Source organism: Heterocephalus glaber, unplaced genomic scaffold (genome assembly GCF_053883595.1).
Source record: "Heterocephalus glaber isolate CG9 unplaced genomic scaffold, H.glaber_assembly_v1.0 deba00001673, whole genome shotgun sequence".
Lineage (NCBI taxonomy): Eukaryota > Metazoa > Chordata > Mammalia > Rodentia > Bathyergidae > Heterocephalus > Heterocephalus glaber.
Genome location: NW_028258410.1, coordinates 14638107 through 14782285, shown reverse-complemented (window position 1 = coordinate 14782285; position 144179 = coordinate 14638107). Strand labels below are relative to the sequence as shown.

Here is a 144179-nt window from a genome sequence, read left to right as displayed (position 1 = left end):
GTGGCAGCCACTGATGAGTTTAATCCATTGATGAGTTTATAGCCCAAGGGGATGCTGGGAGGTGAAGCCTGGTCATAGAATGTGGGTTCCTGGGGTGTGGCCTGGAAGGGTCTATATTCCTTCCTTCATCTGTCTCTGTGTCTGTCTCTCTCTCTGTTTCCTGCCACCACACCATGAGCCGCTTCTCCTGTGCGATGCCCCTTTGCCATACTGCCCTGCCTTGGAGCCAGGAGATTATGGACGGAAACCTCTAAAAACCATGAGCCAAAATTTACTCTTCCTTCTTCAAGTTGTGGGTATCCCAGCAAGGAGGAAATGACAACCCCTAAACCATGCTCACTCTTCATTTGAATATCTCATGAATCCAGCACAAAGAGATTTGAGCTCTATCTGTAAAGAGTATTATTATTTTAAATGGAGGCAAATATTGTAAGCAGCTGTTAAGACATGTCAGTCAGAGTAGAGGATAAGTGGTAGCTTGGTATGTTGCTTCCCATTATGATCTACAGTTTGAAATCATTCATAATAAAAATATTGAGAAGCAAAATTACTTTTGCTATGCTTAGTGATGCAGATGTGGACTTGCCAATCATCAATCTGGGGTCTGGATATAGCCAATTTCCAGGCACTGTTACTTCAATGTGACATACTTGCTTCCTGCTATTATCTCCCAAGTGCTGACACTATTACTCATTACAGTTTGTAATTACAGTGTTTATGGAGGAAGTCAAATGAAATATGTGGTATAAAACAAGGACTTGAGATGGTCTACAGACATATTCTTTGAGAATGACAAAGATCTACTTTATTTTTCAGCTGCTCAAATGATAGAGAATGAAGTAGAAATTTCCATAAGCTTCACTCAGGTTAATGGCAGAGCTGGTGCTTCAGACTGGGTCCACTCTCCATATCTGGAGACAGATGAGATAGACTTCTTATATTTATTATCATAAGAAGAGACAGAGATTTTCTTAGCAAAATAATGACTTCAGAGATCAGATCTTTGTGCAGCACTATTTACACTTGTTTTAGAGAACTCTGTCACTGTGGCAAAATACATGAGACAATTTAAAGGAGAAGAGATTATGTGGCTCAAGGTTTCAGAGGTTTCAGTCCATGGTTGGTTGGTCCCATCAGTTTGGGCCGGAGGGGAGACTGAGTATCACAGTGGCAAGCACAGAGCTGTTAACTTGGAGGTGACCAGGAAGGAAGGGGGGGGGGGAGAGTCAGAGAGACAGAGAAAAACAGTCTTTCAATTGTGAGCCCATCACTGGATTAACCAATAAGGAGGTCACAGTATCCACATTTCTGTGGATAAAATGGAAAATGGTGGAAAATGCACCCACATTTTCTTATAGCCCCTCCTCTGAACACTCCTGCCAGTGCCTGGACCAAGCCTATAACCCCTTTAAGATTCACATTGTAACAACAATAGCCAAAATGTGGAAACAAGCTAAATGTCCGTGGAAAAATGAATGATTAATGAAAATGAGGTTGACATCTACATATTAGAGCATAATATTTGCCTTAAGAAAGAAGAAAATTCTGCAACAACGACATATATGAACCTTAAGGACAGTAAACTAAATGAAATAAGCCAGTCTTTCTGTGACAAGTAGTGGCTGATTTCACTGATAAGGGCTGTAAAATAGTCACATTCCTAGAATCAGAATGGAATGTTGGTTGTCATCATCTGGCAGGAGGCAGAAATGAGGAGTTACTGTTCAATAGGCCTGAAGTTTCAGTTAAGCAAGATGAATAAGTTCTAGAGATCATCTGTAACATGTTGACCATAGCGGAGAGTAATGTAGATTAAATCTCAAAAATCTGTTAAGATTGTAGACTTGATGTAAGTTTTCTTATCACAGTAAAATAAAATTTATAAAAATGGAAAAAAAATCAGATCATTGTGTGTTACAACCTCCTTCTGAAGAGCTAAAATAAAAGCAGTTTAGAAATACAGGCAGAAACTTAGCATATGAAAACACTAAAATTTGACTTTTGGCATGAGGAAGACAGTTGAATCTGACATTTTTTTTTCTTTTTAATGTGAAATAATGCAGTGTGAACAGAAATTATCAGCTATACAAATGTGGATATTATGCTATTAAGCTGGATTTGTTATGACCTTAACTGACAAAATAAACAGTTTTGTTGTGAATGAGTCTTAACTAAATGGAGACTGAAAATGCATTAAAGTGAAAACGTTTTAGAAGAATTATAAATCCAAAAGCTGCTTAAAAGTACTTACAAATTTGAGGTTGAAAATAGCAGTTTTCAAATGTGTTCATCCAACTAATACTCCTCCGGATCACCCTGTCCTAAGCACCACTGCCTCCTGTTTTCCTTTTTCTCCTGCTCTTTACAAATTAGGTTAACACGAGGCTTTTCACTCAGTTCCCCGAGTTTGCCATTTGCTTCTTTGATTGGCATTGAGTTCATTTTTAAAGCACATGTTCTTTAGTTCTGAATTTCTAAGATGATGATATGTCGCTCTCCAATCCAAAGGGTCATCTAGTGCTAAACTTCTATGATTATGGATGTTTGGGGCCCATGAATGGTATTTTCTTTTTTCTTTCTTTCTTTCTTTCTTTCTTTCTTTCTTTCTTTCTTTCTTTCTTTCTTTCTTTCTTTCTTTCTTTCTTTCTTTCTTTCTTTCTTTCTTTCTTCTTTCTTTTCTTCCTTCCTTCCTTCTTTCTTTTTTTTTTTAACCGGGGATTGAACTCGGGACCTTGTACTTGTGAGGCAGGGCCTAAATCTAGGCCCTGAATGATATTTTCTTGCCCCCAGTTTTGCTGTAGTTATCACAACATTAGTCATCCTCGCTTGTTCTGGCTCTAAAGAAAAATCCTTCTTCCTGTGGAGTCAATTATCTGTTGTGCTTTTAAAATTATAATTTTTAATATATAATTTATATATGATTATGGTATATAAATTTTGTCTGCCCAGCATCCATCCTGCCACTTTTAACAATCACATCCCAAATAATTTCCTATTGAGGAGAAATCCCCCTTCTCACCCTGGATCTGATTTGACAGGCGGAGTTAGGCACCAAAATTGGGTTTAAACTGAAGCCTTGGTTTAAGATGATTCCATCTTCCCAGCCGTGATCCATCCTGGAGAGTGATTCTTGCTTCCAGAATGTTTGTTGCATCCAGCACGAAGCAGAAACACTCCTCCACTGATGGTACTGGGAGTTATGCGTGCTTTGGTGTTGGAGGAGCAGAGTTGAGGGCTGGTGACTTCACTGGAGCCTCTGCCTCAATCTATGTTGAAGCCAGCACACTCTTGGGAAGGTATAATTGTAAGAAAGAGTCAATGTATTTGCTTTTCTTGTCTAAGCTCATTGAGATATTTTTATAACTCAACTGCAAGAGTCCAGACCAATTCACCCCTACACAGGACTGGTGGGAAATATTTCAGTCACAGAACTTCCTTGACGGCTGTTTAAGACTCTCAGAGCTCTAGTTTCTTAGCCAATGCCTCCTTCTGCAGGGAAATGAGGAGCCCTGCTTGCTGATTCTTCCTAGAGGTAGGACGTCACTACTTGTATCTTCTCACACAAGTTTGGAGCCCAGCAAGTTAGCAAACGCCAGGGTTGGCTGGCACGGTAGAGAGCAAAGGAAGCACCAACATTCTATTGAGAAAATCTTTTCGCTGAGTTCCCTTTGTCTCTAGAATGTTCTTTTTTTTCCCCCCTTAAGGCTTTCAGTTGATTAGATGAAGCCCACTCAGATGAAGGAGAGTTATTTACTTGACTCAAAATCTGTTGATTTAAATGCTAAGTTTATCTAAAAATATCTTCACAGAAATATCTGGTGTAACATTTGTCCAAATATCTCAGTAGTGTGGCCTAGCCAAACTGGCACACAACATTAAGCCATCACAGTGAACATTATTTAAAAATTAATATTTGATACATGAGAAAGAATAAATACATGTATGGGTGTGTGCATATATGTATGTGTGGAGATACATATAAGATAGATGATGGACAGACAGACAGATATGCTCCTTACGGGTTAAAAAAAAATAATGCAACAAAACCTGTGGACTCACTGTCTAATTTGAGCACTATCACACAGTAAATGTTGGTCAATACATCAGGCTCCTTCCCAGTCCTATGCTCCTGTTTCTGCTCCATATTTATTACTCTCATGTTTTTAAAAAGGCATTTCTAGCACATATATAGCTAAAGTAACTTGTTTGGTGTTGAGCTAGGAAAGTGGTCTTTCTCCTATGCTATCATCTGTAACTTGCTTCTTTTCACTCCTTTACTCTCTAAGATCCATCTATATTGAAGTCTGTAGCTGTCGCTCATTTGTTTACATAGGTGTGTGAAAGCCCATTGGGGAATTATTGAATGTCATTTCTGTCCAGTGTCTTTCCAGTGGATATTAGAATTATTTATACCTTTCTGCTTTATGGGAAATGCTGTTGCAAATATGTTTATGCTGGTAAGTATGGAGGATTTTCTGGAGCAGTGGCCTCAGTGTTGGAGTCCCTGGAGTGACAACAGCAGCATTAATATCACCACATAATATTTTCAGTGCTATGTTCTGAATGTTTGTTTCTCTAATTCATATATTCAAATTGTAACTCCCATGGTGACGGTGTTAGGAGATGTAGCCCCTAGAAGATGATTACCAGGGGGTACAGCCTTTATGAATGAGATTAGTGTTCCCACAGAAGAAACCCAAAGAGCCACATTCCCCCTTCTACATTGCTAGAAGGAGCATTCCAAATGGACTAAGAAATAGAAATTCTCAAGCTCTAAATCAGACCTACTACAGGAGAAACTCTAGGGCTGAGGTCTGTAGGTGATCCTTGTGTTCTCTCAAGTACAAGAATCACTCATCTAGGTATATAAGAGGAATTGGCTTGTTTATTCTTGCCTCAGTTTACCTTACTCATTAAGTCTTTTTTCTAAGACTATCCTTCAGTTCTACATCGCTTTACCTCCACAGTTTCATCTTTCATCTCACTACTTTAAGCCTGAAAAAATAGTGTTCTAAATAATTAATTTATTATATTTTAATCTCTAAATCCTAATTATAGACTTGAAAATTTTTATCTCCGGGATTAATTTTACTTTGTGCTATTGCTTTTACCTTTTTACATTTCTTAATGTCAATATTTCAGGTTTTATCTCATATTTATTTTAATTTCTAATCTTCAATCTGCTGTCACCTTTTTGAGCACCTATTATTTATATATTTTTCATCTCAGCCCATATTTTCCCCATGTCCTCACTTTTTAATAGATTTAATTATTATTCTTGGCAAGAAATGAGCCTGGAAATTTGTGAACAGAAAAATCTCACATTACAACTGCAAAATAATTTAGATGCTTTTACCCGAAACTGGTTTAGCACATACTTCTCGCCTCCTGAAAAGCTCATGGCCAAAACATAGACAAGGGGCTGTGATAAGATGCCATCCCCTGGCCTTTGTACCACATGGCCTACTGTGTGATTGGTTTCTACTGGAACAATGTTTGTTGTTAATAGCTCAGATTTATTTCCTCTGGATAGGAATTTCTTTTCAGTTCAGCTGATTTGACACAGAAAAGTGGTAGAATCCTTAGCACTCACAGTAAGCAAAGTAAGCCAGGACTTTGGCCCTGGGATCTTCACTCTGGCCATATACCAAATGAACTGTGATATCAGAGGGAATATCTCTCGTGCATGAAGAGCTTCCTAGCAGAAGCAATAGATGCACATTTTTGAAAACTGTAGATAGCCATAGCCCTAAAATTTACCATTCTGTTCGGAAAATGAAATATAGACCTGCAGGACCAGTCTTTGCATGTAAGAATCCCATTGGTCTTTGTTGATACAAACAACCATAAAGGACTAAACACAAGATGAGAGTGAGCTGGGTGTGGAGTTACATGCCCATAATCCCAGCATTCTGGAAAGTCCCGGCAAGAGAACCTCAAATTCAAGCCCAGCCTGGGCTGTTTCATAACTTAGTAAGATCCTCTCTCTCAATTATTTTTTTTAAATGTTAGAGGATGTAGCTCAGTGTGCAGTACTGTGAGAAAGCAATGTGCTAGACATTGGAGGCAGAGTAGTGAAGGAAGGGGCTGAAGGCTCCAGAGCCCTGGAACAGAACCTACCAGCTTTGGGATCTTGGGCAGGGGTCAGAATGAGCCCTGAATCCTATTAGCTGGATGGCTTTGAGTAAGTTACTTACTATCTCTGTGCCTGTTTAGTCATGGATAAAATGAAAACAATAATATAATTGTTCCAAAGACAAAATGAGTCCTAATATGTAAAATGCTTAACATGATCAACATGTAAGTACTATATAACATGTGCTACTGTTATTTTTGTTATATAATTTACATTTTATACACATATTATATTATTTCCTTAAAATTTAGGTGTTTCTATCTAGCTTTTGAAGAATCTGTATTTTTAGCAAAAGCTTTAATTTATTTTAATATTACATTTTATATTTAATGAGAAAATATTTTGATTTCTCTAGAAAAAAAGCTTTGTAATAATCCATTAAATATTAATGTAGCTTTTTATTTATTTGCATACATTATGAAGAACTGCAAACCTCCAGAAGTTATAGCTTAGTTTACTGCTAAGCAAAGAGCAAACACACACACACACACACACACACACACACACACACACACCCCAGAGTAACTTATGATTGGATGGGGTTCTTTTCCAATTTAGGTATTAACACAAAAGAAAAACATGAAGTTGGAGTTTAACTTTCAGTTTTCAAAGGATTTTTCTATGAATGACTTGAAGTCCTTTAAAGAATGCATACTGTAATGAGTTACACACATTTGTGTTAGGAAATAGATTCATAAATAAATAATTCAAACCAATGAAAGAGTATGACTCGATGTGCATCATAAACAGACTAGTAAGTGGTTGTTCTCCTAGAATTAAAATTAAGGGATGAGCTGTACCTTTAAGACTTGGACTTCTTTGGTCTACTGAAAACATAAAAAATATTTTAAAGTCATGTCTTTGGAAAAAAATTTACCCATCTTTCTTGAAATTCTCAAGATATACTCAAGATAGTCAGCAAGTGTGGGCTGTGGAGATGACCCACTTAAGGAGTGTTTGAAGATGCTTGAGAATCGGGGAAATATGAGATTTAAGTGTCTTGGCTGCAGCACATTGCTATGAAGAGTTCATTCTAAAAGCATGTGCCAGCCTGCACCTCAGAGGCAGAAAGGGGCCAGCTTTTGACTTTGAACTACTGTCAGTTCACACCATGGCTCTTTCCCATGAGTTTTAGGGCTGGAAATGGGAATGGGAAAGCAGTTTCATCTCTCATGCCAACTATGATCAGTTGATGATGGGTGGCTGCCTGGACGGTGTTAAAAAGGATCAGAAGTTAATTCCCAGCTCAGAGAGTCCTGTAATCAATTAGTTATGTCTGGCATTGAGAGTGGAAAGGACAGTCTTCCGCTCATCAGGTACTGGCCACCTCAGGCTGGAAATACTCGTGGGAAAGCAAAGTTCTCTTTGTTCAACTCTGATGTCACTCTGTAAGCCTGGATTAATTTTGTGTATTGGCTCCTATAATTAAAGTGCCACACATTTTAGCAGATTTTTTGAGATAGTCCAAAACAAATAGCAATATTATTCTTATTTCCTATATAATATAATCTAAGTAAGAAATATACAGGTCTGACTCAGTTTTGTTTCTCCATTAGTGTAATACCTGGCATATATGAACAGGTCATAAATTCCAGTTGATCATATATTTATTAACTTTTTATGGAGCACCTTCTATGTGATAAGAGGTGTCCTCGGACTTCTTAATGAATGAAGGACAAATGTTATCTACCTTAATAAAGCTTTGCGTCAGTAAGAAGCATAGTACCGAATATATTAATGCACCAACTGTGGTAAGCACTACTAGGTCAAGATAATGAGTTCAGCAAGAAAGAATAATAGGTGATCTGCAGGAAGACTAGAATTTGTGGAATCATCTCTCAACAAGAAACTTTTAATTTAAAATTAAAGGATCAGTAAGAATTCTCCTGTGAAATATCGTAGTATTGCTTGGAAGTACATTAAAAAAAAAGAAATAACATGTCCAAAATGTGGGCATGGATGGGAAAGAGTCTGGCTTAGGCTAAGAGCATGGCTTGATTGAAGTCTAGAGAGGAAAAGGAGTATAGTTTAGGATAAAATTGGAGAGATAGAAAGGACCAAGCTCTGTTGGGCATGGTGCACTTCAGAAGCAATAGGAAATGAATAAAGATCTGAAAGTGGGTTATAATGTGGAATCTATTTGACCTTCTTAAAAGTCACTTCGGATGCTGGTAGAAGATGCAACAGGAAGAGTCTGTGGGGATTCTGGACCTAGGATTCATGGATATGGCTATTCTCCAGTGCATGGCAATTAACACATAGTGACTGCCCTTTTAGAAAAGGAAAAGCTTGGGCTGGGGATTTAGCTCAGTGGTTCCATCACCTGCCTCGCAAGCACAAGGTTCTGAGTTTCATCCCCAGTACTGCAAAAAAAAAAAAAAAAAAAAAAAAAAAAAAGGAAAAGGAAAAGCTTGTAAGAGTTCCTGTCTATACTTTTGGACTAGGGTAGTGACCACAGATAGAGAGAGAAGTAACTGCATTACTTTACACTTGACCTAGCTCACTCCCCAAAATGCCCTGCCTTGCTCCAAGAGGAATGTGTCTGGAATCACTGTATCAGTATTTTCCTTTGAATAAACCCCTTTCTAAACTGAACATGGTTAAAAGGGAAGTGTGCTTCCCATACCTCCAAGAAATATGCCCAAGCTAAGGTGGGGGAAATTGCCTTGACCATTTACTTTCACTTGTAAACTTGATTTAGGAATGACCATGGCCCTGTGCATTCTCGAAGGGATTGGGAAGACAAGCTTAGTGTATATGGTGGAAGTCTCCAGAGGCGAGGGAATATTTGAGTTGGTTCCATATGTAATGTCCATTGCCTATCTTAACACGATTCTTCTACTACAGGCTTAGCTGAACCCTTTGCCTTTTTCTCAGGCATTTCCCAGTTAGTGAAACAGTGAGCAGCTTAGAGCATGCATTTGAGCTGTCCTTGTGTGAAACGAGAAAATAACCTCCAAGCCCAAGTCCCGTGGCAGACTTTCTGTGAAGGTTGGCCCACATTTCATCAATCCAGCTTAATAATGTTGTTACATTTTGTTAAGGGAACATTATGTTAATTAAATCAGCAAGAAGATATTGGGTGGCTAAATTGCAATCATTTGGTCTTTGATCAAGACATAGACTTTCTCAAGTAAGCTGGTTAGAGGATAGGACTTTTGTTGTTCTCATTGCCAGCAGCAAGAAAAATCCATTTGTCTCCAACCCAGAGATGTTTAAATACATCTTAATAGTCTTAATTACTCGGAGAGTTTTATTCTCAAGACTTAGCTCCACTTAAAGGGTTGAGCACTTCTGGAGAGAAGGAAGTCTGGCTGAATACAGACAGCTAGGATCAATGGTATTTATGTTTTATTAACGAGTTGTTTTCTTTCAGTCTTGAAGTAAGGAATAGTGCAGATGTGTTATAAAGCAGCTTGACAATGTGAAAGATTAACTCTTGGAAAAGAACACAATTCCCACCATAGGACTTTCAGTCCCCCATATGCCATTGTCATAGCAATGTTGGGAGTGATTTCTTGTGTTTTCTTCCAGACTTTCTACACCTGGCTAACTCTGGTGAGGGCTCATTCTTTGCTTTGTGAATAGTACCTTCTATGTGTACCTACATGGCAGAAGAGGTGAGCAAGCTCCCCTAGGTCTCTTTAAGAAGAGCACTAACCCCATGCCTGAGGGCTTAGTCTGTCATAACTTCACCACCTCCTAAAGGCTTTACCTCTTAATATCATTGCAATGAAAATTAAGCTTCCACATACAGATTTTGAAGGCACACTGGCATTCAGACCCTAGGGACAGCTGTCATTTTTTTCTGAAATGGCGACTTCTTACAGTTATTGTTGTGCATGATTCTTAATACTGCCAATATTCATGTCCTGTCTTACTTTTCTTGTTGCTAAAATAAAATATCAGATACCAAAACTTAAAAGAGGAAAGGGTTATTTCAGCTCACAGTTTGTAGAAGTTTCAGTCCATACTTGGCTGGTTGCAAAGCAGGACAGCATGGCAAAAAAGCATCACAGAGGAGAAACAGTTCATGGTGTGGCAGGCAGGAAGACAACAAGCAGCCAAAGCAGTGAGCAGCAGCAGCAAGCCTGCTTTCTTTCTATCCCTTTACATTCCATCCAGCTAAAAGCCTATTGATTGGTGCCATCCATACCCAGGATGGGGTTTCCATTATCCACACCCTTAATCCCAGCATCACAACTTTAATCCACATTCACACACTCTAATCCAGCCACCTTCAAAACTCCCTTCCTATGACATCATGAAGCTTTGGGGAGGCGATCCAGATACAAGCCATAAGAATGTCAGTAAGGTATACACCACCTTGAACTCTCAGTGTCACGGAATCTCTTTCAGTGATTTTTATCCTTTGTTTTCCTGATCATAGTCTAATATAGACTTATCATTTCTAATAAAGAAAATGGAACTTTAGTCTCAACACTATGAATTCTATTCTCATCACCACCTCTGCATTCTTCTTTCCTCTTTCTTTCTTTCTTTCTTTCTTTCTTTCTTTCTTTCTTTCTTTCTTTCTTTTTTCTTCTATTCTTTCTTTCTTTGTGTGTGTGTGGAACCAGAGCCTCACATGTCTACAGGCAAGTACTCTACCACTGGGTAACATCTCTAGCATTTTCCCTTTATTTGAATCCCAATCTCACTATGACCTACAAACCATTGAGTACAACACCATTAATAGACCTCTAATCTCTCACTCACATCTTCACATATTTTCTTATCCCACTAGATCTCAAATGCTTTTGTGATATCACTCCCTATTATATGTCCTGAAATTTCTTATTCTAATCATACTCATCAGAGAAAATGCCATTGTTGATTAAATGCAATATTTACATCTTTAATGGCCCAAGGCAATTCACTACATGATCTGGCCTTCAATGTGTAATTTTTAGCATCATGTGTGCCCTAGGTGTGTCCATGTTCCTGTTACTTTTCCTTAGTCCCTTCACTGTCCCATTCTCAAATCTCCAAAATCTCCTCCCCAAGCTTGGCTGATGATGTTCTTTTTCATATTAGTGATAGAATATCGATCATAAGATATCTCCTGCATGGCAATACCAGTTACCCACAAACTGACAGGTGCCTCAATCGCATATTCTGATTCTGCAGATAAGCTGTCCAGCAAGCCTGCTGTTAACATGGGGCTTGGAGTATGAACACAATTGGAGGCCAGAGCCCTTCCTTTTCAAGTTACATCCCTTTCTCCCCACAAAAAGCAGCCCTCATAAGCATGATCTGTCCTCCAGAAAGCTGACCTGGGGAGAGGATCTTGTGGGCCCAGAAGTGGATGTGGTCCCTTTGAGTAGTAAAGTTGGGTACTCCTAATGCATTCTAAATTTGGAAGCATCTGGTGGGCACCTATGGAGGGGAAAGACCTGAGAAGGTGAAAGGGAAGCTGTTTCAAATCATGAGTGTTGAGCTAAGCCCTCAGTGTGCCCAGAGCTGAAAGCAGCATGACCATTAAATCTGTTAAATAAGAGAGTACCCACCACTCGCTCAACATCATCTCTTCTCTTACCTTAACAACTCCTGGGCAGCAAGTGTTCCCAATGTCTTCCTTTGTTAGTGTTTTTTTCTTTCTTCTCTGAATGATTTTCAGCATGCACCCATGCTGGAATTTTTTCCATCTTATAAATAAAACATTAAACCACTAACTTTTGGGGGAGTTCATTGTGCAGCAGTAGATAACTGCAAAATGGTGTAACATACCAGCAATTTTCAAAATTACACATCATATGAATGGTGAATATGTTTCTCACTGATGTATTATTTTGAACTTTGTAATAGTCTTTTGTATTGTCTTCCTTCCTCTCCCTCATATCTACCTTCAGCTAATAACTCACTTATCTGCTCTCCTAGAAAAAACAATAATTCTTTGAATGCATGCTCTATAATTGCTGGTGTCAAAATTTCTAGCCCATTTTTCTCAAACATCATTCCAGTTAGACTTTTATCACTTCTGGTCACAAAACTGTTCTGGTCAATGTCATCACGTTATTGATGTTGCTAAAATTGGTAGTTAATTCCCAGTCTCTGTCTTAGCCAGTTGTTTCATCCATTCTTCAGTCACTTCTTCCCTTGTCTTCTGGTCATCATTGTTTTGGGGCTTGGTGTATTTCTTTGACTACCCTGTCTCCCTTCTCAGTCTGTCCCATGTCAGTGCCCCCAAAAGCAGTGTCCACTTCCTCCCTTGCCAACAATCAAATTCTCTGAATGGTCTCTTATTGTTCTGATGCATTACATATTGTTTAGGATCAGTGATATTGGAAAAATAAAAAGACCAATTTTTGTCATTTTATTGTCATTTAAAAGTGAATGTAATCATTATGTACTGTAAATACATGTCAATAAAAAATTTTAAAAAGTTCTTCCTGGACAGAGTGGGCCCATGTTTTCTGCATATGAGACACATTCCTCACACCACCCAGCCCTAGCCTCTCTTCTTATGGAGACCATAGCAGCAAGTGTCCCAGGACTGTAGTGGGCACCAAAGCTGGTCTGTAATGTCCACATATCATCATCCACGTGATGCTACTCCAGTGTGTGACTCTGACTTTGACTCTTCCCTCGAAGCTCATACTCACTTTTGGTTGTGGGCACTTACACATATAAGAGGCTTCTCAAGCCCAATGGGTCTAAAACTAACTTCTGACTCCTCTCTTAGCTTTCTTCAACTGCAGCAATCCCCTTCATGTCGTGAAAGGGGAGTCATACTTTGTTTGCTCATGTTTCAAGCCTTGGTGTATCTATGACTTTTCTGTATCCTACCTCAAATGCAGCTGGCTATACTATGCATAAGCTGTTACAGACTCACAGATTTCATACTCCATTTTCCGTCTCTCTTTTCTTCTATATGACAAAACTCTTTTCTGTAAGTAGTGTTAAATGAAATGAATGAAATCCCAGCATAAAGAAGTGGAGATGGGGAAATTTTTCTGTGTTCTATATATGAATGTGCCAGCAAAATAGTAAATAAATAAATAAAACAAAAATAACTACGAGAAAGGAAATCAGTAACACAGGAACCTTTTAAAGTTATATTAATACATTTTTTATATTAATACATTTTTAACAGGTAAACTCATGCCTAAATACTTGTCTTTCTCAGTAACAAATAACATTAGGACTCTGTTCACCAAGTGACTTATAAAAATTTTAAATACTGATGCTCCAGTGGTCACATAAAAAGACGGACTTGATGTATCCTGTGTTTTCCTTTTCTTTATTATAATTTCTGGACAGCTAGTGTTTCTGCCACCTCTACTATTTAAATACAAAACTTCATCTTCCCACAGAGGTTGAGAATATAAACTATGCCTGAGGCGAGGTTGAAGGATTCTAAATAGTCAAGAGTTTACTCTTAGAATAAAGGCACAAGACTGAATCTGCAGGTGTCTGGGGCCAAATCCTAACTGGGGATTCTCTGAATAAACTTCCATGTTCAAAACTGTATTTATTATAGAAAAAGTAATAGTAACTGACTCACTTGAAATTTATTATACAGTATTAAATAAAACCCAGTAGTAACCACAACAATTATTCATCCATAACTAAGATGAACAAAAAATCTTTTTGGAAGAGGATTATTTTTTGTCTCTAATGCTGTTTAGAATTGTTATCTTTGTAACAATAAAAAGGAAACCAACTTGTAGTCATTTTATTATCATTTAAAAATCCTCAGTGGACAATTCTCATTTCTCAATACCTTATTACCTGTCTGTTGGGCAGACCCCTGCCCTTGGTTCTCCACTCATGTGACGCAATAAAAGCAAATATCCCATGGCTTCAGAGATTGCTTAGAGTTTGTCTACAATGTCTACACTATCGACAAAGCTTGAAAATCAGTGGCTTAAAAATATAGATCAGCTCTCATATACCTCTTATGTAGGGTACACTGAGGTTTTTAAATTAATGGCCATCTTTTAACGATAGAGAATTCACATAAAAATCTGTGGCTACTCTTATAATTCTGATCCTCGCTACACCATATATAAACTTGAAAAACATTATGCTAGGTGAAAGAAAGCAGTCACAGAAAAACACATATCACATGACTACCTTTATATGAAATGTTCAGAATAAGCAAATCTATAAAGACAGTATTTTTATTCCAGACACTGAGAGAGGGGAGTGAAATAAAATACAAGTGACTACATAGCAGTAGAATGGTTTTTCATGTGTTGAAAGTGTTCTAAATTTAGGTTATGTTCATAATTGCACAATTCAATAAAGGTACTAAAAACCAATGATTTGCTCTTATTAAATGGGTGGATTTTATGCTACATGAATAATATCTCAATAATGCTTTTAAAGAGATAAAAGAGAAAAAGAAAATGGTTGGGAGATCAGATGATAAAAATGATATATTTCCCAGTGGCAGAAATTGTTAGTGTTTTGTTAAAACTTTTTGCATTTCAGTGGAATATATGCTCTCCTTCTTGTCATAGTTCCCACCTGCTTCCTCAGTTAACTCTCAAACATAAGGGAAAGTTTTACTTGCTATTTAACATTGTTCTTGCATCACTATTTTCTTTGAAATAGGAAACAGTGCAAATCTTAATTTTTTGGTAACTTTGTCTCTAACAAATGTAGGAAGTTGATACCTGCAGCTAAAGGTAAATCGTTTGTTCCATGGCTAATGAGAGAACAGCCAAAGTTTTCTGTAGCCTCCAGTCTGGCCTCGGAGATTTTGCAACCTGTCTTAAGAGTTCTTCCTGGGAAGGATGGGCCAGAAGGAGCCTGGTGCCATCCATTAGAGCACACTTGTATGCATGGGCAGCACACACCCTGAGCCTTTGGAGGTCAGAGCTGTCAGTGGACCATTGACCAGTGGGTGTCCATGCTGTGCCTATGTTCAACATTATGAAATTCACCTCTAATATGTGCCTCACTTGAGATAGCATTGTACAGGTAGACCAGAAGGACCCCAGGACTTGATGTTCATGTAGGTAGATCCAGTTCTTCATTGCTCTTTCTTTCTTTGCTGGCCATCCTTCCCAGGCCAAGCTTCATCAGATGTCTCTGATTCTGATGCTCTCCCCACCCCATTATCATAATGGAAAATCCAAAATCCTACAGTGGGCTGATGAAGTAATTCTCTCTGTGTGTCTCTCTGTCTCCGTCTCTCTTTCTCATACACATACACACAACTAGCCATGCACATCCATTTAAAAACAGTAGGTGGTGACATGGTGTACATTATAGCTTGTGTCTCGATGTCCCCCTAAAGTCTCATGTGGCCACAGGTGGGGCTTTTTCAGAGGTGGCTGGATCTAGGGCTAATCCCAGGTGGCTGGGATTGATTCATGGTGCAATGCTAGGCTCCAGGGCCCTAGGATTAAAGGTGTGAGTGCTACCTGGCCTAAGTAGTCTGAATAAGATAAAAGGGGCAGGAAGATGCTGCTAAGGTCCCTTGTGGCTTTTGCTATCTTCTGCCACCATGAACTGTTGCCTCTGTCCCACACTGCCTTAGAGCCAGCTGGTTATGGACTGAAACCTCTATGAACTGTAAGCCAAATAAACCTTTCCCTGTTTAACTTTGGGTGCTGGGTGTTTTGTCTCAGCAATGACAAAAGTAGCTAAGACATGTACATATAGAAAAATAGGAAACACAGGTCCTGGATTAGATGCACAAGTTAAATTCTTGATCTTTAACTTACAAACAATGTGACAAGAGATGTGTCACTCTAAGCTGGGGCTATTTCAGCTGTGCAATGTGTGCAGTTAGATTACGTATAGTTACTACTATTATGTTATCAATATGAACTTTGAGAAATGTAAAGGAAAGGAGAAACCCTTGGCGGGACTGAGGGTTTTCTTTGTACTGGCCCAGGCAGGTGTAAGACCGGCAGGTCCTAGGCTCAAGCACCAAACCTCTTGCTCAGCTCCAGTTCGCTCTGCTGTTTGGCCCTGCTTGCTGTCAGGTCGACAGTGCACACCAGGAATGAATGCCTATGTCTCCCGAATATTTGAACTTCTCGGTTCTAGTGTAAGCATTGAATCTGTGGGACCTAAATCCAAATTCTCATGGAAAGGGCCTATAGAACTAGCATATCCCAAGTGCACACTCAAGGTCTCATGACTTACGACTTAAGCAACAGAACTCACAGTGATGTGATGTTTGAGAACCACCCCTATACTCCTGTGGGTCGGATGGGAGAAGGATGACGTGGGACAAAGGCATTGCGAGTTGAACCCACAGCCCAAAAGGTAAACCCTAAAATACACTCATACATTTAAAAAATTGTATTTATTAGTTTTAAGGTAGGAAAACTGAAGGCAGTTTTTAAGAACTGCCTAAAGACAAACCAAGTTGACATGAGAATTACTGTGATTCAAAATTCTGTGAAATGAGAATCAAATCTTTGTAAGAAGTCTGGAATGGAGAGCTCTTAACTCAAATATGTTTGGTGTTTGACATTTATTTCACCTTAGAAATGGGCCTGGTCATTAAAATCAGATCAATTTCCACCTAAATCTATCAACTTATGCTTAGTTAATCTTAAAAAGATCTTTTTGTATATATTTTTAAAAATTTATGTCATACAGATCATCATTATTTAATTGGTGTCTCCCGTCTTTTCTCATCTCATTCTCTAAAACCCGTATAATCCTTCTGCATCCTATTAACCATGGAGAAGTTAGAATTAGTCTATCTTTTCTCTCTCTTGTTCTACTGTGTTATGGTTTATATCTAGATGCTCTCAAGAGCCACATGCTCTCAGAGGCAGGGCTTTTGGCAGGTGATTGAATCATGGAGCCAGGGCTCTAGCTGACTTTGTGTTAGGGGTGGGGTCTGGTTGGTAGAGGTAGGTTCCTGGGGTGTGACCAGGAAGGACTCATCTCTTCCCCCTCTTTCTCCCTTGTTTCTTTGCTTTCTGGTCACCATTTAGGCAGATTTCCTCACCCCAGGCCCTTTAGTATGCTATTTCTGTGTTTAAGCCACCTGTCTATGGGTTAACATTTCTGAAACTCTGAGCCCAAACAAACCTCTCCTCTAAACTGTAGGTATTGGGTATTTTGTCTAAATGATGAGGAAAGCAACTAAAACACTACATGTTTGCATAAGCCTCCATAGTAATTGTGGGAATTTGAATCTTCCATGAATCTGTGTTAGGTCAGTAAGGAATAGGTAAGAAGTAGATACTGATAAAAATTATAATTCCAAAACACTCAGCATTCTCCTTACTCATTTCTTACCTTCTACTATAGAAGTGGGGAATAAAATGAAAGAAATGATTTACACATAAAAGGAAATATACTTCATGGTTCAGCAATTCCATTTCAAAAGGTTTACCATAATAGAGTAAAATATTCAAAATTAACATACATTTTTATATTTATTGTAGCATTGTTTATAACAAGCTTTAAAATAGTTTTATGCCCCTCAAAAAAGGGTTTTGTTGAAATAACTGTGGAACTCTATTTAATGAACTATTTTATATTTGTTTCAAAAAGCAAGTTGATAAAAAGTGCATAAAAGAGTGGGATTACAATTTCATGAAGTTTTATATTAAACATGTATATATGTACATACATTTAAGTGTCACATGCATTTATATATGATTGGAAGTTTACATGAAAATATCAAGTGACAATATAGGTAAATATTTTCTTGCACAAAAATGGTTTTCTATATTTTCCAATTTCTAAATTAAAATGTATATATTATTTGTTTAATCAGAAAACAATTAAAATCAGATTAATTACCACATAGCAAAAGGTTCGGTAGTACGCCCTTTCTGGATATGATAGTCTTGAAATTTCTTTTTTATATGCAAGGGGTAAAGGCTTGGTGTCATTTTATTGTAGCTTAAAAACAAAAGTGAAATTCTGGAACTTAAAGAATAAATCGGTATCATGATACATGCAGCCAGTATCCTAAGGTGCATTGTCTCATACATGGGGTTCAGAAGAAGTTGCAAGGCTTTGCAGCTTCATTTGTGACTTGTCACTTTTAAGAATCTATGGTGACATTTCTGAAAGGAATTTCTACTCTGTATTGTTACCTTTACCATGATGCCTTATTTCCATCCCAAATAGTAAGAGGGTGTTGGGTTCATTCCCTTTGCTTTGTGTTCTGTTGTCACTGGGAAGAAAAACTAATTATACATGTGTTCCTTGATTTTTAGTTTTTTGTCCTAGGCATCCGCAAAGTGGTCACAGAGTCAGAGTCAATTTTCTGAGATAGCAGCTTCCTTAAACAAGAAATTTCTCCAAACCCACCTAAAATGAAGAGAGGTTTATTCATATTTTTAAAATATCAAGTGTGTGCCAGATATTTTTTCCTTTATCTTTTAAATTCAGTTCTTGGAATGCTACTAACAGGACATGAAGGAAATGACATTAAGAGGAAAAAAAATAATAGAGAGGAGAGAAAAGCATGTGTCTTTTTCTCATTTTGCTTTTCTGGTACTGGGTGCGGGCCCAGGCCCTCCACACTGAGCTACATCCCAAGTACCTTTTTTAAAATTATTTTTTAATCTTGTTACAGGATCTCACTGTCACTAAGATGTCCAGGCAAGAGTCCAAACTTGCAATCTTCCTACCCCAGCCTCCTGTAGTGCTGGAATTACAAATGTGTACCATTACTCCTAGCTTTCTCATTAAGTTTTTTACTTAGTATTTTGTGGGACTTTTAAAAATAGATTACCATTGTGCTTGGGAACACACACACACTTACATGGGTGCACACACATAGACATGTCTCTCAGATACTCTGATAGAAATGGATTCAATTGCCAACTATCCAGCAATTAGTTTGGCTCCATGAAAGTAGGAATTAAATTAATTTCATTCACTATATTATATCTTTCTTTGGAACAGTGAATGCATACAGGGCATTCTCTATAAATGTTTGCTAAATGCAATATATTTTAAGGAAAAGGAGAAAAGGTTATTCAATGAAGAAGTTTCTTACGCTCCTACATCAAAACAATCCTGTATTATTTTAGTTTGCCTCCATGTTTAGGAACCAATAGAGGGGCTGCATTGTTCAGAGTCACCAGCGTAATGCCAAAGTATTTTCCTTTTGTTTTAGAAATACTTTCAAACTTAGATAAAAGTCTACTATAAAAAATTTTCATAATCATTTGAGACTAAGTTGGTACCATCGTCACCTATTATATTAGCTTGGGTCCCCACAAATGAGCACATTTTTCTATCTAACTACCACACAGCCATCCTGCTCAGGTCATTAATACTGACAGATGGCTACCACGTAATCCACATACCCATTCAAATTTCTCTCGTTGTTCCAATAATGTCATTTAAAGTGAAAGAATCTAACCCAGGGTCACAGGTTACGTCGAGTTGTCATGTCCCTTTAGTTTCTTTCAATCTGGAATAATTCCACAGTCGTTCCTTGATCACCCTGACATTTAATTAACAATTTAGAATTTTACAGAGGATTTATGGTTTAGAATATTTCCCACTTTGAATTTATCTGATATTTCCTCATTATCTTATTCAGGCCAAACGTGTTGAAGAGTAAGAGTCACAGATACGAGGGTGGGCTGAGTATACACTGCCTTCTACCAAGTGGCACATAACTATGATTTGTTCCATTATTTTAGGTATTCATTTTGATCACTTACAGGTTATTCCAACAGAAAATGAATGAACCTTTTCCCTCTGTAACTAATACATGTACATGCAATGAGAAGGTAACTTGCAATTCGTGAACACCCCGTTTCCCATCTTTCTCACTAATTAGTTCAGTATCCATTGATATTCTTTGGCTGAACTATCACTGTGATGATTGTCACATGATCATTGATTCCATCATTCTCTTTATGTTTAGTAGTTGACATTCTACTTATAAGAAAACTGCAATTTTTCCATTTATTTATGTTAGTGAAAATTAATAGACTCATTTTCCTCAGTGGATAGAAGTTCTTATTATCATTTTCATTTTGATGATCACATTGAATTGACTAATGGGAGACTTGAATTGACATCAGTTTCTTTTGTCATATTCACTCTTCCTTCAGCACCTTCTTCCTTTCTGGAATGAGATAGGCTAGACGCATCTACTTCTGGTCTCACTCCAGCCCTGGGATCAGCCTTTACTACAAGAAAGTTTGTTCCCTTTCAGTAACAGATGGTAGCCAGAAATGAAGATCTGAGTCCTACATGTGCTAGTTTGCTTTGGGTTATCTGTACTCCTGGATCTTTCAGAGCAGGGAAGGAAGGGGTTGGGTGGGGGGGGACGGTGCGGAGACTGCTGAAGCTGGAGAACCATAGGGTTTTCTTCTTTCTCATTTATATAAATCCATTTTCCAAAGTGGAAAAACCCCTATCCTTAATATGTTTACTCATTGAATTAATATGCTTTTGATCTAATTAATCTACCCGTGTCCTCCCAGTTTGGATGCCCATCCTTACCTTCTTGATCTCTAAAACTGCCATGACTCCCCTGTTTGCCTCACCTCAAACTCTCGTTCATCAAACATTTATAAGCCACATTGCTTGTGGCACTTAGTGCTTCAAAAACAGGAGATTGTGGATGAAAAAAAAAACAAGCCTGGTCCTTTCTCCCACAGACCCTGTCTTCTACCCAGAGGCCACCCCATATGATTTTTGAAGTTTGAATTATCTTCTCATGGGCACAAAACTTCACCAGACAGCCATGTAAACAGTAGTAGGGTTAAAGGACAAATATGCAGACACACTGCAAGCAGACTGCAAACTAGCTTAACACTACTGGGGATTTTCTGAAGAGTGATACCTTTTTTTTTTTTTTGAAAAGCTATGGAGATGATACAGGTCAAATTGAATAATAGTAGTCTTTAAATGTTATTCATTCCTGTCTAGAATATGTATCAGAATTATCACAGTATTGCCTTCTTTTCATAATTTTCCTTTATGTAAGTTAAATATGCATTGTCAAGCTTTTTATTGTTTTGAAAATCCTTTAAGAGAAATCTTACCAAGAGGTTTAAATTGTGAAAGACATGGGAGAGGCAAAGCTCTGTGTGAAGTGGGAGTGAGGTCTGGGCAGCTTTGCCCCATCTCTTCCCCTTTCGATGCAACCCATGGAGCAATGCTGCAGAACACAGCATGAAAACCTGTGTCCACATAAACACCACACATATCCCTCAGCAAGGCTTCTGGAAATCTGCACTGCTTTGCAGCTGAAAAATAATTACTGAGCATCCTTTCTGTGCCTAGAACTATACTAGATGCTAAAGAAAAACAGGAGACTGGAAAGGTTTAATGTCATCTCACTGAGTTTGCTGACTGCTTGGGAATAGAGAGCACACAAGTAAACAAGCACCAAGATATTTCCAGGCTATTGTTAAAAAATATGAAAGAAAAACTCACCAAGCTACTAGGAAACATCTCTGGAAACCTAAGTGTTTTTAAATAGCCTGGTCTGGATGGATCTCCATAGACTGGTGATATTGAAGCTGAGCCCTAAATAATGTAGATCCAGGCCTGAGGATGGTGAGAGTAGGCGTTATGATAAATTCAGACAGAGAGGAAGGCATGCATAAAGGCTCTGTGACAGGAAAGAGCTGGTGCATCCTTAAGACCCTACAGAAACCAACATGGTGGGAAAGTGTTGATCGGGTGAGGCTGCAGTTGGGAAAATGTTCCTTCTTTCAGGATGTTGGCAAAGAGCTTGGATTTTATTTTTAAAGATATGAAGAGTAATCACAGAATATTGTGTATATGATTTAATGTTTCGACTGCACACTAATCTTCCCATTTTGGGGAGGGTCTTATTGGTGATCAGTCTCTTAGGAAGAACATCCCCATTGTCCACCTAGCTTCTGAAAAACTTGAGGAACAAATGATGAAATAATTGAGTGATGGATGTGGTCAAAATATCACCTTGGTTCCTTCTGAGGCCAGATGGGAAGTCTTGGCTTGAAGATTGCACAGTCTAGTGGTTTATGGATTCTGAATCTCAAGGTTAGGTAAACGGAAGGAGGACTGTCACTTGCCACATGTTACCAGGGCAGGATTTCTCTTCTCCCAGGAAAGCTGCCTGTGAGGAAGCAGCAACAAAAGGCTGCTACCTCAGAACTAGGAGCTCCCTTCTAAGAATAAGATGCCAATGAGTTAATCATGAACAATTATTCTAAGTCTACCACTCAGATGTCACTAGACTTACTCAGGGGCCAAGAGAATTGATGATGGAGAGATTTCAGTATTACACCAATGAAGTAGTGGTCAGAGAAAGGAGTATCAGAAAGAGAAGGAGGATTCCTTGCTAATGCAAACAAAGCACATCTGCTGTTCCCTTTGCCCAAAACACTTTCTGTGACTCCATATAGCTGGGAGTTTCTCAACATGTTAGTCAAAGCCCCGTTGTCATTCTTTGGGAGACCTTTCCAGACCACTTTTCTGGATAATGTTCGCCTCTTTCCAAACACTATCACATCACTCTGTTTATTTTTCTTCATGAAACACACACCTAAAATTATTTTATGAAGAGTATGTAAGTACTTTAATGGCAGTAATCTTGTGTGGCCTCTTGAGTACTTCACAGTGACCCTGGCACAGAGGAAGCGGGTGTCTTAGCTTGGGTTTTCAAGAAAAGCTCGAGATGAGATTTTTGTATATGTGCTTTACTGAGTGGTGCTCTGCGGAGAAATAAGAGTATCAAGACATCAGCAGGGGAAGAAGCTAGCAGCAAACCTATTAAGTTCATTCTATAGTGAACTACCATTCCAATTTGCCCATGACTGAGGAGATTCTCAGCACCTCTGGTGATAAAACCAGAAAGGTTGCAGGAAAATCAAAAGTGTTGGTCACCTACCCTCAGCCTAATCCCTTGGGGAGCTGTGGAGCATAGATTGCATGAAATGGTTGTTTCATTTTGAAGTCCATGAACCTACATCCACTATGGGCCAGTCACTGAGGAAAGAGGTGGCTCCCAAGAGCTGAAGGCAATTCTCAAGTAGGTGAAGCTTGAGTTATTGGCAGGCAACACTCCCCACACTGGTGGGGGTGGGGCAACTTCTGGCAAAGGGGACCTAGATGAGGCACCAACAAAGGAGTGCACACACATCATTATCCTTCCAGTAAGTAACAAATACGTGTTCAATGAATGAATGACGTAAATAAAATCTATATTCTCATTCCATGCCAATCAAAGTGGCCCAATCTTTCCTTGCCTCTTTCTCACTTTGGACTTTTGTGTAACTCAGATTTTAGAAGTTCTTTAAGCTCTTTTATCTTATGTCTTGGCAATATCTTCCTTTTTATAGCTAGAACACTCTGCCTCCAATCCTTCCCTCTCATTTGGGTACACACAAAGTTTATGACTTGCTGACTCAGATTCTCTCGGTCTGTTAATGCTCGCTGGGGGTAAGTTAGGGACTTTGAGAGAATGCACTAACTTCTTAATGATTCTAGGATGCCTTGTATGAAATGTTGGTTTTATTCCAATGTGACAAATGGTATCCTGGCGGGGCAATAAAAGCAGTCTTTTCACAACTCCACAACAACCAGTGTAAAAGTTGTAAAGAGGCAGGTGATCAACTGGTCTTTTCTACTTAGTTACAGATGATTTATTTTGAGCTCCTTCTACCTGCTCCTTACAATCAACTTTCATTGAAATGACTTTTGAATAGGTAGGAGACCTATTCATGTGTGTATGTGCTATTTATATGCATATTTGTGAGTATGTGTGAAGCTTTTCTTTTTTCTCTATACAATGTTAATGGCAGATGAGAAGGATACATATAGAGTATCAGCATTATTCAAGAAATAGGAATGAAAGGTGAAATATCAACACCTATCATGAACACATAAGAAATCAAGGAAGCAAGTAATATGTTTGTTGCAAAATCATATTTTCAAATCCCACATACTTGATAGAATGAGCCTTAACTTCCTCACCAGAACTGTAATAGGGAGCTGGACTCACATGAAGACAAACTAATTCTTTATGAAAGGTACTAACATTCCTGAGTTGAAGGCAAATGTCTCATAAGAGTCTTCACATGATCTATATGCAATACATATTGTTTCTATATATATATATTTCTCTCTATATAAATATTTATATATATTTCTAAAAAACTTGCAGAATTATTTTGTAAAATAGAGGCTTATGGGGAATATAAAGTTAGGCAAACTACTCAAACTACGCAACTATATAATCAGGGTGACAAAACAACAATAATCCTAAAACAAATGCTAGCACAATAAAAATGCTATTTTTTAATTTAAAAAACTACAGTAAACACAGATGTTTATGTCTTTATACTGGGTAGAGGGGACTTTTTACAGAGGGTTGCACTATTAACATACACGGAAGTGCATAGACCTACGAAGACTATGTTAGAATCATTTCCAAGACAGACCCCAAGTTAATTAAGTATAGAGAACTTGAAATCAAAGGGCAACTTGTGTTCCTGTGCTGTGTCTTGCTCTGTGCAGTTGTGTTTGTGTAAGTCACACCCAGGTGTGGCCACTAGGGTGATATCATGCCTGTATTTACTACTATTCTCTGTGAGCCGTGCACCTCCCAGAAGCAAATATTGCAGGAGAGCAGACTACACTTCCAATAATAGGAGATCTGGGGATGAGTCAGGGCACTAGGCCTACCACTTTTCCACAAAACTTTAGAATCTTCAAACCCAAAAACATTTCTTTGTTTTTACATCCATAACTCAATTTCATTAACGTTGTTTTCACACCCATTGTGTGGTCCTCTGTTTGGAGTGTATGAATCTGCATACTTGATTTCTTACCCAGTGATAGATTCACTGATGTTTTTGGCAGTTAGCAAAGAGAGGGTGCTTTTCTTAATGAAAAGTCTTTTGTTTCCTGGTTTTAGAGATTTCACAGATGTGATTTGGTTGTTCAGATCTGAATGTCAATTGGAGAACTAGGTCGTGAGTCGATTATTATTTTTCTGAAAAACTCACTATTTATGGTGGGGTTTTTTGAGTATATCACCCTGCCATTATTTAAGATAAATAACAAGAAATAAAGAAATTTGAACTTGTGTATGTTTACCCCAAGGACATGGATACTTACAGCGTAAAATGCAGTAGGTTTTGTCAAGTTTCTACCCTAACAAGTAAAGATTGATCTTCAGGAAAAGTCAAAGTTACTGCACGATATGAACTGTTTCCTAACAGCTTTTGCAGGAGAATGAAAATGGGCAGCTAGTCTAAATGTAAATGGCATATTCAATTGAGAAATAAATGGCTAAAAGACTGAAGAACTATTCAAAAATATGCCTGCCTTTGTGTTTGGCCATTCAACCCAGTATTATAAAGCAATGTTCAGATTTACCAGTGGTTCTTGCTACTTTATGAATATATGGGATCTGTATCATGTTATTTTTGTTTCTTTTCCCTCAGAGAGAAATGATGTCTAGAATCCATAGATATATGAATAAATGATGTTAGAAAAATTAGAAAAGCACATGGTCATCAAACAGTGACAGATAGCTTGGAATGCTAATATTTGCCTCTTGGAATCAAGTTAGTTCTGTGATGCCATGCTATGTATGTGAAGCTGATAAATCAATATAGGTCTAAGTTTCAGCAAGCTTTTGTTTTTCTTTTTTTCTCCCTTGAAATTATTTCTTCTGAGAATTTATTTATAAGGTTGCAAAGAAACAAGCATCTGACAGTCCCTGTCTGATTTCATTAGGGTAGACAGCTGAGTAAGCCAGGAGTTTGGTAATTCTGCCCTGGTAGGCAACTGAGACTTGAGGATTAGAGCAGAGTCTGTCTATCTATCTATCTATCTATCTATTTATCTATCTATCTATCTATCTATCTATCTACCTACCTATCTATCATCTATCATTTTACTCTTGCTTATATATTGAGAAGTGATGGAGAAACTTGTAATTGAAATAATAAGCCCTGAAACCTGATGTATTGATTTAATCCTGATTTCATTCATTTTAGTTTTGTCATTTTAGGAAAGCTAATCTCTACCAGCCTCAGCTTCCTCTGTACAATAGGGATGATTCACATATGAACAGCTGAGACTGTTGTGAGAAGAGCACAATACTCCCAATAGAGAACCTGGTATAGGGCAAGCGCTCCATACATGTTAGCTGCCATCTTTAGCACTATTACTATTCTACCATTTATAGGGCCAGATTGTGGCATGATGGGTGTATACTTGCCAAATAGTGGGAGCAACTCTTTGTAATATGGGTGCTATGGATAACAAACTACCACTCTTTACCTAAAACTTGAGATTTCTTTACCACTTATCGCATGTATCTGACTGAGTCTACATTGACTACAATCAAAATTGTGAAAAGCCACAACTTTTATGTGAGTTTCTGTTGTTGAAACCATTTGGGTAGCAAATTACACATGGAACAATGATAATAACAAGCCAAACAGAAGAAGATCCATGGGATGGTGAAGAGGTTGCTGGCATTTGCTTGAATAACCCCATCACAGGGACTTGCACAGGTAAGAGAGTCTGTGCTGCTTTGAATGGTTCCAAACAATTTGGTGATTTAGTAAAGACAAACAAATGCTCTTCTTTTTAAATTAAACTTTTTACTTCCCTACAGGCAGTGTCAGTTTAGTGGAGATAGAGTTAAGAACTTCTCTGTGGTTTAGTATACAAAGCACAGTTAATAAAAACAGTCCGGGTGATGGAAGAAAAGTGGTAATTTGGAGAGATAAGTACATTATTTCCTTCTAATTAATTAAAAGAAATCATAGCATGATGGCTCATTGTTTAATCTTTCAAAATAAATGCATTTAAAAGTCTTCTGTAATTGGATGAATTGGTCATTATTTTATTTTAGATGAAGATATCTTCTGGAAGATTTATGGTTGTGTAAAAACAAGCAAATGCAAGAAATTATATATGCAAGTTAGTATATTTTTGTCCAAAGTAGAGGCATTAGCTAAAAATTGGCTTTAAACATTTCTTTGCAAATTGCTCCCAAACCCCAAAGTATTTTTTTCTGTTCTCTCTGTAGTGGCCAATTTTATTCCTTTAGTGCAGATAATGGCTTTCTTGCAGAGATCATTAATCCTTTCTCTGCTGTACCTCTATTAAATTAACCTAATGATCTCTAGTGTGGTGAGACTCAAATATTCACCATCTTCTTGTGTGGCGGGCACAGCTTTTTATTTAAATACACGTTCATTTGCTCATTCTTCACTAACTGAAACACAGTTTTGTTGAGGGGAGGAATACACCTTCAGATCTCCTGTTTTCTGGCTCCCTTGCAGCTAGGGTTGGCTGTGCACCACAGAACTAGCAAATAAGATCAAAGTAGAAGTCTGTTGGTGTTTTTCTTGTAAATCCTTTATTGTCTTGAAATAAAATTACCAAAGCTGGTGAAGTACTTTCTTTATTCTTGCGACAAAGACAGATATAATGAAGATAAAGACCAATATACTAAGGACGGCAGCAGAAAGGGATACAAAAAGTCTGCATCCCAGTGGTACTACTTAGCAGCTGAATCAATACCAGCAGGCTCTTATCTCTAAACTTCCAATTATGAGAAAGAAAAAGAATCCCTATTTGTTTTACCTGCTGTGTGTCAGCTATTCTGTTTCTGCAACTAGCTTAGCTAACCACACTCCTGCAAAGACCTTAACAGTGGAACATCGTTGGAGGTCAACCTTGGTGATTGGCCTCTATGTTAATTCATACTCAATTTAATCCACATGGTTGCAGCTTTCAATTTTACTGTGCTTTCTCAGTAAGGGTAAGATTTTTGTTTTGTTTTATTTTTTCATTTTCTGGATTCTTTAGTTACTACCTCTCCTCTGCCACCTGAAGAACTGGCTCAGACCTCATTCAAAAAATGAAGGCCTCAGGAACATCCTCCTGCACACTCCACCACATCTCCCTCCTCCCATGGCCACATTACAAACTGTGATTTTCACCTTAATTCTCTCAAAGCCAGCTCTGCTCTAGACCTACAGCCCCTTAGCTTTCATCATGATTTTGCTTGTTTCTTTATTCCTTTTGTCTTCCCACACCTTCAAATTATCTCTCATTCTAAGATAATTATATCATAGCATAAAATTTTCCTGGACTTTTCATCTTTATAGTAACTTGCCTTGACCATTCTCCCTCTTTCTGACTCATTTCCCTAGTCCTCTGTTTCCACATACTGTCTCCATTTTCTAAAATCCCTTTTCAGTTCATCACAATTCTGCTTCTTTTCTTCCTATCCCACTACAACTACCCTTCTCTAAATCACTAATCTCTGGGTGGATTAATTCACTGAACAGTAATAGTATTTTGTTTAGCTTACAGATTACAAATCTTTTTGAATCAATTACTTGTTCATTAATTTTTCAAATACTATTTCCTTATTTTTCTTCCCTTTCCCCCTAACTACTTCTTTCTGGCTTTTCTTTTTTTCCTGATATTCTCAGATATTCTCTTTGGCAGTGTGGGACTGTGGCAGCATGGAGGATGAAAAGATTACTCAGAGATGAGACTTGGTCCAAACACCGAGAGGGCCAGAGGGAATCTCTGGATGATAGCACCTAGTAGGAAGGCTTCTCAAGGGTGCAGCCTCAAACCAAGAACTCTCTGGCTTTTATTGCAAGGAAATACAGGAAGAAAAACAGCTTGGGTGTCAAGGAACAAAGAACAAGGAGGTCCAGTATGTGACATGTTTTAGGTTAATCTAAGTGTATTACGGGGTAGGAGAAAGGACAATGGCTGAAGCTAGCATGCCTCTCTAATCTATAACCACACATTCCAGGCCTATGCACTTTGCCCCATAGGCCCTTTCATGACCTTTAATTCCTCTGGTGAAGTCCCCCACAATTATCAAGGCTAAGTGATAGACTTTCTTGTTTATCTAGATTTCTATCAAAATGATATCATTCTCCAAATAGTAAAAGCACACAAGTGTTGATGACCTTTCCTCAGAGATCTGGGCTCATATATTAAAATACCCATTTGGCACTGGAGGACTATCTAACTTCTCATATCTCATAAATGACAAGAGCAAATAAACCCATGGTCCTGAAAATTCCAACATTCTATTTCTAGCCTTCTTCATCTCAGAAAATGGTATACTCATCATTCAGTTATTAAAGCTAGAAATGTGTAAGTAATTATTATTTCCCTTGTCTTAATTTCTTGCATTCATCTATTGACAAGTCTTGTTAGTTGCATCTTCAGAACCTGCCTTGTAAACCAATTTACCCTGTTCTATAGCACAATATCCATAATAACTATTGACAATAAAAATTAGCCACTATAAGAACTAAAATTAAAAAGAATTTCAGACAAAGGAGTGGTAAGGCTATGGAGCAGTGAATCCTCTTACACAGAGCAAATTGGTAAAGCTACTTTGAAAAGAAGAGACTTTGCCTACAAAAACTAAAGAGATGCAGTTGTATTCCCAGCATCACACCCACAAGAATTAGTGAATACATGCTCTGAGACATACACAAGGATGTTCACATCAGCAGTTTACATCAATAGCAACCCAATATACATCAGCAGAGCAACGGATACTGACACTAAATTGAGAGGTGGACACACAATGGAATACCATGAACCAAGAAAACTGAACAAATCCAAGATACATGAAACAACATAGCTAAAATGATGGATGAATTTCTAAAATGATATTGAACTTATATCAGTCATATTTAGTAAAAGAAACTAGACACAAAATGCCTTTAAGAATTATTTCGTTTATAAAACTCATAAAGTTTAACTGCCTGGAAAGCTAAGCTATAATATTTAGCAGTTTATGCTTAGGTGGGAAAAGTATAAAGAACAGCAAGAAAAATTTTCCTATAAAAGTCAAAATACCACTTACTCACTGGGGGGAGCATGAAGGAGGAGATGAATGGTTACTGGAGTGCTGGCAAGGTGCTGTGTGGCTTTATAAATAAATTGTGGTACTCCTTTGTCACCTTACCTTGCGGCCCTCTGCATCTTGCTAAAGAAACTCACTTGCCCTCTGTCCTTCTATAAGCACACCACACTCCTCTGCTGCCACACTGCTGCTCCCATGGACCCTTCTTCAAGGTGGCCCCCCACTGACTCTGTTTTTGGGGAGCTCCTGCTCATCCTGTGTCCAGTTACAAGCTCATCCCTTCGGAAAGGCAATTTCACCTCAAGCCCCACCTCTGACCCTCTGGCAGGACACCCTTTGTGCTTTCATCTTTGCACTTAGTTTGTGATTTTTTTGGTAGAGCTTACTAATGTGCTGACCATATACACTGGAGGTCCTAGGAAAGCAGAGGCCTTGTGTGTTTGTTCTCATGACTCCAGTGCTTGGCATGAGTTAATTCTTAGTTAAATATCATTGCAGGAAGAAAACCAACACATTAAGCAGAGTCAAAGGAAGACTCCTATTTGCTGACTTATGTGAATCCTATTAAGTGTGATGGAGGAAGAGAAGGAGGAGGAGGAAATGGAGAAAACGGAAAGAAATAGGAGATAACCTAGAATCAGGTTTGTGCACTTGCCATATATACTGAAGGACTGGGAGTTGATTCAACCAATGTCAAGCAGTGGGTGACTAAAAGAGGGACAGTGGAGGGGCTGCCAACTGGCTGTTCTCTGTTTCCTAGGGATAATATATAATTATGTGTGAGATGAGTTGAATCAATTCTTTCCCTCTTTTCCTTTTCAAAAGGTATTAACCAGATTCCCCTGTTTTCACCATGAAGTATCAACAGTGGTTCTCATTTGCCTTAAGAAAGGCCACCTTCACAGCTGGGTGTAGTGCATGTCTGCAATTCCAGCACTCTGGGAGGCTGAGACAGGAAGATCGCAAGTCCTAGCTACCTTGGGCAATTTAGTAACTTAGAAAGACTCAGCCTTTAAATAAACATTAAAAAGGGAAGGGAATGTAGTTCAATATGAATATCCTGGATTTAATCTCCACCAACACACACATATACCATACAACACACACACACACGAAAGAAAGAAAACAAAAGGCTGTCCTTTGTTGTCCTGGTCACTTTGCTGGGCTGACTCTGCCTTAGATGTGAGCTGAACACCTAGAAGCTAGGGTTCCCCACCGAGATCTTGGGCTTCCAATCACCACCCTGGCCTCTTTGCCTGGGTGGCCCCTACCCTCTAAGCTCAGTGCTCCGGCAGATCATGCAGCCCCAGGGCTTTGCCAATCGGCATGAAATATCTGAAAGCTGAAGAAATGACCCAGCACATTAATTAGACTGTCGGCACATTCTTCAGTCTGAGAAGATCAGTTTCTCTTGTCTTCATTTATTCTCCAACAAAAGAGCAGCAGCACATTAGGAATGAAACTGGAATACTAATTAATGCCAATTCAGTAAATTTCTGAACACATTTGTTCTTCATATCCATGAAGCAAAAGTATTTTACAAATAATTTCGTAGTATTAAACTTTACCTTTTTATTATTATTCATAAAGGAGGAAAGACCCATGGATGCTTCGAACATACACTTATGTGTGCTTCTGAAGAGATTTCTGTAGCAGTGTATTAATAACACTTACTCAGCCAGTAAAACATGGGTTTTCAGGAGAATGAAATCATTTTTCTATGTTAATCAGTCATCAAAATGGATACATTGTATCAAGTCTATAAGTTTAAATGGAGGAAATGTCTCAAGAAGCACAAAATCATTTTCCACATTAATTAGTCATAGAATTGATACCTGGTATGAGGTCCATACATTTAAATGAAGAGGGTGCCAATTTTGTTACAAAATAAGACTATAAAATTCAAACTGTCAAATCTTGTAAGACTTGTTCAGGTTGAGTAATGTCGACAAAAACTCATTAAAATGTATTTTTGTAAAAGGCAGAAAGTTTAATTTGAAATATCAGACTTAAATTATTAATTTATCCAGTATAAAAATAATTGGGAAAAATCACGAATGTTGTTTTTCTCTTTAAATCAATTTGTAATCAACTACCACTGGAAGAGGTGTGAAGGACCAAAATAACAAAAATAAAACCATGTGTAAGTCAAGACTGGAGGAAGAGTTTTGAGATCACTACTTCATTTTATGGCTTGTTTCCTGGGTTTTGGATAATTTACAAAGAAATGCCCTCAGAACAAAATTACTAAAAATCATGGGATTTCTTTTATAAATATGGATTTGTTTGTTTAGTTAGCATTTATATTGAGGACCTGAATAGTGGTACACACGTTTTTATTCATGGTATTATGGTATTGTCTTATAGTGTTGGTAGATAATTTGAAATCCATAAATAAAGCACAGAGGAAAATAAACATTATCTATACATATATTACCAAACCTCTTGCTATATTTCCTTATAGTCTATTTGTTCCTATATATGTATATACACATATCTGATATTAATTTATATATTTGGAAATACTAGATTATGTCATATTTTTTGAAATAATATCATTATTGAGGTGTAATTTACATGGAGTTAAACTCACTCATTTTTATTGCTAAACTATAGCTGGTTCTCTAAAGTAGTCCTCTCTGGTCATGGTCTATTACCTTGAAATATATACACCCAAATACAATTTTCCAGGGTTTTACTAGGATTTTTCCATCATCTGTACTTACAGCTGAAATAGGTCTGTACTGTTCTTATTTTTGTCAGGTTTTATATAGGGATTATGTTTAACTTAAGTCAGTCATGAAAAGTCTTTTGCTGTAAGTATCTGGGAGGGAATATATAACAGGGGTCAATGTTCTTGGATATGAGATACTGAGACAAGAAGTTAAACTCATATGGGTCTCGAGAATTTTGTCTGTGTGTGTGTGTGTGCATCTGAAGCCAGGAAGATTTCAAGTTTGAGGCCATCCTGGACAACTTAACAAGTCCTTGTTTCAAAAAAAAAAAGTTCAAACATAAAAATTCCATGACTAGTAACTGATGGAAAACATTTTTTAAGTATCTAGAATTGAGTTTAATATTATCTGTGTGCATTAAGGTGATTTGTATTATTCTAGGATAGTTCAAATTCATTTGTACAGAATTGTATAGTTTTTATAATTTTTATAAGCTCACAAATATGTAATTTTACTTCTAATTATGTTGCTTTAATTTCTCAATTACTCTTCTTCTTTACAAAAGAAATTTTAGGTGGTTTTATAAAAGCATCTCTTAACTTTATACATTATGTATTACTTTTTATAATTTGCTATTATTTTCATTCTTTTTTGTTTTCTTTAGACTGTTTATTCATTTCTAATTCTTTTCCATTTATAATAAACCACTTAAGGCCATAATGTGCCTCTGAGTATTCGGTTCCTCAGTTTTTTTTCTCAGTTTTATTTTAAAGACAACTAGTTCAACAAATACTGCATACTATTTATCTAGTTTCATGAATTACTAACATTTACCACTTCTCTGTCTCTCTTTCATATGAACTATTTGAGAATAATTCACAATTTTTCCAAAAGAAAAAATCATCTTATATCAATTATATCTGTGGGTAAGATAACATTTGCTAACATAAACCCCAGTCATTTATCAAATTCAGTAACTTTAATATTGTTGTAATTGTATTACCTAATTACACTTTAATATTGTTTCAATTCTATTCCCTAACTACACCTCCATATTCAAATGTTTAAGTTAATTTAGGATAATATCCCAATAATGTCCTTTATATGGAATATTTTTCCATTTCTTGCATGCAATTCAGGGTCGTGTAGTTCCTTTAGCTGTAGTGTCTCTTTAGTGTCCTGTAATTGTTCAGTTGGTTTTCAACCTTTTTTCCCCTTGGTACTGGCAATACTGAGGGACTAGACGGGTTGTGCTGGGAATTCCACTAATGTCAGTCTTCTTGTCCTTTGCTCACGCCTTCATTGAGGCCGTAGACTTTTAGCAGAGATGCGGCATTGCTGTGTCTGTCTCTACACAGCACATTAGAGGAACATCATGTCAGTTTGGGCTATTAATTGGTTTGGTTACATTCACTCACTCTGCTTAATATGCATAGCCTGCCAGATTTCTCCACTGTGAAGTTACTCCCTTACTCTTCATTTGTAATTACAAAGTAATCTATGAGAAAATACTTTGCATTATATAAATATCCTGTCTACAAGAATGAGTTTAACCCCCATTGCTGGTTTTTGCCTGACTCAATTATTATGGTAAAATAGTAAATTTCTAACTCTTTCATGATTTCCACATTTTAAGTAAAATTTTTCTACTGGAAAATAAATTAATTAACAAGTTAGTTTTACAAATATCTCTTCCTGGGCTGGGGATTTAGCTCAGTGGTTCCACTGCCTGCCTCACAAGCGTAAGGACCTGAGAGTTTGATCCCTGGTACCAAAACCAAAACAAAACAAAACAAAACAAACAAATATCTCTTCCTCCTTTATGAAAGTATGCATATATGGGTTTGTACCAGTATCAATGTATGAGTTCATTTTTATTCAACATGTTACAATCAATTTCTGTCAGTATTCTTTAAAAGGCTCAAAAAATCTCCAGATTTGACTTCAAGCTACTTCTTATGTCCTTCTGGCATGCTCTCATCAATTCTCAAAAAGTTTCCTTACTTCTTGGGATGGAAATATGCTTTTAAAAATCATCTTATCTTACATTTTCTTTGTTCTTGCCACAGATTCCCATTTTCTATGTGTACTGATGTCCAGTAAACATGATGTGGTCTCTAGCTGTCTATACATATATACATACATGTACATGGGAAGTAGTCAGTTCTTACTCGTGCTTCTCAAGGGTCTCCCAAGGTCCAGGATGCAAGCTGGGGACAGGGATCTGCCTTTTCATTTGGGAAATACAAACAGTGGAAACACTAGAAAATCTGAATAGAATGTTTTAGTGTTTGTAAGGGAACTGATAAAATTCATTCTTCATATACTTCCTTGCTTATACTAAGGACAAAGTCTAAATCTTATGTATACTTCACATCCGATAAGACACTTTGGAAAGTGTCCATCTGACTTCTGTTTTCTGGATCACCCTGACTCTTGTCCTCACTCATACCCAATTCTTCTTTTTTTGCCTGGTTCCTCCCAGTAGCTTTGTTTTGAGACTTGTGCCTGCCTTCTCCAGCCTCAATTCATCACACTCTGAAGAAGACAATGGCATTGAAAAGAAACTTATTTTTAGAAAAACATAACTTCATTCCCAGAAGATCAAATGGATGTTCTCGGTTGAACTGATATAAAACCACAAACAAAACAGGTCACTATATTTCCTGCGAATACAAGGAGATGTTTTCTGCTTTTCCACCTGAAATGACTTCTGATAGTAGCCATTTCATGTGGAAAAACTTATAATTTGGAAAATAAGATTTTTTAAAAAAAAGAATAATGAAGAAACAATAGACAGCTACTCTTCAACTATTGTGTATGTTGACTTACAAATTAATCCTTGGTGTAAGTCCATTTTTTCTCTTTGAAAACAATCACAACAATTTTCTGAGTCTTGGGAGAGAAAGAGTCAAGAGAATCTCATTGCATTGTCTGAAGCAGACAAATTTATATCCAGTTTCCAGGCCACAGTTTATTCAATTCCATGAATACACCTACATAAAATAGAAAGGAATGGTGAAAAATAATTTAAAATGGGGAAAGGAAAGAAGGGAAAGGAAAAATGATGAGAAATGGGAAAAATGGAAATAAAGTGTTTGTAAATAGGGAAGGGTGGAGGGCGTGAAGGGAGGGCTAGGAATGGGGAAAAAATAACAACCAAGATGTATTATGTAAAGGTACAATTCCCAATGAGAAATGTAATTGTGTTGTATACCTACAATGTACCAATAAAAGAATTTAATACAAAAATAAAAAAATGAAAAATGAAAAAAAAAATAAAATAAAATGGGTGGGGATTTATGACTTTGCCTTTTTCCATCAAAAATTCCTTTTGAGATGATTTTATGATAATTTTGTACATATAAATATCATCACTCCTTTGTCCAAATATTGATTACAGTATATTCAATTCCTATCAAGCCTGTGACACCATCCTAAGGACTGGTAACTCTTTTTGGCACTTTGGACTTCACTATAATTTGCCTGCCTTACAGCCATAGTCAATCTTAAAATGAATGCCACCAGATCCAAACACCAAAGCTGTAGACATTCCCCATATATCTAATTATCCAGAGGATGGCTCCATTTAAAGACCAAAATTTTAGCTCCATTCCACTATTATACCATCAAAAATTAAGGCCATAGACTAGCCTGAGATTTTCATATTGGTCTTATTCTCCAAAGGTGTTTGATTAAATAATATTTCTAAATGCTGGGATTCTAGGTAGCTTTCATATTCGTTGTCATACATAGAAGGGACAATATTCTAGAAGAGTGTTTTCCAATGAGTGTTCTGTGGAATAGTCATATTAGATGCTGGGTGAAAGTAAGAACTTTTGGATTAAATAAATCTGAGAAATACTGCAAACCATGACCTTCACTTGGATATTTATACTGAATATAAAGTTTTGCAAATTTTAGTGAAACTTTAAACTTTGAATGAATCTAGTATTCAACTGCAAAGCTCTATGATCATAAAATATTTATTCACATCTTTTGGAGGTAGTATTTTGCAGAATAACTTTTGGAAAACACGTTCTGGAATTTAGGTAAAACATTGAAGTTAATCCCAGCATAATATTTTTAAAGCCTACTATTCCTATGTTGCCTCAAATAGAGAATAAACACATTTCTGTAACTAAATAGCTACCTAAAACATTTGGACGCTTAAAAAAAATAGGATAGTCATTGAAATATCTCAATATAATTTTATAACCATAAATTCTGAGAGTATTATAAGGGTACAACTATTTTGTACTTATCTCTCGCTTTTTCACGTGGTGACAATAAAACTAGAAGTAGACAGGAGGTTGATGGAGAGAATGAACCTGGATAAAGAGGGATGAAGATGTCAATCTCAGGCTTAGGTAAACTGAAGTCCCTCTTGTGTGGATTGTTTGAATCACAAATGGTCAACAGATTAGGGAGGACTGTCAGATTTACAGATTTCTGTGCAGAGTGATGGCATTGTTGTGGTGAGTGGATTCCAGGACCAAATGAAAACACATCTCAGCAACAAATGGAGCCTTCTCCTGTATTTCAGTTGACACACCCTCTTGAATCTTTGGCCTGCCTCTTCCTTCCTACAACCTTTTAAATGTTCTTTATTCATTGTCTCTTTGCAAAAGCTTAACTTAAATGGCTTCTCGTTATTGAGAAGTCCTCAAAAATAATTTTAGTTTTCACCCTGTCTCTCTTCTGTCTTAATCCATTGCTAAAATATGTAGATTTTCTGTATAGCACAGTGCATTAATTCTGGATTCTTTGACCTCACTTTCATGTCTGGGCACTAATTAGTTCTTGCTTTACAATTAATCGACCTAATTTGTTATTATTTCCCCAAACACTTCCAGCCTGTCTATTCACCTCTTGCATATGCAGTAATACCTCAGTTCATGAACATTTCTGCTTGCAAACAGTTCAGTTCGCAAACAGAAGTGTTCAGCAAAATGTTGCTTCTGTTCCCAAGTTCTGCATTGAGTGGCAAACATGACCACAGCCATCTTCCCCACACAAACACAAACACAGCCATCTTCCCCCAAATTATAAAACAAATTAAGTGCATAAAGCAAAGCACCACTTGTATTGGTTGTATCCAAACGCCCAGTGTCAGTTATTTGTTATGCATTCTACCTCAAATGCCCTAGTGTCTACTTACCACTGAGTTGTTTCTATTGACCTCTTCAGAGCTTTCACTTTGATTTCAGCAATCATCTTGTTACAGAGTCCTACCCAGCCCTCATTCTCTTTCTTCTGATTATAGTAGTTCAGTTTTCCCTTGAAGGTTCCTCCATTTTTCACCCTTCGTCCATTGTGTTCTGAAGGAGTAACCAGTCCTCAGTTCTAGGAGTGGTCAAGGATGCTCACTTGTCCACCCAGAAGCAGAGCGAGCCACATCAGCTGGCTTTATACTCTTCTTATCTGATGGGAACAGCCTTCACATATAAGCGGGAATTATGGGAGAGACGAGTTTGCCTCCCACTGCACTCCTCACTTTTAGGTGGCATTTGCCAAGCCCAGAGGGTTCAGCTACTGATGAGAACTGAACTCCACAGTAAGGGAAGCTCTTAAGAACGAAGCCATCTTAGAGCAAATGCAGTCAGGAAATGGAAAAATATCATCTGGACTCCTGCATCCAGCTGTGCCTTCAGGTAAGCCATGGGCTTTCCAGTAGCTTGAAGCTCATGCTCTTTTAAGTTTCCGCGATTTGCAGCTGAAAGACTGAAGAACCCAAATGCCTGCTTTGTAAATGACCCTACATTAGGCACTTTCAGCCACTCACCAAATGCTGTATTATTTAGGTGGAGAGAACAATCCTATGAAGTAGACATAATCACACAAACTTAGATCGTTTTCATGGCTGAGTTGTACTCCACTGCATATGCTGTACATACTACATTTTCTTTTCTTTTCTTTTCTTTTGGTACCGGGGATCAAACTCGGGTCCTTCCTCTTGCAAGGCAGGCAGCAGAACCACTGAGCTAAATCCCCAGCCTATATTACATTTTCTTTATCCATCCATTTGTTGGTGGACATAAAGGCCATTCCCAAGGTTTAGCTGTTGTAAATCATGCTGTTAAAAACATGGATATGCATATATTACTGTAATATGATGCTTTAATTCTGTGGGGCAGATACTTAGAATGGGTATAAGTGGATCCAGTGGAATTTCTATATATAGTTTTTTGAAAGATCTCTATTGATTTCCATAGTGTCAGTTTACACCCTCACCAACAATATAGAAGGGTTTTTTTTTCCTTCTATCCTCACTGGCATTTGTTACTATTTGATTTCTTGATGATTGTCATTCTTTCTGTGGTAAAATGGAATCTCAGTACTGTTTTAATTTGCATTTTTCTAGTGGCCAAGATATTGGCCATTTCTTCATGTATTTATTGGTCATTTGTACTTCCTCTGAGAAGTGTTTCCTTCTCAGTGTTTATTTCACTTGCCTGTTTTTTGATTGGGACTTTTATTTGGGGTGGTTTAATTTTTTGAATTATGTAGTCTAGCTATTAGTCCTATGTCTGGGTTGCAGCTAGCAAAACAATTTTCCCATCTGTAGGTTGTCTCTTCACTCTATTGTTTTCTTTTTGGGGCAGAAATCTTTAAATTTGGTATAATTCCATTTGTTGATTCTTGGTGTTATTTGTTGCATAATCTCTGTCCAGAAAGTCTTCACCTATGTCTCTGTCTTCAAGAGACCTTATATTTTATCTTATTTTTTCTATTTTATCTTACAGCAGATGAAGTGTTTCTATTTTAATATCTAGATCTTTGATCCATTTTTATTTTATTTTAGTATGGAGTTAGAGATATGAGTCTAGATTCATTCTTTTGCATGCAGATAAACAGTTGTCCTGCACCATTTGATAAAGAGGCCATCATTTTTTCAGTGGAACATTTTGGCCTCTTTTGTCAACAATCAGATGGCTCAGCGAGCTTGAGTTTGTTTCTTCATACCCTTCTGTTCCATTGCTCTGCATATTTGTTTTTGTGACTATAACATGCTGAGTTTATTTATTCTTTTAATCACTGTGGCTTTGTAATATAACTTGAAATCTGGATTGTGATAGCTCCTGCTTTGTTCTTGTTGCACAGGATTGCTTTTGCTGTTGCATGTCTCTTCTGGATCCATATGAATTTTAGGATTGCTTTTTCTAGTTTTGTGAAGAATCCTGTTGGTATTTTGATTGAGATTGCTTTAAATTTTCATATCATTTCTGGTCATATGGCCATTTGGACTGTATTAGTTCTACTTACTCAGGAATAGGGGACATTTTTCCATTTTCTGGTGTCCTTTTGATCTCTTTTTTCAGAGTACTATAATTTTCATTATAGAAGTTTTTCACTTCCTTGGCTAGGTTAATTCCTGTTAGAAAAAAACTTTCATTTTTTCCCCCATTTAATTTGATGTTGGCAATAATTGGGTTGTCATATATAGTCCTTATCAATTTGAGATTTTATACCTAATTTGTCAGTTTTTTAAAATCATGAATGCGTGTTGGATTTTATGAAAGAATTTTATCTGCATCTGCATATTGAGATGCTCATGTGATTTTTGTCCTTGTTTCTGTTTACGTGATGTAGTGTACTTACTGATTTACATACTGAACCATCTTTGCATCCTAGGAATGAATCCTAATGGATCATGATGTGTGATATTTTTAATGTTTGTCAGGATCTCCTGCCATCTATGTTTGCCAATAACTTTTTGCGCCTGTGTTCATTAAGGAGATTGGTCTGTGGTTTTGTTGTTGTTGCTGTTGTGATAATATTTGATCAGTTTTGACATGAGAGTAATGTTAGCTTCTAGAATTTTTTTGAAGAGTTTGAGGAGTATTACTGTTAGATATTTCCTGAAGTTCTTTTTGAATTCTGTGGTGAATCCTTGAGGTCCTGGGCCTTTTGTTTTTGTAGAGCTTTTGTTTTTGCCTCTATTTTGTTGCCTGTTATTGGTCTATTTAGAGATTTTATATCGTCCTGGTTTGAATGTGGTGAAACATACGTGTTTAGGAATTTCTCTATTTCTTTTAGGTTCTCCAACTTCTTGGAATATGTTTTCAAAGTAGTTTTTTATAATCCTCTAGATTACATCAGTGTTAGTTCTGACTTCACTTTCTTCATTTCTAATTACATTGAAATAAGTTTTTTCATTTTTTGGTAAATTTGCATAAAGGTTTCTCAATCTTTTTTAGCCTTTAAAGAATCAACTCATTGATTTATTGATCCATTGTATTATTTCTTTAGTCTCAATTTCATTAATTTATACTCTGATCTTTATAATTTCTTTCATTCTATGAATTTTGAATTTGTCCTGTTCTTGGTTTTCTAGATCCTTGAGATGCATCATCAGGTTATTTAGTTGTGATTGCTCAGTTTTTTTAATGCATAACTATAAACTTCCCCCTTACAAATGGTTTCATTGTGTCATGTAGGTTTTGGTGTGATGTCTTCCACTGTTATTGATTCTGAGAACTTTAAAATTTTATTCTCTGATTTCTTCTGTGATCCATTCCATAATGTATTATTTAGTTTCCACATGTTTGTGTACTTCCTAACTTTTAATATGAATGTGTTTGTGATTTTTGTTGTTGTTGTTGATTATTTCACTAGTATACAATACTATGCAGGGAATTATTTTATTTATTTTGTAATTTTAAGCATGCTTTATGGCATAAGTTACAGTCTATTTGGGAAAAAGTTCCATGTGGTATGGATAAAATGTGTATTCTGTTGTTGTTGGAAGAAACACTCTGTAGATATCACTTAAGTCCATTTTTTCACTGGTGTGGTTTAACTCTGATACTACTTTGTTAACTTTTTTGTCTGGTTGACTTGTCTAATTCTGAGTGTAGAGTACTGAAGTCTGTTACTATGATTTCACTGGTGTCTGTCCTTTTATGTCCAGTAGTTTTTGTTTTATGAAGTTGGGTGTACCAACATTCAGTGCATTGATATTTACAATTGTTATCACTTCCTATTGAGTTGTTCTCTTTTTTATTTATTGTTTTATTAAATTCTTTTATTGGTACATTGTAGGTATACAACACAATTACATTTCTCATTGGGAATTGTACCTTTACATAATACATCTTGGTTGTTATTTTTTCCCCATTACTAGCCCTCCCTTCACGCCCTCCACCCTTCCCTATTTAAAACACTTTATTTCCATTTCTTCTATTTCTCATCATTTTTCCTTTCCCTTCTTTCCTTTCCCCTGCCCCTCCCACTACCCCTACCCCTTTGGACCTTTTCTTCCTATTTTGCATTATCAATTATTCATTCTAATCAGTGGTACATTTTAGGTATACAATATAATGACATTCATCATTGGAAATTTGCACCTTTACATAGTCTCTCTTGGTTCTTATGTTTCACCCTTGCCCAGCCCTCCCTTCAACACCTCCATTCCTCCCTATTTACAAAGATTTTGTTCCTATTTTTCCATTTTCTCATATTAATCCCATTCCCTTCTTTCCTTTCCCTCCCCCTCCCCCTTCTCCTTCCCCTTTGCCCCTTTTCTTCCTATTTCACATTATCTATTATATGTTTTAGTCCTTATTTACACTTTCAGTTTCTCACACCAGAAAATCTATTTGGTATTTATACATGTGTGTCCTATTTATTTCACTTAAGAGTATCAGCTCAATGTGCATCCATTTAGCTATAAATGTCTCTAATTTCTCATTTTTTATGACTGAGTAGTACTCCATTTTATACAAAAAAACCACCACATTTTCTTTATTCAGACTCCAGTTGATGGGCATTTGGGCTGTTTCCAAGTTGTAGCTATTACACATTGCACTGCTATGAATATGGGTGCACATATATCACTGTGGTATGATTCTTTTAATTCTTTGGGGAAGATCCCCAGCAGTGGAATAGCAGGGTCAAATGGGACTTCCAGTCCTACTTCTTTGAGGTATCTCCATACTGATTTCCACAGTGGTTGCACCAGTCTACACTCTCACCGGCAGTGGAGCAAGTTTCCTCTTTCCCCACAACCCCACCAGCATTTGTTATTGTTTGATTTCATGATAGCAGCCATTCTTTCTGGGGTGAGGTGTAATCTCAGCGTTGTTTTCATTTGCATCTCTGTAATGATGTTGAACATTTTTTCATATGTTTATTTGCTATTTCTACTTCTTTGTCTGAGAAATGTCTGTTCATTTCAGATGCCCATTTTTGGATTGGGTCTTTAAATTTGGGAGGTGTGATTTCTTTCAGTTCTTTATAGATTCTAGATAGTAGACCTTTGTCTAATGAACAGCGGATGAAATTTTTTTCCCACATTGTGGGATGTCTCCTCACACTGTTGGTGGTTTCTATTGCTGTGCAGAAGCTTTTCAATAAGAAGAGACTCTACTTGTTTATTGTTTGTGCTAGTTCATGGGCATCTGAATTTTTGCTCATAAAATCTCTTCCTACACCAATGTCTTCAAGAGTTCTACCTAACCTCTGTTCCAGCTGATTCAGCGATTCTGTTTTAATATTTAGATCTTTAATCCATTTTGATTTTAGTTTAGTGCATGGTGAGAGATATAGATCTAGTTTTAATCTTTGGCAAGTTGAAGCCCAATTTTTCCAGCACCATTGATTAAAGAGGCTATCTTTCCTCCAGTGAGGGTGTTTGGCTCCTTTATCGAAGATGAGATGGCTGAGTGTGTCTGGCATTGTTTCTGCATCTTCTAATCTGTTCCACTGGTCCTCAGGTCTGTTTCTTTGCCAGTACCATGCTGTTACTGTTTTTATCACAGTAGCTTTGTAGTAGAGTTGCAGGTTGGGGATTGTGATACCCCCTGCCATGTCTCTGTTACCTAGAATTGCTTTTGCTATTCTGGGTCTCTTCTTGTTCCAAATGAATTTTTGGATTGTTTTCTCAAGGTTCATGAAGTATACTGCTGGGATCTCAATTGGAATTGCATTAAATCTATACAGCAATTTTGGAAGTATAGCCATTTTCACTATATTAATCCTTCCTACCCAGGAGCAGGGGATGTCTGTCCATTTTCTGATAGCATCTTCAATCTCTCTTTTCAGAATGCCATAGTTTTCAGAGAAGAGGTCTTTGATTTCTTTAGTTAGGTTGATTCCTAGGTATTTCAGTTTTTTGGATGCTATTGTGAAAGGAATTATTTGCCCTATTTCTCTCTCAGCGAGTCTGTCATTTGTGTAGAGGAAAGCTATTGATTTTTGTGTGTTGACCTTGTAACCAGCTACTTGACTGAATTTGGTTATTAAGTCTAGAAGACTTTTGGTGGAGTTCTTGGGGTCTTCTATATAGAGTATCATGTCATCTGCAAATAATGACAATTTGACTTTTTCATTACCTATCTTTATTCCTTTTATTTCTTTCTCTTGTCTAATTGCTGTGGCTAATGTTTCCAGAACTATATTGAACCAAAGTAGTGATAGTGGACATCCTTGTCTTGTTCCTGATTTTAGTGTGAAGGATTTCAGTTTTTGACCATTTAGTATGATATTGGCTGTTGGTTTTTCATAGATGGCTTCTATCAGTTTGAGGTAGAGACCATTTGTTCCAATTTTTTGTAGGGGTTTTTTTTTTTATCATAAATGCATGTTGGATTTTGTCAAATGCTTTTTCTGCATCTATGGAGATAATCATATGGTTTTTGTCCTTGGCTCTATTGATATAGTGTATTACATTGATTGATTTATATATATTGAACCATCCCTGCATCCCTGGGATGAATCCCACTTGATCAGGGTGTATGATCTTCTTGATGATCTTCTGAATTCTGTTTGCCATTATCTTATTAAGGATTTTTGCATCTATGTTCATTAGTGAGATTGGCCTATAGTTCTCTTTTTCAGTTGGGTCTTTCTCTGCTTTGGGGATCAAGGTGATGCTTGCTTCCAGGAATGAATTTGGGAGTATTGCTTCCCTTTTAATTTCATTGAAGAGTTTAAACAGTAGTGGCAGCAGTTCCTTTCTAAATGTCTTGTAGAAATCAGCAGTGAAACCATCAGGGCCTGGGCTTTTCTTAGTTGATAAGTTTTTAATTACATTTTCAATTTCATTGGTTGATATTGGGTTGTTCAGAATTTTTAGGTTTTCTTCGTTCAACTTTGGTAATTCATATGTATCTAGGAATCTGTCCATTTTTTCTGTGTTGTCCATCTTATTGGCGTATAGGTTCTGGAAGTAGGTATTGATGATCCTCTGTATTTCTGCTGGGTCTGTTGTAATTTCACCCTTTTCATTCCTAATTGCATGGATTTGGGCCTTTTCTTTCCTTTTTCTGACAAGGTTGGCTAAGGGTTTGTCAATTTTGTTGATTCTTTTGAAGAAGCAACTCTTGGCTGCATTGATATTTTTGTATGATTCTCTTAGTCTCCATTGCATTGATTTCTCCTCTCATCTTTATAATTTCCTCCTTTGTATGAGCCCTGGGGTTGTTCTGCTCTTCTTTTTCAAGAAGCTTGAGGTTCAGCATCAGGTTGTTTAATTGGGCTCATTCTGTTTTCCTAATATGCGTATTCACTGCTATGAATTTCCCTTGTAAGACTGCTTTCATTGTGTCCCATAGATTCTGATATGTTATATTGTCATTGTCATTTAATTGAAGGAACTATCTGATTTCTTCTTTAATTTCCTCTGTGACCCATTGGTTATTCAGAAGTGTGTTGTTTAATTTCCACGTGTTTGCAAAATTTTTTGAGTTTATTTTGCTATGGATTTCCAATTTCATCACACTATGGTCTGATCATATACAGGGGATAACTTCAATTCCTTTGCACTTACTTAAACATGTTCTATGTGTGAGTATGTGTTCTATTTTTGAGAATGACCCATGTGCAGCTGAGAAGAATGTGTATTCTGATTTTGTGGGGTGGAAGAGTCTGTAAACATCTGTTAAGTTCATTTGTTCAAGAGTTCGATTGAGTTCTAGTATTTCATTACTTATTTTTAGTCTAGTTGATCTATCTATTTGTGACAGTGGGATGTTGAGGTCCCCCACTACAATTGTATCAGTGCATATATGACTTTTCATGTCCGTTAGTATTTGTTTTATATAGTTGGGCACACTAGTGTTTGGTGCATAGATATTTATGATTGTCATCTCTTCCTCTTGGATTCTTCCCTTTACAAGGATGTAGTGTCCTTCTTCATCTCTCTTAATCAGTGTTGGTTTGAAATCTACTTGATATGCAAAGAGGATAACTACTCCTGCTTTTTTTCGGGTTTCTGTCACATGGAGTATTGTTTTCCACCCTTTAACTTTCAGTCTATGAGTTTCCTTTTGAATGAAGTGTGTTTCTTGTATGCAACATATTGTTGGATTTTGCTTCTTGACCCATTCTGCCAGTCTATTTCTTTTGATTGGTGAATTGAGACCATTAACATTGATGGTTATAACTGAAACGTATTGACTTGTGATTGCCGTGACTTTTTCTTTTTGTTGGGTTCTCCCCCTTTACATTTAATTTCTTGTCATGCCGGATGGCTTCATTGTGCTTTGCTTCCTGGGGTTGTGATCCTCAATGTCTGTTCCTAGGATATTGTATAAAATTCTTTGGAGTGTTGGTTTCATATTCACGAAATTCCCAAGGTGCTCTTTGTCATGAAAGTATCTTATTTCTCCATCCATTTTGAAAGATAGTTTTGCAGGGTACATCAATCCGGGTTGGAGGCTGTTTTCTTTTAGGGCTTGGAATATGTCACTCCAAGCTTCTTGCCTTGATGGTTTGTGTTGAGAAGTCTGCTGTGATTCTGATGGGCTTTCCTTTGTATGTGATTTGTTTCTTTTCTCTAACTGCTTGTAGAACTTTGTTCTTCTGTTGTGTTTCTGGAATCTTAACAATTATATGACTATGTGTAGTTTTTTTGATCAAGGCTATTTGGAGTCCTATATGCCTCACTCATCTGTATGTCAAGCTCTTTCCCCCTGCTTGGGAAGTTTCCTGCCACTATTTCTGTGAAAAGATTTTTTATGTCATCTCCACTCTCTCCTGTTTCTTCATTGAGCTCAATCAGTCTTATGTTATTCTTCTTTGCATCATCTAGCAGCTGCTGGATTGATTTCTCATGGTCCCTTATAATTTTGAAGCAATTTTTCTTTTCCTAGTCACTAATTGCAACCTTTTCTTCTATATCTGAAACTCTGTCCTCACACTGGCTCATCCTGCTGTGTAGACTTTCAACGGAGTTTTTCATGTCCTGGAAATCTGTTTGCATCTCTTTTATGGATTCCATTTGTTTTCTATGTTGGGATCCCATCATGTTCCTGAGCTCCTCTCTAGATTTATTAATCATGTCTTGCACTAGGGGCACAATTTCTGCTGTTATCTGAGAAATTATTTCTGATTTCATTTTTTCCAGATCCCCTTTTGTTGCCAGTTCAGTGGATCCAGGTGGTTGAGTATCAGAGTGTTCCATCTCATTTCCCTTTGGGGTTGCTGTAGGTGATCTGGAAGTCTGGTTTTGAGACCTGTTTATGTGTTTTCTCATTTGGACTGGGGTGGGGGGCTGTTAGCACCTGCACAGATTACCTCCTCTGAGCTGGGTGAGGTGGGACAGGGGCCAGGAGCAGCAGTAGGGATGGTGACCCCAAAGCCCTTTCCTGTGGGCTGGGAGCAGCTGGAGGGATGGTGACCAGGAACCCCCTTCCTCTGGACCAGGAGCAGTGGGACGGCGGCTCAGAAACCCCTACCTCTGGGCTGGGAGCAGCGGACTCAGTACCGTGGTCTGGTGGTCTGGTGTCCTTGTCTTTGTAGTGTGGAACCAGGTGGCTGCCTGTCTGCAGTGGGCTGATTCTATGTGTTCCACATGACTCAGGACCTTGGTAGGGTGTGGGCAGACCTGCCTGTCTGCAGCAGGGTGATTCCAGTTGTTCTCTTTATTAGTGTGTAGTACTCATCTTTCCTCTTTTGATCCGTTTTGCATTCTTTTACATTTATTCTATGAGCTGCCTTTTGGATAGGGTTTGTCTACCATAGGCAATGTATAGTTGCATTTTGTTTTCTGATCTAATTTGCCAGTCTATATCTTTTGATTGGGGAGTTAAGATGACTGACAGTGAGACTTATTACTGTAATGTGTTTACTGTATTCTATCATTGCACTATTATTCCAGTGCTGATTCTTTTGGCTTTGTGTGTGTGTGTGTGTGTGTGTGTGTGTGTTGTGTATTTGCTTTTGCTTTTTTTTTTCCAAACTATTCTCCTAGTGAGAAACTTTCCTTTGGACTCTTTGGTGCTGGTATCGTCCCTGTCTCTGAGGGATTCCCTTGAGTGTTTTCTGCATTGCTGGTTTAGAAGTCAGGTATCTCTTTAGGATTTCTTTGTCATGGAAAGTCTTTATTTCTCCATCAATTTTAAAGGCTAATCTTGTAAGACTCAGAAGTCTGGGTTGACAGTTGTTTTCTTTTTGAGCTTGAAAAACTTTGCCCCAACTGCTTCTGGTTTTTAAGGTTTGTGCTATGCAATCCACAATAATTCTGATGAGCTTTCCTTCATAGCTAATTTGCTGTTTTGCTTTAACAGCTTTTAGTGTTCTCTTCTGAATATCTGAGACTTTGATCACTACGTATTAAGAAAATGTCCTATTCAGATTTATGGCTGTGTGGGCTTCTATAAGCCTTTTGTGCTACAGTATTGATTTGTTTTCCCTAGTTTTGGACAGTTCCCTCTCCTGAGTTCCATGAATAACTTTTTTACACATTTTCATAGTCTTCTTATTTTTATTTTATTTTAATAATTCTGATTTGGGAGGTTTTTTGAGTCATTTAATAATTGTTTGATCCAGCTTTTACAGTGTCTTCTCTTCATTGAGTTTATCACCTACTACCTACACTTTGTCTTCAGTTTCTGATAGTCTGTTCTTGTATTGGTCAAATCTCTCACCCATGCTTTCTTTTGCATTTTTGTATATTGTATTTCTGGTTGCTTTCTTTTCATAATTTCAAATGTTTTGCCAAACCAACCATTTGTAACTAGTATAATCATTTAACTCAATAGTTTATTGTTTTTTTTTCTTTAAATGTGTCAAATATTTTAGTTTAAAAATTCTTTATTTATTTAATAAAATCCTTTTTAAACTCCCTGAATATTTGATGAATTTTCCTATGTGTATTTTCTCTCATCTCTTTAAACTTTTGGCCATTTTTTTGAGTTATTTGCCTATAACTTTCTCTACTTTAGTGTCCAGGAGATCTGCTTTTAGGGAGTAAAGGATTCAGGGAGATATTTTATTACCTTGATTTCTCATATTTCTGTTGTTTTCAAGCTTCAGGCTGAAGATTGGCTAGTATAAAAACTTTATTGCTATTGTGGTGATCTCTTCAGTTTGAATCTGTTACTCTGTGATGTGTCCTTATGTTTGGGGTTTTTTTGGTGTTTATACCCCTCTTCAACCTACTAGGCATATTATTTGAGTGTCATTTAGAGTCCACCCCCTTTTAAGGGTGGACACAGAGAGATAATGAACTGCAGTAATGGTGATGGCACAAATACAATCCAGATATTGTTACACAGTAAAAAACAATGAAAAGCAACAACTATTTCATTACTGACAATAACAAAGAAATTGGCAATAAAAATAATGTCAAAGACAAACTGGATATTGAGACACCATAAGAAATAATAAAAGCTACAACTGTACCATCCGTAACAGTAGGAAATAAATCTTTAACAATAATATAGATACAAAAACAAACCAAATATTGACATACAGCAAATATCTACTATATGAAACTATAACACCATTAACAATAGAGAGCTCAGCAATAATAGAGTAAACTAAATGTCTAAAAATTAATAAAGCTTAAAAGTAATAATATTAAAAGTGATTCAGGTAAGCAAAGGAAAAAATGAAAGGAACATCTAAAAAATGGAAGAAAAGGATGATGAAAGGAGGAGAGAAAAGTTCAACAATCCAATAAAAGAATAAAAGAAAGCTAATAGAATTGGGTAAAATAACAAAATGAAACAAGAAAAGGAAAAGAAAAACAGGAAAAAATAAATTGAAGAATGAAAGAGGGAAAAAGAGAAGGAGCAAAGAAGAAAAAGAAAAAAGTACCCCCCCAACACCAAAAAAAAAAAAAAAGACAAGGAAAAATGAATCCAAAAAATTTCCCTGTGTGTTTGGGTGAGTGTTTTTTTCCCAGTGCCTATGGTGTTGCAATCCATCAGGTGTGGGGGAGGGATAGTGAGTCACAATCAGGGCCAATTTAGTGTCCACACCACCTTTTGTGTGTGAATGCTCAGTACTGCACTGCCATTTCTGCTGGGTAAAATCAATCAATGGTGTAGTTTCTGCCATAGGGCTGCAATTCACTCCAACAACTCTTAATGTTTGTGCCCCTCTTGCACCCCAAATCACTGCTATTGCCACCTAGCTTTATAGTCCAAGGACCTGTGATTTGATTCCCTTGTTCAAAAGGCCCCTACATCCATTCTCCCAGGGATGTGGCAATTTTCCAAATGAAGGCAAGTCTCTGGTCACTTTTGCTGTTGGGAAAAGCACACAGACCATTGAGTTCTGGGGTGGATATATGCAGGATAGAGGGGGGCAAGCAGTTTGCTGAAATTAATGCCAATACTTGTAGATCCAGCCCCCTCAGGAAACCACACACAACTGGCCTGGCTTCTCACTGGAGATGGAGGCACCACTGTGTCCTTCCATGCCTGAGCTCACCATTGCTTAAATTCCTCAGGGGATCTGTGAGTAGCCTGCCCCCTCTCCATGACTGTTTCTTGTGCCCAGCTCCTAACCAGCCACTGTGGTACAGAGACCCCAGATATCCTGAAGTGTAGTTGTTCTATGTCAGATTCCTGTAATAGCTTAGTCTAAAACAATTAATCACTCCCCCAAATGGCTCTTCATTAATCACTCTCAAATATAGCAGTCTCTGGAATGGATTTCTTCTCCAATTCTAGCCTGTCCTACAGAAAGAGTCACTTTCAAAGTACAATCTTACACTGTATTTGTAGTTTATCTCCACCATGGGCCTTTCTTGGAGCCAGCACTCCTGGTCGGTCTGTTGTTTGTCCCTGGGGCTGCAGACCCTCTCAGGGGTTATTTTGCACTTGAGGAGATAGGACCTTCTCTCTGGGAATTGGGGTTAGCATTCCAGACTGCTTCATTCCTTACTCTGCACTGTCTTCATTTCTCTGTGATTTCTAGCTTTCTTGTTCTCTCTTGATTCCCAGAGTTGTTTTTCATCTTCTCTTTGCTAAGTTGTTGTTTTCTAGGTATATCAACTCCAGGACCTGGATAGGCTGTGATATACTGCTAGCCTTCACTCTGCCTTCTTTCTTTTCCTTAGAACTATTTTTTAAAATCTTAGATCCTGGTGGTGCATGCCTATAATCCCAGCTATGCAGTAGGCAAGAAGATCACAAGGTTGAGGTCATCTCCAGCTACTTAGCAAGAACCTCTTACCTCCCCTGCTTAGGAGATGGAGAGGGAGGCAAGGGAACATAAGAGAAGTGCTTAATTGCAGGGCTGGAAGCTCTCTTGTGAGGCTCTCTTTGTCTCCAGCCCCAGGAGGCCAGATTAAAATATACTGTTGTATTCATACTTTTCTCCCTGTCCTGTGCCCTTGGGGCTTCCCTGAAGTCTTCATTTGTATCTTAATTTTAACATCCATTTTCCAGTTTTTCTGTGTATGCTGATATTTATAAACACAGATGACAAAAGGGTCAAAATGCATTGTGTTTTAGGCATCATTCTACATGGAAATGTTTCTGCTTCTATAATATCTAATGCATTGTGATATTTAGATACATTCAGCAGAACCTAATAATACTGCTTCCTGAGATGTCTAACCCTGAGACAAACCAGGTCAGAGTGTATTAGGAACATCACAGATACAAATCCCTTTGTGCCAAAAACTTTGGCCATTTTTAGCCCCGTGGAGGGAGCTGGTTTGACATCTGAGACATACCTGGTGCTGGCAGGATATGATGCATAAAATCACATTTTTCCTCCTCACAGTATGCAAACCAAATATACCATTTCCAATTTGGTAACACAAAGGAACAAGGTGTTAAGCTTTCAAATGAAGATGGAAATATTTTTCCTACTGACTGACTTTTTAGCACTATTTCTAAAGTGAACCATCCCTAGGGAAGCAGCCCAGGATATAATTTTACTGTCACATAAAATATTGAATATTGAATTATACTTTAGTCAAATCCACTATGCTTTGACACTCTCTCTCTCTCTCTCTCTCTCTCTCTCTCTCCCACCACCCCCACCCCATGTGTGTGTGTGTGTGTGTGTGTGTGTGTGTGTGTGTGTGTGACAAATTAGATGGAAGGGATTTCTTGGAGTAAAAATTTAAGGTATTTTGATGCCAATTGTCTGTGCTTGCAGTAACTAGTGAGCAGATGCAAGTTAACAGTTACCTAATACTAAGGGCATTTGGCAGTCTCATCTCCTTTAGGCAAAGATAGCAGCTATGAGTTGAGGTGAAGAACAATAAAAGAAAAGAAAAAGAATAGGAGAAAGTACAATAAAAAGGAAATAGCTTTGGTTTTTTTCTTTCTCCAAAAGATAAGAAAGATCACTTTGTGATGAATACTAGCTTACATAAAATAGAATGGAAGAGAAGAAAAAAAGCAGAGAAAATGACAGTCTTCTTTGAAGTCATTGCATATGTTATAATACAGGAAAATTATCAGTCTGGTTATTTTAAGTGAAACGTGGAGGGGAAAAGAACTTTGATGTAATATAATTTAAATATGATTTTCTTAATTTTTGAAGCTTTCAGGTAATTTTTTCCCTACCAGATGAGAACTTGATCTGAGTTAAAAGAACCAAATTTCTTTCCTGTCAGGCTCACCTTTAATTTATGTCAACTGTTATTGGATTTGAATGATCAGGAGTGATGAAATTTGCAGGTCCTCTCACCATCCCATACCTAAATATATTGTGATGATTATATTGTGTTGTCCTACAAATGTAGGCTCCTAGAAGTGATTACTGTCATCTCAAAAAATGTAAGGAAAATCACTTCTCTATGAAACTATAATATGGGTTGCAGTATAGAGGGGGAAATATATTAATTGCAGTATGGATAGGCTGGACTGTAGTATACCCAGGGAGTCTTCTTATTCTGAAAAACAGTGGGGAGTCCATCACAGATCAAAGTCTGGGTAATGGCCAGTCCATTAATACGAAGTCTCAGTGATCATGGGGTGATGTAGGGAACCACAAGGCTGCCACTCAAAAGTCACAGTCCTAGTTTTCCACTGTCCCCACCAGGCAAAAGTCAAAGTGAGCTCCTTTCTCCTTTACCAGAGCTAACATCTGACCTAAACTGGAAAATATGTCCAGGGTTAGAAATATGGCATGTGTAGTTTGTCCACATTTTTGTTTCTTTGAAGCAAATAAAGTCCGGGAAAAGGGTTTTAACCCTATTTTAAGCATTGGATATGGTCCCCATTGTCCATGCCTGCTGCTCTATGACTCTACCAGGGACAGATAATGTTCTTCTGGTTTCTTTCCCTGAGAAGAGGCTGGAATCCTTGCTTTCTAAAATTTTAATGCACTGTGAAATAGGACAGAGCAAAGTTACTCTGCTAGGACTTCTCTCAGTATGTTTTTAAATTTAAATTTATTGGTACATTTTAGGTATATAATATAGTGACATTCATCATTGGAAATTTGCACCCTTACATAATCTCTCTTGGTTCTTATTTTCTCCCCCTTCCCCTGCCCTCCCTTCCCTTCTATCCCTCCCTATTTACAAAGACTTTGTTTCTATCTTTTCATTTTCTCATATTAATACCATTCCATTCCGTACTTTCCCCTATCCCTCCCATTTCTCCTTCCCCTTTGCCCATTTTCTTCCTATTTCACTTTATTTATACCTTTCAGTCCTTATTTACACTTTCAGTTTCTCACATTAGAGGAAGCTATTCAGTATTTACATATGTGTGTCCTATTTATTTCACTTAATAGTATCGCCTCAATATACATCCATTTAGGAATAAATATCTCTAATTTCTTGTTTTTTATAGCTCAGTAGTACTCCATTTTATAAAAAAAAAAAACACCCCACATTTTCTTTATCCAGTCTTCAGTTGATGGGCATTTGGGTTGTTTCCAAGTTTTAGCTATTACAAACTGCGCTGCTATGAACGTGGGCACACATATATCACTGTGGTATGATTTTTTTAATTCTTTGGGGAAGATACCCAGCAGGGGAATAGCAGGGTCAAATGGGACTTCCAGTCCTAGTTCTTTGAGGTATCTCCATACTGATTTCCACAGTGGTTGCACCAATCTACACTTCCACCAGCAGTGGAGCAGGGTTCCTCTTTCCCCACAGCCCCACCAGCATTTGTTGTTGGTTGATTTCATGATAGCAGCCATTCTTTCTGGGGTGAGGTGTAATCTCAGCGTTGTTTTCATTTGCATCTCTGTAATGACCAGTGATGTTGAACATTTTTTCATATGTTTATTTGCTATTTCTGCTTCTTTGTCTGAGAAATGTCTGTTCATTTCAGATGCCCATTTTTGGATTGGATCTTTAAATTTGGGAGGTGTGATTTCTTTCAGTTCTTTATAGATTCTAGATAGTAGACCTTTGTCTAATGAACAGCAGATGAAAATTTTTTTCCCACATTGTGGGATGTCTCCTCACACTGTTGGTGGTTTCTATTGCTGTGCAGAAGCTTTTCAATAAGAAGAGACTCCACTTGTTTATTGTTTGTGCTAGTTCATGGGCATCTGAGTCTTTGCTCATAAAATCTCTTCCTACACCAATGTCTTCAAGAGTTCTACCTAACCTCTGTTCCAGCTGATTCAGCGATTCTGTTTTAATATTTAGATCTTTAATCCATTTAGATTTTAGTTTAGTGCATGGTGAGAGATATAGATCTAGTTTTAATCTTTGGCAAGTTGAAGCCCAATTTTTCCAGCACCATTGATTAAAGAGGCTATCTTTCCTCCAGTGAGGGTGTTTGGCTCCTTTTTCGAAGATGATGTGGTTGAGTGTGTCTGGAGCTGTTTCTGCATCTTCTACTCAGTTCCACTGGTCCTAAGTTCTGTTTCTTTGCCAGTACTATGCTGTTTTTATCACAGTAGCTTTGTACTATAATTTCAAGTTGGGCGTTGCGATAACCCCTGCCATGTCTCTTTTGCATAGAATTACTTTTGCAATTCTAGGTCTCTTCTTGTTGCAAGTGAATTTTTGGATTGCTTTCTCAAGGTTCGTGAAGTATGCTGTGGAATTTCAATTGGAATTGCATTGAATCTATACAGCAGTTTTGGAAGTATGGCCATTTTCACTATGCTGATTCTTCCTACCCAGGAGCAAGGAATGTATTTCCATTTTCTGATAGCCTCTTCAATCTCTCTTTTCAGAGTGCTATACTTTTCAGAGAAGAGGTCTTTGATTTCTTTTTTTAGGTTGATTCCTAGGTATGCCAGTTTTTTGGATGCTATTTTGAAAGGAATTGTATGCTCTATTTCTCTCTCAGTGAGTCTGTTGTTCTTGTAGAGGAAAGCTATTGATTTTTGTGTGTTGACCTTGTATCCAGCTACTTTACTGAACTTGGTTATTAAGTCTAGAAGACTTTTGGTGGAGTTCTTGGGGTCTTCTATATAGAGTATCATGTCATCTGCAAATAATGACAATTTGACTTCTTCCTTTCCTATCTTTATTCCTTTTATTTCTTTCTCTTGTCTAATTGCTGTGGCTAATGTTTCCAAGACTATGTTGAACAGGAGTGGTCATAGTGGACATCCTTGATTTGTTCCTGATTTTAGTGTGAAGGATTTCAGTTTTTGACCATTTAGTATGATATTGGCTGTTGGTTTTTCTTAGATGACTTTTATCAGATTGAGGTAGAGACCGTCTATTCCAATCTTTTGTAGGGTTTTTATCATAAATGTGTGTTGGATTTTGTCAAATGCTTTAACTGCATCTATTGAGATAATCATATACTTTATGTCCTTGGCTTATTGATATAGTATATTATATTTATTGATTTGCATGTGTTAAACCATCCCTACATCCCTGGAATGAATCCCACTTGGTCAGGATGTGTGATCTTCTTGATGATCTTCTGCATTCTATTTGGCAGTTTCTTATTAAGGATTTTTGCATCTATGTTCATTAGTGAGATTGACCTATAGTTTTCTTTTTCAGTTGGGTCTTTCTCTGCTTTGGGGATCAAGGTGATGCTTGCTTCCAGGAATGAATTCAGAGGTACTGTTTCCCTTTCAATTTCATTGAAGAATTTAAAGAGTAGTGGCAGTAGTTCCTCTCTAAATGTCTTATAGAATTCAGCAGTGAAGCCATCAGGACCTGGGCTTTTCTTTGTTGGTAAGTTTTTATTTTCTGGTGAAATTATTATATAAGAATGATCAAAGGTTGCTAAGTCTAGGAAGGGCAGGTCTGATGAGTAATAGATTTATCAACATCATCTCAAAATTCCTCCTCATGAAGTACACACTACTTGCAAAAGGAAAAACAGTAAGCATACAAGTGTGGACAGAGGATATCATCTTACCCAAGTGATCAAAAGTAACATCACAAATAAAGATCAAAGGGATGTTTGGACATTTGGATGTGAAACCTGGGACATGACACTTACAGTATTCCCACCCACCCTGTACAATCTAAATCTAACCAGAGGAAACATCACTAAAAACCCAAGGGAGGGATATTTTCATTACATTTTCAATTTTATTGATTGATATTGGGTTGTTTAGAATTTTTAGGTCTTCTTCGTTCAACTTTAGTAATTCATACGTATCTAGGAATCTGTCCATTTCTTTTGTGTTTTCCATCTTATTGGCATATAGGTTCTTGAAGAAGGTATTGAAGATCTTCTGGATTTCTGCTCGGTCTGTTGTAATTTCATCCTTTTCATTTATAATTGCATGGATTTGAGCCTTTTCTTTCCTTTTTCTGATAAGGTTGGCTAAGGGTTTGTCAATTTTGTTTATTCTTTCTAAGAACAAACTCTTGGCTTCATTGGTTTTTTTTTGTATCATTCTCTTAGTCTCCATTGAATTGATTTTGGCTCTGATCTTTATAATTTCCTCCCTTGTATGAGCTTTGGGTTTGTCTTGCTCTTCCTTTCCTAGAAGCTTGAGGTTCAGCATCAGGTTGTTTAATTGGGATTGCTCTGTTTTCCTAACATGAGTATTCACTGCTATGAATTTCCCTCATAGGACTGCTTTCATTGTGTCTCATAGATACTGATATGTTGCATTGGCATTGTCATTTATTTGGCGGAACTGTCTGATTTCTTCTTTAATTTCCTCTGTGATCCATGGTGATTCAGAAGTGCTTTGTTCAATTTCCATGTGTTTATGAATTTCTTGCAGTTTCTTTTGCTATTGATCTCCAATTTCATCACACTATGATCTGATAATATAAAGGGGATAACTTCAGTTCTTTTGCACTTACGTAAACATGTTCTATGAGCAAGTATGTGGTCTATTTTGGAGAACAACCTGTGGGAAACTGAAAAGAATGTGTATTTTGATTTTGTGGAGTGGAACACTCTGCAAACATCTGTTAAGTTCATTTGTTCAAGAGTTTGAGTTCTAGTATTTCATCGCTTATTTTTTGTCTAGTTGATCTATTTGTGACAATGGGGTATTGAGGTCCCCCACTACAATTGTATTAGTGCTTATTTGACTTTTCATGTCTGTTAGTATTTGTTTTATATAGTTGGGTGCACTAGTGTTTGGTGCTTATATGTTTATGATTGTCATCTTCCTCTGGGATTGTTCCAGGGATACAAGGATGCTTCTTTGTCTCTCTTAATCAATGTTGGTTTGAAATTCACATGATCTGCAAAGAGAATAGAATAGCTACAGCTACTTTTTTGGGGTTCCTGTTGCATGGAGTATTGTTTTCCACCTTTTACCTTTCAGCCAGTGAGTTTCTTTTTGAATTAAGTGTGTTTCTTTTATGCAGCATATTGTTGGATCTTGCTTTTTGACCCATTATGCCAGTCTGTTTCTTTGATTGGTGAATCGAGACCATTAACATTGATGGTTATAACTCATACATATTGACTTATCATTGTCATGACTTTTTCTGTTTGTTGGATTCTCCCCCTTTGCATTTAATTTCTTGTCATTCCCAATGGATTCATTCTGCTGTGCTTCCTGGGGTTGTGATCCTCATTGTCTTTTCCTAGTATATTGTCTAATATTTTTTGGAGTGCTGGTTTGGTATTCATGAAGTTTCTAAGGTACTCTTTGTCATGAAAGTATCTTATTTCTCCATCAATTTTGAAATATAGTTTTTCAGCGTACATCAATTTGGTTTGGAGATTGTTTTCTTTTAGGGCTTGAAATACATCACTCCAAGCTCTTCTTGCCTTGAGAGTTTGTATTGAGAAGTCTGCAGTGATTCTGATGGGCTTTCCTTTGTATGTTATTTGTTTCTTTTCTCTCATTGGTTGTAAAATTTTGTTCTTCTGTTGTGTTTCTGGAGTCTTAACTGTTGTAGGCCTATGTGTAGATTTGTTTTGATCAAGGGTAGTTGGTATCTTATATGCCTCACTTATCTGTATGTCAAGTTCTTTTCCCCTGCTTGGGAAGTTTTCTGCCATCACTTCTGTGAACAGTTTTTTTTAATGTTGTCTGCATTCTCTCTGGTTTCTTCACTGACTCTGATCCATCTCATGTTATACTTGTTTGCATTGTCTATCAGCTGCTGGATTGATTTCTCATGGTTCCTCACTATTTTAAAGAAATTTTTCTCTTCCTGGTCACTAATTGCAATCTTATCTTCTATAGCTGAAATTCTGTCCTCACATGGGCTCATTCTGCTGTGTAAACTTTCAATGAAATTTTTAATCTCCTGGAAATCTGTTTGCATCTGTTTTATGGATTCCATTTGTTTCCTATGTTGGGATTCCATCATGTTCCTCAGCTCCTCTATTTTTTTTTTATCTGTGTCCTCTCTAGATTTATTAATCCTGTCTTGCACTATGGGTACAATCTCTGCTGTTATCTGAGAAATTGTGTTTGATTTCATTTTTTCTAGTTCCTCTTTCATTGCCAGTTGAGGGAGTCCAGGTGGTTGAGTATCAGATTGTTCCATCTTGTTTACCTTTGGGGTTGCCTTAGGTGATCTGGTAGTCTGGTTTTGAGACTTGTTTATATGTCTTCTCATTTCCATGAGGGGTGGGGTGGGAGGGAGGGATGTGTGCTGCTGGTACCCTCATGGCTCACCTCCTTGGCACTGGGGGCAGTGGTATGGCAGCCCGGAAGGTTCACCTCCTCTTCTGGGGGCAGCTCTACTCCTCAGTGCTGGGTGCAGTGGTACAGTGGCCACTTCTCTCAATAGTGCTTCTTCCCCTCAGCCTTTTTTATTCCATTCCCAGATGAGTGTCCCTGTTTCTCTACCTATTTTTCCAGGAATATTTATTTTTACTAGATTGATGTCCCATAGATCTGTGGAGAACCCAGTCAAGACCTGGGTGCACCAGTTATGAATACAAATTTCTCTGGATGGTGATGTAAATCAGCATATTGAAAGGATTGGCACAACAAAAATTACTCTTTTTCCCATATCAGCCTAAGGAGTGTGTGTTAAATGCTTTGGCTAGGGACCCATGGAATGTGCAGGGCAACTAATAGTAACACACAGATTGGCTGCTTCTGCTTCAGCTTTCTACAGCTCAGCTCTATTCATGTTGCCACATTTGCCAACCTGCCAAGACTCCAGGTGTGTGTGTGTGTGTGTGTGTGTGGTGTGTGTGTGTGTAAACTCCTTAGATTTAGATGTTCCCCACTGTGTGAAATGTGAAGTGCATAGAAAAGACTCAATATCTATTGAATGAATACCTTCAGGGATATTAAATAATGAGAAGTGGTTTCACAAAAGCAGCGTTCTTGTGGTGAATGCTCAAGGGCTGCCAACTGATACCATTGGAGAGCTGCATCAAGCACATGTGTGGCCTCTTCATCTCATTTCTAATCAACCTCAGCACTATAGTTGACATCAGAATGGAATCTAAAGCCCACAACCTGTAATCAACACTTATGCATTGAACTTGTTTTCTGTTTACATATTTTCTTTGTCAGCTAAACACTATTGAGCACTCACCACAAAACAAGATTCTATTTTCTTAACTACTTGCAATTTTTGATACTTACAATTCATCCATCCAATATGTATTTGAATGCCTATTATGTGCTGAATACATCACAGATCTGAAAGTATAGCTGTTAGCACAACAGTCAAAAACAACCCCTAACCTCAAAGAGTCCCTTCCTTCCTTCTTTTTCCTTCCTTCCTACCTTCCTTCCTTCCTTCCTTCACTCTCTCATTTTTCCCTTCTTTCTTTTTTCTTTCTTTTCTTAACTAAAAATCATATATATTTATGATATAAGGGATGAGATATATATATATATATATATATATATACACACACACGTGCACACACACACACACATTGTGGAACAGCTACAGCAATCTACCTAACATGTACATTATCTTACATACTTATTTGTGGTGAGAACACACAAAATCTACTAGGAGTTTACATTCTGATGCAAAAGTAAAATAATTTACAGACTGCTGAATGTGACTCCTATGTGCAAATAAAGGGACAAAACTCACATTAAAACTTTATGTTAAGAAATTCTTAAATATGATTCCTCTGATTTGAATGTGGAGGCAAATCAAGAAATATAACATATTTCTTTCCTTCAGCATGCCTCCCAGGCCATAGTGATTGGTTTGTCTTTTCCTTAAAAGTAGTTCTCCCTGAAACTTCTCTTGGCTTGCTCCCTTTTTTTTCTGTTTACCCTGAGGCTATCTCTATTTACCAGTTAGGTAACTCCTCCTTCCTTCCCCATGCCCACACCTCCACACACTGTCTCTTTCCTTCAGGGTGCTATTGCTATGTGACATCACTATAGTTATTTGTTGTCTTCTCCCACTGAACTGCAAACTCTATATGGTAGATGCCTATCTCATTTGCTGCTGTGTATGCGCACAGTATGTACTCAATAAACAACAACTGACTGTCTGATTCCATGGATTTAAAAAGCTCAAAAAGTTCATGCATATTAGCTTTTTAAAGCTAAAATTTTTGCATACATTTATTTTATGAAAGTGTCATTTTCCAGTCTGAATTTCTTTTCTCTCTGTACGTGGACAGGGCCATCTGTTAATTCGCAGCTATAATTGTTTCTACAGATGGGTGTTAAATTATATACATGACCAAGAAGTCATGGCAGAACTTGTTTCTATCCTTTTCCAATAGCCTTTTAAGTGTTCATTTTAGAGACTGGATTAGTTATTTAGCTGCAAACCCCCCATATAAATCAAATGAATTGTGGTGACCATGAAATGACCATGGTCATTTCAAAGCAATTTTTTCATGCTGTGGAGGTTTGTTTGCAGGATTCGAGCTGTGTTTGAGCCTTGAGGCAAACTGGATTTCCCCTGTGCTATCAGAGGTCAAGGTTCTGGAAACCAAGCACTACTGGTTACGAAGGCATACTTCTGAAAAGTGAATCCATGTGTTCACTCTGTGCACCATACCTGTAGCCATATAGATGCAGTATCCGAAAATTCATTCAATTTTTTTCCCTACAGAATGTTTCCTCAAGTACATCACAGATTTTGGTCAAATTGCTTTTCACAGCCAAACAGATGAGTGATAGGAATGAGTTTAAATGATTTACCCAATTTTTTGGCATCATTCATGTTGGCAATAAAAATCATACCAGATTACACTTAGAAAAATTTGCCATCTGTGATAAAGGTCTACCAATTATTTTGCTTAATTTTGATAAAAGGGGAACACCACAAAATTTTCACACTTAATGACTTCTTAAAAATACAGCATTATATTTTAAAGAACTACGCATATGGTTAATAAAATTTATGGTTAGAGGAAAGTGTAATGAATACCTATTTTTTCCTGCTTAGATTTTATTTCCCATTCTAGAATATTCTTTTCTTTTCTGTTGATGTTGTAGTTGGAGATCCATCTGCCCCTAGCCCTAGGCAATGATATTCAGGAGTGACTGACTTTACCATCCTGTCCTCCATCAGGGTGCATCAGTAGCCAAAGACGTCCAAGCAGCATATGCTACTCCTAGGCCAGTAGAGTTGGTTCCAGAAAAGGCAAAAAATTCCAGTAAGTCTAGCTCTCACAAGATTGGCTGAAACTGCCAGGAAGAAGATTTTCTAGACTGAGGCTGTAAGGATATAATTCTAGAGTGTCAGTGGCCAGAATGGGTGGAACTTGAGTAACAAGAAATTCAATACACCTAAAAGTTGAGCTGCAAGACAGGGAGAGAAGGAGACAAAGAAGAGAATTTGCAATAAACTACTGATAAGGAGGCCTGGGTCCTGGACCTAGCTATGCCCAAGGGGAGGCACAAATATTACACATTTCTATCATCTCAACTATTTTATTTAGTTTGTTTAAACTTAATCTCATTTGAGTTATATTTCTTTATTTTGACCTTAAAACATTGCTGACTGCTTGAGTTAGACCTACAGAGCCAAAGACAACTATCTAATTGTTTAAAACTTTGGCATGATTGATTCTTGGTATTCATTTAGTCTTTCAGTTTTCACTCAAAGACCCAAAGATTTTAGGCTAATTACAAATTGAACAATTTATGAACATAATTTCTTGTAGGTAAGTACACCCATTGTTCCTAAAGATGGTTCTGAAAGCCACATCTGCTAGGAGTTTTGTGACGTTTTTTGTTCAGTGATGGGGTGAAGCCAGTTTTACAGAGCTTAAACCCAAAAGAGCTTTGTATTTTCACATGTATTTCCTATTTATTTCAGGCCTAACTCAGAAGGAGAGAAAAGACAGATCACCACATAATCTATTCAATTTCAATTTCAAAAGATGCTGCTGCTGATCAAAGAATACTGGTGAGCAACACATTTCCACAAAATGAATTTTGACAACTTTCCCCCAAATGTGTGTCTTACTTTAGGTTTTGATTTGGAAGGAAAAATGGAGGTTGGCAGGAAAGATAAATGAAAGTGATACTGTGAAATGTGTGAGGCTTCCACATGGTCTGCATCTTGGAATTTCTATAGTTTCTAATTTAAGCCTTAACCTAGTGTTTTCAATCTAGAATGTACACCAGTGCTTCCTCACTCACTTCCTCTGGACAAGCCTTTATATTTCCCCAGGGTAATACATGTCTTGAACATCCTGTTCCTCCTACCCTAAATTCAATCTCACAGGTCAAGGCAGCTTGTCTCGTTGATGGTCCATTAGGTACTGATGTATACAATGCCTCTAAATGCATTACATGGAATTCTGGGAGACTATGTGCTTCACATCAGCTGTCCTGAGAGGAACTGAATTTAGCAATTGAATGGATTCACATTTTTAAACAAGAATCATGGTTTGCCCTTGCTTTTTTAAAGGTAACATTTTTAAGGAGTAGCATGTTAATATTTGAGTATTTTAAAATAGTTCTCAATTATTCCTTTGATAGTTGAAAACATTCTTGGTTAAGTTGATTATTACACAATACTTTCGCTCAAAAGACTGCAGCAAAATTGTCTTGATGATGTGAAAAATCTAATTTGGGATCCACCTCATAGAGCAACTCTGATTCCAAAGTAGGACAGGGTCATGATCAGAAATTGAAATTAACAAGTAAATGTAGAGTAAGCCAGATATAATTTTAATCTTTGAATAATTTACTTCTGTCTTTATTTGGAAGAAATATATTATTTATGGTAAATTAACTCAATAAATACAAGATATCACATAACATACAAACTGTCTTGTAGTGGTTTAAACCGATTTGTTAACTTTACTATCCCACTCTTTAACATGCCCTTTCTGAAATTGGAATTCTGTTTTCTAAGATTAGATTCAGATAATGTAGAGAATCAATTAAAATAACTGATCCAAAATCTTAACTCTCCCTGAGGTGTAAGAGTTATAACTGATAACAAGGGAACCCAAATGAATATATAAAATCCATCTATTTATTTGATTGCTGCATATTTTATTCCAGGGTGGATTTACTGTGGAGCCCACACTAAGAGGGATGGACAGTTTTAGAATGCATTGCCTGTTCTGATGCTGTCTTTCTCCCACCAACTACTGTGTATCAGTTTTCTAGGAGTTACCCTGAAATGCAGCAGTTTACCACAGTGACAATGACCACACAGTCTCTCTGCATCAGGAACCAGGGCAGAACTCAGCTGAGTCTCTTTTTCCACATGTCTCATAAGCCAGCAATCAAGGCATTCTTGGGGCTACAGATTTCTCAAGTCTTAACTCCAGGAGGATTTGATTTCAAGCTCATTCCCTGGGAAGGGCTGCAAAATTTGTTTCTCACTGACTCTAGTGGCTCTTGGCAGGTGTCAGGTAGCCTTGCGTGTTAGCTGGAGTCACCTGTTACCAGCCATGTGACACTCCCCAGAAGTCTCCATACAGAATCAAAGCCACCTTCCTCCAGAGCAAGTGCTCAGAGACAGAAAAGGACAGAGGGAGTAAGTGGAAGTCTCAGTCATCCTGTAAGCTAATCACCATAGCGAGACCCTAGAACATTTTCCATATTCTGTAAGTTAGGATCAAGTCAGTAGCTCTGGTCCACACTTTTGATGAGGCAGTTGTACAAAGGTATGTTTGGGTATTTGCAGTTGAGGATCTTAGGGGGTTCCTTTGGAGTCTGAGTTGCCCATATACTAGTCTATTGGGGCAACATGTGAATGTGGCCTATGGAAAGCAGGCAGACCTCGCTGTTAGCTGTACTTCAGGTACTTATGAGCTATGTGATGTTGTCAAGTTTCTTGCCAGTTATCAGACTTAATTTGCTTATGTGTTGAAAGTGGACATCGTAATTGTTCTCTCCTAGGCTTTTTGTGTTCTAACGCAGAACATCGTCATGGCAGAAAGCCCCTTTCATAATGCCCATGACGAGTAATCAGTGGAAAACATTGCTTTCTGCTTCTCTCTTCTTTAAGTGACAGAGCACCACATCTGTCCCACTCTGTCAGGTCTTCTGCATCACATCAGTAAGAGCACAGATGCCTGTGTAATCCTGAGTCTAAATCTGATCTCTACCACTTATCAGCTGTGTGAACAAGGGCAAAACCCTACCTCTTAACTCCATTTATTGAGCGGAAAAGCAAGGATCATGGAAGGTATGTAGGATTAAAAAATGTGATATGGGATTAATGTTAGCTTGGCAGATAGTAAGTGATCAGTATGTAGCATTTCATATTTATACAAAAATAAGTATTCAAGGAAATTTATTGAAGAAATAAGCTACTTTAGTAAAAGCCTGGGTGCTAACAAAAAATACTGAAAAACCTGCCCTGGAGAACTCACATTTAAGATTACTTTCATTCTTTTCACTCTCTCTCTCTCTCTCTGTTTCAGAGAGCCTGTTCAGTAAATATTCTGTATTTAGCAGAGAACTCTTTTTTAAAAAGGAAAGATTTGATCAGTTTGGAGGAAAACATGGCCAGAAAAAGCAGATTTGGACCGTACACCCTAAGCCTATTCAATAAGCCAATAGGCAGAAGGAAATACAAAAAAAAGTGATTTTTCCTGGGAAAATAAAAGGAAAACAGCGGAAGGAAATGATATGAACAAATGAGACTTTGCTCCACAGGGAATAAGATGTTTCTGAGGGACTGGAGAGGAACCATGTGGAGGAGTGGTCAAGTATTCTCTGTAATTAATCCTCAAATTTATTTGAATTTTGTGTCTATTTAGAGAAAAACAAAACACAAGAAAATATCACCTCTGCTATGGGGCATTATTCGGCTCACACCTTCTAAGGCAAATACTGGGAAATGATGACTGAAAAAATTGTAAATTATGTTTCCTAGTGTCTCGTTTATTCTTTTCCTCTCCACTTTGTGAACCTTCAACCTTTTGCCCCACTTCATCTATACTGCTACCTATGAAAACATGGTTGTCCTAGAGAACATATTGAGATATTTGCCTTCTTCTTTGAAAGCAACTTTCCCACTTGTAGTTCTCTTTCAGTCTTGTCCGGGATCAAAACAGTACTTGGTGGTGATCTGAAAATGAACTTGGTCAGGCTGCATTGCTTCAACCCCACTTCTGTACCGATCACTCAGAAGACAGCCAGGCACAGTCTGGACTGGAATTTTAAAGACAATCTTTCCTTTCCAAGGACATATCTGTCTTTTTCCTGGCATGGTAACCAGGATGGAATCATCTTATGGCTAACCAAATATTTCTGTCCCATGCACACACCACTGGGGCTGAGCAGTTGACAGTCTCAGGAGCAAATAGAGAGAGGCAGAGTGGATTTCTTACAGTCATAGTAGGGGTCCAATGTAAAACACAGAGACATAACTGATTAATGTTGATGCTCAAGATAGTTTGTGAGCAACCCACACTTCTGTTGCACTCTTTATGGTGACGGGCACAGTGGTGGGCACAAGAAGCATAAATGTGCATCCTTTGTTTTATGATGATATCTCAGTGTGCTTATTCCTTTAAGGCTCTTTTTCTATGTGGAGCTTCTGAATTGAACCAAGAGGGAATTTTGGATTCAAAACTACCATTTCTGGGTCTACTCCTGGCTCCTCAATCCCTGGTGGGAGAGTCTTGGGTTTTTCCCAGTTGCTCACTGCCCGAGCTGTCTCCTCTGTACTATGGAAATGCTAGTCAAAGGGTTATGGAGATTCAAGTTGTAATTAAGCAGAAAGTGTGGTACCTGTCTAACAGCAAAGATCAATCAATGTTAGTTTCCCTTGTTTAGAATTAAACCCATAATTTGTGTTCTGCACCACCAATAAATGCTTCAGAAGACTTTCTTCTTAGCGATAAGAAAATTCTTGACAGAATTTTTTTTTTTCTTTCTGTAATGGGCATTGAGCCCAGGGCCTTCACACTGAGCTACATCACCAGCCCTTTTGTAAATGTTTTATTTTTTAAGACAAGGTCTCACTAAGTCAGTAAGTTGCCCAGTCTGGGCTTGAATTTGTAATCGTCCTGCTTCAAATACAGTATTGAATAATAGCTCTCTCCTTTCAGCATTTAGAATATTTCTTCTGTGTATTCTGATATAAATTAACATATTTATACTATTTTCTATAATATTGATCTTTTGAATGTGTGTTCCTGATTTTTTATAACCTTTCTTTTTTTCTCTTATCTTCCTCAAAATATAATGGTTCTTAATCATTATCCTTCTTTTATACTGAATGCTTTATATTCTACTATTATTCTAAAGTTAATATCACAATGTCTTTAAACAACTAGAGGAATTCACAGTATTTAAACTGATTACACCTGCACAAAAATATGCCTTTTTCAATATATTATTTTACCATCTTAATCACATAAATTAAATATTATTATTTTATATTGACTATATTTATTTACCTATCTGCTTGTATCATTTCCATTAATTTTTCTTGACTTGCAAATCTTCCCTCTGAGGAGTAATTTAAAGCACAGTACATTAAGGTACATGATTTAAAAGTTCTTTTAATGAAAGTCTGTCCATAGCAAATGTTCCCAGTTTTTGTTTATGTAAACATGGCTTTATTTCATTATTGTTGCAGAAAAATAGTTTTACTGAGAATAGCTACCTCAGTGGAGAAGCAGTGCTTCTAGTTCTTAGAAATATTCTTACTCTGCAGAGAAGAAATCTGTAAGGACAACTTTGCTTGAATGGGACCTGAATTTCTGTGATGTCTATTCTTGGGAGCCTTCCTTTGCCTGTAACCTTGACAGATCCTACACAGTGTATCTGTAAAAGAAATCTCCTTATCTTGCTCTGTCTTTTATTACTTCCGGAATATAGTTACTATCTCTCAAAATAATTTTGCATAACATTCCTTTAGTCTGTCTTGTGGGAATCTGAGTAAATAGACATTACACTTAACTCTGTTTCCTTATCTCTTTACCCATTTTCATAAACTCCCCCTCTGACCTGCATTTTAGGTAATTACATTAAGTTTTCCTGTTCTTCAGTACTTTTCATGCTTAATACACTGTACCGAACCACTCCTTTTTATGTAAATTACATAGATTATTAAAAAAAACTTTTTCAAACCCTATTTTCTTCCTTTCAGTTCTTCTTAGTTATGTTTGACGCTTTCTGAATGCTACTTTTTAAAAATTTTGTTATTCCACACCTTTAACATTTTCTATGAATGGTTATTTTATGATATATTGAATGACTTGAGAAATTGGATGTTATGAGAATGAATGTTATTGAATGTTATGAGAAATTGTTACATCCTAATTCTGCTGTTTGCTGCTGGTATGGACATTTCCTCATGTGGCTTGTTTCTGTATTTCATGATCTTTCATTCCAAATTCATACATATTTGATCTAACCACATAGGAAACTTTAGTCTTAAATCAAGGATGTATTTTTCCAGAGAGGATTTACATTTGCTCTTGATGGAAAACTGGAGGCTTTACTCAAGTGGAACATTAAAAACAGAAAACAAGGGACACAAAAGCAAAACAAACTAAACTTTTCAGTGTTCCCAGCTGGATTGTGGAGTTTTGTATGTGGTTTCATCGCTTTGCTATTGGCTACATGCTCAGGGTCCTAACTAGGGTTATTACATTCAGATTTTTCCTCTTCTACTACGTTTCCTACAATTTTTATCTGTGACCTTTTTGGGTTTCAGCTTATGATTTTTGTTCTCTAAGAATACATACTGCTGAGGGAGTCCCCAGGATCTCCCAATCAATACCTCTCTATCTCAGCTTTGTATATTTTTCTGTTCTCTCTTTCTGTGTGTAGGTCTCTCTCTCTCTTCCTCTCTCTCTCTCTCTCCTTCCCTCCCTCCCTCCCTTCAATTTGATAAGCAGGAAAAAGACAGGAATTCAGGAAAAATTGGAAGTGCTTCAACGAAAGTGGCTGATAACATAAATATTTTCTATTCATCCAAACTTCTGTGGCCCACCCTCTCAGGAAACATGAATTGAGGATGGCCTGTTTAACAGTCACTCATGCAGGGTGCACAAAAAGTGTGACCTTTTTTACAGGAAGGTGAACCACAAGACAAGTTAAAAGAATGTTCCTTTGGGGAGTGAGAAGGTTTAATTTGCAATAAGTCCCAATCTGCATGTAAGTAATGATCTCATCCATTCCCAATCTGCATGTAAGTAATAATCAACTCCACTGTACAAAACTTTTTGGTATAGAGATAAGAACCAATATATTTTTTTTTTTTTTTGGTACTGGGGATCAAACTCGGGTCCTTGTGCTTTCAAGGCAGGCAGTGGAACCACTGAGCTAAATCCCCAGCCTTCCAATCATGTTTTTAAGGGAGGTCATAGTGGTGTGTGAGAATTAGAAAACAAAGTATAAGTCTCACTTCTACCATTTTTTTTAGGGAGGTCTCAGGGCTCTTCCAATTCATTCCTTAATCTCTGGTTGTCTTTTCATATTTAAGCAATGAAGTACCTAACTTAGAGGTTGCTGCAAAGGTAAAACTTAGTAATATGGGTTTATGCTATGGCATACAAAGGAAGATGGTCTGTCTTACCTTTCCTCCCGGAGTTTTTCCCATGTATAAGAAATTCACAGGTAATAGTTGGGTCAGCCCCACCTCTGCCATTTAAGGCAACCCAAAGTAAGAATATCATGTACATTCAGTGTAATGATCATTGTGAATTAGAAATCTTTCCTTCTTATTTTCAGAAAAATTGGATCTACTTGGAATTGAAAATTGAATAGGGAAAAGAGGAAGAGCTTAACAGATGGGTGGGTAAAGTTTTAGAAAAATTATAATGACCATGTGACATTGAAATCTGATTTTCGATGTCTCCAATGTTTCCTTTCACCAAAATGCCAACAATGAACTAAAGAAGTAATTCATTAAAAAACAACATAAACTAGAGGAACAACACAACTAAGCAGAAGAAAAAGAAAAAATATAAATGTAAATAAGACCTAGGGTTTTTATTTGTTTTAATTTCCAATACTTAGCTTAGTGTCTGACTTATTATCACACAGCATATGCTTATTGAGCAGATTAGAAGCAAAGCCAAACAGAAAGAGTTCCAGCAAAGATCATTCACCTTACTTTGTTATTGTTGTTATTGAGTCAATATCAATATAATATACAGGCTTATTAAGGGCTTTAGAATTGAAATACACTTAGATAAAACCATCGGATGTATGAATTAGTGCAAGTAATTTATTTCTCTAAACTCTTATCTTTACCCTCAGTAAAACAGATGTAACATTAGTACCTACTCACTTAGTTGTGATATTCAAGGGAAACAGTGCCTACAGCATACTTAGCTTTTTGGTTATTCAGTCTTAACACCATTGTTCTAATACAGTATCGCACTGTCTGAAGTCTGAAGTCAATCCTTTTGTATATAGGTAATGTAGTATTTGACTGTGCACACATCATTATTTTTATATTTAAGGTTTTCTTTTGAACAAGGGAAAAGAGATTTATGATGAATTTTCCCTGTAAGGAAAGAATAAACAGTAAAGACATATTAATTCTGTAGCCTGAGAGAGTTGGAAACGCAGCAGTGCCTAACATTATTATTGTAGTTGGGACTCCAAGTCCTCATGCTTGAGGGAAAAACTAATATGCTTTTAAGCAACTATCAAGCTTTGTTTTGCTGAGTGGGGATCTGAAAAGCTGAGATTAAGAGATTGATCCCCCCCTCCCCTGACCACATTAGGAAGGGAAAGGAGAGAAATGAATCTGCTAACAAGAAGAAAACCTTTGGGGGAAAGCACATTTTTTAAAATGATAAACTCAATGGTATTTTTTGCCTTACTGCATTTATTTTGTTTTATCTGTCTCCCACAAAATCTTTAGTAAAGTATTAATGTCTGGCACCATATAGATTTTGTACTCTTTGATCCCATTAATTTTTTTGTCTCTCCTGTGATACTCAATGGAGAGTAAAAGAATCTGGCAACATTTTGAAATAACAGCAATTTAAAATAATATTAAAATTGAGACTATAACGAACTGGGAAAGGGAGAGAATGAAGGTGAAAATGGGATGTGTTGCTCTTAAGAATCCAGGGAATTCCTGACTTCAAAAGAAATAAAACTTTGACTCCAAAATCCTAAGAGTGTTCCAGTAAAATTTCTAATCTTTCAGGTTGAAATTATAGTGTTAAAAGTATATTATGTGCATGTAATAAAATACCACATTGAAACCTAATATTTTATAAAGTTAACAGGCAATAGTAAATATATTTTTAAAAAGCCATGTTTGCATCTTATGATATCTTTCCAAATTTAAAATGAAAACATTTGAAGACATTAAGTAAAATTTTATTAAAATAATTATGAGTTTTTAATCAAACCTTCGTCTGTCAGATCCCAGGAACTACATTACACATCTCCTCATTGTATTTCCCAAACTATTATTAGACCCGTATTATAGATGAGACAAGAAACTGAGTTTCAGGGAAGAGAAGTAATTTTCCCAAATATAGAGCTGGGATTCAAGCCAGGCTGTTCTATTCTAAAACCCTTAAATATTCTATTTTCATTTTCCTTGGTTTCTTCATTGAAAAATGAGAGGAAAGAATTAATTTTTATAGCAAAGCAAAAAGAAGGGTTTTTTTAATGTCTGTGGCAAAGGAGTGGGCACAAATGACTGATGGGTTTATAGTATGACTTTGTGGAAATAGATGTAATTTGAATTGCAATTAAAGGAATTCGTGAATGAAATGAGAAGAGAAATGGAAATGATGCCCTCTTTAGAAATACGAGTTGTGCATAACAACGTCATGGATAAATGTCCATCTGATAAAGAGGTTTTAATTAAACTAAATAATTTATTATCCATTATACTTCAATGAATTAAAAAAAGATATCATCTAAGATGCTTTTTTTCTCTGAAACAGGATTGTATACATAAATCCAGCACATCATGTGTTCTCAAGCGAGAAAATGTCCAGATTAATAAAATGTGAGGGAGATAATAATTAATTTCCATAATATTTTAACCCTCAGTACATTCATCCAAATACTTTTTCCCAGCAGAGCTAGATATTCCTTTTGGTTGAAAGGGGGTTGCATGAAAAAAAGTTCTTCCTAGGGATGTTTTTAATTAAATATAGAATTGTGGCATAATTTAATGAAAGATCTTCACTATATATTTCATATATGCAGACATGTTCATGGATATACACTTACATGTACTTTTCAAGCATCTATATGCACACATGCATATATGCATGTATACTCTTGATGTAGATAAATATATTCATAAACTCATTAAAGCCATATATACTTCCTTAGTCCTATCCATCTTTTATTTTTATTTTCAAATTCTTGCATATTTGCACCGATTAGATATTACACAGAAAGCATTCCAAAAAAGCAGTAATAAAATACAAAGTGTCAACAAAAGAATACCAATACTGAAATTGATTATTCTAATCCCTCTTTTCTCTATTCCTTTCCATTAAGAAAACTATTGTTAATAATTTCTTGAGATTCCGTTCTGAAAAAAAGTGCTCAGATCACTATGTATTATTATATGAATTTGTATCTCAATTCCATTTTTAATACTCTTAAATGAGCTCATATAATACACATTATTTTGAACTTTACTTTTTTCACGTACGGCTTTCCTATAATATAAACACCTATAAATATAGCTAGTTCTTTTTAAACAAATTCTTATTAGCTTAGGAATAAAACTGAAATTTAAATATATCCTGATGACTATTTTAGTTCAAATAATTTTCAGATGTTTGCTATTAAAACAGTGATGTGATTAATAATAATTTAAAGCAATAGAATTATTGAATGATCCAATATGCACACTTGAAATGTTAATTACTATTACCAATTTGTCAGTCAGAAAGGGTTACTAATGAACATGTCATTAATTATGCTTCCTTATACCTTAATAATTGCTGAGAATAGATAGTATCACTGATTTAATGAGACAATTATTTAATCAAGTTAAACATTTATATTGCAATATTTTATAACATTCGCAACTGGTTTTGCTAATAAAGAAAGCTACTTTTAATTATTTAAGAGAAATACAATTTATTTATTTATTTATTTATTTATTTATTTATTTATTTTTTGGTGCGGGGGATCGAACTCAGGACCTTGTGCTTGCGAGACAGGCACCAGCACCACTGAGCTAAATCCCCGCCCGAGAAATACAATTTAAAGATGCTCTTTTTCATAACCATTTTTAGAATTTTAGGAAATATGTTAATTTGCACATGAATACAAAATACGATTAATTAGTATGTATTTTAAAAATGGTTCATGGGAGAAAGATCATTTTTAAGATACTTAAATTACATTTTCCTGATAATGAAAAGGATTTCATTATTAAAATGTGGAAAATACAAAAAAGCATTAAAAAAATAAAAGTCACCCACGGTCCTATTTTTGGAGGGCATATTGGAGAGTAATCATTGGTTCATCATTTTGGGCATCTATTTCCTCTTTACCCTTTCCATGTGTCCACCCTAACTGTGCACCTGCCTGTGTAGGGACACAAGTAGCACACAGGAGCACAGATACAAGCGTGTGTCCGAGGAGCGTGTCAGCCCCTACCCACATGAGCACACGATATCCACGTCTACCACGTAAATTAGAAGTTACCTCGAACCGATCAGATTTGCGTCTTGCATCATCATTTCAAAGTGTTCTTTGTTCACCCTCTTTTCCTTTGGTAGCTAGAAATACTGACATCTTTCAGGCACGACACAGAGTTTTAAATCCCATTCACGTCAAGTGTAGAAAGCGCAGATTACTTCTGAGAGGTCTCCGTGGACTTCTGTCCCTTCTTCCTCAGCGTTTATTTTAGGAACATGCTCTTTTCTTCTTTAGTTGCTGTTGGATGTTCGTGAAAATTCCTAAGGTATCTCTTTGAAGCAAGAAGCAGATTTGCTGAAATCAGAATCCCGGAAGGTATAACTATTGATGCCAGTTAATATGGCTGTTTACTGACTTAGAAACACTAAAATCAGATTCCTTAAAAATCAGCACCTGCTTTTCGATTCCAATCCCCTCTTCTTTAGTTGCACGATGGTATAGATACATCATAAAGAGGGATCACAAACATTTTGTGTTCTTTTCCAAATAATTTGAAGCGTATTCTACTCATTTCACAACTGCAAATATTTTGTTGCAATGAAAATCCAATTGAGTCTCTGTGCAAAAATCGTTTGTTTAGTTTCCTTCAAAATACTCTGCTAGGGGAGGCAGTCTGCCTCAAAAAACTCTTCAGACTTTTTAAGGGCACCTACTGGTTTAATTTGTTGCTTTTCTTATACATTTTCTGCAGATATACCCTTCCCCATGGAAAGAGACTAAAGGAAGCATAATTCTTCCTTTTTTTAAAAAAAATGGAAAGTTGCCTTTTAAAATATGTAATTTGTGAGTTGTAACAATGCATAGGTAAGGACAGGGGACCAGAGCTAAGTGGTAAAATTTTGTCATTTGTAAATATGAGTACTTATTTTTGAAGAATAAAGTGGAACTCACACCGTCTGGGAGATGTTAGAGAAATAGCAGGGAAGTTGAATATTTAAAGATCTGGGTTGAATGACTTCCATGTTTATGTACACCACCCTCTTCCAACTCCCAGAAGTGATGAAAGACCTGAAGGCACGGAAAGACTGTGTCTGCTTTGTTTTCATCAGCCCTTGGTTGCTCAAAAAGTCAGAGGGTTTACTTCAAAGACTGATGACATAAACACCAAGAAAGTCTAAAGTCCAAGTTTAGAACAGAATATGTCATCTGTGTGCAATCTATTAGGAATCTTTGCAAAAAGTGGATTTAAGCTTACAGGATAATACATGTATAAAAATATAAAAATGTAATTTAGATTTGTTTTTGTTTTATTGTTTATTTTAGTTTAAATGTAAATAAATAATATACGAATGCACTTTTATTACTAATCAATTACTGCTATATATGAACTCTGACAAAAATGCAAATGTACACATTCCACTTCTCCAAAATTTTGTGTTCAATCTTTCAGAAGTAACTACTGTTAATATTTCCGAAGTTTCAGTCACTCTTTTGTGCCATACATAGACATTAAGACAGCAACACACACACAAATGGTAAATAGTGTTGTATTATAAACATTTCTCTGAAATTTATCTTGCCTTGAAAATCTGTTCAAGGCAGTACATATAGGCAACCTCATGAATTAACAGCATTGTAGAATTCTAGGGTAGGGATATACTATGATTTACTTAACTACTTCTCTGTAAATAGATATTTAGGTTGCTTCTAGCATTTCACTGTTTTAAATGGTAATAGAATTGAAACCTGGGGCTTATTCTCTTCTTCATCTCTCTATGCCTTGGTTTCCTTACCTAGAAAAAATTAAAAAGCCTATAAAAATTTACAAGAAGAGACACATATAATACAGTTTTATAGTTAGTGCTCACAGTGTTGCCTTTTATTTCTATGATTTATTGATGGTGACCCTTGTGTTTTATGTCTTACCAAAGATTTTTAGAAGCAATATTGATAGAGAAAGAACTTGCATAAAATTGTATTAAAGACTGCCATGTGATTTCCAACTGTTTACAGTGATTCATTTATATCAAAATGTTTTTTCTCACTTTGTCAATGCTGCCAGTCATTTACTGCCAATAAGATGGCAGAAATATTCCAGTTGTTATTTTCTTTCATATTCTTTAAATAATGCATGGAAGTTTTTTTTTTCTCTCTCTCTCTCCCTCCCTCTCTCTCTCTCTCCCTCCCTCCTTCCCCCCCTCTCCGTCATTTTCACTTCTCTTCAGTGAATCAATATCAAATCAGGATTTGGTAGTGGGTGCTTAGAAATAGATTCTCCACAGACGTAAATATGGAGATTTAACTTCTATCAAAGGACATCTGTGCATTAGACCTGTCTTCTCTTCCCCAACCAAGGAGGTGGATTTGTGCAATTTCCTTCAAGAAACAGGGAGGCTGAAGCTGGTGTACATCTGTATTTCTCCCCATTTATTCAGATGATCTGCTTCTTATTTCATCACTATTATACTACTTCCTTTTACTGATTAGTAATTAACATTTTTTTGCCATTTGGATTTCTTCTGTATTTGAATTGTCTTTTCATCTCTCCCATTTTTTACTTGTTGGTTTGTGTCTTGTTACTTGTTGGTTTATAAAATGTATTTTCATATAACCTGGAAATCAGTCTTTGGCTCATTATATGATTTGCCAGTATCATCTCTCTTCAGTGTTTTGACTTTTTGAAATGTTATATCTTTTCATGAATATATATCTTTAATTTTCCTGGTATGAATGGGAAATTTTATGTTCCTTTAACAAGAAACCTATTTCCTATCAAACCAAGGAAACCCGGAGTGGATGCTGGCAATCCCTTTTGGTGATTGGACAAAAAGTGACCTATTTTTATGTAGGAGTAAACATTTGGGAAGAGTATAGAATATAAAAAATGTACCCAATAAACTGTGGCTTTTGATAATGAGATTTCTAACAAAATGTGGAAGAAGTGCCAAGAGGCTTCTTTGAGCTGCATGCAGTAAAGAGTGGGAAGCAGGAGAGGAATAAAGATGGAACTGCTAGTAATTCAAGCAGAATCAGAGGAAGCATACGGGGCTCAGGGCAGTCTCTTTCAGGAGGCAAAACATCTTCAAAGGGAGAGACAGATGTAGGGAAAAGATCAAATCAAGAACTGAGCTCTAAAACCCTTTCATAAGATCTGAAAAAGATTTCAATGGTACATAGTTAACCCTCTCAGGTGGACAAGTGTTTTTGAAAATTTCAATACATTTATCCCATAGAAACACCCAAAACATAGAAATCTATCTCAAAAAATGACTGTGGCCTAAGGCCTTAACCCTAACAAGGGTTAAAAATAAATCCTACAAACTTTAGTTAGAAAATGCAACCATAGACTTTGGTTGTTAGACGGAGAGGAGAAAAGGAAGAGGAAGAGGTGGAGGAGAAAGAGGAGGAAGAGCAAGAGAACTAGAAGAAGAGGAAGGAGGAGAGAGATTAGCTAGGGAAACCCTCCTAGGGAGTAGAATTGGGCCCATTGGACTATTTCTAGATCCTAGAGTATGGGAAGCTAGTGGCATGTGCCTAATGGATTTCAAAAGTCTTAGGGTTTAGTTATTACTATTTATTTCCTATTATTTCCCATTTGACTACAAGTGTGTATCATTAATTCTGTCTTGTCACACCACTGTATTGAGTGGGGGGGCAACACTTCTACAGTATTGGTGAGAATGTAAACTATTATAACCATTATGCAAATCAGTATGGAGAGTCCTCAAAAAACAACAACAAAATTAGAAATTCCATGTGACTCAGCTATTTTCTTTTAAGCACGTTCCCGAAAGAGTTAAAGACATCTTATTACAGTGATACGTGCATATTCAGGATTATAGCAGAACAATTCACAATAGCTAAATCTTTGAAGCAGTCCATATGTCCATCATTAGAGGAATGGATAAAGAACACGTGGTATTTCATGGTGTAGCCATAAAGAAGGGTAAACTTTATTTATTTATAGGAAAATGGATGCACTTTTATACCATAATATTAAGTGAAATAAATCTGACCCGTCATCTTAAACATTACATGGTTTCTCTTATATGAGAAACCCAAAATATAAATACAAAGCAATTTAAATGGTAGATACTAGGAATTAGAAAGATGGATCTTTTGCATATCGGAAGAAGACCAGGAGACAGAGGGAGTACGAAGGGAGTGGAGAAGAAAGGGATAAAAAAGGAGTTAAGATATGTTATGTACATGTATCAACTCCCTCCGAGGAGGTCATGTGCCATCTTCTTGGAGAAGAAGTGTGGGATCCGCTGAGGGAAGGTAAAGAGAAGATCCTCAGCATTTGATTGCAGACACGGGAGGGATCCTGAGCTTTCTGCAGTTCGTGAAAACTCCCAAAAGACAGAATGTGGAGCCAAACAGACATTCACCTACATTTATCCAACCCCAGAATCATGAGATAATGCACTGCTATTATTACTTAAGTCACGAGTTTTGAGTTGATCCGTCACAAGGCAGAAGGAACTGACACACTTAGCATTTTTGAAATTAAGAAGGTTCACTATATTGAGTAATAATTCTCTTTAATCAATTTACAAATTGATTTAAGCTCAAAATAACCTTTTAAAAAGAATTTTTGGCATTCAGAAAAATTACTCCAATTGTCTAAATTATTATATCTGAAAGAACAGACCTGAGGATATCCAAGTATGAGAAATAACCTAAAATTATATTGTATAATATATGCTCAATTTCTTCTTAATCATATTTATGAAGCTGTATTTATACACTAATTGTGTAGGACTTGAACACATAAAACATGAAAATCTTTTCAATTTCAAAATTCACTATAAATCAAAGTCAACATTAAAAATTAATCTAGCAAATATATATGAAGAACTGTAAATGTAATATAGTTTCTCCTATTTCTGTTTTTGGGGAAGGGGCAGCTTTCTTGAAATATATTTTGCTGATATTTTTAAGATGTATCAGATGATGTTTTGATATACATATACATTGTAATGTGAGTACCACACTCAAACTAATTACCATAGTTATCACCTCATATAGTGACTTCTGGGTATGGTGAGAATACTTAAGATAAAATCTCTTAGAAAATTTCAAGTATATACTATAGCATTATTATCAGTATCCTGTTGTACATTAGATTTCCAGGTCTCACTCATCTTGTATAATCGAGCCTTTGTACACTTTGATAAAATATCTCTCCTTCCAACTGTCCTTAGTTCCTGGAACATGTCATTCTAGTCTCTGCTTCTACAAGTTCGACTCTTTTAGATTCTATATACAAGCAACAGCATGCAATATTTTTCTCTTTGGATCTGGATTATTTTACTTAGCATAAAATTTCCTAGGTTCATCTATGTTGTTCCAAATGGCAGGATGTTTTTCCTTAATGTGGAATAACAAACATGTATCCCATTCTCTCTATTTCAATAAACTAATGAAATATCACTGCCTACTTGTTTAGAATAGCTATTATGCAAACAGACAAAAAATAATGAATACTGGTGAGGCTGTGGAGAAAGGGAACTTTATACCCAGCTGGTAGGAAGGTGAGTTGGAGCAGCCACTGTGGAAAATAGTGTGGAATTTCCCCCAAAACTAAAAGCAGAATACTGAGTAGTCTAGCAATCACACTTTGGTGTACAGATGATCTCTGATTTACAATGAATCAATTCATGAATTTTCAACTTTATACTGATACCAAGTCATATGTATTTAGTAGGAGCTCTGCTTTGAAGTTTGCATTTTGAATCCTTTCCTAAGTTCTGTGACACTGTGAACAATGGCAGCAGCCTGAGGTCCCTGTCAGCTATGTAAACACAAGGGCAAACAAGTCAGCCTCTATAGCAGTGACGGCGAACCTGTTAGAGCTTTCAATGACACAAACCGCTCACTGCAGCATGTGTGCCATAGGTTTGCCACGTCTGCTCTATAGGGGCCTTGTTGCTAAACTGTGATGATGTTCACAGGTCAGAGATAATTTTATCTTTACAATTTTTAAAATATATAATGGGTTTATTGGGACATAACACCATGGTAAATTGAAGAGTGTAGGAATATATGCGGTATATTCCAAAGAAAATGCAGTCAGTATCCCAAAGAGATATAACGGTACCTTGGTTCACAAACTTTATTCATTCCACAATTCTGGAAACGATGCCCACATTCATGTTTGTGTAGCCACCATCCTGTTCATCACCCGATGCAGAGTTCACAAACCAAAACAAAACTTTGCCAAATGCTTCTGTTTGCAAACTTAATTGTTAGCAAACAAAAGCTTCCATGAACTTTGGTACCACTGTGTTTGCACCCCATGTTGACTGCATGGCTCTTCACAATGACCAGCATACAGAAGCAAACTGTCAGCTGGTAAACATATGATTTTTGAGTTTTGAGACTCTGGCTAGTAGCTGGTCCATCCTCTTCCTTGAACTGCTTAAGTCCACATTGTACAAATTTCTCTTGAGCGCTCACACTCTGCATCCATGCCGCAGCAGACCTCATTGCTCTGAAGCCACATATCAGACACCTAGGGACAGTCCTTATGCCCCAAAGCCATTCAAATTACTCAGATTATCTAGTCCTCAGGGAGCCTGCAAAATCGAGCTAACCACTCTAATTTCCGTAAGTAAGCTGCTCATGGCACTCCAGCTTGCTGCTACAGGGCTCCAACTGCGCACATGCCCCTGAGTGGTCCTGGCTTCCTTCTCTCCTTTGGAGCCCTACTAACAAAGGTTTCTGCTTTTCATCTCTCCCAGCATCAGCGGATTGTGTACCACCATCAAAGGAATCTTAAAGCCTAAACAACCATTACTTACTAGGAATATTTTATGTGCTAAAAATATGACATGGATTAGGCAAACGAAAAGCCCTTTCCTAAAATAGCATTGCTTCTTATGGATTTCGAAGTAGACAAAAAAAACTGGGGAAAATTGAAAGCGGCAATGAAGTGTTAATTGACGAAATAAAGTGAGAGTGTCACAGCAAAAAGGTTAATGAAACATTGCAAATCTTTGTGTTTAACTTTTTTCTATTAAATTGACTATTACAAAGAACAATCCAAACTGTATATGACTTTAAAAAAATTAAAATATAACACAATTTTTAATCAAATGCCCTTTTACATAAAAAGTAGCAATGATAAAAATAGATAAAAAGAAGTCGAATTTCTAGCTCATAAGTTTAAAGACATACAGTAGAGTGTTCTGTCTTCATTTTCTCTGATGTTTGAATAGATGTACCTCTGAGTTATACTATGAGATGTAATTTGAATTCATGCTCACCAAGCCATATTCTTTTTTCACTGTCCATTACCCTCGTAATTACAGTATTGACTGAAAGCTTAGTTTTATTTGTATCAATTATCAAAAAAAACCATTTCACTACAGTTGGGCTTTTTTTATTTTTATTTTTTGCTTCTTGATCACAGCTTGCCTGAGAACATTTAAGTATATGTCTGCCCTTGAATGTCATCTGTTCTGGCCATTGATGCTGTGAGCTGCATGAGGGGAACCTGCTGATGGGACGATGCTTCTTGGGTCTGTATGCAAAAGATATATTCCCAGGCCTCTAATGATTTTTTCTTTAGTTTAGAATGACTTCTCCTCCCAGAATTTAATGAATACCACAAATACAAGTCAATAGCAAAGTAGATATATTTGGAACAATAAGCTGTATTTTTCTCTTAAGAATTGCGACTCTTAAAAAAATCCCTCTAGTTTGTTTAATTCTAAAAATAAGTCAATAAAAGCCAACAATTTGATTTGTTTTTGATAACAATGGAGCTATCATTCAAACAATGCCTTTGTTTATCTGTCTTATTTATACTTCACAATAATCTTGAAGAAAGTATCTTCTGTTTTATGAATATGAAAACTAAGGTGATTAAATAATTTAACTCTGATCATTTAGCAAGAGATAGATGAAAATTGTATCTGACCCAAAAACCAATATTCATTCCAACTTTATGTATACTTCAAGATCCTTTACTGTGTAGCCTTTACATTGAGCTACATCTCAAGCCTTTTTCCAATTTTTGAGACAGATTCTCTTTAAGACACTAAGTTCCTCAAACTGGCCTTGAATTTGCAATCCTTTTGCTTCAGCCTCCTAGGGTGCTGAAAGTTCAGGTGTAAGCCACTCACGAGGGCTAAACTCTTAAAAGTTAGACAAATCCTAGTCATAATCTGGATGGATTAGCCCAAAGGCATCTGGATTGAAGCTACTGAATGGAGTGATGAAAATGATGAAATGTAGTCCTGCAGAATTAGATGGGTTATTATTGTGAAAGATAGTCAGGTTTAAGCCAATTTAGATGTGTTCCTAAAATGTAAATACTGGACATGCTTTGTAGACAAATCACTTAGAAACAGAAATAGCCTCTGTTTAGAGATCAGTCTTGGACCAGATTTAGAATGAGTCTTAGGGCAACTGTGCTATGTAGAGACTGGTAGATATGGAAGACATAGACCCTAACCCCAATGGACAGCACTTGCTCAAAAATCCAACTATTGCTGGGTTTTTTGGGGCCCTTTAGGACTTGATTAGGCCAGGAATGTACCTGCTGGTGCCTTGATCTTGACTGGACTTCTTGGCCTCCAGAACTGTGAGAAAGTAAATGTCTGTTTTTTATACATTACCAAGTCTTAGGCAATTTTTCTACTCAGCACAAAATGTACTAAAACAGATGGTATATTAGTTGTTTGTCTGAATATAACAAAGTATCACAGATTTAATGTTTTGTAGCAGGACCCATTCGTTTTCACATAGTTTCTATGGGTTGAGCACACATGGGTACATGCCAGTTATGTTTTCTCTATCAGCATCTCAAAATGCTGCAGTCAGTGTTAAGCAGGCCACATTCTCACTCAGCGTCTTGAGTGGAGAAATATCCTCTTGCAAACCCACTCAAAATCAAGAATTTTATAGGAAACAAACTGGTATTTCCATGCAATAGAATATTACACAGCAATAAAAAAGACTGACTACCTTACCATAATTACTACAATACTACAATACTTACCACAAAATGCATTTTAAATAACAACTTCAAGAAAACCAAGTGAGATAAGCAAGAATATACAATGAAAAATTAATGTGAATGTTAGAAAGTGAATACAAACACTAAAGTGATCTATAATGATAGGAAGTAAATCTTTGGTTGCCTGAAAAAAAAAAAAACCATGGTAAGAAGAGTGTGAAAGAAGGATTCTGAAGAGGTGCAGATTCATTTTTAGATATGGTAGGTATGTCCATTATCTGGACTTACAATTCTATACACGTGCCCTAATTTGATGAATTAAGTATTTTCTTCTTATTATATATCAATTATGTAATTAAAATAGAGCTGTTTTTTGAAGGGGAAAAAGTAACTGCTGCAGTATAATTTCATCATGTCCTGCACCTCTGAGAATCACTCTGCCCTAGGATTTCTTAAAGACATGATGTAAATGACATACTTTTGATATTTTATATTGATTATATCATGCTTTTGAGTTCAAGTCAGCTAATAATTGTTAGGAATATATGTTAACTAAATACAAACATCCATTATTTTTTAAAATCATCATTTTATAATGATTACAATGAATTAGAAACTTATATGCAACCCCACTAAAGAATTTTTAGCCTCCATTAATCTAGTAATTGAGAATATGCAGATGAGATAGTAAGAACTTCTTTCTGCAACTGGCTTTTCTCTCTACTTCTCTGTTAGCTCATGGAAATTTGTAAGTGGGGAGTAGTATTTGGCCTAAATTCTCAAGGAGAGCACAAACTACTTCAAAAGCTCTTTTCCCATATGTATCGATAATAGGAAACCCATACTTTCTACATGGAAGAGTACGAGTATACACAGTGTATTGGAGTGTATACAATTAATTAGTTACTGTTTGTGATTTATCCTTCAGTTGTTATAAGGTCAAGAGTGTGGTCGAAAAGCCCATCCACTACCTGGCATTCTCCACTTTATATGATAAAAACTAACCTCCAATTCGCCATTGTCTATGACTTCTGATTTTATTACTGAAACAAAAATATATTTAAGGTACAAAGTGAAAATAGACATTGCAATGTAACACAAAGATGTTTTTAAAAATCAGTGGACAAATAAATCCGGGTGAAATCCAACAATTGATCTGCTTCAAGTGATCTTGACTCTAACTCCCTTGGGTCCAAATGTCTGTAGGTAATTATGTTGGATGCTCTTCTGATATATGCCAGGAGAAACAAATATCATCTTTTTACAAGGATATAGACCAGTGGTGGTGAACCACCATGGCACATGTGCTGCAGCAGGCTGTTTGTATCACTGAAGCCACTGAAAAGTTCACCATCATGGATAGAGACTATTTAATGACAGATTCCTGTAGATTCACACTTTTTTGAATCATCATTTATGCTCTCTCTTTCCTGTGAAGAACTAGGAAAACTCCCAAATGATGCAGAAACTACCAAAATGATTTTTAAAAAGTAGTATCATAAAATAAAATCCAAAGCACAGTCCTTTTAGAGCAATAGTTTGTGTAAATATGACTAAAATGGATTTAAAGCACATATTGAGAGTGTGTGTTTGCTTTTCTTTAGAAAAATAAAGACAAAAGCACTCAAACAAATGTATATTCTTTCATACTTAAGGTTGCTATTTGAGTTCTTCTATTTTTCTTTCTATAGTTAACCTCAGCTTTTTTTTTCCTGCCCCTAAAATGAATATTTGGTTATATTAAAGGTCTTTTGAGTCTTGCTTCCAGGAAGACGGAGTAAACATGCTTTTTTTCCTATTTCTCTTTCTAGACAAAACTAAAAATGCTAGAGATTATATATCAAAAATAACAGTGGAGAGAAAGTATACCAGTTGATAGACCCTGGGCCATTGTTTGGGGATGGGCAACAGAGTAATAAGTAGGCTGGGTTTCTCTTTTCTCTCACATATCCCAAACATAGAGCTAAAGAAGCTGATGACCCACAAAGCCCAATGTGCTCACAAACAGACACACACACACACACACACACACACTGGGTAATGGTGCACACCTGTGATCACAGCACTGAGGGACGTTGAGGCAGGAGGATTGCAAGCTCCAATCCTGCTTGGGCAATTTAGTGTGACTGTCTCTCAGAATAAGAAATCAAAAGGGCTGTGATGTAGTCAGGGTAGTGTCCCCTGGGTTCTATCGCCAGTAGTACAAAAAGAAAAACAAACAGATAAACCTTGCTTTTTTTTTTTTTACAAGAAGTCCTGGATAGGGACAGTCTAGAAAGGCAGAAAATGTTCATACAGTAATCAGTCTACAGCAGCCAAACATCATAAAGAAATCTGCGGCCCCACCTCTATGCACAGGAAGGAAACCTGCCTGGGGAGCTCAGATCTCCACCAGTCCAGGCTTCGACAAGTTCCCTCCATCCCAACCAGCACGGCGTCAAGATGGCCAAGCTGGGAGTGAGAACTGTCATCCTGATGAGATAAGGACCTTTCCTCCCCTTGTTGTCCCGGGTGCCATGTGGGGATTCTACTTAGCATGGAGAAGTAGCTTCTCCTCACCACAGCCTAGCAGAAGGAGGCCAATACTTCCTCTACCCAGGGAGTCAGGGAAGGCCGGGGGGGGGGGCAGATTATGAGACACTCTTACCTCTTCCAGCTAGGGACACATCAATGTGGAGAACAGAAACTCTCATTTCCTCCCAGTAGGCAAGAGGACCTACCCCTCTCAGATGTCAGTAGGTGTGAAGGGGAACTGCCCCTCATTCCCCATTGTGGTGGTGACACAGTGACATCAGAACAGCTGCTGCTGGCACAGTGTCAGACAAAGCTGGGTAACACAGAGGCCCAAGAAGCATCCAGACCTCTGTAATACAATACCCCAAATAAACAATATAGCTGAAATAGTTTGTTATACAGGGACCAAGAACATCAGAGGTACCATGGAAAAAGCATCAACACATGGCGATGCAGAATGACAGAGATGTTAGTATGTCTGACAAAGATTTAAAGCAGCCATCATTTAAACATTCTTAGCCAATTGTGGACCTGTTTTAATAAATGAAAAATAGAAAATTTTAGCAAAAAATGGAGGCCATAAAGAAGAACTATATGAAAATTTTAGAATTGAAAAATGCAATAATACTTTCCAGTTGGTCTAACAAAAGTCATATTATCCTTATACAAAAGCCAGACAAATGCAGTACAAAAAAAGAAAGTGACAAAGTAGTATTCATAAGGAATATGGACACAAAAACTCCTAGCAAAATAAAAGTTAATAAATATATGTCCTCTTAAAAAACAGAGGTTTTACACACACACACACACACACACAACAGATTTATGCAGCTTTCTTAAAATTATACATCAAATTTTCTCAAATTCAGTCCACGAATTGCATAATCCTTTGAGAATTCTGAATTAAAAAAATCTGAGCTGATTCTCCAGGCCCGCTCTTGGGCAAGCTTATTCCACTGGGTTCCGTGTACACATTAGTAGGAGTTGGTACTGGAATCAGTCATTTCAACGTTCCGCAGGTGATTCTGAAGCGTGAAGTCTGTGTGATGAACACTGACAGATGACAATTAGCAAGGGGAGTGTTTGACATGAGCTGGAGTTCCTCCTAGACTTTCTACAGTGTGAGTCTCCACTTGGAATGTCCTTTCTCCTGAAAGAACCAGAGCCTTGCAACACCCAGAAAGCGCCATTACCCTAGGAAACAATGCTGAGTGTGAATACACTCTTCCCTTGAAGCCTGGAGTTCTGCCCGCCTGTAGCCCCAGCCCCCTAACGACTCCACTGTCCTCTCATCTTAAATAGCAATTCTTCAAGGAAGCCCTGGACAGACTAAGTATCGTCCCCCCCCCCAGGTAACAGTAACTTCCTGTAATATTTATTAAATTCATAGTTAAATAATAATGATTTTTGAACATTTCTACTTTAATAATTATTTTCCCATCTGGAAGTAGAAGAGGAGTTTAATCATTCAGGCCCTACAATCCACGTGGAGGAGTTAGACTTTTCCTACGGACAAAAAGAAGATAACAGAAGAAAATGGGCATGGAGAGCAAGCGAGAGTGAGAGGCAGAGGGTCAGGGTCACACACATGAAGTGTAATTTTGCTTGAGTTTAGGAGCTGGAAAGGACAGCGAGCAGGAAGACCATCCAGGCAAGGAGGCCAGCAGGGGGTGGCCTAGCACATGGCTGCATAGCTGAAATGATGCTGTTGTCCTGGCCCGGCAGCAAGAAGAGGGAGAGAAAGAGACAGAGTGAAATCATTAGACAGACAGGTGTGGGGAGGAAGAAAGAAGAATCCAGGATTTGGGATTGGAGACCTAGGCAGTAACATATTCCCAAGTGGAATGCAGAGGAAGGGCTGACTTCAAATGTTAGGCCTTTGGGAGTCAGATAAATAATTGGCACTGAAGCCAAGGTGAGTTGTGAGGTAGAGACACAGGCAAGGGATCTGGCAGAGGCTTTTAAGGTGTGTATGAGAAAAGAAAAAATGGAAACAACGTCTTTGTAAACAAGGAAGGGTGGAGGGGGTGAAGGGAGAGCAGGGAATGGGGAAAAATAAGAACCAAGATACATTATGTACAGGTACAAGTTCCCAATGATAAATGCAAACGTACTGTAGGCTTAAACTGTACCAATAAAAGAATTTAAGGGAAAAAATAAAGCATTCTTCCTTCTGGTTGTCACATTAAAAAAAAGATGTGTATAGTGTAGATGTGTACTGTATATCTGTGTGTGTGTGTGTGTGTGTGTGTGTGTGTGAGCTCACAGCAAAAATGTGTTCTGACAGGTAGGGAAGAAGTAAGGAAAGCCATTCCTAGAATTTCAAAAGCATACTTGCAGTCTTTTTAGTACTTTCCCCCAAGGCTACGTTTTCCTTTAATGCAGCTACAAGTGGAGAAAGGTCATTGCGTGGTGTTGGACCAGGGCAACCTTGATCAGGCTTGTCGACATGGCTAGCGTAAACTCTGCTTACACAGGTGTGTCACCCCAGCTGAGGTCACGTAGGGAGGTTATGTGGAGGAAGATGAACTGAGGAGACCCTGGGTTAAGAGTAAGCAATCTACAGTTAGGATATAAACTGGGAGCTGAACGTGTCGCTCCTGCCTACTTTATAAACTCTTCGCACATATTTAATGAGATCTTGAGAACCACTTCTCTGATGTCCAGAAACTGATTCCACCTCAGTTCTTTTGTTTTTCACTTCAAAGACCCATCCTTGTCCATCCTGTTCATCCTCTTTCCAGCATCTCTTCAGAGGTTAAGCAAAGAGCCTAGTCTTCACCCTATGCCTAAATATTTGTCCCCTTCCTACATATGCCATTCCGACCCAGAATTTTTTTGACTACCGGCTATACCTCTAATTCTTTATCTATTCGTGACCTTTAATAACCAATACTGTCTTCTATATAGAATACACACTCTAATTATTTCATTAATATTTGCCCTGTAAGTTTCATAAAGAGAGGTCCATATTTGTATGACTGATCTCTTTTCATAAAAGCATAGTATCTGAAATATAACAGATAGTCAATAAGCATTTGTTGACTGAATAAAACTATGTAAAAAGCATGTGAGTCAGTCTCAGCGATTTTTCATTCATTTTCATAAACTTTATCTCTTCCCAGAGCCATATAAATTAGTCCGGGTAGGCAGCAGGTGCTTCTGTCTGTTCGACAATGCTGTCTCCCTGTAGGCAGGCAGTGGCAGTATTTCCACCATATCTGTCGAGCATCCACTGGCGCAGCTGTCTTGACCTCTGCTGGCAGTCGCTGCCCCTGCTGGGCATTGCCTGCCTTCCCGATGGCCACTGCTGCCAAGGCACCAAAGCTCTGCTAATTTAATGGACTTTAAAACTCTCAAACTGCAGAATTGCCTCATGGCTGGGGGTTGGAGTGACCTTCCTCTCTCTGATGACGAAAGACACCAAAGAACAAGGTCTTGGGCCCCAGTGAGCTCTTGACAGATTTTCCTTGCATCAGCCTCTTCTCTACATTAGTCCACTGGGGCCTGAGCCAGAAGACAAACCCGAGAGACGCCACTCCTTTCTCACGATTGCCATTTTCCTTGTAAATTATGTGCACACTGGGTTCCGCTGACCACATCCTGTTACCTCTGTGGAGATGAGTTTCTCTAGGAGGGTATGAAGGCTCCCTACTTCACTCAACAAGTTTGATTCCTTTTTCTTTGGTTCTGGGGATCGAACTCAGGACCTTGTGCTTGCGAGGCAGGCAGCAGCAGAACCACTGAGCTAAATCCCCGGCCCCTACATGTTTGATTCTTACTCAGAAAGTATGTGTCACCCTGTTACATTCAAACTGAATTAAACTTTTTAATCACCTGTAGGATGGTGCAGGGCTTCTGAATATGTGGAACCTTGACCACCTGCATGAGCATATCCTGAAAAGTTTCTTGCCTCAACTTGCTAAACCAGAAATGGATGATATGTGGGAGATCAAAGGTGCAACAGGCATCCCGATCATTGAAGTTTTAACATTCTTTGCAGATGATTCTGAGATATGCTACAGCTTGTAACCAACCACAATAGTACTTCAGTGCTTAGGTGCAAGTATGAGCTCTTCGCCTTAGCTTCTGAGCCCTTGGCTTTCTAAATATCCTTTTCCCTCCTATGTAAAATGAAGATGGCAAGGCTTCAATGAAATTCAGTAAAGTACAGAGCATTGCATTTAGCACATAATAATAGTGTTTGATATTCTGGAGCTTAGAAAACCACCATGTGTCTATAGCACAGGCCTGGTTTTTTTGGTACCAGGGATCGAACTCAGGTCCTTGTGCTTGAGCATCAGGTGGTGAAACCACTGAGCTAAATCCCCAGCCCTATAGCACAGCCCTTTTTGTAACAAATAGAACTGACTTCCTTGCTGCTGTCTGTCAGAAGGAATACATACAGAGGAGCTATAGTTCATGCAGCAGAAAAGGGCCATGCATTTATTCTTCTAAGCTCTAATCATAGTACCAGAGACCACAGTAACTTTTTGGAGAAGTAAAGGATTGTAAGAATTTGTAATTATTTTTCATGAAAGTACAGAAAAGTTGATATTAAAGCCCTTTAAAGGGACAAATCTCAGCACGTTGTACTTTTATATATGAAAGTGATAGACAGGTACAGGGCTAGACAGAGCAACGATCCATAGGCTGGTACTTTGATTATAGGAAGGGCTACTGGAATATAGTTAGGCAATCATCCTTTTTTCTCTCAATTTCACCCTTGAAAGTTGTCCAGATCCAGCCAGCCCTGTTCACCAGGTCTCAAGTACAAAGAGTTGGGAGATGGTAACTCATGACAGCCCATCTTCAATCAGTCTGAAGGAAACTTTGGCGATGAAAGCAGAGCTATGAGCTGGAGGATTTTAATTCATAGTTAACAAAAGCCAAATGCCAGACCATTAAAAAAATTCTATCAATGTGATGCTAGCAGATGCTAAGCATGGCTGAGTGCGTGACAGTAGAACTGACTGGGAAAAAATAAATTGAACATGAAAATACTAATGTGTTGCAAAAGTGGAACAGAAATGAGCAAAGAATACAAATGACTGAAGATAATGGTTGCCATGGTAATTATTTGTCCAGAACCCAAACTGTGGAAATGCAATAGGAGTAATTGAAAATGAAAGCCCTTAGTAGACCTTCCCCACTATGATCTTGCTGCTGCTACAGGTTTAGTTAGTATGACTCGATATCTCCTCCTGGTCCTATAGAAGTCTCAACACAATTATAATTTGCTAAACAAGGAAGAGGAGATTTGCTCAAGTCCCACTAGGAAAAGCAGGCAATTTCCAAATCCTTGTTTGCTAAACACATCGCACCTTTCAGCATGGAGTGGTGTGGGCTGGCGCACTCTCTCTGATGCTCTACTCCACAATAATGAACGTTTTTCTTCTGCTAAAATGTACATTGTGGTGGGATTTTCTTTATCAGGGTTACAAAATGTTGGATCAGAATAGACAGCACACCAGCAGCTCAGTTTTCTTTCTCGTGCCTCCATCGATTGCCATTTCTTCCCCATAATTACCCATCTGCTTGAGAGGGAAGTGATGCTTACTGCCTCATTTAAAAGAAACGCACCTGTTTGTTGAAAGGCAAGAATAAGCTAGTTTGCTGGTATCCTTGGCTCTCAAACATGCCTTCACTGACTCAATGTTGTTGATGTTGTTTTCCTTGTGATCAGATTACTCTGACTCTAGACTTTCCAAATGCATCTTTTAAAGCTTTCATATATCATTATCTGGATGAGCTTTATGCCATAAAAGATATCTGGGGCAAAAAAGTAAAGAAACTGTAAAAGTCAGGTAAGAAGAGAAAGGAGATGGAGGAGGAAAGATGCAGAAAACAAAGTAGCCCACTCTTCTAAATTCTATAACCACATTTTCCTCTTGCCTGGACGGGTGGTGAATGATGTTTACATTTGCATTTCAAGGCAGACAAAGACTTTTACTGATGGCCAGTAACCAGGGGAATTTAATGAGAAGTTATGACAGTTGGATTTGTAACAACTTGTTTGCTAGGATAGCCAGGCAGCAGAAGGCTTTGTGCACACAAAAACAAAAAGTGGGCTGCTGGCTAGGTACCATATCTAATTACCTAAGACCCAAAACACTTCTTCTAATGATATTTTTATGCCAGGAAAGTTTGAGAAATTGTCCTTTCGGTTGGATGTTTTAACATGGTAGAAAAGGCCAGAAGTTTTATAGACATCAATAAAACAATTAACTTGGGTGGATAGCTGTGTGTCTGTTACATCATTTTACTCACCACAATACTATAGTGGTGTGTCAGGTTTTCACTGTTGCCTCAACAAACTGCCACAAACTTTAGTCTGAAACAACATCCACTTCTTCTCTAGTTCTGTACCAGTCTCACTAGGCTAAAGGATTTTAAGTATGTTGTTCCTGACTGGATCATCTAGGGAAAAAAGAAAAAGTAATTCCATGCATATTCAGGATGTTTGCAGCATCTAGTACTTTGTAGTTACAGCACTGATGTCCCTAATTCCCTTCTTGCTATCATCTGAGTCCTTCAAGGACTATAAGCTCCTTTCTAGCCCCTGTGTGCACTGCAGGCCCTGTCAAAGCTCTTAACTACCAGAAGAGCATCAAGTCATTTTCTTGCTTGGAATCGTCTCTATCTCCAATAAACTCTCTGTTTTTAAGGCCTTATGATTGGATCCTCCCAGATAACCCAGGAAAATCACACTAATTTAAGGTTATTGATTACTAAGCTTAATTATACCTGTGAAGCACAATTTGCTCTACAGCATAACATTTACTCACAGTTTTCTGAGATTAAAACATGGATGTCTTTGGAGTGCTACTCTCCTGCCCACAAAAGGAAAGTAATATCATTGTTTTTTTCCATTTTAGAGAAGAAGGGTCAAGCCAAGGGTAGTATACCTGCCAGAGCTAGCATAACTAGTAAATGACAGAGCCATTTTTAAAATTCCATTCAGACCCCATAAGCCAATCTTTCAAGTACTGTATCATAGTAGTGTCTCCGTGTAGATAATTGATAATGTAGGTAAAAGTTCTTAAAAGCATTTTGTCTGTCTCGACTCCAAATTTATTCCTCATTATGCAAGTCATTTTATGGTATGTTGGAAGTTTTGCTACTTGTCAGTAGTTTTTAAAGAATTAATAATGTGTCAAGCTCTGGAGATGTTCAGGAGAACTGGCAAATAGCACTTTTTATTAGTCAGATTTCCCATCACTGGGACAAAATGCCCCCACTCACAGCTTAAAAAGGACAGGTTTATTTTGGCTCACAGTTGTGGTGAGTTCAATCCATGGTCAGCCAGCCTTAAAGCAGAAACCTTATGGTAGAGGAGCCTGGTGGAGGAAAGCTGCTCACATCAGAGCAGTCAGGCAGCAAACATAGAGAAAGGAGAAGTCAGGGACAAGAATTCATACACCCTTTCAGTTCACAATACCAGTGACCCACCTCCTCTAACTAGGCCCTGCCTCCAAACGGGAAATTTTAAGGGGACATTTCAGATCTAATCCATAAGACCCTTCAAGACATTTCTACCCAGTTAAGTTAATAGAATTTTATTGGAGAGGCATGAGAATCTTCAAAAATGTTTCCTGGGCCTCCTAGGGCAGGCTTCATCATGGTTCTAATGTTTTCCTGTTATAGATTTATATTCTTGTGCCTTTGCCATGCCGTTGTGATAAATAAGGTATGTTTTCATGGCTTCACATTGGGTTTGGCAAAGAAATTGGCTCTCATCATAGAAATATTCAAGTTAAAGGCGCCCAAGCAGCATTGAAACATATTTACAAAGCTTGACTTCTCCTCTTGCATCACCATGATCTGTCATGGAAAGAACATGCCATGGGTAGCTGCTGGGCCTTAAATAAAGAAGACAGGAAGAGCAGGCCTCATGCTAACCTATGGACTAGAGCTTAGCTTGTCCAGCCCAGGCAAATGAATCAGTTTCTTCAAACTTTAAAAACTATAAGGGAGAAAAGTAAATGCTTGCTTTTGTGAACTACTGAAAATTTGAATTTTTTAAGAGTCTAGCAATACTGGGGAAAAAAACAATTTCACCCTTCATCAAGAAATAACTTCTACTAGTAATTCTAATTGTTTACAGAACCATGTGCCTTGGAACCAAAAACAATGCTGTTACTCTGTTCACATCACAAAGTTGCCCAAGGGTCTTTCTGAAATACAAACTCTATAGGGATTATTCTAATCTCTTAGCAACTGAATAATCCATGAGCCAAAGTCACAGAGCTATTGTCTATAAAACACACTTGAATCATAACCTGCCATTTACTTTTTCCTAATAGGGAATATTAAGACCTGCTCCATTTGATTTTTATAAGATTTAAATGGAAAAATGAATCTAAAACTTGCAGCACAGTGTCTAGCACATAGTACGGTCTCAATAAATATTAGCTCCTAACTAACCACTGACATCTGATAAGGAAAAGGTGCTTTCATTTATTATTCATTTAATCTCTACAAAGACATGACAGATGTTTCATCTTCTAAATAAAAAGTAATATTTTAAAAATAAAATAATAGGTATAGCAACCTTAGGCAAATAGATAGGACTTAGGAGGTTAAAGTGAAAATGAAAATTTTTTAAGTAATAAAAAATGACATTATATGAAAATCTCAAAAATAAAGGAAAAAAGAAAAAGTAATTAGCAAAATTATTTAGCATATACTATTTTTACAGTATATATAAAGGATTATATGGATAAAATAGTTACTAGAAACTTGGACAAACCCTATTTAAACACACACACACACACCCCTTAGAATTCGTGTATAATCAAATTGTCACAATTTGAATCAACTCAGTGATATTCAGAGCTATCTGGATTGTTTTGCCAAACCAGTTGGGGGTCTCACTGAACAGCATTTGTCTGCATTAGCACATGGAGACCTTGTAAGAGAAAATCTATTCCAGTAAAAAGAAAGATGGCCCAATTAGCTAGTGCTCCAAAAGTCTGCCTCAAACAAGCATTTCACTTACAAACACTGGCAATGGCTGGTCCAGAGGAACTTCACTTTTCCCACAGTTAACTGTACTTTGGATTTGCTGAGCTCTGCCAGGACTTTTCACAAGTCTAGAGTCTTGATTAAGACAAATCTGCAGTGCCAGTTGTTCCACTTTGTCATTCCCAGCAGGCTACGATGTATATGTTATGTGACTGTTTCTAACCAAAACAAAAGTTTTGGAGACCTGTAGAAGAAGCAGTGTTGGGAATTGACACCAAGTTACTTCTACTACATTCTGGTGTCCAGTGCAAGAGAATTTTCTCAGATTTGAGGTGTGGGATACTATTCCATCCTTTGATGGGAAGCGCTGCAAAGTCACAACCATACAAGTTGAGGGGACAGAGAAGAATGGAAAATTAAACATTTTATGAGAAATTTATTTCCAAAGACCCAGCTAACCTTTTCAAGTGCAGTCTTGTTGACAGATGGAGGTGGGATGGCTCATTGTTCTTCTTTATTGTGGACTTAGTTCTAGTTCTTGGGGGAACAACGAGGAATTAAAAATTTGTTGTTCTAGACACCCTGAGTCATGTTGGGTGGCTACTTTAATACCTATATGACGAAATGTAACCCAAAGGGAGCAAAGCAGCCTGACCCCCTCAGAGGAGATGGAGAGTGGCCCCACTGTGGCTTACTGAGCTTGGCAGAAGAGCCTGGTGTAGAGCTCAGCACTTCATAATCGTGGTGCCATAGAAGTCATTCTGCAGAGTCCAGCAAAAAGGTTTTAGCTCCTCTGTATGCCCTGGAAGCAGAACAGATGATGGAAAATGTATTAAAGGGAACATACAGCCCCAGCTAATGACATTTTTATAACTATAGATGAGAAACCCTTAGTTAAATCTCAGAAATATCTGTAAGGGAAATATCAAAAGTTAAACAAAATTTAAAATATTGGGTGATGTTATAAGAAATGTAAATAGCGATAATATTTAGTTGCTGTTAACAAATGAAGACTTCCTTTTTCCTTCTTTTTTTCCTTCCTCATCTATGCATTGGAAACTTAAAATCATTGAGAGCCCAAAGATCAGTCATGACTACATAACTGGGATTAATGAATAATTGCAATTTTTATTTTAAAAAGAAGACATGAGTTGTATAGTTTGCAGATGAAAATAAATGCATTTAGCAAAATACTGACATGCAGCTTGTCATAATGAAAAGTAAAGTCAGACAAACAAAGACCATCATGTACAACAGGGAGACTTTAAGAAGGGAAGTCAATAGCTATGATTTATTTATGGTCAATAGTTTTAAATTATGATCTAAAGACACCAAAAAGACTAATTAATAGACTTCAAGGATTCACTTTTTCTGATTTTGTTTTCAATTCTACTTACGTGACAAGTGTTGGTTGAGCAGAATATCTGCAGGTTTTATCAAATTTTCAAAAATCTTAATATGACTTTCAAGCTTAAGGTGATACTTCAATATTACAAAAAATTAGGGACAGCTGCTCCAGTCTCCTCTGACAAGTAACTATGAGATCTTCTATCAGCCATTTGAGATTGATGTATCTCAATGTATATCTATGTAATGGGGTTGTTACTACTTAATTCAGGAAACTGTGAGGAAAGGATAAAATGCAATATATGGAAAAGTATATAAAATGTAAACTACAAAGAAGAGTCTCTTGGGATCTCTGCTTTTCCATATCATGACCACAGTCTAAATGTAATTGTGTGTCAATCTCTACTTCTACTAGTTAAGTGTTGATAAGTTTCCAATATAGAGTATTCAAAACACAGCAAGCCTGTGGTTTGCAGTGCCTGAAATGTTCGATAATCACAGTATGATTTGATTCCTCCCCACTGGGTCTTTTCAAAGTTAGAAAGGTAAACATCCTGGCTTCTTTTTAATCTTAGCTTAAAACCAATGGGGCCAGACTATCTCCTTTTGGTACAAGATTGGTGACACAGTGATAATAAGATTTTTTCCTAGCAACTGAACTATTTTTAATGATTTATGAAACAAATAATTACTGTGGATGGATATCCAGATCCTGAGAGCAAGGAGATACCCACTCTCATGGCAGTTTTATGTCTTCCATTGATTGAAGCAAATGATCAGATATTAGAGACTGAAAAGTGTCAAGAAGTGAGGGGGTTGAATTACACACACAGAGTAGAGACAAGCTGCATTAAAAAAAGAAATCAAGCAGACAAGCTGCATTAAAAAAAGAAATTTATACATGAAAGCAGAGATAATTTCAGTGTGCTGTCCAAGATACTCAGTTGAAAGTCAAATAAACTGTATTCATAAAGATTTAAGCAAAGAAGGAACTTATTAAGCCACATGACCCAAAGGTCCAGTTTGGCCCATGCTTCAGGTATGGCTTGTTCCAGAGAGCTGTAAGACTGTGTCTCTCTTGCAATCTCTTGATTTTTCCATTCTTTTGGCCTCCTGCATAGGCTAGCTCTCTCCACATGGTGGCTCCCTGGCAGCTACATATTTACATTATCGTGTAGCATACAATGACAGTAGGAAGTGAGCTGTCTCATTATTTTCTCTGAAGTCCCAGAATTAAGCCTCACTGGCTTTCCTTGCGTGTTATATTCATAAAAAACTCAATATGCTTATGTGATGCAACATTTGATCATTAGATCGGATCTATGTACCCATGACCAGAGAATGGATAAAGTTAACCCATAAGAATTGCTTGGTACACAGGAAAATCAATGATACATTCCAAAACAGGGTGGTCAAGAGCAAAACTGTCTCCTGCACTGTGCTTACAAAGCAACCTATAAAATCATCTTGATATTTTTAAAGTGTCAAACATTAAGAACCATAGCAACTTTGAATCTGTTATTTAAATTTCGCTTTTCATTTATGTGAATTCTGGGACAGAAAGGACTTCAGAGGGTGATCTACAGTTGGCTAGCAAAGATAGAGGGCAACAAGAATCTGGGAGTGAAAACTCACTTTGTCCTCCAGACATGAGTATTCGTTGGCAGATAGAGATGGAGCGACTGTTTTATTGTGGAGCATATTTTCCCTTTTGTTTCTCCGTTCGTTCAGTACATACTCATTGGAGAGTTACTGTGTTCTGAAACTTCTATATTAACCCTTTACTGAGCAGTTGGACTGTGCCTTCCTTCCTCGCTAGATTCCCTAGATTCAACAACATGTGTTAAGCAGCTTAAATGCAGTGTGTTCCTGGGAAGGAAATAAAATTACACATAAAATGTTCTAGCAGGAGACAAAGACAACCAACATAAAAATGTAAGTTGTTCTCATTGCTTTGATGCAAATGGCAGGTAAGACCTACTTTAGGGAAGCTGGGACATCAAAGCTACATCTGAAGCATTAAAAGACACTAGCCATGCAGAAAACAGGAAAAGGGTGTTTCAAAGGAATGAATGCTCAGGCCTGAGCCTAGATGTTCAAAACACAAGTTTGGTTTGAACTTAGGGATAGGATTAACAAATTTTGTAATTATTTATGGACTTCTGGTTCAAATGGTCTCTGCTACTCAACTCTATTGTGGCAGCTTGAAAGCTGCCATAAGAAATAGAGAAAGAAAAAGAGTGTGTGTTGAGATAACACTTCATTTATAGAACCAGGTGATGGACAGAATGTTCTGACCCCTGACATAGAGACTGAAAGAGAATGACAGGAGAGGAGGTTGGAGGACAGGCAGGAAACTCAAAGGCCGAAGGAAGGTTCTGTCAGTGTAGAGTTGGCTTTAGTCCTAGAAGGGTCCAGAATTTACCTCAGAGTATTATGGTTTTAAGAGCTTTTTTCTTTTTATAAATTTATCATCAACATTTAAATAATAGGTCATGTTGGAGGATGTATCCATGGCATGGTTTCAGGGTGACGAACAATCTGTTTCGTTGGCTCCAGGAATGTAGCCTGTTTGTGTCAGACTTCTCAGAATGCCACAGAGTCTGTCATTTCTTTCAATTGGATAAGAAGAATAGAGAATTATGTTCAAATGAAAAAGATGACAATGATAATTTAAATTCATCGTGAAAATATATGACCACGCTCAGTACATCAGAAAGGTGACTCAGGAAAAGCTCCATATATGTCTCTGCTTTGGGATTTCCCTGAAGTGAAATGTTAAATTCTAATCTACACTCTATTTTCCAGGTCAGAAGGTTTCATTTGATTTACATTTTAGTTGTATGGTGGTTATTTTTCTGACCACAGGAGTATCACACTATAGAGATGAATAGAGTGTATCAATTTTTTTTTGAAATTTTGAGTTCGAAGTGGAACCATATTCATGCTTACAAATGGAACAGAGGAGGGACTAAATCAAAGGATCTGGAACAAATTTGATGCACTGTAATCAAAAAAGAAAGTAGGTTTTAAACAATTAGGATTATAGTTCATTCTGAAGATTTCCCTCAGGAAACAAATTGCTAGCCAACGGTTTTTAAGATTCTTCAATCATATAAAAATATATCCTGATTATCAGCAGTAGAGGCTGATTGGTACACTTTGCCACTCTCCTGTTTGGCAGTTTTAGGAGAAAATGAAAGCAATATCAATGTAAAAACCTAGAACATTCATCAACCAAAAATTGCTCATCAAAAGCATTGTTGTGTTAATGATATTGTTGAAATGAATTTGCTTGTCAAAAAGGAGAATCTTCTCTGAAGCAGGAAAGTTGAGTCCCTTGTAGAAAGTTGAAGCAGAGAGATTGGGGGAGTGCTAATCCTTAGTCCCATGCCCAACATCTGTCACTTTAAAGCCCTTTTAGTTCTATCTGTTCAGCCATGCTGTGTGGCGTTCAAGAGGAATTTCATTTTGGTTTTCTCTGGAGCCTAAAATGTATGATTGCAACACATCATGAAATATCAATGGCTACTTGATTAATAGAAAATGGGACTCATGTTGCTTTTGGTTGTTTGAGGTTTTATGTACTCTATACTTTAGTGATATTTTAAAGTAACTTTCCGCTCACCATTTAACAATAATATAGACTTATTAATACAGAGAATTAAATGGAAAAATTAGAAAACTCTGAAGCAATCAATAACATACTGTTCAGTCACGGCCATCTATTGAGCACTGGGTATAGAATCTTCTAGATTTTCTTATTTTTTTGTGTATGTGTCTTTATGAATATATATATATATACACGAAATTTTTCTCAAATTTGCATAATACTGATTATGTTATGCATATGCTTTAAAAAACTGTACTAGGCATTATATTTTTATTAATATTTTATGGTATTTTATTTGGTCAAGAGTGGTAACATTCTGTGCTGTAAATGAAACAATATTTATTTTATTAGAACTACTTATTGTGAACTCTTTCCAATTTTTGTTGTTTTACAGCATTTCAACATAGTATATAGTATTTTTTCAATTGACATCATCTTTAAGACAAAAATGTTATCTCTCCTTAAACAATTGAAGAAAATAGTGAATGTGTATTTCAAAACTTCAAGGAAAATACATAGTTCATTCAAAAGGAAGTTTATAAAAGAAAAAATTAACAAGAAAAATTCAGTGAGTTATGGACAAAGTTTTAATTATGCCGCTAAGTTGCATCGATTCCTCAACTTTGGTATAGTTCATCTTATAAATTTTTGTTTACATATTCCTTTTCCACTTTTTTACATAGGAAAAAGAGTCACTATTAGCTAAAGCTAAATGGTTGAAATAGTTTGAAAGACTGACTGGGGCTTCCTCTGTGGAATTACAGAGGAACTGGGGCAGGAAAACGAGAAGAGTACACTATAGGCTATGAGCAATCGTAAGTTAGTGTCAGTTGGCCTCCTGTGAGTTACTTAAACTGCCTGAGTTAAATCTATATAATGGGGTGATCATGTTATATCTTAACTTGAAGTGGTACAGAAAGGACCTACAAAGTAGTAAATGTAAAAAATGTTAAAGAAGTAATGACTGTTTTCTTTCTTTTTTTGGTACCAAGGATAGAAGTCAAGGCCTTGCGCTTGAGAGGCAGGAGCTGTGCCATTGAGCTAAATCCCTGGCCCCAATAAATGGATTTTTAAAGACTTATGTGCTTACTCATTTGTCCATGTATTTATTCCTTAATTATGTATTTATGAAAATTAAACATTTGATTTTAATATAAGTAGGTATTATCATACAGTTGTTTGATCTATTACAGAGAGAACACTTGCAGCCTCTACTCATTTCTCCCCAAGAGTAAAACCATAGTAAGACATACCAAGCATACTGGCATGAGCACAGTCTAGGTGCAAAGCATTTCTGTCTCTGAAAGGTCCCTCTTGTTGCCTTTTATGGCTGCACCGATTCTCTTTCCACCCACACCGCCATCCTTAATTTCCGGCAACCACTAATTTGTTTTCATTTCCATAATGGTATGATTTCAAGAATGTTTTAAAACAGAATTGCATAAGAAGCAATCTTTTGGATCTGGCTGATAGTCTTTGATATGGATGTATCATATTTTAGTGTCCCCATATTCATTTCTAATGTGTAGAATGATTTTTGAATCTTTATTCTATATCCCACAATTTTACTAAACTCACTTATTAAATTTTTCTGTTTTTTAGATTCCTTGATATTTTCTAGGTAGGCAGTCTTGTCATACCTAGGGCCTCTTTACCCCTGCCTTTCTAATCTGGATCTATTTTATTTAATTTTCTGGATTTACGGCAATGATCAGAATTCCCAACACTTTACTGAAAGAGTAGTGAGATTGGACATCTTGCCGTGTTCCAAATCATAGGGAGAACATTTTAAGGTTTTTTTTTTTTTTTTGTAGCAGGGATCGAACTCAGGACCTTGCACTTGCAAGGCCAGTGCTGGAAACACTGAGCTAAATCCCCTGCCCCATTTTAAAATTTTTGGCATTAAATATAATCTTATCTATAGGTTTTAGATGCTTTTCATTAGACTGAGTAAATACCTATTTAATTCTATTTTCCTGAGAGCTTTTATCAGAAATGGACATTAAACTTAAAAAGGTCCTGCATTGATATAATCATATTTTCTTCTTTAGCCTGGTTAATATGGTGAGTTTCATTTATTGATTTTTAAAATATTGAACTAAAACTTCCCCTTAGATAAATCCCATATTGTCCTAGTATGGTGCATACTTTATATACATATATATTGTGTGTGTGTGTGTGTGTGTGTGTGTGTGTGTGTGTGTTCTTTAAAGGACATGGATACCGGACATATCACAAAAACAAAACAAGTGAAATTTGAGCATCAGGGGGTTGAGGGTATGGGCTGAAGAATTTGAAAACTTTGCTTCTACTGTTGGCTCAGGATATCTTCTGTACAGTTTTGCTTTGCGTTGCCTGCCTGACAGTGAAGAGCACCATTGTGCATTATACAATCATGATCATGATCATTTTTGTCATCTTGATCATCATCATCATCTACTATAGATATACGGATGTGAATTCCAGCATTCATCAATCCATCCTACCATTCTCTATGAAGTAGTAGACCCTTGACTCTCATGAATAATACTCCCCAAATCCGTCTCTCTTCTTTCCCTTGTGGTGACTCACAGAGTTTCTTATCAATTCCAAAGTTTTCTGTTCCTTAAATATCATGTTTTGACATATGTCTCCATTTTACAAGTTAGTTGTATTTAAAATTTTTATCACAATTTTATATCTCACTTGAAGTCATTGTTTGCAAGAAAATAACATCTTAAATTATTGTTAATATTTCTTTAAAAGACTTCATGTACATACAATGAACAAAAAAACAACAAAGTGATATTGACTTTGATGGAGAGGGTCTTTATTTAAGAAGTAGAATTCTCCCCACCAGGTTTATCTTTACAAAGACAAAAATTTGTATCTCAGAAAAATTACAAAGTACGGGACATGCACATTCAAAACATTTTTGGATGATTGAGCCAAAAACTATGATAACCTCAGCTACCTAATATATACTCAATATAATTAGAAAAATCTTCACTTCTTAATGACTCTAAAAATTGGTGTTTTATGACTAAATCACTTCAGAAAAATTCTCAAAGCAAAAGTAGTCATTTATAGTGAATTTTTTTATTTCCTGGAGCTCCTGTACACCAAGAAATGCTCAGGGATTTTGTTGAATTGGAAAAGGACAAGTTACTGCAATCCTAGAAATGACTATTATTGGGAAAATATTTTTCATGGAAATTAGAAATGTGCATGGGGTATAAAGAATTTTTATTGCAAAAAATAACTATATCGAGGACCTTGGAATTCAATTAAATGTCCCAAATTAAAACTATCTTCACTAGCCATAAAGAGATTTTTCCTGGAGATCTGTGGCTGTCTCTCTTCTGCATTTTGTCCTGTAAACTTGAATATACATTTTTGGAAGTCAGAGTAACATATATTTACAAGGTATGTGATAAATATCAATGCCTAAACATTGCCTCCACTGCAGAAAGGACAACTATATGTGAAACTCAGCACTGTGAGGCACTCCGGAAGCTGTCCTTAATCTTTCTGTGCATTCCTCCACCTCACCACCGCAAACCTTTCACTTTAGATTTGGTGGAAGTCCTCCATGTGGCTTGTTTCTTTCCAATGCATCAGGCTTTTCCAGTCAACTAGCTGCCAACAATTTTTCACTGGAGAACACACTGATTGTTCTGGGCACTATCCATTGACATTAATGCTACTTTCAAAGCTGTCCCTTATGTGCTGCTTAGAAAATTTAGAGACTGTGTTCCCTGCCAAAGCAATATTTCTTTAGGATGAAATCGAAATCTGGTTTGATACCAAGAAGGTCATTTCCATTTAATGCCTGCGGAAAACTCGGTGGACACATTGCTAACCGAATCTGCAGTTTATTTTCAGATCAGCTAGAGAAGTGGCACAGTGTTACCACCCGAGGTCCACAGAGGCCAAACCTTTATGCATGTGTCATGCCATATTTACAAAAAGTTGGAGGAAGTAAATAGACAAGCAGTGAATTACAATCTCTGGGCCAAGTCCAGCTAACTACTTGGCTTTCTACTGAGCTAAGAATAGTTGTTTTCATTTCTAATGGTTGAAAAATATTTGAGTAATATTAATGACGTGAAAATTGTGTGACATTAAAATTTCAGGGTTGGTTAATAAAGATTTATGGTAACAGCAATCTATGCATGCCACCGTGTTATAGTAGCAGAGGTACACAGTGGCAAGAGAGGTCACTTGGCCCACATAAGTCATAAAAGAGTTACCAACTCAACATTTATAGAACACGTTTTACAATTCTGGATCTATATTACAAATATATATACATGCTCTTTCTGTCATATAAACACCTTGTACAATATACTGTAAAGTTTTTTAATTTAAACTACTTAAACTTTTTCTATCATAAAATTAATACATCTTTATATCACAGAAAGGACAGGATCAAATGAAATGCAGTCATCCACAGCCTCAGAATTGAGAATTTTAATATGCATGCAAACAAATATACATACCCAGTGCCTAGAAAGGAAGAAGCAGATACATATATAATTTATATAAAATATAGAATAACTTATGTGCTACTTGTAACCTTTAAGAAAGTTCTTCATTGTTCTATGTTTTAAATTTTTAAAAATTCAAAATATATGAAAGAGGATACAACCCATTTATTTGTATGGCCACCAGTCAGAGATGAGTATAGTTTTAGTTTGATATTTTGTTGTTTATCCCATCTATAAGATTTGTTATCATAAATGTACATTTCTACAGGCCTACTTTCACAAATATACAATCTATTTGTACATTTTACTTAATAGCTTTTCTCATTTCACATTCCATTTTCAGCATCTTTCCATAAAAGAACCTCAAACATTTTTCTGTCATTATGATGGTTGCACATTCATATACATTCTTATCTTAAAGTGGGTGATGTCTTTTTATATAGTATATGTAAATTTAAAAACTAAAGCAATCTAAATGTTTGATGATATCTATTATGGTATCTGTGTAATGGCATAGTTGCAGTTAATACTGAAGCTCCTCAGAGGCGAATATGGATTGACAGGTTACTGAAGGTCGATATCACAGTGCTCCCTTGCTTGCTGGACTCTGGTTCCCTAAGCTCTTTCAATGACTGGCTCCTTCTTGTCAGTCAGGGTTCAGCTCAAGCCTCCCAGAGACCATCTCTGTGCACCTATGCCACAAGCTTCAGTCACTCTAGGTCAGGGCCCTGTTTTATTGCAAGTAGATCTTTATTTACTAATGTTATATGGTCTGTTTCCCTTGTCAGAATATAATCACTTCTAGAGCAAGAAGCTGCCTTGTCTGTTGCTTTCTGTATTTAGAATACTACCTGACACATACTATGTGCACAAAATATTTGTTGAATCAATCAACAGAATAAATGGATCAACAAGCATATTAAGGTTAAAAAGGGTATAAATGGTATGAATAAGATACTATCATTAATGCCTGTGTGTGTGTGTGTGTGTGTGTGTGTGTGTGTGTGAGATGTGCCAAACCTGGGAGGCTGGATACATGGAAAGACAAACAAAGACAGTTAGCCATCTATCTACTAAGTCACTTTGCCCAATAGCCTGGACAAAAATATACCTACTGTTATCATGATTGCTTTAATTTGTAGGATTTTACAGGATATCTTTTTAATGTATTTTCTAATTTACCTCAACATATTTGAGAAGTGCAGGCAAACATGATGGCAAAAATGACTTATATAAATCTTTACTTATTTCTTAAGGGAGAAGGTGAGAAGATTATCTATCCATGTGATCATCATAATAATAGATGCTTAACAAATTCAACCTTCTTGAGGAGGTACTTTTTAAACTCAATTTGTTAAAGCACCACTAGACTAATGAGGCTACTGCCAGAGATTCAATCAATCAGTGGTACAGTTTGTTTTAATCCCCATGTACAAGCAGGGCTCTTTCTTTCTTGAGCACCACTAAATACCCAGTACTTTACCAGATCTAAGGAGGCCATGGAAAACTCCAGCCATGCTGTCGGGGGGCCTCATCTGTGAAGGAATTGAAAATAGGTGGGAAAGAATGCAGTGCACACTTAGGGCACTTGGAGAGGGATCTCTGAGAGAGTAGCAATTGAGTTGAGAGCTGAGAGAAGTTCTGGTAGAGGAAATGATTTTCTGAAGAACAGAGAGGAGAAAGATGATTGAGTGCAGAGACTGATGCAGAGGTTCAAAAAGGGTGAGGTGGGAGATAGGTTCTGGCTGTTCCAAAACTACAGGAAAGACTGAATCTTCTTTTAGTGCAGTGGAGATAGCAACTTTCAGGGTAACGCGACACAGGAATTATCACTGAATGTCTTTCTTCACGAAGGCATGGCTTCTGGGGATCCTGATGTTCCATAGGGTTAAGAGTTTACAGCGATTGTGAAAGTACAGATTGTATCTTTTTGCTTCTCATCAGCTTGCCTGGAGGTCGATTTTTTCCCTTGAAAAGATGCCACTTAAAATATCCAGTTTGTATCTTGCAAGGAGTTTATTATTTACCTGGCATGGAGAGATACTCTGAACTCAATTCCTTCTACTGGCATTTGCTGGTCATAGATACAGTATGATACATATTTTTAGGATCAATTTGAAACAGAGCAAAGTAAATATCAACATAATCCCACCTCAGATAATATAGTCAATTGTAAAATGTATATCCTTCTATTTCCTTTTTTCCCCTGTAATTATTAAATCATGTTTGTGATGTAACTATCACTTTAAAACCTGATGTTCTCACTTTACAATATAATCAACATATCCTGTATATGGTCCATCCTGCACTCATCTTGAAGTGAATTTTAGCATTTTATTGAATCAGTCACACAAGTGCATACATATATATGCACACATACACACAAGCACATGACTTCAAATATATTAAATAGTAATCCCAAAGAATCTTTACCAAGGATTCTTCAGAAAGCAAGAGGTTCTGTTGCATTTATTACAAGACTTCTTGTTAAGCATTTTAAGTTGTTTCTTTTAATTCATCTTAAAAGAAAAAAATTGCATTATCATGCAATTTCACTATTCTGGGAGGCTGATGCAGGAGGATCACAAGCTCAAGCCCAACCCGGGCAGCTTAGCACTTGTCTCAATTAAAATAATAATAATACTGATAATGATAATAACTAGTAGTAGTAGTAGTAATAGTAGTAGTAAAGGGTTGGAGATGTAGTTCATTTTGAAGACCTTGGGTTCAATCCCCTGTACTATAAGAAAATAAGCATGATCCTGCAAATTTCCTGACTTTTGTTTCCTTCTTCCCTTTACTCCATTTGTTTGCCTCTTGCTTCTCATCCCTTCCTCTGGCTTTTTTTAACTTTATGAATGTATACCAGAGGCTAAAAAACTCCTCAGGTGTTCTAAATCTTCACAATTTTGAAAAAAATCATTAAAATACAGATTTTCAATTGTATAGTTTTCTTCTAAAACATCAGTTATTTTTTTCTTCTTTGTGTGCCATTCTTCCATCTTAAGTTCATATTCTACATTTTTTGAAATATTTCAGTATCATCAATTTCCTCACTTAAATCTCTTTTCTTCTCTGTATTATGACTTATCTTACTTACTCTATTAGGCAATTTAATTTTTTTTTTTACATTTCATCTCCTGTTCCCAGATTCATTTAACATTTTTAAAACAAACTTCAAGTTTGAATAGATTTAGATTTGCAGAAAAATTATGCAAATAGTATAGAATGTTGCCATATACTCCATGTCCAGGTTCTCCTCTTATGAACAAATTAATAAGGTATGTTTTTCATAATAGCTATATCCATATTGACATATTATTGCTAACTGAGGTCTATAGTTTGTCAGGATCCTTAATATTTTCCTAATCCCCTCTTTCAAGATCTCATCCACAATATTACAACATTCCAAACGTGGTCATTTTGTCTTCCTAAATTACTCTTGGTGATGACAGTGTCTCAGTCTTTCCTTGATTTTCACAACCTTGCTAAGTTTGAATACTTAGTTTGGTATTTGTTAGAGTGTCACTTAATTAGGAGTTGTATCATCTTTTTCTTTGACTAGACTGGAGTTTTGGGTTTGGGGAAGGAGATCATAAAATATCATTTTAATCACAGTAAGTCAGGGATGATGTGATCAACTTGATGCATTACTGTTGATGTTAAGCTTAATTGTCTGGCTGAAGTAGTGTTTGTCAGTTTTCTTTGCAGTCATACCTCTTCTTTGTCTGTTCATACTTTACTCTTTGGAAGAAAGTCATTAGGCACTGTCCACCCTTAACTAGTGGAGAATTATACTTCACCATTTCTAAAGTGAAGTTTGTAAAACATGCTGAATTCTTCTGCATGAGAGATTTATCTATGGTGAACCATCACATTTTTTATTCTCTCTATTTATATAATAAATCATTCACATACATCAATACGGACTCATAAATTTTATTTTGTGCTTCGAATTCTACTTCAGTAGCATTGCATTTTGTTGCTCAAATATTTCCAGCTTGGCGCATTGGTGGCTCTTTCAGTTGGTTCCTGTAACCTTTGACAGATTCCCTTAAAATTGGGTTTTCTCTTTTATTTTTTAAGGGCATGTTTACTTTTTGGCACTATAGGATGCTCCAGGCTCATCTACATTTCTTGTCCCAGTCCTAGAATTATCTATTATTCTATAAAATCCTGGCCCCTTTTTACTGGTGAATAGTATTATAAACCAAAATCTGGGTGCAAAGGTATGATTGTTGTCATTGGGGCGTCATTGTCCTTAGGCCCTTTCAGGCGACAACGAAGTAAGATATGTATGGGCACTAACTCATGTGCATACACATACCTATCAGTATTTCTGTATGGAACCATCTGTGTCAGTATTATGGTGAACATGAGTTTATGCTTATACTTCCAATCTGAATCCATTGCTACACTGATGATTCTAGCTTCCCCCTTGCTTATATGGACTCTCCCTCCAATATGGAAAAATCAGCACTTACCCATTGGTATCAATTTACTTCACTTTTCATTTGCAAATACCCTTGTATAGCTGATTCAGGATTGTTAACCTGCACCCAGAGAAAATAGATTTTCAACCAACATGCTTCTGAGCAGTTTGTTCTGAGTTCACTCTTACAGGCTTCACTCATTTCAAGGTTATGTAGGCCAGTAAATTTCCTCCCACCCCTTTGGTTGAGGGGGATTTGTAGCACAGATTCTTTTTTTATATATATTCTGATTTCTATCCTGGGATTCTCCTACTTGCCAAATTACTATTTTAAAAAATTTGCTCATATTAAAGTTTATTAGTTTTGGATGTAAAATTCTGTGCTTTCACAAATGTATGGTACCCTGAAGTGTCCTGTGTTCACCACCCTAGTATTTTGGAAAATATCTTCATGGAGTAAAAATTGTGTTTCTCATATGTTCAACCCTCCACCCAAACATGTACAGTTTGCAGAATGTTGTATGAGTGAAACCACATAGGTAGGTAAACTTTTAATACTGGCCTCTCTTGCTTACTAATATACTTTAAAGATTAATTCATATCTCTGTAATTTAATTGTTAAGTGGTAATGCATTCTGAGGCTATCCCACACTCTCTGTATCTATTCACCTAGTGAAGGGTCTATGGCTTTTTCTTTTTTTTTTTTTTGGTACCAGGGATCGAACTCGGGTCCTTGCACTTGTGCAACAGGCAGCAAAACCACTGAGCTAAATCCCCAGCCACCTATGGCATTTTTTTTGTTTGACAATTTTTTTTCATGGAATCTATCCTGATTCCTATTTCCCTTTTCTACAGTATTTCTTAAAAATTGTTTCCTATATTAGTTAATAATTATCTGGCTTTTTCTCTTGCTTAGAAAAACCCTTTCTTTGAACTTTTCTTTGAACTAAGAGTGAATTTTCATTTATCTGATAATTTGTAAATCATAGCACTTAATAAGTTGCAACAACTATAACCACAATCGAAATTTAGAAAAAATATCATTGTCCTACAGAGAGCCTTTTGACTCACATTATTTTTAAAGGTTTTTTCCTTCTGTTATTTTTTTCTGTGGTGCTTGGAATGGAAGCCAGAGCCTCGTGTATGCTAGACAGGCACTGTGTCACTGAGCTACACCCCACCTTTTGACTACTTCAGTCACTCCTCGTTCCGAACGAACCTCCATCCCTCCTCTTATAGTTGATGTCTCTAGATTTGCCTTTTCTGGTAATTTCTCACATGTGAAATCACAGAACATGTGATTTTCTACATCTGGTTTCACTTGTGTTAATGTTTTAAGGTGTATCCTTATCATAGTAATATCACCAATCTACCTCTCTTTATGGCTGAAAAAGTTCTGTCTTGGGGACGTATCATGTGTATCTGCTCACCAGTTGCTAGACTTTCGGATTCTTCACCAGCTCGAGCCTGTCTAGTGGCTTCCCAATGTACTGATGTAACATGTAAATCTCTTCTACTCTTGAGGCACTTGATGTAGTCCTTAATTACTTCAGCAGCCTTACCCCTTACTAACCTCTTTTGCTTCCTTTGCTTAGGTAAGAGTGGCTTGTCTTTTAACCAAGTTTGTTCATATCTCCTCTGCTCTGGAAGTGCCCTCAGCCTTAAATGCCCTTTTCTCACTAGTCTTAGTGGCCCGTATCAGCTCTCCTGCTGCTGGACAAAATGTCTAACACCACAGCTTAAAGAAGGTAATGGTTTACTTAGCTTTTGGTTTCAGGCAGTTCAGTCCATGGTCAGCGGACTCCAAGGCACAACATGATGGCAGAAGATCAAGGCAGAGCAAAGCTGTTTAGTTATGGCAACCAGAAAGCAGAGGGGAAGGGGTAGGAACCAGGCACAGTACGAAGTTCAAGCCTCTATGACCCACCCTAGCATATCCAGAAGTGCTTTACTAATACCCTGAGCATTTCTTAATCCAGTCAAGTTGACATGTCACAGGCTCCTCTTCCCAATGAAAACTTCTCAACCCAGATATCTTCCCCTAACCATGCTTGCCTCCTCTCAAGGTCAGTTCCACCTTATAATTTCTCTGTACCACTTATCACAATCAGTCATCACTTACTTTATCCATTTGTTATTTTCTGTCATATTGTAGATTGCAATCTCTTTTTAAAGGCAGATTGCAATCTTTTTTAAAGGTATATGTCTGATTTCTGACCACATTTTCATGGCAGCTAGAACTGTGTCTGACATTCAATAAATACTTGGTGATTAAACAGCTATTTGCCCTGCACTAGTAACTTCAAGGCACACAGTCACAGTTGAATTGCTGTGTCTAATTGCATTTTCTCCACCAATACACACTGAGAGTAAGCAACGGCTGTCAGAAGCTTTCTACTCAATTTAACTGACTTCACCTTATTTAGCCTAAAACTCCTGAGATGTGAAGATGACCAATGATAGTAGCCATAGTCATGACTCCTATCCTTCCAGGTTTTTGAATTAGAGAGCCCTAACAAAATCCTCATTCTCATCATTTGCTTTTCTGGATTACATTAGGTAATTTCTTAATCCAGGCATGGCTGCAGATCTAGCAGATTAAGTCTTGTTATTTGTGAATTAAGCCATCAGTGGTACCTGTTGATGATGTACACATCTCCCTGCTTGTGTTATTCTTTATGATGAACATCTGTAAGCATCAGTGTATAGGGGTATAAATGTATGCATGCTTGTGGATGCTGGATACTTAGCTAGACAGAATTCTTAATAGTCCCAATGACCTTGGATCATTGTTGTTACATCCCATAATTACTTTATATCACATAATAAAAGAAATTTTGCAATTGCAATTAATCAGTTGGATTTAAAATAGGGACATGATCAATGTAGGCTCAATTGCGCAAACTCTATAAATAGTGTTTTCTCTGGCTGGCAGCAGAAGGGAAAATCAGAGACATTTAAAACATCAGAGGGACTGGATCTAAAGGAGAATTTTCATTGCCGAGGTGGAGGATGCCAGGGTACAAGGACTGGACAGTATTCGGTAAGAGACAAAAAGGGTTCCTGGCCAATACCCAGTAGGAAAATGAGGACCATAGTCCCACAACTAGAAGACACTGTCTTGTGTCAGGAACCTGAGTGAACTTGGAAGTAAATTCTTCCCCAGAGCCTTGAGCTGAACTCTGCTGTTACCTGAATGTTGACCTTGTGAAACTGAAGGGAGAGAGTCTTTGGAGACCACCTGGACTTTCAACAGACAGAAATTGAAATGCTAAGTGGGTGATTTTTTTAAGCCATGAAATTTGTTGTAACCTTTTAAACAGCAATAGAAGGGGCCAGGGATTTAGCTCAGTGGTTTCGCCGCCAGCTGCGCAAGTGCAAGGACCTGAGTTCGATCCCTGGTACCCCCCCCAATAAATAAATAAAATAAACAGCAATAGAAAACTAATTCAGATTTGTTTCTGAAGTCGTGATCTTACCTAGATAAAACTTTTTTATGTCTTTTTCTTTTAAATTCTTTTATTGGTACAGTTTAGGTATACAATCCATTTACATTTGTCTTTGGGCTCTTGTACCTGTACATGATGAATCTTGGTTCTTATTTTTTCCCCATTGCCTGTGTGCCCTTCACCCCCTCCACCCTTCCCTATTTACATAGATTTTGTTTCCATTTTTTTCTTTTCTCATAATTTTTCCTTTCCCTTCTTTTCTTTCTCCTTCCCCTCCCACCTTTGGACCTTTCTAGATAAAAGTTTTGTGTTTATCATATTCAATCATATTTGTTCATCATAGTGGAGTTGATGCTTTGTATTTCAAAGTGTTTTGGAAAGAAAGAGTTCCCATTTCCCACACTCATTATTAGGTATAGTTGCTTAGTTTAATGTTCAGTCAGCTGCTCTTGATTTGAAACTATCTTTCCAGTGGTGTTTATTTGCAGGCTGAGGGCCACTATTAGATGCTGTTGGAATGATTTGTGGTGATATGAACTGATAGAGATGTGCTGTTTGTTTCTGAAATTCCCATGTCTCTGAAATTCAGTCACACGTTCTGCTCGTGGTACACCAGAAGCTTTTACATTTGTCTTTCAGTAGTTGCACTTTTGTTGTTTATTTTCCCCATGAATTGCTCATTTCTGACAAGCATATTCTCAGGTTCTGCTTCTGGTCCTGTCAGTTACTATATACAGGTACCAGCATAAGGGTTCTGGAATTGCTTGCCTTTCAATGTGAGACTGATTTGGTTTTATTGAACCAAAGGTTGCTTAAACAATTTTATAGAAGAAAGAAAATTTAATACCTACATCATTACCACAAAGAGAGAAGAAAAGTTTGGTCTATAATTCTGTTACTAAAAAAAAAAAAATCTAGTCTCAATTTGGTTTTCTGAGAATCTTAAAGCAAGGCAGGGTTCATAGGATCAAAATAATAAAGTTAAGTCGTTGACTAGCTGTGCATTTTAAGTGAATTATTTATCCTCCTCATGATTTAGTTTGTATGTCTACAAATGATGTGGCCATGAATTACAGTGCTTCTTAAATTTTTCATTAGAGCTGTGGTTCTCAGCTGGACCAGCAAGATCACTAGCTGAAACTTAGAAGTGCAAATTTGTGGATTGTACTACGAACGTCACACCTAAGAAGCTGCAGGTGTTGCTGGGAACAGCAATCTCTGCTTCACCACGACTTCCAGAGATTCCATGAGAAAGGTTAAGAAGAGCTGCTGCAATGGTGTTCAAGGTGCTCTTAGCATTGGGGCTGGTGTACACTGGGGCTATTTTAGTTGGCTTAATAATGTGTAGATGAATAGAAGAAGCATTATATGAATGACAGCAATTAATGAGGGAGACAGAAGGCACAAAGGCATTCTTTATACAACACCCACTCAAAAAAGAAAGAGAAAAACAAATGGCCTATAAATACACGATACATGTTTGACATCTCTGGCCATTAAAGAAATGCAAACAAATTAAAACAACACCGAGATTACATTTTACACTGGGAACAATGACTGTCATCAAGAAATAAAATAATAAATTCTGGAGAGGCTGCTTAGGAAAAGAACACTTCTACATTGTTGGTGAGAACGTAAACTGGTACAACCATGGTGGAAATTAGTACGGAGATTTCTCAGAAAAATGAAAATAGAAATTCCATTTTACCCAGCTATTTGTCTTCTAGGTATCTTTCCAAAAGTTAAGGACATCATATGGTGATGTGTGCACGACCATGTTTATAGCAGCAAAGTTCATAATAGCTAGATCTTGGATGTGGCCTGTATGATCATCAACAGATGAATGGATAAAGAAAATGTGGCATTTATACATAATGTAGTGCTACTCTGCTATAAAAAAGGATAAATTTGAGTCATTTGTGGGAAAACAGATATATCTTGAGACCGCAATATGAACTGAAATAAATCATATACACAAGCTTAGATATTGCATGGTTTCTCTTATATTACAAACCCAAAGTATAAATAATGAGCTAAATGAAAAGTAGGTATGATAGGAAACAAGGAGGTAGATCTTTTCCAAATGGGAAGGGATCGAAGAGATGGAGGGAGAAGGGAAGGAGAAGAGAAAAGAATTAAGGTACGTCCTGTACACATACCAACTCCCCAAAGAAAGGAGTCATTACATATCACAAACACATGTTAATAAAAATTAATACATTAAAATGACTGGGGATGTAGCTCATACAGTAGCAGTACAGCACCCCTGGGTTCAATCCCACAATACTACAAAAAACCCCAATAAACCAATAAATACTCCTATTCATGTTCAAAGCCTGGAATTTTTTTAGCATAGATTTTCTGCACAGCCCTAAGAAAGATAAATGACTCTCTTCTCTGAGTTCCTGTATCAGCTTGGGCATGCCCACACTAAAGCCCTTATATTTTTATATGTCATTTTCTCTACATTCACCTCATTCCACATATCTTGCTTATTATCCAATACACAGTAGATAAATAACAGTTGTTGCCCAAATGGCCAAATTCAGCATTGGCTCATGCAGACAAAGGTGGCATGTAAGTAGACAAGAGCTGAGCTAAGCTGGGTCCTAACCCCTGGCCCAGGAGGCAACCGACCAGAAAGGCAGCCACAGCTGGGGGCTCAGCCAGTGCTGGGATTCCAGGCAGGTGGGGCTGCTGCAGGGGCTGGGGAGCCGCTCAGAAGGGCAGTCACTGTGCTCCAGTTATGCTGAGGAAGCCAGGTGGACACAGAAGCGGGTGCTTGGTAAAACAAAAATAAATAAAAATGGAAATTAATTTGTATCTTTGCCTGTTTTAATTAAGAATACTTCCAAAATTACTTTTAAAATGAAAAGAATATGTTTTCTATTTCAAATACTTGATGAAAATTAAGTGAGATAGAAGTTCTGGGAGGAAATGGCGTGCTGTGTCCAGCCGTGGTTACTCCATCTCCTGAGTTTGAGAAGAGTAGCCGTCAGCATTGTGCCCGGTGGCTTCTCCTCTGGGTGTATTAGTGCTCATTTCCCATAACCCTAGTAGGATGGATCTTTTTCAAGGTCTTCACTGGTCCTCACAGACAGGGTTGTCCATCTTTCTGGGGCATTTTAGGGGTGGGTAGGCATCATTGCTGCTCCCCTCACTGTTGGTGTCTGCAGTCTCACATGCAGGCAGCGTTCTGTACACATTGCACTATTTTCTCTCTTGTTGCTCTTTAGTGGAGGGGTAAGGGAAAGAGTCCCTTTTGGAGCCAAACTGAAAATAAATAGGACTTATTTTTTATTTCCTATATATTATAAATCAATATAGTAATATAGTAATATAGTATAAATGCACATATATATATATGTATATATTTGTTTTGTTTTGTTTTGTTTTTTGGTATCGGGGATCGAACTTGAGTCCTTGTGCTTGCTTGTGCAGCAGGCAGTGAAACCACTGAGCTAAATCCCCGGCCCTATATATATATTGTTTTAGTTACTCTCCATTACTGAGACACAGCATCCAGTACCCAAAACTTAAAGGAGGAGAGGTTTATTTGGTTCACGGTTTCAGTTCATGGTTGGCTGGTTGCAAAGCCAAAACAGCATGGCAGAGGGGCATAGTGGAGGACGGCTCTTCACTCCTGGGCAGCCAGGAAGTGGAGAAAGAAGGGAGGAGCGGGGGACAAGAACAGACACTTCCAGGTCACTCCTCCAGTGACCACCTCCAGCCAGGCTTCACCTTTTCACAGCACATTCTGCTTCTGCACTCATCAGTGGACGAATCCATGATGAGTATAGCACCCCTATGATCCAATCACCCTCCAAATATATAAGACTTTTGGGAGACATGAGAGCCACACTTATAGGGATATATATGCACACACCTATATAAATACACCCATACAGTCTTGTACAGGTATTAACTAGCAAACGTCCATTCATCGATATTTTGGAGTCATTTTCACTAATGGCCCATGTCTAGGGACCAATTGGGGTCTTGTCAAAGAAGTTGGATTAAGTTAAACTTTTGAAGAAAGACCACAATCTCCTTTTTCTTTGAACCAGAGTACTGGAGCAGACAGGGCTTGGTAGAGAATTCAAGGCAGGACTTCCAGATCTTGATATTCTGTGGCTCCTCGTATTAAACACTTTTCCCTTGTATATCATACACTTAGCTATCAAATACCCATAGATTTGAATCCTAGCTTGACCACTTACTCACTATCTAGGCTTGGCCAAAGGACAAGAATTCTATGAGCCTCAGTTTTCTTATCTGTAGAGTGCACATAAGGATTTCTGATATAAGGAAAATATTCTCAAAATTTTAACTATTTCCCATGCAGTGGATAATGAAATCAGGACAGATTTTAGCCAAGTGACTTTAGCATTCCCATGCAACAAGACAAGGGTAGGAACAAAGGGATTGTTTTATTCCTTTTCTGTTCACTCCTATGCCCCTTACCTGTCTAGTCCCATAACTCTTCATGTTATTTATCAAACACATCAACATCATTCCCACAATTGAATTACTATGTTTTGCTTCTGCCTGCTGATTTCTCCTAAATTCTTGGATTATTTAGGTCCTGAATTTAGTACTCACTAAAAGGCTCTTCTCTGACCACTTCTATTCAGTATCCTTCCTGTCTACTCTCTCTTCACTCCTTATTTTGCTTTATTTTTCCATATACCAGTTACCCACACCCAAATTTATATATTGATGTATTTGCTCATCTTTGTTCTTTGAGTATATTTTTATTTCTCCTAAGACAAAATAATGTGTTTCATGAGGGCAAAGACTTGTTTATCTTTTTACCTTATTATTTATGACCAACCAAAACAGCGTCTGGCAAAAAAAAATAGAAATCTAATTAAATTTGCTTAATAAATAAAGTATTCAATGAATGAATGAAGCTGTTCAACATGCTTCTACTTTTTCCTCACTTTGTGAGGGTTTTCTGAGCTCTTTAAAATGTCCTGACCTTCCATGGATCAGGTGTGACATATGGAATTTCCAGCATTGTGGTATCCAAATATATACTATATAGGAATAAATTTTTCCCTATATTAAAATGTATATTCAATAATTTTAAGCTGAAAATCTTAAAACAGTCATATGTGGCATTTTGGAAAAGAATAAAACAGAATCTCAATTTTTAAAAGTATCTTTTGTATCTTACAAGGAAAAAAAAAGGAAGCTTTCAAGGAAAAATACTCAGACATTGGCAGTGGAGGCACACGGATTATGTTCTCTGTACATCTTCAGAGGGTAGTTAGTTTCAAGCTTCTCAGGCAAGTAACTTTGTTCCTTGTTTACATGAAATTGAATCTCCAGTATACATGACCTTGTGCCAAGGTGGGTAATGGCCTCTTAATGACTCTTTAGGTCTTTCTCAAAGTTGCCAGAGCTTATGGGGGGGTCATTGTATCAGGTGATTCAGTTAATTGGGAATCATCTGGGAGGATTGTTAATAGTGCAGGCCAGTACCAATTCCCTTAAATGACAGGAAGTGTTTCTTTATTCATTTCCTTCTATCTGTCTGTCTAGCTAGCTAGCTATCATGCATCCATGTATGTATGTATGTATGTATGTATGTATGTATGTATGTATGTTTGATGTGACCTTAACTGCAGATTGACCTGTTAACATCTCCAGATTCAATTTCAAGGGCAGTTGCTACTTGATAGAGATGATAGGGTGGTGCAGTATGGTACATCTAAGCCTTCCATTTGTTATCCAAGTCATGTTGTCATGATATCCTAGAGAGGGATGGAAATTGTCAGCTGACCACTGGAATTATAGAGTTACCTCCTTCTGATCTAATAAGAATAATGGAAATTTAAGGTTTTTTTCTGAACAGTAAGAATGTGAACATAATGGGCAATCCCTTGAATAAAGATAGGTTTGTAATCATTATATTTGCAAAAATCTCAGTTTGAATCAGAAATATGAAAGAAAAGAATATTCCATAAATCTTTTGGGTAATTCTGGTTTCAAATCCCAGCTCTAATACTTACTATCTTTGTGACTTTGGGAAAAAATACTCATACTCTTTCAAAGCACGTGTGTTTTTAATCTGTAAAATGGGACCACTACTAGTAACTGCTTTTGGAAGTCAGTATCAGGATTAAATAATGACGTTATGCAGAGTACTTAGAACAACACCTTACATAAAAGTGTTATATAAGTAGAATAATTATCTATTGCTTTTTAACAAATCACCCACCAATCAGTGGTTTGAGGTAAGTTACTACGCAGTTGTATGGAGGTTAAGGTTTCAAAAAGTGCTCAGTGGATGGTTTTGGTTCAGAGTTTCTCAAGACAAGGAGGCAAGGTGTCAGCTGGAGCTGCAGTCATCTGAATAACTGGCCAGAGCTGCAGGGTCCTCTTTCAACATGGCAAGCAAACATGGCTGGCAAATTGTGCTGACTGGAGGCAGGAGGCCTGAGTACCTTATGTGAATCTCTCTGCAGATGTGCTTAAATGTCCCCTTGAGGTGATGGCTAGTTTCTCTTGAACAAAATATGCAACAACATAAGGAGAAAATGACAAGCTTGTTTAGGCCTTACCATCAAAATCACACTATTTCTTCCATCATATTCTATTGGTCAGTTAGCTCAAACCTAACAGAATGTGTTATGTGACTGAGTAAGTACCTGAGAACCAGCAAGGAAGCATTTTTGAAGTCCACTTTAGAAACTGACTAGAATAAAAGGGTTGGCTATCATAATATTTTTTCCAAGAACAAATAATAACCAATCTAGTTCAGCTGGATTATAGAATCTCAATAAAATAGTAATGGGGCTGGCCAGATAGGAATGGGTTCAGTCCTTGATAATTTATGATCTGCTTTGAGGCCTTTAGATTCCTGTCCCAAGAGGAATGCAAAACCTTTAGGAAGACTTAACTGGAGGGTGAAGGTCAGATTTGCTTTTGGTAAAAGTATTTCAGTCCGCTATACAAATAGATGAACATCACATAAATTACTGATGCTCTGAAACAGAAATGTGAATGGTATAAAAACTTCATCAGTTTCTATTTGGATTTGGGCCATAAATTGAGGAAAAATTATGATGCCTAGAATTCTTACCTTGCAGTTAGGGGCATAAGAAGGTTGTGATTAAAGAATAAAAATAGATTTAAAATTAAAAAGTAAATATTTTAGAATTTAGGTCCTGTTCCTTTTTAGGAGAAATGGAAAGAGGTCTAGATGGAAGGTAATCTGTTGAATAATCAAAGTTTACAAATATGTCCCTTTAAAAGTCTCCACAAATTTTAGCTAGTACAGTGGACCTTTGAGTTATGACTGGCCTGACATATGAACAATTTGGGTTATGACCAGAATTTTAGTTTTAACTTACAAACAAGGTCTTGAGTTATGACCCAAATGCCATCCACTTGTGCTTCCAGATTGTCTCGGGTACAGATTTGACCCTTAAAGAGTTCTGGAAGGAACATGACAGCATCCTCTCCTGTGTGGGGTTGACTGAGACTTTGAAGGCTGTGTAGAGGAGCCTGAGCCTTCACTGAGCAACTTGAGTCACAACCAGTCCTTGGGAACAGACTGAGCTTATAGTCAAGGGTCTACTGTGTATTTGGGTTTGCTGATGACACTACAGTCTTTGTAAACTGAAATGTGAAACTTTTCTTCACTGGTTTTGGAAGGATTCTGGATGTGTGCTCTTTTTATAGTTTCCAGTTCCTGTGAGGTGGATCATCCACCTGGTGGTTCAGTCTAGAGGTGACTCCTGCCAGCAGCTGTACACAAAATGAAGCATGCCTTCCCTCCACCCTTGTGACCATGAAAATAAGGTCAGGAACCCCACCATGAGGAATCAAGAAGGTGAAGACCCACCGGTGACTCCTTCCGTGTCAGGGAGGTCACAGAGCCATGGTGAGTCACTCCCACCATCTGGCTGTACTCACCAGAGGGGGAAATGAGGATCACACACAGATGGGGCAATGAGACAGTGAAGCAAATGATCTTGCTGCGTGGACAAAATATGTGAAAGATTTAACTGGTGCGTCTCTCTGATAGTTCCTGGGATTAAAAGATAGATTTCTATACTCAGCTGTTTTTTAAAAAAATCTTTTCAGTTGTTGGCATTCTTCTTTTTCCCCAACAGGACACCACTGCCCTGCTATAGAGGTGAGGAGAATCTTCATCTTTCCTTTCTTGAGACCTGAGAGAATTGCTGCTTCCTAGGTGAAGATTTCAGTGGTATAGCCAGGTAGCTGATCAGCTGGATAGCTGGATAGAGGGCGTATAAAAAGAGCTAGACACCATAAATCCTTCTTGGACATAAATAGAATAGAGTAGAACTAGGATTGTAATGGGTTTCTAGGGACAAATATTAAATTGAGCACAGTATTTATTGACATGCTATATGTCCAACAATGCCATATGGACTCTTGATGATGGTAAAAGAAATGTATGAAAAATACAAGTGGCAATGCCTCTTGTTTTAAAATATCAATACTGCTTCCAATATCATTAAATATGTTTCTGTTTCTATCTTTCCATTACCGCTGCTGCTAATATTACTATATCACCTGCTGGTTTTTCAATTATTTCTACTATTATTACTACAATTACTAACAGTTATTTTCACAGAGAGTTTTTGTAAGGAATAATCCGTGTTCAGTAAATAGTAACTATTATTTGTTCTACTGTGATCAGGACAAAATGGTAAATACTACTGTAATCATTTTACTTATTAGTGCTGCTATTTATTCAGCATTTTCTATATGCCAGCACTTGTACTTGGTCTTTAAATATATTTCCTTATTTAATTCTTGCCTTTATCCTGTGACTTTGGTTAGTTATAAAGATAGCTTTACTTTTCAGAGGGGAATATATTAGCAGAAAAAATTAAACATTTGCTCAAGTGGCTAAGGCAACAAGTCCAGTTTCTGGAATGTTGAAGATACTCAAAAATATTTGTCAATTAACTAATTAACCCTAAAGCTTACACTTTGCCAGATGCTCTTCTAACCAATATGGTAGACTTTCAGTCAAAATCATTCTATGGATATTTTGTTTGGGCAAAAGAAAGTTGTTAATATACATTAAAGAATATTGCTTTAAATTTACAATATTCAGATGCCACAGACACACAGCCTAGATTTATGATTTCTTTTCAAATATAAGAAGTGACCAGCTTTTTTTTATATTTAGACCTGGGAATGATTTTCTGTTGCTGAAGAACAGCCAGCTCCAGGTGGCCCCAGTATTTCCTCAATGTGATTTATCTATTCCAACCCTGTAGTCATTTGGTTTGAGGCCTCTGAAGAAGTGTACTAAAGCTACCTACTCCACAGCCTTACAAAACTGATCTGTAAAATGCAACAATCCATGAGTAAAAACACCAGGGAATGCGGATCATGTCAGGATGCCACAGTGTCATACTATGGTGCAGTAGTAAGTGATACAAAAATTTGAAAATTGAGATAAACATATTCTAGAATAAGGAAGATTTCGTGACAGTAATTGAGCTTGAGATATGATTGAAGACTGTACAGTCTTTATAAAGGTGAAGAGGAGAAAAATAATTGTTTTCTACAATATCTATAACAGCATACCCACATATCTGTTTCTCCTTGGTGTAGAGGCACAGTGACTTTCAGCAAAGGCACTGAATTGGGGATTAGTATTCACCAAAATCATATTGAGTTTTGAAATTTGAAATGGCCTGAGAGTAGAGAGGTGAAGCTCAGTGGATCTAAGCCCCAGAAATACCCTGGGAGCTAATTACTACCTCAGAGATTCATCAGAGAATCCCGTGAGGCCACTTTCTGCCTCATTGAACTTATTCCACTTGCTGAGCTACAACCCCTCTCTCTCCTTCTCTCTTCTAGTTTCTGATGCTCCCAGAGGGAGAAGCAGCCACTGCCACAGACTTCAGGAAGCCCAAGGACCGCACCAATTATAATTAGCTCCATAAATGGCACAAGGCAGACACGAAATTTCTCAAATCTCCAAGTAGCAATCTCTCCGGGCTCCTGATGTCAGAGAGAGGCCAGAGTTGCACAGCCTCAGTTCTCCAAGGTCACAGAAACCCTCCATCTCCAATCTCACCAGCCATATGGGTACAGAGGTGAGAGCGACTAACACCAAGTCCACTGTCTTATGTTTGTTCCTACCAGCTAGAATTTTTCCTCCTTTCCACTATGCCTATGCATTATGAACAATTACAGTGTAGTGAGTGAAATATTTCCTTGTCAAAGATTTTACTTGGGTCCTTTGCATGATCTTGGGCTTGATTCCTACCCATCCTGTTCTTGATTTCCTTGTCTGTGATGTATGGAAAATAGTTGTAGTGAGAGTGAAGTTAGACTCGGAGGAGTGCCTAGCTCTCAAAATTCACTACTGCACAATTCCTATGGCTGTTCATGTTGGCATCATTGCTGGGAGCAGGTAAACAAAAGGCAAATGAAAACAAAGAATAGCATGAAAGTTTCACGAGAACAGGGCAAATGAATGCACTTTTTTGTGGATAACTGCAATGCAGAAGTATGGGTGAGGGATCCAAGGAGACTCCAATGTCAGGCAAGGGAGGTATAGTATGTGTGCCTCCGAAGAAATGTGAGAGCAAGCATTCCATTCTGTGCTTCAGCGAGTCACAGGTAAAAATGCTAGTGACAAGTGCAAATGGTTTGCTCAGCACCTGGAAAGCACAGAGTGCGAACTTGTTCCACAGTGAAGTGCAGGCTCCTAGGGGTGAGCATAGGTGTGAATGAAACAAAAGACCGATTAATGCAGTGGCAGCAGGAGCCATGGAAGGCTAATTGCCTTTTGAGCAGAGTTGCAATCGGACCACCTTCTTTCTGCTTGTCCATATTTATAGCATCCAGCTCCCCAAAGGCTCCTTGTGACCAGCAGCATACTGAGTAACCCAGCATCATGTGACACTTCTATCAGCCTGGTAATCGTTTCCAGCGCAGAGCCTCATTAAATCAGTCAGCCGTGCTGGGATGCTTCAAATCATGGTAGATTTACTGAGACACTGACTTGCTTGGGGATGTCCATCAAGACAGGCTTTATTGGAGAATACTGAAAACAAGAGAATCCTTCCTGGGCTGGACTCCTCAACAATCAGATGAGTGGAGTGACCCCAGATCCTTGGATAATTTGCCTGATTTACAGTCCTGGAAAGTAGCTTATTTTGCATGATTGTTGGAAGAGTAAGAGAGAAGGAGAGAGCAGAGAAGAGCTTTGGAGGGTTTTGTCTTTATTTTATGGATTCAAACACTCCTTTTTTTCTGATAGTCAGCAGTGGAAGAAATATCACAATGGTGGCATCAGAAGTGAGAGATTTTCCTTGTGCCATAACAATAGTGGGTTTAGGCTCCATCATTGTAGATCATTACATTTTAAGAATGGATAGGTTCAGTTAAAGTGGATGGGCATTTATCAGCTGGATGGGTGGTTTACCATCTCATTTTCCTGATGAAGAAACAGGTCCAGGATGTCAGGACATATGAAGCCATAGAGTTGGCATGGATTGTTAGTGCCTCCTTCCTAGCATGATAACAGCACCTCACCTTTACTTTTAGGAAATAGTCCCCCCAAAGCTCAGGACTCACAATTCACCAAGGGGAACCAAAGCATCAGTGGGCTCTGCCAACAAACTTCAAGGTCCAATGTTGACTTAGAAACAGGTTTGGCAAAATTACTGGATTTGATATGTTTCAGGGATTCATCCAATCCTATGGCATGTTGTTCTTGGAAATGACCTCGAGCTAGTAGGAAATAGAAATATCCTTTCCTATTACAGTTGCTGAGCTGGGGATAGTTCTAGAACTCCTGAAGACTCTCTGTTGGCATAAAGGTAGAAGCCTACCTACTGATAAAGCCAACACAACAATCAACAGAGAGGAGAAACAAACAGATATTAATTTTTGATGATATTTTGCAGCCCTAGGTCAACCCTCTGGGATTTTCCACCATCTGAGATAGTAGTACTGTATTTATTTACTTACTTATTTATTTTTTCCCGTACTGGGGATCAAACTCAAGACCTTATGCTTGCAAGGCAGGCGAGGTGCCACTGAACTAAATCTTTGGCTTACTTACTTATTTTTAATTCATTTTAAGTTAGGTTTCTCCATGTGTGAACCGAAAAAATTCTAACTACAGAAGAGCTAGCTCTGCCTTTTCTCATCAAGAATAAAGAAAAATAATAAACAGAGAGTTATTAAAGAATGTTAACGAATCCAGCTACTTTAACTGTGACCAAAAGGTTGAATAGAATCTTGGTAGAATCTTAAGCAGAGATGACTATAATAGGGATTGGAGAAGGCCAGCTATCAGCAATGTTATATAGTTCTTAATTGTAATCTCCATCTGGAAATGATTAGGTGCATAAAATACACCTTTTTTTTTCAACTTGGCTCTTCACTCCCTAATGTGACCTTCAATTTGTTGGTCTTATCTTTTGTTCAAGATACCTACTTCTGCATAAGAAAGCACCACCAAACACTGGTTTTAATAATAATAATAATAATTTATTTTTGTTTACAATTTTGAGGCTTGACTAAGGTCAAATAGTCTTGTGTGTTTGTTATCCAGTGTCGATGGAATCTGAAGTCATCTAAAAGGCTTTTCCTTCAAGTATTTGGTACCAGCCCCAATGGATGGGCTGGAACAGCTGGGGCTCCCATGGCATCTTCTCTTCCATGTGGCCTCTCTAAGTGAGCTCTGGGTAGGGCAGCTCCAGATTCCTAGACTCCTTACGTGGCGGCAGAGTGCATCCCATCGGTGTTCTGAGAGACTCAGCAGAGGCCACGTGTACCTTTCTAATCATCCTCGAGGTCACGCTACATCACTTCTGCTGTTTTCTATTCATCAAGGCAGTCAGAAGGACTCATTAGGTTCCAGGGTAGGGACAGCCTGTTGTTAGGACAAGTGTCAAATGATTTTCTAAAGAAGTATAATCTCAGCAAGTTGCAAAAATTGAACAGAGCCCCATGTAGCCTTCACCCTGTCATCTCCACTGCTGCATCTTACGTAACTGCAGTGCAATATTAAAACCAGAAAATCGTTATTCCTATATTACTGTTAACTAGACTATAGATCTTTTCAGTTTCAGTTTTTTTCTAACCTGCACTCATTTGGTATGTATGTGTGTGTGTGTGTGTGTGTGCGCGCACGCACGCTTCTATGCAATTTTATCCCATATGTGAATTTGTGTAACCACCATCCCAATCGATACACAGAACAATTGAAGAACTCCTTCATGGTACCTCTTCATATTTTCACCAACCCTCATCCTACTTCCTGCATCTCCATCTCCTAATAGTCATTCATCTGTTACCCATCTCCATACCTTCATCTTTTTGAGAATATTATGTACTTGGTATCTCAGACTATGCAAACTCTGAATTGACTTCTTTCAGTGTCATGGCACTGAGATCCATCAAGTTTGCCCTTTACTTTTGATTGCTGAGTTTTATACTATTATAGGGATGTATCTGCTACCTATTTATATCATTATGTCTAAGGTGACCTTCTTTTTTCCATTAAGTTTATTGGTACATTTTAGGTATGCAATACAGTTACATTCATCATTGGGATCTTGTACCTTTACACGATGTATCTTGGTTCTTATTTTTTTCCCCATTCCCCTGCCCTCCATTCACCCCCTCCACACTTCCCTATTTACAAAGACTTTGTTTCCATTTTTTTCCTTTTCTCATATTTTTTTTTCCGTTCTTTCCTTTCCCCTATCCCACACACTTCCCCTACTCCTTTAGACCATTTCTTTTGGTAGACAGCGTATAACTGTGTCATGTTTTTCTTTATCCTTATTTTGTTTCCTTTTCTTGGTGGGTGCAGAGACTGAGGGTTGAACTAGGGCTTGTTTGTTTTTTTATTTTTTGAAACAAAGCCTTGCTATGTAGTTCAGGCTAGCCTTAAACTCACTATGTAGCCCAAGCTGAGCTGGAACTCACAGGAATCCTCCTGCCTCAGCCTCCCAAGTGCTACGATTAAAGGTGTGTACCACCATGCCTGGCCTTGAATTAGGACTTTTGCATTGAGCTATATGCATAGTCTAATTTTTGTTTTGTATTTTGAGACAGGGTCTTACTAAGCCACTAACTTGCTCAAACTATGCTCAAACTTGTGATCCTTCTGCCTCAGCCTCCTAGAAAGCTGGGATTATAGGTCTGTGCCACCAGATTCAGCAGTTTGTTTTGAATTTTTAATTCACTCTGACAACCTCTGTACGTTAACTGGTATATTTAGCCATTTACATTTGAAATAATAATTCATATTCTAGGACTTAAGTCTGCCATGTTATTTGTTTCCAGTTTGTTCTTTCTTCTTCCTCTGATATTATTTTCTTGCTATCTTATATGTCACTTGAATATGTTTTAGAATTTCATTTTATTTAACTTGCATTTTCAAATATTTCATTGAATAGTTGTTATAGTGGTTGCTTACTTTTGTTTCAAACTCTGTTGGGTTTTTATACAAACCTTGGCTGTGTTACTCAATTTCAGCAGCTCGGTGATAAAGACTAGACTCTACATCTTATTCCAATGTAATTTTGCCAAGCTGTATGCTGAATCAAATATGCTTCATATTACAGTCACATCACCTTACCTTCTTCTTGAACTCTGACGTTGAAAGCTGAGTTCTAATGATAGTAAGTCCCTCCAAGGCTGAAAGGTACAAGGTTGATAGTTGAGCTGGAGGCTAACACAGTATTGCCCTTGGGAAGGCAGGACCGACATGCCCATGTTCTCCTTTAAGACTGCCAAAAGAAGGGGTGTATGCATTTGAAGGGCATAAACCTATGTCAAACAAGAAACAAATTCAAGTTCAATAAACATATGCTCAATGAGTACTGCATGGCAGGCTCTGATCTTTCACCTGAATGTAATTTTCACAACAACTAGAATATTTAATAACTTGAATTGACACAATAGAGATTTAATAATAAAACCAAGGTAGAATGAAACATAATGGAAGACAGCAATCCATCCAAAGCAATTGCTAGTCCAGATTCACCGCCATGCATTTTTTTTGTATTAAATTCTTTTATTGGTACATTGTAGGTATACAACACAATTACATTTCTCATTGGGAATTGTACCTTTATATAATGCATCTTGGTTCTTATTTTTTCCCCATTCCTAGCCCTCCCTTCACACCCTCCACCCTTCCCTATTTACAAACACTTTATTTCCATTTTTTCTATTTCTCATCATTTTTTCCTTTCCCTTCTTTCCTTTCCCCTGCCCCTCCCACTACCCCTACCCCTTTGGACCTTTTCTTCCTATTTTACATTATCGATTATTCATTCTAATCATTGGTACATTTTAGGTATACAATATAATGGCATTTATCATTGGAAATTTCCACCTTTACGTAGTCTATCTTGGTTCTTATTTTTCACCCTTGCCCAGCCCTCCCTTCAACCCCTCCAGCCCTCCCTATTTACAAAGATTTTGTTCCTATTTTTCCTTTTTCTCATATTAATCCCGTTCCCTTCTTTCTTTAACCCTACCCCTCCCACTTCCTTCCCCTTTGCCCCTTTTCTTCCTATTTCACATGACCTATTATACATTTAGTCCTTATTTACACTTTCAGTTTCTCACACCAAAGAAACTATTTGGCATTTACACATGTGTGTCCTATGCATTTTGAGGAAACCTCACCTGTATAAAGTGTTGTTCTTCTTCTTTGCTCTCCTCAAATGTCAGTCAGCGCAAGAGTGCATGACAAAATGGTTGTGTATATGCGAGTGTGCTCCTGTGTATTTATATTCCCACACTGTCTTCAGTGGACAATTGAGGAGATTTTTTAAGGTTTTCAACATATGCCTTTCTAACTGATGAAGGACACTTCCTTCCTGCATAGCCACCATTCCCTGCCACACCTAACAAATTTTATAATGAATTTTTAATACTATTGAATATTAAAAGCCTTTAAAAAGTATTTATGATATACATAGTTTTGATCTCATCTTCTTTAATCATCTTTCCTAATAACCCGTTGTATAAGGGTTAGATGAACCCAAGACTAATGTAGATGAAAGTGCTGGAGAGAATACGGTGCCCACTAAGCTACACGTGTTGAGAGAAGCATGCATAGACCTGAGAAGGTGGGTGGGGCTGTGCTGGTGGCTACAGAGAGTTCTGTGTCCTGTCGACCTGTCATGCGCATGGATCTCGCTGGGCTTTCTCCTGGGTAGTGCGTACAGCGACGGTGACATGCACCACTGCATCCGAACAGCGATGATTCTTTTTCACTGGGAGAGTGCTGATGTTTTATCGATGAAACAAGTTGCCTGCCAACAAAATAGGAATGTTCCCTCTAATTGTAACAGCTTAATAACATAAGGGAGAGTGCAGAAACTTTTTAAAATTCTGGGCTGATGCAAACTTGCTGCTGGGCCTCTGCCAGCCCACCGCACCTGCAACATTTCCCCGCTAATATTTCAAAGTGTCAGCTTAAGTGGCCCGAGAGCCGCCTGCACAACTATGGTAATTGCTGAGATCTGCCTAGACCAGCTGAGATAATAGGGTGCCAAGAAGCAGGGGGAAATGTCAACAGCTGGGGTTCATGCTACTAATTTTGTTTGCTTTAAACTTCACGGAATGACAAATCCCACTAAGGCAGAATTATACAATTACCAGTTGCTTTATTTATTTTTGCATTACGTGGTCAGCTAGAAAAAAAAGTAGCCAACGTGCATCAAAGATATGGACACCTTCTCTCCCTGAACTTGTATTTGACATTGTGAGTGTGGCCCCTGTCATCACCAAGGGATCTTTCTCAACACTGAGCCGGGCAGTGACCCAGCACAGTTAGCAGAGGATACAAAATCTGTTTCCATTCTCTTGCATGGTCTTAACATTCTTTTAGTCTCTCTGCAAAACAGAAACTGATTACCACCTGCAGACCACTTTATGTTTCTGAACTATCTCATTGAACACATATCAATAAGGACACAGAGCTCTGAATGGGGCAAACATCATACCCACATATATTTTTAAAACGAAGCATGCTGCCAAGAAGGAAGCTATTCCACCTATATATATGAAAGTGTGTAAGAACCAAGATATAATATGTGTGTACAGGTACAAACTCCTTATGATGAATGTGATCATTCTGTATGCCTAAAATGTACCAATAAACTTGATTAATGAAAAACACAATAGGTAAATGAACAAAAGAAGCTTCATGCAGTGCTGTCTGAATCTAGAAATCTAGAATGATAGATGTGCATGCAAAATAAGAGTAATGGCAATGGTAATATAAAATAATTAAGATGGCGCCTAACACTGATTTATTTGTGCCCGGCACTGTGTTGGAGCATATTCATGGAAACTTTACTGCTCACAACAAATTTCAGTGACGTATTCTGTTACTGGCTCCCTGTTTCTAATTGGGAAACTGAGACTTAGAGACATGAAGCAAGTTGTCCAAGGAGTAGACAGTCTGAGTGCCCTGCCTGATTCTTATCCTATCCACTGCAGCATGCGCATCGTTCGGAATGAAAATTTTGGCCCATTTTAGGTGATCATTATCCTCTCTTAGTATCTTTGTAAAGTGTAACTTACATTATCATTTCTTTCTCACTGGGTTGAAGAATATGCTACATAATTTTGCTACTTATATTTCAAATCCAAGGCTTGGAGAAAGTTAAAGAAGATAGCAGATGGATCTCAGGAAGAAACTTCAGAGAAAGCAGGATTGGCATGGAAAAGAAGGACACTCTGCCAAGTGCTATCCTTTAGGGCTATTTTAGGTGCCAAGGTCTGAGCAGAGTATGAGACAGTGACAACAGGGCCAGAAACAGAAGTGCAAAGGAGCAGGGATTAGTGTTTTAGGGAGCTACTTTCAGAAATAACTTGTCAATAGCAGAGATTTTTTATGGCTGACTTTTCCAGAACCCTCTCTATTTTGCTTGAAGTACTAATCAATTACAAATAGATTCGGAACTCAAGGATAATTAATAAGTCAGGTGAGGTTCCTGCAAGTTTAAACTTAATATGATCCTGGGATTTCAGATCTTTTATTAATTTTAATTGAACACTAGTAATTTTTCTGTATATGTTCTGAATTTGAAAACATGTGTATGGTATGCATATATACACCTGTTTATGTATCCACACACACTATATATTATACACAGTGCGTGAATATATAAAATACATATATTACAGAAACAAAAATTAAACATGTTTCTTTTGGGTACCTGGCTACAATTACAAGAGGAGAAGGAATTTATGAGACTAAGAGATAATAAGTGAAACTGTTATTGAAAATACAATGCAAGAGATCTTCACTTCTAATTCCTTTCTGTCTAGTCATGTTTGCATACATGGAAGTATTAGAGACAGCTATACCATAGGGAAAGTGGGCTTCTACACAGGATGTGGCTAGTTCTGAAGAAATTCAACTAAATAAGATTTTTTTCTCTCTCCTTCATTGTTTTCAATTTTTTTCTTTCCTTTACTTTTTAAAGTTTGATTATGTAATTTTTGTCATAGTGTAATGCTGCAAGTGAATGTAGAGAACTGGCATTATTTCTTTTTTTAATTTTTAATAAAGTTCACCAGTAAGTTCTTTTTTGTAAGGTCATTAATTACTGATGTACTACTTCCTTATGATGAGTGTATTTACTATATATTACAAATATATACCAATAAAAAAGAAAAATTTCCAAATTGTTTAATAGATTATAGGTCTGTTCAGAGTTTCTACTCTTCTTACATGAATTTTGGTAGCCTATACCCTTTAAGGAACTGGTCCATTTCACATAAATTATCAAATTTGTAGCATAGAATTTTTCAGATAACCCTTTGGTAACCATAGCGTAAGCAGTGAATGGCTTTCTTTGATTTATAGCGTTAGTAATTTGTGACTTCTCTCTTTTTTTCTTGGCTAGCCTGACAAGAGACACACTGGTTTTATTTATCTTTTCAAAGAAACCATTCTTCATTTTCTCAGTTGTCTCTGCTGATTTTCTGTTCTTAATTTCATGGTTTTCTGCTACAACATTTATTATTTTTATTCTTCTGTTTCCTTTAGGTAAATATTGCTCTCTTTTTCCCCCTCTTTTATCCTAAGGTGAAGGTAGATTATTGATTTTGATTTTTCTTTTCCATTATATGCATTCAGTGCTATAAATTTTCCACTAAACACTGCTTTTGTTGTACAAACACACAATTTGGTAAGTTGTATTTCCATTTAGTTACTTTTTCCTAATTTTCTTTAATAGTATTCTTTTCCCTGTGTTATGTAGAAGTTATTAAGCTATCATTATTTTATTGATTTATAGTTTAAATCCAATGTGGTTTAAGGGCATACTTGGTATGACCTCTACTATTTTAAATTTTTGAAGACTGTGTTTTATGTCTCTGAACGTGTCTATTTTGTTGAAAGTGCCATGTTTTGTGGTTTTTTTTAGCAGTTTTTGTCACATAGCTAGCTGTTTTTGTTTTATTGGTACATTTTAGGTGTACAATATAATGACATTCCTCACTGGAAATTTGCACCTTTACACAATCCCTCTTGGTTCTTATTTTTCTCCCTTCCCCTGCCCTGCCCTCAACCCCTCCATCCCTCCCTATTTACAAAGACTTTGTTTCCATTTTTTCATTTTCTCATATTAATTCCATTCCCTTCTTAAAGTTCCATGTTTTGTGATAAGAATGTGTATTCTACTGTTGTTGGTTGAAGTATTCTCTACAGGATCCAGTTTATTGACAGTGCTGCCTCAGTTCAACTATCCCCTTACTGATTTTATACTTGATTGATTTGTCTCTTACTGATAGGGGAGAAGGTGTTGAAGTCTTCAACTATCACAGTGGGTTCATTCATTTCTCCTTGCAGTTTTTTCCTGTACAGGGGATTGAACTTAGGCCCTACCCAGTAGACAATATGCTCAGGCCTTTTAAAATTTTTACATTAAGACAAGGTCTCATTGAATCACCATGTTGTGCAGGCTGGACTTGAACTTGTGATATTTCTGTCTCAGACTCCCAGAGTGTTGTGATTATAGGTGTCTTAATTACTTTTTTCTCATTGCTGAGACAAAATACCTGACTCTCAAAGTTAGAGAGCAAAAGGTTTATTTGGCTTACAGTTCATAGAGATTTCAGTTCATAATCAGCTGGCTCCACCACAGGGTGGCATGGCAGACAGTTCTTCCAGAAGAGAAGCATGGTGGCTAGAAGGTGGCAAAAACAACAAGGGACCTTAACAGTGTCTTTCCGCCCCTTCTATCCCATCCAGGCTACTGGAATTGGGGAGGTGCCAAACCAATCACTCACGTGTAATGGTTTAGCAATCACAGGCCCATAATCCCAGCATCACACATTCAGATTCAGCCACCCTTGAAAAAGACTGAATGAGGCTTGTGGGCGGGGGGGGGGGGGCATCTAGACACAAGCCACAACAATAAATGTGAACCACCTTTCCTGGATCTTATGCCTGAAGCTTTATTAGTCCTTGTCTTATATATTATAATCTCTTGTTAGAACATACACACCAAGGATTATTATGTCTTGGATAATTGATCCCATTTTGACTGTCCTTAATCCTGATAATTTTCTTAGCTGTGAACTCTGCTTTGTCCAAAATCAATATAGCTACTCCACATGTCTTTTGATAATGGTAGCATGTTATCTCTTCAGCTCTTTTCTCTTAATATATATGCATCTTTCCTCTTAAAGGGGATTTTTTGTAGACAACTGATAGTTTGATCTTAGCTATCTATTCTAAAAGTCTTTAACTGATAGAGTTAGATCATTTTGATTTAAGCTACTTTTTATATAATTAGATTAATATCTGCTAGATTTGAAAATGTTTGCAATTAATTGCCCTTGCTCTTTGTTTCAGTCCTCCCTTTCTGGTTTCTTTGCTTTTGATTGAACATTTTGTATGATTCTATGTTACATGAGTCTCATATTAGAATATAAATTATATTATTTTTAATAAAGTGATTTCCTTATAGTGTGAAATACATATTTACAATAAGTTTGTCTTTTCTAAAGTAAAATCGTTCTGCTTCATAGATAATGCATATACCTTGTAACCATGTGTTTTGACTCCTCCTTCTCACTCACGCAATGTAACTGTCATTTATTTCATTTATCCATAAGCTGTAATTGCCTGGATTATTGTTGTTATTTCTCTTTTGAACAGAAAATTATCTGTTAAATTGAGTATAGGAAAAATTAAAGATTTTATTTTTATCTTAATTTATTCCTTCTTTAACAGTACTACTTTATGTTTTGAGATCCTATGTTTCTAATCTAACTTTTTGGGGGGAAGAACTTCCTTTAACACTTCTTGAAAGGCAGATCTATTGGTTACAAATTAAAGTCCCTCAGTTTTTATTTTTCTAAGAATGTGTTTTTCTTTTTTTGGTACCAGGGATCGAACTCAGCTCCTTGTGCTTGCGCAGCAGGCGGCGAAACCACTGAGCTAAATTCCCAGCCCTTAAGAATGTGTTTTTCTTTCACTTAAAAATATATACTTGTTTGCATTCAGTATTCTAATTTGGTGTTCTGTCTGTCTCTCAACATTTATATTATTGCATGCCCTTCTCTTCTTATTTGTATGGTTTCTGATTAGAAGTCCAATATTTTTGTCTTCTTGTTCCTTAAAATTAAGGTGTTTTTTCCACTCTTACTTTCTTCAAAACACTATCTTGTTTTTTTATATTGCTGCTGTTTGAGTGTGATATGCACAGGTTTAGCTATTTGAGTATTCATCATGCTTGATGTTTGCTACATGAAAATTTGATGTGGCCTTTGGCATTAATTTGAGAGCCCCTACACACCATTGTTACTTCAAATATTTATTTTCTGACTTCCTTTTCTTTCTAGTACTTTTTATACTCATGTTACACACTTTATAATTAGTCCAAATTATTAGACATGATATTCTAGTTTTTGTTTCTATTTTTGTGTCATCTTTGTTTTTCATTAAAAAAAACTTTCTACTGATCTATCTTCAAAGTTCACCAGTTTCGGTTTTAGATGTGTCAGGTGTAGTGATAAGCCTATCGAAGCTATTATTCATTTTTTATTATGGTGTTTTCAGTTTATAGCATTTCCTTTTTATTTTGTTAGATTTTCTATCTCCTTGCATTACTATCTGTTCTTACATGCTACCACGTCCCTTACTGCCTTTAACATTTTTTAGCATAATTATTTTAAATTTTCTATGTAACAAAATTCCAAAATCTTTATCCTAGCTAAGACTGTTTTGATGATTATGTTGTCTGTTCAGATTTTGTTTTTTCTTTTGTTTTTAAATGTCTTCTACGTTTTTTACTTTTAGTAAAAGTGAAGCATACTGTATCTAGTCATAAGGTATAAAACAGGATTTCAGTGTGAGGTTTTATGTTAAACAGGAGAAGCTGGGCTGTGTTTAATTTTTTTTAAGCTATAGATACTAGAATCTTCAGTTCCCTACAATATTTTTCTTTCCTATTTTTGTTGATTTCTCTAACAATGTCTTGTAAAATTGTGTCTGTGTCCTACAGCTCCCTCCATTGTAATCCACTGTTACCATTCTGGAGTCCTCTTGAGGTATTGGGAAGGGACACATTCTATAATCATATAATTCAAACCTAGATGTTTTTCCTGGCCTGAATCTCTGGGCTGCTACATTGACATTGTAAAGAACTTCTTAGCCAAGGAGGCTAGAGGGGGCTGTGATTGTTTATTTGCCCTTCCCTAATGAGGTGGGGCTGCAGTCAGACAGCTTCCCTTGAGGGAGAGCATTAATATGGCCCCCAGGGCTTTTCTCTGGTTTTTCCTTTTTTACTCCCACACTCTGAAGCATGAAGGGAATTTTTCTGTGATCCTCACCTGTTGATGGGGTTTTTGGAGGGTGAAACTGTTGAAAGCCAAGGGCCCTCCTCAGAGTGGGTTCCCAGGAGTCATTGCTTCCCAGCCCTATGCACCTTCCTTCTCCAGCAGTCAGTCAGTCAGCTGCCATGTGTGTCTCTGCCATTTACTGAACCAGCAGCTCCACCCCTCCCCAGCTGCTGTTCTTGTTATTCCTGTCTCTCCAAGGCTTTGGATGGCAGCAATAATTTCTGAGCTCTCTGTACCTTGGAGCCCATGTCTTTGATAATCAAGTGTGTGCAATTTTATTGTAATCCTGTTCATCAACATTTTATTTCATAGGCAATGAGTTTTGGGTCTGTTAAATTCACCAAAATGCACAGTAGTAGCCTCTCACATACACCTTTCACAGTTTTACTTTCTGCTACTTCAGTTATTTACAATCAAGGATGAGCCAAAACATTAAAGTTTTCCAGAAATACATAACTCATTAAGTTTGAATTGCATGCCTTTCTGAATCATGTAAGAGAATTTCAAGATATCCTACCAAGGAGGAGAACTGTCCCTTTGTCCTGTCCCTCCATGCTGTGTATACTATATGCAACCTGCTCACAGTCACCTTGTAACCATCTTGGTTATCAGAATAAATCCTGGTACCGCAGGGGTAGCATTCAGATAAGTCTATTTTACTCAGTAACGGCCCCACCCCCCCGAGCATAACTGTCCTGGTAATTCAGATGTACCAAAAAAAGGTACTAAGTACTTCTTTAAGAAAAACAGTGAAAGTTGTCAGTTTAAGGGAAGAAAAAATCATATGCTGATTTTGCTAAGATCTATGGTAAAATATTGTTCTTAATCTCTTATTTTGCCTAATTTATAAACTAAATTTTATTGCAAGTATATCTGTGTAAGAAAAGGCATGCCATGTATAGGGTTCAGTGTGGTCAGTGGTTTCAGGCAAATTCAGGGGTACAGAAGAGCATATTCCTGGCAGATAAAGGGGGTTACCATATTAACCATATTCTTTGTGATATGTTCTAGTTACTTCTTAGTTTTACTCTTTGTATTGATTTCTATAATCTTCTTGGAAAAATATCTATATAAAATGAAATAAGATATACTTTTATTTTTATATAGATGCTCAGTTTTCTCATATTGATTTATTGAAAAAAAAAACTTTCATTCTCTGCTTTACTGCCTTTGTCCACAGGAGCATGTGTTTGTGTTTGGACTTCTTAGTCCATCCTTGTATGTATCTGTTCTTGACCTGGTACTACATATTTTTATAATTTTAGCTTTAGTGTACATCCATAAATATGATAGTGTAAATTCTCTCATCTTCTTAAAACTTTCAAGGAGTTATTTTGAATAATTTTGACCCTTTGCATTTCTCTATAAATCCTAGAATCAGCATGTAGCTTTCTCCAAAAAGACCTGCTGGAATTTTGAATGAGATTCCAGGAGAAAAGTATGCATAAATTCAAATTTATATTTTTAAGGATTAACAAACATGTAGTACTGTGTGAAGATGAAATTCAAGATTGTTAAATTTAAAACAGCCATAGCTCATGAAATTACAGATTAGATGTTACAAATCATTAAATTAGCAAAGTAGATCATAAACTTAAGAAGACAAAAGATAAAATATAATGAAAGGAAAAATTAATAAACATAAGGATGGATACAACAGTTACAAAATATACAGAAATTTGTGGTAGAGAATTATTGTGGAATAAAAGAAACAGAAAGATAGATGTGTTCCTAAACCGTTTGAAAGATTATAGAATGATTCTATAAGTAATTTGTAAAAATATAATTTAAAAAGTAGTTTTTGTGACATCAAATTTGTGTCACTGTGCTCTGAGAATCTTCCTTCTGCCATCGAAATGCAGTTGCGAAGAGTGTTTCATCATATTAGAAACTCCCTACAGAATCTTTCACAGTCCCCTGTGATGAGAGGACCTCACCTCGCTGCTGCCCCGTACAGTACTTACTCAGAAATCATCTGTTCTACTTCTTCATGAAAAGACTTTTCAGGAGCTTCAAGTAATGAGACAGAGCCTGAATTTGTTTAGAACACAAATGATGGATCTAGAATTGGCAATGCTGCGCGAGCAAACCTTGGTTTATCAACATATGACTGAGGAGGTAAGGTGTGAAGTTGATCAGCTGCAGAGTCTGAGAAACTGGGTCCGAATGGAGCTGCAGGACCTGGAGCTGCAGCTGGAAGAGCTCCTGCTGGGCCTGGACGAGCAGCTGCAGGCAATGCGGGTGCCTTCGCCTTTCAGTTCCTGCTTGCTGGAATGTGCGGCAGTGGAAGTGCTGATAACCTGTCATGTCCTTCTCCATTGACTGTCATGGAACCGGTGACTGAACTGATGCGGGAACAGTCCTACCTGAAGTCTAAATTGAGTCTGGGACTTGGGGAAATGGGATTTGAAATTCCTCCTGGAGAAAGCTCAGAGTCCGTTTTCTCCCGAGCCACGTCAGAGTCGTCTTCTGCGTGTTCTAGTCCCTCCCACCACATCAGCAGAACCGCAGTGTCTTCTGGTGACGCCAGGGGCAAACGCAAGGCCCAGTCAATGGCCAGACAGAAAGTGTTCCTGGCTTCAGGGGCCCTAAGGCCCACTGCTCCTTCCAGAGCAGGCTCCCTGCAGACACCAGCGGAACTGGAGAGTTCGGAGGAAGTTGGCACAGCTGAAGAAGGTGCACGGGTTGCAGGACCTAAGTCTGACGTGGAGGAAGAGTGTGGAAAGCTCTCAGCCAGGCCAGCTGCTGAGGAAAGGCAGAGAAATGTGGAGTGGGATGAGTGGCAGCAGGTCATACGGGAGATTAAAGAGTCTATTGTTGGTGAAATCAGACGTGAAACTGTGAGTGGACTTTTGGCAGCAGTATCTTCAAACAAAGCATCAAGTTCTAAGCCAGACAGACGTTAAATGGAATCTTTAGATTGGCCTGGATCCTGCTAGCTGGTTAACTTAGGAGTTATTGGTGATGCACACTGGTGGGCTTTTCTTCACAAGCTGCCTTTGGCAGAGTTGGGCTGCTATATACAGTGTACAGTGTGTGATCCTTCTACAGCTGTCTTCTAAAAACATGTAGACACTTAGGCACTTTGCCATTTCTTTTCTCAACTACCAAAACTGTAGCGGTTTGAAAAGCCTAATATTTATTCCTATGTCAATGTTTTCCCAATTGATTCCCCATGTAGAATTAGTTATAAAACTTGAAGATTTCTAGACATAACCAACTTATAAATAACATATTACTTCAAACTAGCTTCTTGCAACACTGACCTCTATGAGGTATTTACTGTGCAATAACTGATTCACTTTTTGAGAGCTTGAAGCAACCAGTGATTTTCCCTCCACTGCTGTTAATTAGTGTCACTTCCAAGAAGACAAATTGTTGTGTTGTAAAAATTGCTCTTAATTCTTGAGGAGGCTGCTAATAGCAGTAGTATAGAATTACATGAGGTTACCTACAAGTTCTTAATGTTATTACACTGTAAGCCTTGTTGCTTTACCCAAAACAAATGTAATTTTATTACAGCTTACATAGTATTTTTTTTTTGGAAATGTGCCTCATGTTAAACACTATGTACTTTTTGCATTGTCCAGTCTTCTTATTTTAAGGAGATGTTTCTTCTGTCTTGTAGACTAAATAGTAGAACATTCACAAAATAACGGGGTCTATGACTTGAATGGATAGAAATGAATAAGCTGGTTTTGTGTTTTTCAAGGTGGAAGTAATTTAGATTTGTTCTCCTTGTACCTAAATCATTTTAATTCAGTTTTAACCAGTGAAAATTCTTTGTTTTTCTGAAGGAAAAGGAAAATGGTTTCCTCTTTGGTTTATATGTGTTGAATAAATGTGTAGAAAAAAAATCAAGTTAACATTAAAGGATAAAAAAGTAGAAAGAAAGAAGTAATGAAACATAAAATTAGAATGCAATGTTAATTACATATATTTTAAAAGTTCAGTGCATTATGAAAGTCGGAAATGGGTAAGTGTACTATGACAGATAAAATAATTTTAAATAGGTGAGTAAATGATTGGGTAGAGTATAAAGTATAACTATCTATGTATTACTATGTAGGGAAATTTACAAATCACATTGTGAAAAACTTTTTTCCTAGGCAACTTATCTCTAGAGCTAAACGAAGCCACGCAAAATATACATTGTGGAAGATATATTGGTCAGATTTCCATGGCTGGGGAAAAGTGCCTGAAGACCTAATGGAGGAAGAGTAGGTTTTAGGCTGACAGTTTCATAGTTGTCAGCTGGTACTCAGCTGCTTCAGGGCAGAAGCATCATGGCAGAAGCATGTGATGGAGAAAAGCTGCTCACTTCATGGCATCCAGGAAGCAGAGAGCAGGGGAAGGGCTCAGAGCAGATGAGTCCAGGGACTGGATATAGCCCCAAACGCCATGGTCCACCCAGACACTCCCAGAAGTGTACTTTTCTAATCTCCTAGGTGTCTTTGAAGCCAATCAAATTCACAATTAATATTAACTGTTAACTGTCACAGGATATTGATTTATCAAATTTTAACTATTTTTTCAGGGCATATGATTTTATAGCTGTACTTAAAAATCTTTCATGTAAATCGGGCATATGGCATAGGCCTGTGATCTCAGCACTTGGGAGGCTGAGGAAGGAAGATCACTGTGAGTTCCAGGCCAGCCTGGCCTACATAGTGAGTTCCAGGCCAGCCTGGACTGCACAGGGAGACCCTGTCTCAAAAAACAAACAGAAAATCTTTCATGAATCATACAATTCATAAGAAAATCTCTTAATCATAGATAAAAGAAAAAATATTTGTAGTCAAATTATTCAGGTTCATTAACTGAGACTTTAATGTACTGGAATGTTCCAAATAAAAGGTTATAGGTAAAACATTAAAATTTTCCAATTTTCCTACTTTCTCCTTGCAAAGTAAGGTTTAGAATAAAACATTCAATATGAGTCTTTCTTGTTTCGAATTTTGATGCTGTAGAATTGTATATTAAACTATTGGCAGGACTTGGGGGCTTTAGCAAAACTAACTGCATAGATTGTGTGAATCTCTTAGTTTGGAAGATATCCAATTACTTTTATTTCCCTGGTATCAAACTCTTATCACTCCTCACTTCTGGGTTTGACTTTCTATAAGTCAAGTGTTTCTTTATTTCTTCCTGATTATGCTTGGTTACATTATTGACCAAATAATCACTCAGGTAACTTAGTGCCTTAAAAAATATCTTGTGTAGTTCCACTTAGTAAATTAAGAGCCATCAATACCATTGATGGATCAGCACTTGCAGGTACAGTTGCTCTGGTTTTGCTAACTGGGACAGGATGCTTAATCCACACCCTGGGAACTCTGCTGGGACTCAGGTTCCTGGCTCCTCTTGATGCTTCCTTTAGGCTCTTACTCACCTTCCATCTTAGTTACTTTTTTCGTTGCTGAGACAAAATACCCAACACCCAAAGTTAAAGGATAAAAGCATTATTTGGCTCACAGTCTGGAGGTTTCAGTCCAGTTGGCTGACTCCAAGGCAGGGTAGCAGACAGGCACTGCAGAGAAGAAACAGTTCATGGTGGGCAGAAGGTAGCAAAGCAAGCAAGGGACCAGGGAGCAAGTAACAAGGGACAAGCAACAAGCACTAGCCCTCTTTCGGTCCCTTTTATCCTATCAAGGATAGGTGGGTCAGGGTGCCTCAGGGTAGGGCAGCCTTAATCATTGCATTGCACCATGAATCAATCTCAGCATCACATCCTTGATCTCAGCATCACACACCCTAGATCCAGCCACCTCCAAAAAGCCCCACTTCTGACTGCATGAGGCTTCCAGGGGGACATATAGATACATCCATAACAGCTTCCATGGACAGGTGAATCCCCAGGTCTATCCTCTGCATGGCTGGCAGGTCCAAAACTTTTGGCACCTGATTCTTACACAATTTTATTATCTCTATTTTAAGACAAAGAACATACAACAATAAACTTAGACACATGGGTAAATATTTGCTCTTGTAATAAAGTAAGTCATACTGAAGCATAATTGTTAAAAGTTGGCAAATATCATAAATATCTCATGTAACATTCAGCTTGCATTAAATCAGTTCCCTCTGCAACTGACTCCAAATATAGGTTTTTCTTATGTAATTTGAATGAGAAAATCCTTCCAGAGATGAGAGAAAGCCAAGGATGTTTGCGATATCTAGAAAAGACCCCAGAGGATGGCTGGCTCATCACAAAGTTTTCCTGGTCAGGCTGAGAGGGAGCTGTGTTTCTAGACCTCCTGGGCAGTCAAACATTGGCTGATTTCCCAAGTTTACAGAGCAAATAGGATGTGCACAAAATGGTAAAATGGAATTTGAAGAGATTAGGAAACACTGTTCTCTCCATACCAGATGAGATGCCACAGTGGTAGGGAAAGATTTCTTTGAAACTTTCCACACACTTCCATGACTTAGCATTGCTTTAACCATACTCAGAACAGCTGCAAAACAATAAATATATCACCCTTGCTCAATGCATTCCTGGCAGCACTTCCACTTAGCAGGGATCCCAAAAATTCAGCTTCTCCAAATCTACAGTCCACAAGGAAAAATGTTACTAAAGGGAAGTCAGAATATAAAATGATGGCAGTCTATAGATTTCATTGAAAATAACTCTTTTCCAAACTTTTAGAACTTACTAAATTTACAAAAAATTTTACAAAAGTCTATGATCATGTCTCTAGATCTTAGAGTCCATTACCCAATATTAGCTAAAAATTATTTTCCGGTAATCATTTTATGCCTTCAATGTTCTTACCAACTAAATATTTCTGAGCAGTCCATCTAACACAGAGCTGGCTTCTAAAATATTTGCTTATTTGAATGAAGTTCTTCAGATGTGTTGATATCATGTTGATCAGTACAACTGACAGGCAAAAAAATGGGATTTTTCTTCTTATCTTTCTCTTCTGTCCTTCTGTAACTTAGATCAGCAGATTATAAAGTTGCTTTATTGTAAGCTACTAAATAAAATTCAATTTGTTTATGGTCTGCCTATTTATGAAAAACACGGTGAACATCAAAATATTTAAATTTTTTATTACTACAAAGAAAGCAGGGGTTTTCAGGAAGATGGTTGCCTCCTCTGGTTTTGGAAACCATTCAGTTGAATGAGATTAGATGATAGTCAGTGGTTTGGATGTGGTACTTGAGTGGTGCTGAGACTTTAAAGAGATGTGGGAAATCCTCAGGTCACTAGGAAAATTTCCCTGAAAAGATTAAAGCAGCTCTTGCGGGAACCCTGAACATTTGCAACAGCAAATAGTCAAAAAGGCTAGCTCCGCCCTGGAAGAACTCGGGGCTTCCTGTTCGGAGGTGTGGAGCTGTAACCTCATCCTCCCACACCGGTCCGGTCCTGGCATTTTGACGCTCTCCTTCCTCAGGTCATGACCAGGCGCCAAACCAGTGGGACCCACCCTGTCTTGGAACTTGAAGCTTCAAAACAGTGAGCTAGATAAACCTCTTCTCTTTATGAAGTTGGCCTGCAACATTATTTCCTTAGAGTAACAAAAAGCGGAGAGTACATTGGGATTCACATTTCAAGAATGACGCATTCTTACCTGCCAAGTGATGCCTGCTCTCTTTTTGCCCATTCTTTATTCTGTTATTCATTTACCATAAATTGTAGTGTAATTTCTATGCGAGGAGCCATTTTGCCTCAACTTCCAACATTCGGTTTCACTTTAGCAAACAGGTCTCTTTGCTTTTAATAGACCTTGCTCTTTCAATAAACCCTGACATTCTACATTCCTTGAAATGGCTTTATAAAGATTAGCCAACCATCATTGATTCTTTAGAACTCTATACACCTTTGTTTTTTTTCCCTAGGAAAACTCCTGTTATTCTTTAGGTGGAGTAAATGTCATGGATACTTACTTAAACACACTCAGTTCTTCACTGTCGGTTCGTATCTATAAGTGATCAAGTTCCTTGAAGCCAAAATTAAGTTTTGTTTTCTCCTCTGTATTCCGAAGACTGAGGCACACAAAGGAAGATTTCAGAATGTTTAGGACCTGACTGGTGGGCTGGCTCAGTGGTTCTCAGCTGAGAATGAGTTTGCTCCCAGGGAAAATTTGGCAACATTTGAAGACTTTTCTGGCTGATAGAACTGAAGAATGCTATTGGCATATAGTGGTCAGAAGTGAGGGAGGGAAGTTAAAGTTACCGAATAATGTTCTTTGAACAGAATAGTTCCTCAATAAACTACCAATAATAGGGAGGTTAAGAAACCTTGGGCTAACAGAGTAAATGAATAATATATATGAATAATAAGAAAATGTAACATATAATAGATAGCTTCAGTACACAGAACCCAAAGACCCATTTCTCTCCCCACCCCACTTTCTTGCTCCCTCTTCCTCTCTGTAAACTTTTGGTTTCTTCTTCAAGAAAAGCAAACTCAGACTGATTCTTTTTAATTTGGGAATTTTGGGAATTTCTTCCACATTATAAAAGGTTTCATAGAATTTAAAGTAAATTGAAATATGAAGGAGACAGAGTGGAGATATTTGCAAGAATCTTTTTCATCAACAGTAAGTAGTGTGTTAGGATTGAGGATGTCATTATTTCTCCAATGAGACCATGGTGCCTTACTTACATATGTGCATGGGTAATGCTACTTGATGATCATTTTTATACGCTAAATTCCTTATGAGAGAAAAGTATATTCCTCACTGGCCTTGCATTTAAATGTTTTATTAGCCATGTATGCCTAGAAAGTCTCTTCATGTGACTCAACTTGATCTGTTTTCTTTGGTCTTTAATATGTGCCTTTCACTAATTGGTATTTTCTTTTGCATTCTTAGTACTTTCTTAGCTGGTAGAAAGACAAATGCTAAGCTTTTATTCTTGAGTTAATGAAAATGTTGTGCCACCCAACTAAGTTTTCTCATTAAAGCTATGAATACAGAAAAAAACTCAACCCAAAGTGCATCTAACATAATTAAAATTAGCTACTGATTTCAAGTCACTTTACAGAATAAATTAATTAGAGTCCAGTGCTTGCCTGTGTACACGTTGCTATTAATTACCCAGTAGTACTCCTCAAACTGTTTGTGTTTTAGAAATAATTGAATTTTAAAGGCTTCTTGGAACACAAAGAGGTTTCCTTTCAAAGAACATTCAAAAGACAAAAACACAAACCCCAAAACTTAAGAGATTTTACTTATAATCATAGAGCAGTATCTACCAATATGAATTCTCGAAGTGAATAAAAACTATGATGCAGAGAAAATACTACAGAAACAAAAATATAGAAAACTAGGCTCTGTCATAATAGAGTAGTCAATTTAAAATAGTAAGTATCTTTTAAAAAATCAAGGTGATATTAACATCAAGTGGAAATGTTTATATATGAAAAATTTGAGAAAGAAACTTGGTAAAACTTATAAAACAAATGAGTATGTTAACAAAAATAAGAATCTTATTGTTTATGGGATAAAAAACCCCACAAAAATTTTCCCTCATTTGTTCTATGATTTTAATGGTATTCCCACCAAAATTTCAGAAAAGTTTTTTCACACCTAGACAGTCGTTTTCTAATGTTTGCGTGTTGTTATAGGTCTAAAAAATATTGAAAAGAAAATAATCATATGGAGCGATCACTGGGACAGAGGTGAGAACACCTATGACAAAGCCTGACATATTTTTTTTAAATGACAACAAATGCTGGTGAAGACTCACAGAAAACAGATCCACACATACATCATTAGTGGGGATGCAAAATGGTACAGCCACACTGAAAAATGGTGGGGGTTTCTTATAAAACCGAGTACATAATTGCCACATGAACCAGCAGTTAATGCTCTTTAGGGCTTATGTCATATAAATTGAAACCTAAGTTCCCACAAATATGGTGTAGAGATGAGTATCTCCAGTTTATCTAAAACAGACCAATCAAAGAAAAACCACATGTCCTCTGATGAACTGAGGGGTATTTGCATCATGGAACATTACTTAGTAATAAAAGGAAAACTGAGCAGTAGACACAGCTGTATGATTTCATTTATGTAACTTTCTTGAAGTGGAAAAAAAATTTAATGAGGACTAGATTAGTTACTGCCAGGGACTGTGAATATTGAGGATGAGGAAGAATGGGTTATAAAAGCCAAATAATAAAAGATACTTTTTGTCACGGAACTGCTCTCTATCTTGACTGTGGTGGCAAAAATTTGCATGTACACAAATGTTAAGATTGTATAGAATTAAACTGGGTGTGGTAGCTTATGCCTGAAATCCCAGCATTTTGGAAGGCTGAGACAGAAGGATCATCATTCAAGCCCAGCCAGGGCAACTGAGTGACTTAGCAAGACTCTGTCTCAAAATTAAAAAGGGGCCTAGTTCAGTCTCCAGTAGGGGAGAAGAGTAAAAGTTTGCCTAGAACTAAATGCACACATACATATAAATGAATCCAAGTTAAACTGGACATCTAACTAGGGTCAGTTCATGTCATCAAAATCAATATCCTGACTGTGACATTGTTTTTCAAGATATTAC

The 144179-nt window shown here is 37.2% G+C and overlaps 1 pseudogene; it reads left to right on the top strand.

The window, feature by feature from the left end:
* Positions 1-26471: 26471 nt before the first annotated feature.
* LOC101696555 (protein ITPRID2-like) lies at positions 26472-136605 on the top strand (annotated as a pseudogene).
* The last annotated feature ends 7574 nt before the right edge of the window (positions 136606-144179 follow it).